The sequence below is a fragment of the Nomascus leucogenys genome, chromosome 18 (assembly GCF_006542625.1).
Source record: "Nomascus leucogenys isolate Asia chromosome 18, Asia_NLE_v1, whole genome shotgun sequence".
Lineage (NCBI taxonomy): Eukaryota > Metazoa > Chordata > Mammalia > Primates > Hylobatidae > Nomascus > Nomascus leucogenys.
Window position 1 is genome coordinate 2,405,747 of NC_044398.1, and position 144,179 is coordinate 2,549,925.

At 38.3% G+C, this 144,179-nt stretch overlaps 2 protein-coding genes across 4 annotated transcripts; both read right to left on the minus strand.

Annotated features, from left to right (window-relative positions):
• Positions 1-7,076: 7,076 nt before the first annotated feature.
• Positions 7,077-118,525, minus strand: LOC100603380 (cytochrome b5 reductase 4). 3 transcript variants are annotated; one of them, XM_030798239.1, is made up of 16 exons: positions 118,248-118,525; positions 108,002-108,155; positions 79,266-79,366; positions 61,116-61,197; positions 55,793-55,825; positions 52,187-52,247; positions 50,791-50,848; positions 49,057-49,150; positions 47,762-47,794; positions 45,630-45,752; positions 35,293-35,433; positions 33,619-33,771; positions 29,793-29,943; positions 29,396-29,482; positions 12,026-12,190; positions 7,077-7,680 (listed from the first exon to the last, which is right to left on the minus strand). In XM_030798239.1, the coding sequence occupies exons 2-16, from the start codon at positions 108,126-108,128 to the stop codon at positions 7,626-7,628; spliced, it is 1,464 nt and encodes a 487-aa protein (XP_030654099.1). In that variant the 5' UTR covers positions 108,129-108,155; positions 118,248-118,525; the 3' UTR covers positions 7,077-7,625. The 3 variants fall into 3 exon arrangements, with proteins under 3 accessions (XP_030654099.1, XP_003258336.2, XP_030654100.1); XM_003258288.2 differs by lacking the exon at positions 118,248-118,525 and adding an exon at positions 112,468-112,673; XM_030798240.1 differs by lacking the exons at positions 33,619-33,771; positions 35,293-35,433; positions 118,248-118,525 and adding an exon at positions 112,468-112,673.
• Positions 114,788-120,138, minus strand: RIPPLY2 (ripply transcriptional repressor 2). Its single transcript, XM_003258289.4, has 4 exons — positions 118,794-120,138; positions 118,533-118,611; positions 118,146-118,210; positions 114,788-115,061 (listed from the first exon to the last, which is right to left on the minus strand). Exons 1-4 carry the CDS (start codon positions 119,156-119,158, stop codon positions 114,914-114,916), a joined length of 657 nt encoding a protein of 218 aa, XP_003258337.3. The 5' UTR covers positions 119,159-120,138; the 3' UTR covers positions 114,788-114,913.
• Positions 120,139-144,179: the final 24,041 nt, after the last annotated feature.

The following is a 144,179-nucleotide window of genomic DNA, read 5'->3' on the forward strand; positions in this document are numbered from 1 at the left end:
AAACCATGAGGCAGGTAGTATTGTGAACCTTTGATTCCATCTCACAGCCCAGTTCTCTAGGAGTTTAACTTAGTAAAAATTCTTCTCAAAGTTTAATAATAGTTTTATCAGCAGAGCTATTTTAATCCACTTCACCCCAGAAATATTTAAATGGAAAATACAGAGAGACTGGAGACCAGATGACATTTTTCATTATGCATTTGCATTATTTCACATCTTCAGAATAACAATACTAATACAACCACTGCCAAAACTACTGAAATAGTTTAGCATATATCTATACTCTTTTTTAACCCTCATTTTGTTTTAGTTTTACAAGTTTAATGTTCTCCAATCCTTTTATTGATGACTCTCTAGTCTTTCTGGTTGTTTAAAGCTTGTTCTTTTGTAGATTACTTAGGAAAGGCTTTGGAAAACAATAGTTACCAAGTTTTTGCATTCTATACTGGTTTATGCCTTTATACTCACAATTAAGTTTTGTTGGGTGTAAAATCCTTGGCTCACATTTTTTTTCCATCAGGATATCAAATGTGGTACAACACTTTGTTAAGGCATAAGGCAATGCTGTTGAAAAGTCTGGTGATGATCTAATTTTCTTTCCCTTTTAAGTAATTAGTTTTTGTTTAGATAACTAAAGGCATTTACTTTTTATGGTTCAGTAATTTTACTAAAATTTATATTAATGTTGGTCTTTTTGGATGTATACTCTCTGGTGCTCTTTCAACATTAATTTCAATTTTTTTTGTTAATTTCATGATGATTTTTCATTAAGTAGAGTTTTTAGTATTCTTTTCCTTTGATTTTTGTCTTCAAGGACTACTGTTATTCATATGTTGGATATTCTTTGCCTATCTTCACTATTTACCACTTCCTCTAGAATCCTTTTTGTTTTATTTTTTGAGATGGAGTTTCACTCTTGTTGCCCAGGCTGGAGTGCAAAGGTGCAATCCCGGCTCACTGCAACCTCCGCCTCCTGGGTTCAGGCAATTATCCTGCCTCAGCCTCCCAAGTAGCAGGGATTACAGGCATATGCCACCACACCTGGCTAATTTTGTATTTTTAGTAGAGACAGGGTTTCTCCATGTTGGTCAGGCTGGTCTCGATCTCAGGTGATCCACCTGCCTCGGCCTCCCAAAGTGCTGGGATTACAGGCATGAGCCACCACACACGGGCCTCCTTTTTATTTTTATTTTTTTAAAGATTTACATTCTTTTTACTCTTTTCTTCTTATATAATATGTATTTCCTCTCGTGTTCTTTCTAGTTTAGTCTTAGTATCCAAAAACATTTTTATATCTTTACTGAGATATGGTTCAAATTAGATACAATTCATCTACTTAAAATGTACAATTCAACATTTTTAGGTATATTCATAAGTATGTGCAACCATAACCACACTCAACTTTAGAATATTTTAGCATTTCAAAAACACCCTCCCAACCCTTTAGTTATTATCCCCTATTCCTGTATCCCCTGAGCAGCCACTTAATTACTTTATGTCTCATAGATTTGCCTGTTCTAAACATTTCACAGGAACAGAATCACTGCTGATAAAGACATACCCAAGAAATTAAACCAAGAAAAAGAGGTTTAATTGGACTTACTGTTCCACATGGCTGGGGAGGCCTCAGAATCATGTCGGTAGGTTAAAGATACCTCTTACGGAGTGGCAGCAAGAGAAATGAGTAAGATGCAAAAGCGGAACCCCCGATAAAATCATCAGATCTCATGAGGCTTATTCTCTACCATGATAACAGTATGGGGGAAACCACCCCCATGATTCAAATTATCTCCCACCAGGTCCCACGTATAACACATGGGAATTATGGGGGTACAATTCAAGATGAAATTTGGGAGGGGACACGGAGCCAAACCATATCATCCCACCCCTGGCCCCTCCAAATCTTATGTCCTCACATTTCAAAACCAATCATGCATTCCCAACAGTACTCCAAAGTCTTATTTCAGCATTAACCCAAAAGTCCACAGTTCGAAAGTCTCACCTGAGACAAGGCAAGTCCCTTCCACTTATGAGCCTGTAAAATCAAAAGCAAGCTAGTTACTTCCTAGATACAATGAGGGTATAGGTATTGGGTAAATACAGCCATTCCACATGGGAGAAATTGGCCAAAACAAAGGGGTTACAGGGCCCACGCAAGTCCAAAATCCAGCGGGGCAGTCAAATTTTAAAGCTCCAAAATGATCTCCTTTGACTCCAGGTCTCACATCCAGGTCACACTGATGCAAGAGGTGGGTTCCCATGGTCTTGGGCAGCTCTGGCCCTGTGGCTTTCAGGGTACAGCCTCCATCCTGGCTGCTTTCATGGGCTGGTGTTGAGTGTCTGCATCTTTTCCAGGCACCTGGTACAAGCTGTAAGTCGATCTACCATTCTGGTGTCTGGAGGACAGTGGTCCTCTTCTCACAGCTCCACTAAGCAGTGTCCCAGTAGCGACTCTGTGTGGGGGCTCCAACCGCACATTTCCCTTCTGCACTGCCCTAGCAGAGGTTCTCCATGAGAGCCCCACCCCTGCAGCAAACTTCTGCCTGGGCATCCAGGCATTTCCATACCTCTTCTGAAATCTAGGCAGAGGTTCCCAAACCCCATTTCTTGACTTCTGTGCATGACCCACATGCTCAACATCACGTGGAAGTTGCCAAGGCTTGAGGCTTTCACCCTCTGAAGCCATGGCCTGAGTTTTATGTTGGACCCTTTCAGCCATGGCCAGAATGGCTAGGAAACAGGGCACCAAGTCCTTAGACTGCACACAGCACAAGGACCCTAGGCCCTGCCCACAAAACCATTTTTACCATTTTTTCCTCCTAGACCTCCAGGTCTGTGATAGAAGAGGCTGCCACAAACATCTCTGACATGCCCTGGAGACATTTTCCCCATTGTCTTGGAAATTAACATTCAGCTCCTTGTTACTTATGCAAATATCTACAGCCAGCTTGAATTTCTCCTCAAAAAACAGGATTTTCTTTTCTATCGCATTGTCAAGCTGCTAATTTTCTGAATTTTAATGCTGTGCTTCCCTTTTAAAACTGAATGCCTTTAACAACACCTGAGTCACCTCTTGAATGCTTTGCTGCTTAGAAATTTCTTCCATCAGATACCCTTAATCATCTCTCTCAAGTTCAGAGTTCCACAAATCTCTAGGGCAGGGGCAAAATGCCACCAGTCTCTTTGCTAAATCATAACAAGAGTCACCTTTGCTCCAGTTCTCAACAGGTTCCTCATCTCCACCTGAGACCACCTCAGCCTAGATTTCATTGTCCATGTCATTATCAGTATTTTTGTCAAAGCCATTCAACAAGTCTCAAGGAAGTTCCAAACTTTCCCATTTTCCTGTCTTCTTCTGAGCCCTCTAAACTGTTCCAATCTCTGCCTGTTACCAAGTTCCAAAGCTGCTTCCACATTTCCGGGTATCTTTGCAGCAACACCCTACTCTACTGGTACCAATTTACTGTATTAGTCCATTTTCATGCTGCTGATAAAAGATTTACCTGAGACTGGGGAAAAAAAAGAGGTTTAATTGGACTTACTGTTCCACATGGCTGGGGAGGCCTCGGAATGATGGCAGGAGGTGAAAGGCACTTCTTACATGGTGGCCGCAAGAGAAAATGAGTAAGATGCAAAAGCGGAAACCCCTGATAAAACCACCAGGCCTTGTGAGAGTTATTCACTACCACGAGAACAGTATGAGGGAAACTGCCCCCATGATTCAAATTATCTCGCACTGGGTCCCTCCCACAACACGTGGGAATTATAAGGGCACAATTCAAGATGAGATTTGGGTGGTGACACCCAGCCAAACCATATCAGGATGTTTGGGTTTTCACATTTTAACTCTATGTATAAGGCTGCACCCAAGATAACGCTTCCATTCCATGAATGGGGGCTATGCATCAAAAGAGAACTTTAACAAAGAAAGTAAACTCATTTTTGAATTTTAAGATCACTCTGGCATCCTGTTTTGAGGTCTGCTAAACTTGCAATGCTGGGTGAAGATGACTTCACAAAAAAAACAATGTTGAAAGACACCAAGAGACTGTAACTAGTTGAGATTCCATTTTTCCTTTATAATTTATTTGCCACAATTTTAAATACTGTAGATCATACAGAATCTGTTTTTTCTGCCCAAAAATGGGGGTCCGTTATCAACAGACTCAGCCCCAGCCTGGTTCAGGACAAGCTCGTGTGGTTCAGAAGGTAGATCACAGAGCAGGTTGTACCCATGCCTTTGCCAGCATAATGAAGTTGACTCTTTTGGGGTGTCAAAGCTCCTCTCATATTCTGTTACATTAAGGTAAAAACTGAGAGCCCATAGCAAGGGCCCCTATCTAGACAAAGCCTAATCATCTTATCTTGGACTAATTTCTCTGTTCTTTCTATAGCCTGTGGTAGACAAAATGTGCCCATCAAAGATGTCAACACCCAAATGCCTGCAACCTTTGAATATATTATATAGGAAAAGGGACTTTACAACTATAATTAAAATTACAGATTTTTAAAATAGGAAGATTACCCTGGATATCTGGGTGGGTCCAATCTAACCACATGAGATCTTAAAAGCAGTGAACTCTTGCTAGGGCAAGAAAGATATGGCAGAAGGGGAATTCAGAGAGATTGAAAGCATAAGATTCATCTACTAATGCTGAAGAGGCCCACAAGGGAATTCAGAGACTGAAAGCATGAGATTCATCTACTAATGCTGAAGAGGGTCACACAGAAAGTATGAGAAGGAATGTGGGCAGATTCTAGAAACAAAGACTAGCCCACAGCTAACAGCTAGCAAGGAAATGGGGAACTCGGTCCTACAACTGCAAGGAACTGAAATCTACCTAATGAGGCTGAAAGAACTCTTATCTAGGGACTTCCCCTTACAGCCTCTAGCTAAGAGCCCAGCTCAGCTGACAATCTGATTTCAGCCTTCTGAGGCTTTAAGCAGAGGACCCACTTGAGCCATATTGTGCCTAGATTTCTGTGCCATGGAACTGTGAGATAATAAGTGGGTGTTGTTTTAAGCTACTAAGTTTGTAGTAATTTGATCTAGCAGCAATAGAAAATTAATACATAATTTTTTTTTAAAAAGCAGAATTCGCAAGCAAATGTGACTTTGAGCATGATTCTTTTTTTTCATTGCAAATATGTGATGTAGGAGTCTTTGAGTTATTTGCTTGAGAATAACAGTGATAAACTATACTCCTATCTGTGCTCCTCAGTATTTGGTTGCATTCATTGGAAGACTGAGGCTCTACTTAGGGGATTTTTTTCCTCCAAGTCCTTCTAGAATACCCTGGAATGGAGAATGAATTTTAGGAGATCAGGACTGCAGCATGAAGATGAATTATCAAGCTACTGTACTAATCCAGCTGAGGGATGATAGGACAGGGTTAGCTGGTATGGAAGAGTCAGACTGGAGAAGGGGACATTGATGTTGATTCCTAATAGTTCTAGAATGGCTTACTAGGTGGATGGTGGGGTGGTATGCAGGAAGTAAATGGATATTGAAAACTGAAGCTCAGCTGATTCTCAAATTAGTCACTCCCATTTGGGAATTAACATGTTAAGTTGATAAAATCATGTCAGTGGAGATTACCCAGGAGATATTTATGGATGTTTTAAAATATAAAACATAAAAGGAGGAATGAGGAAGCATTACATATAGCGACTAATAGAGAGGAGAATCTGTTGTTTGGGACTGGAGAGAGAAAAAAGAAGAGGCTTAGAAAAGATGAGAAAGATGTTGGCTAAGTTAGATTTGATACATCGCAAATGAACTAAAAAAAAGTGGTACATGGTCTCTTTTTGTGTTAGTCCATTTTCACACTGCTATAAAGAACTACCTGAGACTGGGTAATTTATGAAGAAAAGAGGTTTAATTGACTCACTGTTCTGCATGGCCGGGGAGGCCTCAGGAAACGTACAATTACGGTAGAAAGCAAAGAAGAAGCAAGGACCTTCTTCATAAGACAGCAGGAGGTGGGGAGGAAATGCCACACTTTTAAACCATCAGATCTCATGAGAACTCACTTACCATCACGTGAACAGCATGGGGGCAATCACTCCCATGATCCAATCACTTCCCACCAGGACCCTCCCTCGACATGTGGGAATTACAATTTGAGATGAGATTTGGGTGAGGACACAGAGCCAAATCATCTCACTCTTAGATGGAAAAAAATAAGTAGGGGGAAGGCATGAAGCTAGAAAAAGTTCTTGTTAGCTACCAGGGAAGACTACCAGTCCAGGACAGCTAGATTCCTGTCTTTGTGAATAATGATGATGGTGGAATTGGCTACAGAAGACAGAGGCACAGGAAAAAGTGATAGTGTTCAACCAGCCATTTGCACATAGGAAGCTTCACAAGCTGGGTGTCTGTAACTTGGGGAATATTAATATTGTGTTCCTCTCGAGTATATTATTCATTCAGCAAAGATTTAGCTGTTTACAAAATCATTTACAGAGAAATTGGAGACTCTTTCATCCCCTATTTCTGTGAAAATATTGCAGCTGTACTAAGACTGAAAAATCCTAGTTAGCTTATATAGTAGCTACCTATGCATTCAACAGTTTCCTCATGAAAAGCTCACAATGACTATTCTTGGTACCCTTTGTTGATCTGAATCTGTGAAAGTATTTGACAGTTGCACAAAGCAGCAGGGAGAGAAAATAAGTTGCCCACATGCAAGAACCTAAGAGGGCTTCCTGCTGAACCACCAGTTGTGGAGAAAGCAGCCAACCAGGGGAAGAACCATTCAAGGCAGAATGTTCCTCATTTTTCCAGCTGATTTAGGTGGACTAAAGAATTAAAATTCAACCCATTCCAAAGCACCAAATAATAACTTTATGCTGTGGAACTAGACACTACACTTTCATTCTCTTTCCTAATGTCTTTGTTTTTGGCTAAGAATAAAAATAGCTGTCAAAGTTCCCTCTCTCAAGCTCTGTTAACACACCTAGTCCAAAGGCGCATGTGGGTCATGTCTCTAATGTATTTTATTGCTGCCTTTTAAAATTCCCCTTGAGATGCTGGCCCAATATTGTTGCATTCAACCACATTTCTACCACAAGGATTAAAAAGAACTTACGTATAATTTTATTCTATTCTGCATCAATGCCATACACACACAAAAAAATGTTTGGATCACTTAATAAGTTATAACATTCTATGTTTTAACATTAATAACAAGGACATAAACGATCATTTCCTGAGTTAACAGTGCAATGTAAAATTTCATCTGTATTGCTAATAAGACATTTTACAGCATAGAAACATGATCGAAGTGATCATTTACTTTATCATGTCATAAAACACAAGTGCTTACTGCAGAACAGTGATATAATTTAAATGGCAAGGAAATTTGTGATTCATAACAAAGAATCCTGTATGTATTTGTTGCCATGATTAACTTTCCAGGTCAAATATCAATAGTAAAATAAGTTATGGTACAAAAGAAAGCCAAGAAGTTATCTATACTGAAGGAACATTTGATTTCATTTAAGAAACTGAAGGCTGGATTCTAGTTAACCTTTTATTATGTACAAAAATGTTCTCTTAAAAAACCCTAAGCAATCACAAATTTAGATAAACTAGTTGAATAAAGGACAATGACAGCTCTTCATTATGCTGTAAAACTATGGATCTCATTTTTGGAAAAGTTGAGATCATGCAGCAACCTGAAAAACAAATAAAAAGCACATGTTTCTTAGGGAAAATGCTTTAAAATGAAGAAATAAGAGCAGTTTACCACCATAATCATGATACTTTTTCATTTTTCCCATTCACTATTAAAAAAAACTGTCAGTTCTTAAAAAATTAGTGATTAGTAGTAACTCCTAAATATCATGAAATATCTAAGCAGTGCTCAAATTTTCAACTAGCTCATAAATGTCATAATTTAAAAAAATAGTTTCAATCAATATCCAATTAAAATTTACTCATTATGATTGGCTGATAAGTCTTTTAGGCATCCTTCGATCTATAAGATCCCCCCAGATCCCCACTCCATCCTGCAATCTATTTGTTGACAAAAATCAGATTTTTATTTGTCGAGTTTCCTAAAACCTTCATTTTTCTACATCCCCGTGGTATTCCTTAATAATATGTCTCTACGTCCTCATATTTTCCATAACTTAATAAATGGATCTAGAGGCTTGATTAGACACAGGTTCAAATCTTTTTGACAAGACTATTTCATAGGTAATGCTCCTCTATCTGGAGGCATGTAATAAATGGTTGCCTCTCTTTTTGGATGCCAGCTACCATTATGATCTATGTATAGATCCATTAGTTCATTAAGCACTGCAATTGGTGATATTCTACTTCTATCATTCTTTATTCATTAATCAGCTGAGGAATCCTATAAAGAAAAATGTCTGCTCATTTATTATGTGATTATTCAGTAGTATGGCTCATATAACAAAGGGAGAATAAACGTTTGATTTTTTCCCCTTTATTCACCAGTTTTCAAAGAAACGAGTTGATTCCCCTACTATTCTATCTTCATTCTCCCCCTACTGAACAGGAAAAGCAGAAATACTGCGTATTATTCAACTAGGAAAATAGTATAATAACTACTTTTTTACCACTTACTCTATTATAAATGTAGTCACTTGGCTACGCACTTCACATGCTTAGGTATTATTACTTATTCATTTTTATAGATAAGTGCACTAAAGCTTAGAAAGGTTAAGAACTGCTCTAGGACACCCAGCAAATGATTGTAAGATGCTTGTAAGTGGTAGACCTGGGATTTAAACCCCAGCAGGCAGCTCCCAGAGGGCATACATATACTCACACAAAGGGCCAGTAGGGCACAGGAGTTGAAGCCAACGCAGTGCAGCAGTAAAGCCTCTCAGTATCTGGGCCCACGCTACCATTCCATCCTGTTCTCCCAGGAAGCAGCTTCACTCTAGCCAAACCAGTCTAGTCTTCTGTATAAATCTGCACCCCTAACGCATCTGCCAGTTCTCTCTGCCTGTACTATCCCCTTCTCCATCTCTCTTGACTGGTAGGTTTTAGTCCACATGCAGTGCACATGATTTTTTTGACCATGCAGCTCCTGTCTCTCCAACACACACATCACTAGGTGAAAGTAACCCATCTCTCCCGGAATTCCTGTAACACCTTGATTTTATCTCTAGTAAGATATTTATGGTGTTCTGAGTCATACTTTAGTTATCAGCATGCGCATTTGTTTCTACCACTAGATAGTGTGGTCCTTGAAAGCAGAGACTGTTTTACTAATCTCTGTAATAAAGTGCATATTTAATGGATAAAGAACCATTACTGGCCAAGTAATGATAAGCTGCTTATCTATATTTAAAAAAAAATAGGTTTGAGTCTTTCTCTGTTATCATACCATAGAAATTGACAAATGTTCACCAAATATGGAGAAGATGTCTGGGATGGCTCTATTTATAATATAATCTATGTAGCAGACATGAGATTAACTTTGGAGCACTCTAGGAGTGGACATCATAAGAAAGACTCATTTTTCAGAACAGCAAAAACTATAATAAGAAACCCATATAATTGCCAATCAAGAAAAATACACCACATCCATTAAGATGATGAGGATAAGGAAACCAAAGAAATGAGTCCTAACTGGAAGTCCCAAGGGCAGCTACTATGAATTTTAAGTACTGATTTGAATCAAGTTACATCTCAAAATGCAACTCTATGCAGTATGTTCAGGAGTGAGTAATAGCAGGAATCCATATGTAATGATTAATAAATACTCCTGAGCAACTCTGGGTAAGCCAGTTAGTACAGCATTGAAAGACTGGCTCTGAGGTAAAACTGAGAAAAGAAAGCCATATAGGTTCTGGTCAATTTTTTTTTTTTTTTTTTTTTTTTGAGACGGAGTTCCGCTCTCGTTGCCCAGGCTGGAGTGCAAAGGCACGATCTTGGCTCACTGCAACCTCTGCCTCCTAGGTTCAAGCGATCCTCCTGCCTCAGCCTCCCAAGTAGCTGGAATTACAGGCGCCCACCACCGTGCCCGGCTAATTTTGTATTTTTCGTAGAGACAGGGTTTCACTATGTTGGCCAGGCTGGTCTCGAACTCCTGACCTCAGGTGATCCACCTGCCTTGGCCTCCCCAAGTTTATGGTCAATTTTAAAAAATGCAAACATGATTCTAATTATTTAAAAGTATTATTATACTGCAATCTATAAAGTACTCATTGAGATAGTTCTAAAATAGCAGAAGCAATACAGCAGAAGACAGTACAGCTCTTTGCCTTTTTTCCTAAAAAAAAAATTTTATATTCAAACTATGTTAGTCTTCATTGTAATTTTAATAGTTTTGCTTGAGCTTTAAAAGAGCAAAAGTTTATACAGAAACTTGAAAAATCTTTTTAAATTGAAAGAGTTTAACTAAAAGAACATTTTTCTTAAAGCATTAAAATACAGAAATATATTTAATTAAAAATAAAATACATTTTAAATACAACATGGAAGAAAGAAGTTTTTAATGCCTTTATTGATTTGGGGGGGTCAATCTTTTCTATAATTAAAATCTTAAATAAAAAAGTAAGATAAAAGATTATCTATGAGGACTAAACTCTGATTTTTTTTTTTTTAATCTTGCCCAAATTCCTATCTAAGGGGTCTGGGAAGTCATGCCCTACAAACCCTAAATTCTCATCAGATGGGTTTTATTTAACCCTATATATCGTGACTTACTTTCCAACCTGACTCTGGCGTAACATTATGAGACAAGGAAGAAAATAAATATATTTTACCCCAAAACATGTTTCTTTGCCATATCTTGAAATGGCCCTGCAAATCTATCCTTTGTGGGGGAAAATTTGCATCTGTAAAGAATCCTATTAACATAGCTAGCTCTTTTTCTTCCGGGCCGGCCCAATCTGAAGAGGTTAACTAAGAATCTAATACCTTTTAAAGGTCTGAAATAGGAAACACTGTCATCTATCATCTCTAAGGGCAGCCACTGTAAGACTTCAAAAGAACCTTGGTCTCCACAATCTTTTATCTTAACCTGAACATTCCCTTTCTATGGATCTCAGGTCTTTAGACAAACTCAACCAATTGTCAACCAGAAAATATTTAAATGTTTAAACTTACCTAGAGCCTGGAAACCCGTGCTCCGCCCCCAACCCAGCTTTGAGTTGTCCTGCCTTTCTGGACCAAACCAATGTATTTCTTAAATGTATTTGATTGATGTCTCATGCCTCCCTAAAATGTATCAAACCAAGCTATGCCCCGACCACCTCGGGCACATGTTCTCAGGACCTCCTGAGGGCTGTGTCACAGGCCATGGTCACTCATATTTGGCTCAGAATAAATCTCTTCAAAGATCTTACAGAGTTTGACTCTTTTTATCAACATCTAGAAATGTTAGGCTTAGTCACCTACTAAATAAGAATAGGGCACTTAAAAGAGCCATATTTTAAAATTATCTAGAAATCCAATAGGGGCTATATTTAACCAAATATTTTAAAGTGCCACTTTAAAGCTAAATCACATTAAGATGAATTTCAAACAGGATTGCCACCACCACTGATTTTTCATGATCCATGCTTCAACTATTAGTCTTGCCTTATTTGTGTTCTAGTCTTCCCTTTTTGTCTTGCTGCTTGGCTTTTGATCACATATATTATTTACTAACTTTCACTCAGTTACAGAGAATGAAGATGAAAAGCTACAATGAGATGAACATTCCTCATTAATTACTATATATTATAAAGCTTTGATGGAAGAAGAGGTTGGGCCTAATGTCCCAAATAAGATAGTGGCACCAATCTTGTGAGTGTAACCATAATGGCACCCATCACGAGCAGAGAACACTGACTGCTAGCTGTAACTTACTTTTGTGTTTTATCTAACAATATGCATAATCCTGACCTCCAACTCAAACTATAGGAAGATTTAAAGACTTTGTTATTTTCTAAAACCGTAAGATTATTAAAGTGCAGTTTCATATAAATAGGAAGGACTGAGAGATGCTTGTTATGAAAGATCTTCAGTTCAGTGCTGGGCAGTCTGTTTCCTACTCACCTTACTCCTTGTTCTGTAAATGGCACTGGTCCACAAATGCAGATGAGAACTTTGGATTTCTCCAAATTTCCTTCCAAAAATTCAGAAAGAAGAGCTGGTGAAATATGTCCCTGTTTGCCATTCCATTCAGAAGTAGGTGCTGAGAGAACAAATTCAACATCCAGTCTAGGGAAAAGAAAAACAGTTTTTTAAAGTTTAACATATTATTAACATGTTTCAAGTTCAAGAATATATTTCTCCCCTAAAAGAACAATTTAATATATAAAGACACACTTGCTAGAAAAACACTGAAAAAAATTATAAGATTTAACAAAAACATATAGGTAAATCTATATTTACTAAGGATTAGCTTTTCCTATAGATAAGGAATGTAATTTGGCATTTTTTTTTTAAATTGAACTAATTATCCAAGCATGGTAGCTCACACCTGTAATCCTAGCATCTTGGGAGGCCAAGGTGAGAGGATTGTTTGAGAACAGGAATTTGAGACCAGCCTGGGCAACCCAGTGAGACCTAGTTTCTACAAAAAAAAAAAAAAACCAAAAAAACAAAAAAAAACTGCTTAAACTTAGCCAGGTGTGGTGGCATGTGCCTGTGGTCCTAGCTATTTGGGAAGCTGAGGCAGGAGGATCGTTTGATCCAGTGAGCTATGATTGCACCAGCCTAGGCGACAGAGCGAGAACCTGTCTCTTAAAAAAGAAATTAATTAAAAATAAATATATAAATGAAATAGAGATCCCAAGGGATCTCAGAGAACGCCACATTTCTATTAATAATCTACTAGTATTGAAAAAAAAAGAACAAATACTGCACGTTCTCACTTATGAGTGGAGCTAAACCCTGTGTACATAAGAACATAAAGATGAGAACAATAGACACTGGGGGCTCCAAAAGGAGGGAAGTGCAGGGAAAGGGGCAAGGGCTGAAAACCCTCCTAGTGTGAACTATGTTCACTGTCTAGGTGACAAGATCAATAGAAATCCAAATTTCAGCATCACGCAAGATACCCTTGAAACAAATCTGCACCTGTACCCCCTGAACCCAAAATAAATAATAATATGCTGGTATAAATCACAGCAAATAGCAATTACCAGTGACACACGCATTTTAATCTCTGGCTCACACCTCTCCAGTGATTTCCAGATCCTTACAACCAGTTTGATTAAGAAGCCTATTTGACTTCTTACTGTCGCTGTCTCAAAGGCCCTCAACCTCAACCTCACAATCTCTGTAACTGGCACCACAGTCTGCTTGGTTATACAAGCCAGAAACCTCCCGTTTATCCTGGGAACCTCTCTCTCTCTCACCCTCCATATCTAATTCATCACCAAGTCCTGGCTCTAACTCTGTTTACCTTTCAGCCTTCACTGCCATAACACTGCCTGTTCTCTTTCTTCTTTCTGTAATGGCTTTACCACCCCCATTCGTCAGTTTTCAGCTCAAGCATCATTTCCACAGGGAAGTATTGTGCCTCCACAAGATTGAGGTCCTTTGTTTCATGTGTTGTAGCAATGTTTTCTTTTTCCTTTTCTTCATAGCCATTTACTTCAGGTTTTAAATATGTGGTCACTAAGCTGATTACCTATTGTCTACCTTCTCCACTAGACCCTAAACTCCAAGAGAACAGGGGCTATGTCTGCTTTGGCTATCTCTGTATCCCTACAGGCCAGCACACAGGAGGCACCCACATAGTATGGCATGAAACAGATGAAAGCAAAAGGGTACAGGATTAAAACAAAGTCTCACAATGTAACAACAGACTATTTCTTCCCATGGGCTTAGTAATCTATTATACAAATTGCTGGTGAAAAGCCACGGTAAATTCAAAATTCTGTGTTGTACCTGCTCTGTCTGCTCTGTTGCAGCAAACACAATTAATTCTTAACCATTTCAATAGCATCAAATCGAAAGCAGTTCTAGATGTTCCAGTGAGTAACTGAGTAGCAGGAATTCATGACACATTAATTTAAACCGCATGAAAAAGCTGAAGTGAACAGCTTCTCTTGTGAGGGGACAAAGGAACTAAATATGAAAACAGAAACAAGGTAAGGCTGGTACAGCTGCCCTCACATCGCTGTGCCTCAGCTGGATTAAGTTTCCCAAGAACTGAGGAGCCTGGCACAAGCAGCACAGACCAAAGAGACCAAAGAAGAGCACCAGCAGGGGCTGGAGAACCCGCCTCAGCTCTCCACAGACTCCAGCAGGGGCTGGAGAACCAGCCTCAGCTCTCCACAGACTCCAGCAGGGCTGGAGAACCCGCCTCAGCTCTCCACAGACTCCAGCAGGGGCTGGAGAACCAGCCTCAGCTCTCCACAGACTCCAGCAGGGGCTGGAGAACCCGCCTCAGCTCTCCACAGACTCCAGCAGGGGCTGGAGAACCTGCCTCAGCTCTCCACAGACTCCAGCCTCTAGGTCTTTCCATTTGTGGAATGAGGTTAAGAAACGAGTAATCTCTTACATCTCTAATATTCTTTGATTTTATATTAAAAACCCCTACAGAATTATGTTTTATTTCTTAACTTCAAGCTTCCCATTTAGGATTAGCAGCAATGCTAATCCACTCTATAGCCTCCCCAAAGGCTAATCCACAAAATAGCCTCCCCAAAGATATTCGCTAACTTATTTTTACCTTCTGAGCACTTAAAACTAAGATAGTTTTAAATAACTTCAGGATGTGGTATTTGCTTACTGCTTCATGAGGGCAGGGTCCTTGTCTGTCTTGTTCAGTACTGTATCCAGGCCTCGCTCAATTAAGCACACAAAAAAATGCCTTTTGAATAAAGAAATGTATTTACAAAGAGGCCATGTTGGCTAAAAATAAAAATTGTACTTAAAAGAACAAAGCCATGTGCTTTGTTCTGGGATCCACAAAATTACCTATAAAAATGTATATGAATTCATCAATGCATTTTTCTGGAAAAAAGATCCATAATCTTTCTTTCATCAGATCAAAGGGTCAAAAGCAGCCATAAAACCACTGTCTTAAATTTCCAATTATACATAGATATTTGAATAAAACGTGGAAATTGTCCTGTTAAATTAAAAGATAAAAGATGGTCTCCTGTGGCTCTATTTCAAATGAGCCTATCACTGCAATAAAATTGCTAAACTAATACTGAAGTTTCTGTAGTCTGCTGTAAGTACCTAGACATAATTCTTCTTTACTGGGATGCTTTATAAAAAAGACTAATCAGTGATATATTTTCTGCAGGTATCCACTAAATGGTGATAAGTAACAGATCCTTACATAAATGGTATAAACTTCTCATACATTTTGTATTTATTCACATAATGGTCCCTTGACTACAATTTTACACACTCAATGGAAAAGGTGAACAGAAAGCACGGTTGCAATCTAAGGTATTGTAAAGAGGCTGTTATCCTGCTTATCTCCTTTTCACAGGCTGAGAAAAGAACTTAAACTGCAACAGGAGCATTCCCAAGTTAAGACTCAATAATTCTTTAATGAAAGATTTTTTATATCAAAATATAGATAATTCCTGTGGAATACTCTCTCCTGGGTTTTCTGAATGAAGGCTAACTTACTGTCTAAAAAATTACAGCTTTGAGATGCTGGAGACATGTGGGGGCACACAGTAAACATCTTGAAATTCCTTTATAATTTCGAAAGTGCCAGAAGGGGTTGGGACCCTTGAAAAGGTTACCTGAAAATAAATTCAGATAACCCATAAAATACAAAGTAATATGAAAGAGGGAGAGAACAGACCTGCTTCTGATGAGTGATCTCAAACGTCAATCTAAGTAAGCTTGTCAAAAATTTTATTTTAAAGTAGGCTGACAGTGATCTGAAATGACAAGTCTTGCAACACAAATGTATTCATTTAGTCTAAATCATTAGCAGTCATCCAATGACTTATTCCCTCCTCCTCTAGCCAATCAGCTTCAGCAACTTGCCTCCTTCATTTTCTCACACAAAGTCCCTTACCTTCCCATTTTTACTGTCACAACTCCAGATCAGGTTCTTATATCTCATCTAAAATACTACATTAACAGCCTTAGCCCTTAATCTATTTGATAAACCATTGCCACATTAGTTCCCCTAAAAACTGATACAACTTTGCAACTTTTTTGCTTAAAAGCTTCAGTGATTCCTCACTGACCTCAGATTGGTATTTCAGAGTACTTGGGGCCCCAGCTTTTCCTGTTTTTCTTTTTTCTAGCTAAAGAAAATGCCTGCAACTGTAGTAAAAATTGCTATGTGCTCACAGGAAAAAAATCTCACAAAACTAGGAATCAAAATTAGATAAAACATATACAATTATATATGTTTCCATAATTACATGGAAACATTTCTTAAAATGAATCTAATGAAACACTAGTATGCCTCCAGATGTTAGTAGTTATCCCATGAAAGCAGGCTAACTATCAAGTAAGTCTGTGACATACTGGGTTCAAAAAAGTTAAATATATTTCTTTAGAATTTCAGAAAGCCTTAAATATGCTAAGTTCAGAGTAAATCTTCAAGAAGGCATATACTGTTTCCCAAATTTATTCAATCACAGAGTCCATTCTGGGGAACACATTAACATTTCAAAGAACACATTCCAAGCAACACAACATCTGAGGACCATCTCCTGGAAGAAACCAAAAGTGCTATAAGGCTCCAGATTGGTGGGCTGCATATCTGTGTGCATAAGAGGCTGGGGAAAAAGAAACGGTTTCAGGTATACTGTTCAATTTACTTCTTCTTCGGGCATCATCAGCTTTTGCTATCTTAAATGGAACTGCCACATTGCTAGTCCCAATACTGACATCAGAAGACAAAAACATATAGTCCACAGAGCCTGTTGGCACTACAGGGAGATGAGCCGCAGAGTGTCACTGTGCCTTCTTCCTATGTCTATCTGATATATAATATTTACTTCACATATTAATTACATTCAAGGTCTTTCAGCACCTGATTTTAGCCTATCTTGTTTCCTCAATTGTAAACAAAAAGGATCAGAAATGATAACTGTTAAGATTCCTTCTAAAACTGATGTAAGGTTTAATGGGTTTATTTTTAGTTATTCTGCATCATTCTCCTTCATGCACAACATTTATTTCAACAAAACAACTCTACTCTGTCATTAAAACACTAGAATATCCTGGTCCTCATGTCTTATGCAATCCCACTACCCAAAATTATTTTCCCGCTCCAAGAAATGCTAATCATTTCCCAAAGCCCAGCTCAAAAGCCCCTTCTTCCATGAAGCTCTGATATTCGCACCCTCACAAAAATGGAATAAAATTCTTTTCACTAGATATCTATGGTATGTTTTTTGTTCCTCTCAAGGCACAGACTTTACAGTCACTTACGTACTTTAGAACTTCACCACCACTAGGGTAGTCTTACTGATTTCTTACCTTTTTGTAATGTCAAGCACATTTTGCAGGGAGTGAGCACACAAATGTTTACTGATGTAAATGGTCTTCTATCTTCTGTTGGTGCGTATAAGTGGGTAAATAGTCCCCTTTCCTTTGTGACCCATTTCCATGCTGCTTAGAATCCCTTTATTTCTCCTCTTTCTTTTGCCCCAACTAACCTCCCAATACACTCTAATGTAAAAATAATGACACTAACAACATCACTGCTAAGGACACTGTCAGTGTTAATGTCATCATCAATGACAGTGTAGGCTGGGTATAGTATTCTCTGCTAAGTGCTTTCATTTTCAGAGGCTATTTGTCAAAATGTAACAGATGCTGGAGAGGACGTGGAGAAATTTTACACTGTTAGTAGGAGTGCAAATTAGTTCAACCATCTTAGAAAACAGTGTGGCGATTCCTCAAGGATCTAGAACCAGAAATACCATTTGACCCAGCAATCCCATTACTGGGTATATACCCAAAGGATTATAAGTCATTCTACTATAAAGACACATGCACATGTATGTTTATTGCAGCACTATTCACGATAGCAGAGACTTGGAACCAACCCAAATGCCCATAAATGTTAGACTGGATAAAGAAAATGTGGCACATATACACCATAGAATACTATGCAGCCATAAAAAAAGGATGAGTTCATGTCCTTTGCAGCGACATGGATGAAGCTGGAAACCATCATTCTCAGCAAACTAACACAGAAACAGAAAACCAAACACCGTATGTTCTCACTCATAAGTGGGAGTTGAACAATAAGAACACATGGACACAGGGAGGGGAACATTCCACACTGGGGCCTGTTGGGGGGTTGAGGGGCAGGGGAGGGATGAATTAGGAGAAATACCTAATGTAGATGATGGTTGATGGGCGCAGCAAACCACCATGGTACATGTATACCTATGTAACAAACCTGCATGTTCTGCACATGTACCCCAGAACTTAAAGTATAATAGGTATCAAGAGCCTTAAAACACTTTGACCTAATGATTCTTCTTTATCCTGAATAGTTAGAGAGGTATTGAACAATTTCTAGTCACTATGTCAAATAATAGAGAATTAGTTAACTAAATTATGGTATGCCCACATGACTGAACACAATGCAGTTATTAAAAATCATGGTATACTGCAGGATTTACTAACTGGCACAATGGGCACTTTGGGCTGGATAATTCTTTGTTGTAGGAGGGCTGTCCTGTGAATCGTAAGACATGTTGCAGCAATCCTGGCCTCTACTGACTAGGGGTAACACCTCTTCCCTCAGTTGTGACAATAAACGTTTCTGGGGTGGCAGAGTTGCTTAAGGTTGAAAACCACCTGTTGAAAATATTCTTTATGTAAAAAACACACAATATAATAAGCAGAAATGTAGTTATAAAAATTATAGTTAGTATGACTACATTATTTTAAATATACAAAACAAAAAGGTAGGTATGCATACGAATAGAAAGATACAGACCATAAGGTTAATAATTGTTCTTTGGGTGGTAGGATTATGGGTGATTTTTTTCTTACACCTTTTCTATATAAACATGTATTAATTTTATAAAGAGAAGGGAAAATCAACAAATGCTGTTTATAAAAAAATGTACCACTACCTTTACTAAAATAAGATTAATGGTCTCCAAGAACGACCCATTTGAAACAAAAGGAAAATATTTGTTATATTTATATACCACAAAATGTTTTCTAGAAGTCAACCTCATTGTCAAACTGTATCACCTGTCCCACCCCTCAAAACTCATTCTACAAAAGCAGAGACATCACAGAGCTAGGGCATTCTGCTGATGGGAGCAGGTGGGCCAGCGTGTACTGAATGAACTGAGCCTCATACACTGATCACGTATTTGGGGGAAGGATAAGTGGAATTTAGTTTGGATTTCAGTTTACATAATTAGTTAAATCCACTACTGCACATATTTGCCTTATGTTTTGTCTCATTTTTCATAAGAAAAAAAGGATAAGATTTTGCTAGACTTGGAACGTGGTGAATTGAATCCAAATTGCTAGAACAATCAAGTTTAATAACACATTTGGATAAAATTTGGGTACACATTTTTTTTTTCTGTTCAGATTTCATACTTAATGACATGAAAATCAGATTGAAATAGAAAGAGTAGTATTCTAAAAATTATTTATGAAGTATCTATATTTTTGCAATTCTACTGAGGGAAGTAATTAGGGAAAACGAAGAGAATCATTCCCCGGGCTGCATGAGAAAATAAGCAAACACAGTATCGTATCACTGTTGGATCCATGTGTACAGGTACATAATAGATGTTACACATATTTCACGAATGAATGAATGAATGTCTGCTACAAACATACTAATTCTGGGCTAGGCACCTATATATGCTAACTCATTGATTCCCATGTCCAAATGATTCTGTGGTGTAGGTATTAATGTTTGTTTTATAGATGGAAAAACTGAAGCTCAGCCAGATAGAGTAATTTGCCCAAGGCCAAGAGATTAATAACTTTCCATTATACAATTTTATTTTGAAGAATTCCATTTGCTAGTGATATTATCTAGATAAACTCTGAGGACAAGCATAGCACGCTTGCTGAAAATATCCGGTCATATGTCAGCCTCAGAATCCACAATTCCTATCCCTCTCCTTGTTCCACAAAGGATGGAGTAGAAGACTGGGACCTAATTATATAGACAGTAGGGTATTTCTCTTAACTACAAAATTTTTTTTAATATTTACAATTCGATAATAATTTAACAACAGAAGTGTGTTCCAGTAACATATTTTGGCATCAGGAACTTTATTACTAAAACTATAAATGATATAGAGAGGGTCAAGATGTGGGAAAGAGTGATGATTTACTATATTAGAAAATGAAGATCCTTAAATGCTAACTAAAATACAACTGTGACTAATTAAAATCATCTCAACTTAAATCTTAACTTTTACTTTCTTTTTTTGCATGGGACACAATAATTATGTTTTGGCTGAATAGTACTAGCAAACCCAACTGATAAGCCTTTAAGGCCAGGGTTCTCCTATTTTTACATCAAGCCTCAGAATATGGTAAAATTCCTGCTAAATCTTCCAAAGCCATATACACAGGCATGGTCATTTTGTTTTCTAGCTAGGGCTTGACCTGACCTCACTAAAACAAAACAAAACAAAACAAAACAAAATAAAAAAACCCAAAACGCCGGGAGTCTATGGGGATCATAAATTACACAATACTAGGAGTCAGTGCCTCAAGCAAGGACAGCAAAGTCTCCAGAAAGACGTTAGGGAGGAGAGAGAAAGAGCACACCCAAGCCAGCAGGGGAGAGCAAGAAGAGAAAGAGAAGGAACAGTAGAGGGAGGATAAAGGCAGGCCAGAAGTTGGAACACTATCACCTCTGTCAGCAAGCTGGGGAGTACCACTCACCTGGTGAGTGCTGTTAGAGCCAGACACCCAGACATGAAAAAAGGAGGCCTTTCCTCATCCTCAAAACTCCAGCCTATGTAATCTCACCAACCCAAATTACGTAGATCAAAACGAAAGAAAAAACACAGTTGACTCTGTTAAAAGATACTTTATGTTCAGAGACTGTCAACACATTAACAATTAATTTATAAATCAAGTAGAAGTCAAAAGTACAATGTCTATTCTTCAAAAAATAAAATTTTACGAAATTTCTTTTATAAGGTAACTATCTAAAAGAATACCTTAGCCAAAAAAATCATCAGAAATACTTTTCTAAAAAACCGTCTTAAGCCTACCTATCTCTGTTTACTTTTTAAAAAATTATTATACTTTAAGTTCTGGGATACATGTGTAGAATGTGCAGGTTTGTTACATAGGTATACATGTGCATGGTGGTTTGCTGCACCCATCAACCTGTCATCTACATTAGGTATTTCTCCTAATTCTATCCCTCCCTTTGGCCCCCACCCTGTGACAGGCCCTGGTGTGTGATGTTCCCCTTCCTGTGCCCATATGTTCTCATTGTTCAACTCCCACTTACGAGTAAGAACATGCGGTGTTTGGTTTTCTGTTTCTGTGTTAGTTTGCTGAGAATGATGGTTTCCAGCTTCATCCATGTGCCTGCAACGGACACGAACTCATCCTTTTTTATGGCTGCATAGTATTCCATGGTGTAATGTGCCACATTTTCTTTATCCAGTCTATCATTGATGGACATTTAGGTTGGTTCCAAGTCTTTGATATTGTGAATAGTGCAGCAATAAATATACATGTGCATGTACCTTTACAGTAGAATGATTTATCATGCTTTGGGTATATACCCAGTAATGGGATTGCTGGGTCAAATGGTATTTCTGGTTCTAAATCCTTAAGAAATCACCATACTGTCTTCCACCATAGTTGAACTAATTTACACTCCCACCAACAGTGTAAAAGTGTTCCTATTTCTCCACACCCTCTCCAGCAGGTTGTTTCCTGACTTTTTAAATGATTGCCATTCTAATGATGTGAGATGGTATCTCATTGTGGTTTTGATTTGCATTTCTCTAATGACCAGTATGTTTGTTGGCTGCATAAATGTCTTCTATTGAAAAGTGTCTGTTCATATCCTTAGCCCACACTTTCTCATGGGATTGTTTTTTTTCTTCTAAATTTGTTTAAGCTCCTTGTAGATTCTGGATATTAGCCCTTTGTCAGATGGACAGATTGCAAACATTTTCTCCCATTCTGTAGGTTGCCTGTTCACTCTGATGATAATTTATTTTGCTGTGCAGAAGCTCTTAATTAAATCCCATTTGTCAATTTTGGCTTTTGTTGCCATTGCTTTTGGAGTTTTAGTCATGAAGTCTTTGCCCATGCCTGTGTCCTGAATGGTATTGCCTAAGTTTTCTTCTAGGGTTTTTATGGTTTTAGATTTCACATTTAAATCTTTAATCCATCTTAATTTTTATTTATTTATTTTTTTTTTGAGACGGAGTCTCGCTCTGTCGCCCAGGCTGGAGTGCAGTGGCTCCATCTCTGCTCACTGCAAGCTCCGCCTCCCGGGTTCACGCCATTCTCCTGCCTCAGCCTCTCTGAGTAGCTGGGACTACAGGCGCCCGCCACCACGCCCGGCTAATTTTTTGTATTTTTAGTAGAGACAGGGTTTCACCATGGTCTCGATCTCCTGACCTCGTGATCCGCCCGCCTCGGCCTCCCAAAGTGCTGGGATTACAAGCATGAGCCACCGCGCCCGGCCAATCCATCTTAATTTTTGTATAAGGTGTAAGGAAGTGTCCAGTTTCAGTTTTGTGCATATGGCTAGTCACTTTTCCCAACACCACTTATTAAACAGGGAATCCTTTCCCGATTGCTTGTTTTTGTCAGGTTTGTGGAAGATCAGACGGTTGTAAATGTGCGGCATTATTTCTGAGACCTCTATTCTGTTCCACTAGTCTATATATCTGTTTTGGTACCAGTACCATGCCGTTTTGGTTACTGTGGGCTTGCAGTATAGTTTGAAGTCAGGTAACATGATGCCTCCGGCTTTGTTCTTTTTGCTTAGGATTGTCTTAGCTATACGAGCTCTTTTTTGTTCCATATGAAATTTAAAATAGTTTTTTTCTAATTCTATGAAGAAAGTCCATGGTAGCTTGATGGGGATGGCATTAAATCTATAAATTACTTTGGGCAGTATGGCCATTTTCATACTGATTCTTCCTATCCATCAGCATGGAATGTTGTTCCATTTGTTTGTGTCCTCTCTTATTTCCTTGAGTAGTGGTTTGTAGTTCTCCTTGAAGAGGTCCTTCACATCTCTTGTAAGTTGGATTCCTAGGTATTTTATTCTCTTTGTAGCATTTGTGAATGGGAGTTCACTCATGATTTGGCTCCCTGTCTATTATTGGTGTATAGGAATGCTTGTGACTTTTGCACATTGATTTTGTATCCTGAGACTTTGCTGAAGTTGCTTATCAGCTTAAAGAGTTTTGGGGCTGAGATGATGGGGTTTTCTAAATATACAATCATGTCATCTGGAAACAGAGATAATTTGACTTCCTCTTTTCCTATTTGAATACCCTTTCTTTCTTTCTCTTGCCTGACTGCCCTGGCCAGAACTTGCAATATTCTATGTTGAACAGGAGTGGTGAGAGGGGATATCCTTGTCTTGTGCCGGCTTTCAAAGGGAATGCTTCCAGCTTTTGCCCATTCAGCATGATATCAGATGTGGGTTTGCTCTTATTATTTTGAGATATGTTCCATCATACCTAGTTTGAGTGTTTTTAGCATGAAGGGGTGTTGAATTTTATTGAAGGCCTTTTCTGCATCTGAGATCATCATGTGTTTTTTGTCATTGGTTCTGTTTCTGTGATGCATTATGTTTATTGATTTGTGTATGTTGAATTAGCCTTAAAGCCAACTTGATTGTGGTGGAAAAGCTTTTTAACGTGCTGCTGGATTCAGTTTGCAAGTATTTTATTGAGGATTTTTGCATCAATGTTCATCAGGGATATTGGCCTGAAATTTTCTTTTTTTGTTGTGTCTCTGCCAGGTTTTGGTATCAGGATGACGCTGGCCTCATAAAATGAGTTAGGGAGGATTCCCTCTTCTTCTATTGTTTGGAATAGTTTCAGAAGGAATGGTGCCAGCTCCTCTTTGTACCTTTGGTAGAATTCAGCTGTAAATCCATCTGGTCCTGAGCTTTTTTTGTTTGGTAGGCTATTAATTACTACCTCAATTTCAGAACTTGTTACTGGTCTATTCAAGGATTCAGCTTCTTCCTGGTTTAGTCTTGGGAGGGTGTATGTGTCCAGGAATTTATCCATTTCTTCTAGATCTTCTACTTTCTTTGTGTAGAGTTGTTTATAGTATTCTCTGATGGTAGTCTGTGTTTCTGTGGGATCAGTGGTGATCTCCCCTTTATCATTTTTATTGTATCTATTTGATTCTTCTCTCTTTTCTTCTTTTTTAGTCTGGCTAGCAGTCTATCCATTCTGTTATTCTTTTCAAAATACCAGCTCCTGGATTCATTGATTTTTTTGAAGGGTTTTTCATGTCTCTATCTCCTTACATTTTTCTCTGATCTTAGTTATTTCTTGTCTTCTGCTAGCTTTTGAATTTGTTTGCTGTTGCTTCTCTAGTTCTTCTCATTGTGATGTTAGGGTGTCAATTTTAGATCTTTCCCACTTTCTCCTGTAGGCATTTTGTGATATAAATTTCCCTCTATACACTGCTTTAGCTGTGTCCCAGAGATTCTGGTAAATTGTGTCTTTGTTCTCATTGGTTTCAAAGAACTTATTTATTTCTGCCTTAATTTCGTTATTTACGCAGTAGTCATTCCGGAGCAGGTTGTTCAGTTTCTATGTAGTTGTGCGGTTTTGAGTGAGTTTCTTAATCCTGAGTTCTACTTTGATTGCACTGTGGTCTGGGAGACTGTTATGATTCCTGTTCCTTTGCATTTGCTGAGGAGTGTTTTACTTCCAATTATGTGGTCAATTTTAGAATAAGTGCTATGTGGTGCTGTGAAGAATGTATATTCTGTTGATTTGGGGTGAAGAATTCCATAGATGTCTATTAGGTCTGCTTGGTCAAGAGCTGAGTTCAAGTCCTGAATATCTTTATTAATTTTCTGTCTCGTTGACCTGTCTAATATTGACAGTAGGGTGTTAAAGTCTCCCACTATTATTGTGTGAAAGTGTCTCTTTGTAGGTCTCTAAGAACTTGCTTTATGAATCTGGGTGCTCCTGTATTGGGTGCATATATATTTAGGACAGTTAGCTCTTCTTGTTAATCCCTTTAGCATTATGTAATGCCCTTGTCTTTTTTTATCTTTGTTGGTTTAAAGTCTGTTTTATCAGAGACTAGGATTGCAACCCTTGCTTTTTTTTTGCTTTCCATTGGCTTGGTAAATCTTCCTCTATCCCTTTATTTTGAGCCTATGTGTGTCTTTGCACATGAGATGGGTCTCCTGAACACAGCACACTGATGGGTCTTGACTCTTTATCCAATTTGCTAGACTGTGCCTTTTAATTGGGGCAGTTAGCCCATTTACATTTAAAGTTAATATAGTTATGTGTAAATTTGATCCTGTCATTATGATGCTAGCTGGTTATTTTGCCCATTAGTTGATGCATTTTCTTCATAGTTTCAATGGTCTTTACATTCTGCTGTATTTCTGCAGTGGCTGGTACCAGTTTTTCTTTTTCATATTTAGCGCTTCCTTCAGGAACTCTTGTAAGGCAGGCCTGGTGGTAACAAAATCCCTCGGCATTTGCTTGTCTTTAAAGGATTTTATTTCTCCTTTCCTTATGAAGCTAAATTTGGCTGGATATGAAATTCTGGGTTAAAAACTCTTTTCTTTAAGAATGTAGAATATTGGCCCCCAATCTCTTCTGGTTTGTAGGGTTTCTGCAGAGAGATCCCCTGTTAGTCTGATAGGCTTCCCTTTGTGGGTAACCCGACCTTCCTCTCTGGCTGCCCTTAACATTTTTTTCCTTCATTTCAACCTTGGTGAATCTGACGATTATGTCTTGGGGTTGCTCTTCTCAAGAAGTATCTTTGTGGTGTTCTCTGTATTTTCTGAAGTTGAATGTTGGTCTGTGTTGCTAGGTTGGGGAAGTTCTCTTGGATGGTATCCAGAAGTGTATTTTCCAACTTGGTTCCATTCTCCCCGTCACTTTCAGGTACACCAAATGTAGTCCCATATTTCTTGGAGGCTTTGTTTATTCCTTTTCATGCTTTTTTCTCTAATCTTGTCTTCTCGCTTTATTTCATTGAGTTTGTCTTCAATCTCTGATATCCTTTCTTCCGCTTGATCAATTTGGCTATGGATACTTGTGTAGGCTTCACGATGTTCTCGTGCTGTGTTTTTCAGTTCCATCAGGTCATTTATGTTCTTCTCTAAACTGGTTAGTCTAGTTAGATACCCCTCTAACCTTTTGTCAAGGTTCTTAGCTTCCTTGCATTGGGTTAGAACACGCTCCTTCAGGAGTTTGTTATTACCCACCTTCTGAAGCCTACTTCTGTCAATTTGTCAAACTCATTATCCGTCCAGTTTTGTTCCCTTGCTAGTGAGGAGTTGTGATCCTTTGGAGGAGAAGAGACATTCTGGTTTTTGGCATTTTCAGCCTTTTTGCATAGGTTTTTCCTCAACTTCATGGATTTATCTACCTTTCGTCTTTGCTGTTGGTGACCTTTGGATGGAGTGTTTGCTTGGTCATCCTTTTTTTTTTTTGATGTTGATGCTATTGCTTTCTGTTTGTTAGTTTATCTTATAACAGTCAGGCCCCTCTGCTGCAGGTATGCTGGAGTTTGTCGGGGGTCCACTCTAGACCCTGTTTTCCTGGGTATCACCAGCAGAGGCTGCAGAACAGCAAAGACTGCTGCCTGTTCCTTCCTCTGGAAGCTTCATCCCAGAGGGCACCCACCAAATGCCAGCCAGAGCTCTCCTGTATGAGGTGTCTGCTGACCCCTGCTGGGGGGTGTCTCCCCGTCAGGAGGCTTGGGGGTCAGGGACCCACTTGAGGAGGCAGTCTGTCACTTAGCAGAGCTCGAGCACTGTGCTGGGAGATCCACTGCTCTCTTCAGAGTCAGCAGGCAGGAATATTTAAGTCTGCTGAAGCTGTGCCCACAGCTGCCCCTTCCCCCAGGCGCTCTGTCCCAGGGAGATGGGAATTTTATCTATAAGCCTCTGATTGGGGCTGCTGCCTTTCTTTCAGAGATGCCCTGCAGAGAGAAGGAATCTAGAGAGGCAGTCTGGCTATCATGGCTTTTCGGTGCTGTTGTGGGCTCTGCCTAGTCCGAACTTCCCAATTGCTTTTTTTTACACTGTGAGTGGAAAACCACCTACTCAAGCCTCAGTAATGGTGGACGCCCCTCCCCCCACCAGGCTCGAGTGTCCCCCATCAACTTCAAACTGCTGTGCTTGCGGCGAGAATTTCCAGCCAGTGGATCTTAGCTTGTTGGGCTCCGTTGAGGTGGGATCCGCTGAGCAAGACCACTTGGCTCCCTGGCTTCAGCCCCCTTTCCAGTGGAGTGAATGGTTCTGTCTCTCTGGTGTTCCAGGTGCCACTGGGGTACAAAAAAAAAACTCCTGCAGCTAGCTTGGTGTCTGCCCAAATGGCCGCCCAAGTTTGTGCTTGAAACCCAGGGCCCTGGTGGTGTAGGCACCCAAGGGAATCTCCTGGTCTGCAGGTTGCGAAGACTGTGGAAAAAGCGTAGTATCTGGGCTGGATAGCACAGTCACTCATGGCACAGTCCCTCATGGCTTCCCTTGACTAGTGCCAACCACTTGAGCTTCCCGGGCGAGACAACACCCCACCATGCTTCTGCTCGCCCTCCACGGGCTGCACCCACTGTATAACCAGTCCCAATGAGATGAACCAGGTATCTCAGTTGGAAATGCAGAAATCACCCACCTTCTGTATTGGTCTCGCTGGGAGCTGCAGACCGGAGCTGTTCCTATTTGGCCATCTTTCCCGGGAATCAACCAGTTTAAATTCTTTTAAACATTTACTTCCAAAAACAGAAGCTCTAACAGTGAAGACAGAAAATAAACACGTATATAGGGGTCCTCTATAACCACAATTCAAATGTCTGAGGGAGGGCTTCACAGGTTCCAAAGCATTTACATTATCTTCTCCAAAGCTCACAATACTTTATGAAGTAGAAAAGACAGCATTATTTTCTTTTGAAGATAAAGAGGCCCCTAGAGGTAAATAATTTGTGAATAAAGTTTCATGCTGGTGAGGAGTAGAATGGCAACTGGAATTTAGGTCTTTAGGCTTCTTGATAAATGCTTCCAATTTTCCACTTTGAAAATGTGTTAAAAAATACTTGAAAAACTACGAACTTGAACTTCTTTAAATAATTCTCTAAAATGCCACACAACTACTTATAATAAATATTCTTAGGTTTACGTTTTTAGTACATAAAGAATAGTAAATACTTCAAGGATAAATAAGTTCAGGTGTCATCCTTAATTTTGAAAGTCATTTATTAAAAGACGAAGTGGAGGATGATGGGAGATAGCAGGGAGGGAAAAATGGGAAAAGATCACAGCATTTTCTTATTATGGATATTCAGAAAATATTCAGAAGAACCTCAAGCCCCTGGACAGCTAACAAAGTTCCAAGGGCTTTACTCTTTTAAAAGGCCTAGAATTTTATGTATACCATCCTATCATATACATACATATTTACTTCAGATCTTTTGTGTAATTTATAAAGCCCTAAAATTCTTAGAAATAGCTTTTAATGATTATAGAAATGCTTCATAAAGTACGATAGCTTATTCAATTCACTTTTTGTGAAAAGATTGTTCTGAACTTCCTACTGTTTTCAAATCTTTTTAGGGGAAATGGAGCATATATTCATTTAAATTACCTTCTTATTTTAGTTTACTGGGCTGAGCTCTTTAATCAATAAAATAAGTTTTTACTTTTGTTATCCTTTCTGTCCCATTCCACTACTGAGTTCAGCTTGACTAGAACATTTTTCTGTTGTCTGTACCAGCACTTCCCAAAGTGTGTACCAAGGATCACTAGTGATAGAGCGAAGAAGTGTTAATGCAAACAAACAAAAATAAAGGGAATGTTGCTAAGCAATGCATAAAAAATTCCTCTCTTGGAAAGTCACAAAGGATACTAACATATAAAAGGCTTTAGAAATCCCATATCATGTTTAATTTTGCTTAATCCACTCTCACCAAATTCTTATTTTATAGGCCCCAGTATAATAAGAAAAATCTTGCATTACCAAACTGGCTACATTGGAACATTTTCAGTGAAACCCAACTCAGTATAAATCACATAACATGATCATAAAGCCCAATATGCATCTTAGTGACACATATACTTATATATGTGTCACTTATATATTGCCTAGATCTTGCCAGACAGTGTTTCTCTGAGGGAAGGGGAACATTTAACATGATTTCTAGTTAGAGAATTATTGGTTTATTTTTTTTCTTTGAAGGAGCTTCCTGGCCAATCAAAGCTTTAACTAGAGAAGATAAGGCCTAGACTTACTACACAGGTATAAATAACTAAATGCAGAGCTAGTATCAGTTTAATACCTTTTATCTTTAAGTGCTAATTTCTCCAGTTGACTTCTCCAAATTATATCATCCTCTGTTTTATTGAAGAACATCAGCTTCACTTTCCTTAAAAGAAAAAAAAAAAAACTCAGAAATAACTAATTAATAACATTTAAAATACGCACAAATGGAAAGTCTAAAGTGAACCAGTGTGAATGTTTTAGTGCCCAGTAGGTAACTAAAAATCATCAAAAACTGAAATGAGATAAAAGAACCTAGTTAATAAAATAGCTAGGATTAGAGGAGGCAGAGTAAGAAATGATGAATGAGGAAATGGTAACATGTCCATTAAGGTCCAGTGAGTAATCAATTTAAAATACCTTATACTAATATAACAGCCTCAAAAAGGATAGTAATTAGAGACCAAATTACATACCTGAGACTGGGTATATCAGTCAAAGCATAATTCAGTATTTTAACCATTGGTGTGAAGCCTGTTCCAGCTGCCAACAAAAAGAGATCTTCTAATTCTTGGAACTTGGATATTTTAAAATTGCCCTCAGGACTGCTTACAGAAACCAAATCTCCTAAACAATGAAATATAAGCTAAATCAGAAAAAACAAAAAACAAAAACAAAACAAAAAACCCAGCAGGGAAACTAAGAAGCCAAAAGTAGCTGAATTTAAAACACTGAGGAGTAACAGTATAAATACTTAACTTGCAGACTATGCATCAGTCTTTAAGATATGTAAGTAGTCTTAAGGATACTCATTAGGCCCCTAAGTATGTCTGAATTATATCATTACAGTCAAATTAATAATGAGGTTTTATGATATAATTTCCCACCACTATTTTGCCAAACCATCTGAAGTCTGAAATTTACAAACTACTGCAAAGTATTTATCCACAAATTATCAATAAAGGATCGATTGCTAAACTAAATTCTAAGTACTTCAAAAGCAGAGTCCATATATATCTGTCTTACATGGTACAGGGTAAAGAACAGATATTCACTATTTACATATTGATTATTAGCCACAGTAACAGGATTAGTAGGAGAGAAAACTGAAATAGAGACGCATTCTAAAATCTTATGTTGATAAACACACCAACTTCTCTTCTACCAAATTTTTGAAAAGACCTATTAAGAAGGGCTGTTCTGAGTTTAATTCCCATAAAAACAAAGCAAGATCAGAAATGCAGTCAACTATACTTAGAGCATGCCACTTACCAATCTAGAATCAACATGGTTGAGAAATCAGTGCCCATTTTCTACAGCCCCGTTGATATAATCATATGAGAAAATTACCTTTAGGACTAGATTCAGAAACTTGAAATGTAATCTTAAAAAGGAAAAATAAAGCTGCCATAATTTTTAAATGATTTAAAATACTCTTTTAAAATGCTTGGATGCTCGCAATTTTTCCTTTGTTTTCCATTGCAGGATAGTAAGAATCTTGCAGTAGTTGATGAAATAAGTATTTGAAAATAGGGCTGCGCATGGTGGCTCACGCCTGTAATCCCAGGACTTGGGGAGGCCAAGGCAGGTGGATCACCTGAGGTCGGGATTTCAAGACCAGCCTGACCAACATGGAGAAACCCCATCTCTACTAAAAATACAAAAAATTAGCCAGGCATGGTGGCACATGCCTGTAATCCCATCTACTTGGGAGGCTGAGGCAGGAGAATCGCTTGAACCCAGGAGGCAGAGGTTGAGGTGAGCTGAGATTGTGATGCCACTGCACTCCAGCCTGGGCAACAAGAGCAAAACTCCGTCTCAAAAAAAAAAAAAATAATAATAATAGAAGCTCCCCACTATAGTTTGAAAAAGACCGTAAAATTAGAGTGTCTTTAGGAAAGCCAGATAGTTGTTTACTAAAGAAGGCTCAGAGGATAGTATTAACTTGGTAACTTTTATCCACAGCCCAGTCTTTCCAATGTTAACAAAACTGATTAGACTCACACAGGATAACTGATGCTAATCAAATTCAGAAGAGATTAAAGCACACATGCCAGAATGGCAATTGATTTACAGCTGGGGTTACATGTATCTAGTGACCTGAACATTACAGGTCCCATTGGGGATATCTTGTTTCCAGTATCAGCACACATAGAAAGCCAAATTAATCATGTAAAATCATGTTGCTTAGTGAACATGGGATTGAAACAAAGAGATGGATAATTGTATGGGTTCATTCATTTAGTGTACAACTCTCTAAGTGACACAAATATTTGTGCCGTGTCGAGCCTCCCTAAATGAAGTTGAAATAATACTTCTTCTTGTTCTTTGAGCTTTCCCTTTCCACGCTCTAGGACGACTCTCCACCCTGCTATGTTCGCAAAAATCTCCGTAAATAGGCTATAATACCATTCCTTAAGTTTCCACTTACTGTATTACAATCATGTGTCAGTCCTTCTTTCACAAGGTGATAGTCACCTTCACTAGATTTGTACGTACTCCAAAATACTTCAGGTTCAAATTCATATACAATATTTTGGTTTATGTAACCAAGGATGACTAATTATATCTATTATGTGAAGTAGATATAATTAGCAGAATCATACCTACTACATTTCAGAAAGTAATATAATCTTGTTTATTTCCAAATTTTAGTAATCCACTTCACTGGTATCCCAATGTATTGCTAATGCTGCCTTGGAAAGAGGAACACTTTTGCCATTAGGTAAAAAGCAGTGAAAAGAAAATACAGACAAAGGAAGAGACACCAAAAAGGAGCAGAAGCAAGAAGAGAAGTTTTTAAATCTTAATAGATCTCATTATAGTTCTTTATTCATTCTTTCAAAGTACCTTTACTGGCTGGGCACAGTGGCTCACACCTGTGATCCCAGCACTCTGGGAGGCCGAGGTGGGCCAAGCACCTAAGGTTAGGAGTTCGAGACCAGCCTGGCCAACACAGTGAAACCTCATCTCTACTAAAAATACAAATATTAGCCCGCATGGTGGTGTGTGCCTGTAATCCCAGCTACTTGGGAGGCTGAGGCAGAAGAATCACTTGAACCCAGGAGGCAGAGGTTGCAGTGAGCTGAGATCGAGCCACTGCACTCCAGCCTGGGCAGCAGACCATCTCAAAAATAAAACAAACAAACAAAAAAACAAAGCACATTTACTGACAGCCTATTATGTACCAACTGCCATGCCAGGTAGTGGAAATACAAAGATAAGTAAGACAATTTCTGCTCTTAAACTCAAAGTCTTATAATGAAGATATATATTTATTCTTATAATAGAGCTATGAACAAACCGTTAGTTATTAAGGGTTTCAGGGGAAGAGGAGGGCTCCATAAAGTGATATTCTGTTTGGGTCTTTTTATTTACTTTTATTTTTTACTATTATTTTTTTGAGACAGAATCTTGCTCTGTTGCCCAGGCTGGAATACAGTGGCATGATCTCAGCTCGCTGCAACCTCTGCCTCCCAGGTTTAAGCGATTCTCCTGCCTCAGCCTCCCAAGTAGCTGGGATTACAGGCGCCTGCCATCGTATCCGGCTAATTTTTGTATTTTTAGTAGAAACGGAGTTTCCCCATGTTGGCCAGGCTGGTCTCGAACTCCTGACCTCAAGTGATCTGCCCACCTCAGCCTCCCAAAGTGCTGGGATTACAGGCGTGAGCCACCGCACCCAGCCCATGTTTGGGTCTTTTTAAAAAAGCACTTGACAGGTAAAGAAAAGGTTGATGGGCATCCTGGGTGTGGCAACTGCATGTACCTGTGAATGAGGATGACAAATCTGTGGAACTCTGAGTAGCACAAGTATTTTTGTATAGCAAGAGATGAAGCTGGAGAGATTACCAAAGTCTTTGTAGGTCATGTAGTACAGATAATGGGGACCCATCAGAGGTTTCAATGCTGCAAAGCAGCTAGGGTCAGTTGTGAGAAAACAGAAGCCAACGAAGATATGATGAAGGCTTACTATAAGACAGTGGCAGAAGAGGTAGCTGAAAAAGTCACTGAGATGTAGACTCAGCAGAACTTAGTGGCTGACTGGACTGGCAGAGAGAAAGTGGGAAGAATCAAGGCCAACTCGAGTTTCCAGACTGGATCAAGGATGAACAGAGATGCTGCAAATAATAAAAATAAGGAATATGGAGTATGGCCACGCTGGGTAGGACAAGGAGAAGATAGCTTTGGTTGCAGACATGTTGAGTTAAAGATATCTGATAGACGCCTGCACGGAGATAACTAGAGGGCAATTTGATCCAATCTAGAGCACAAATGAGGTTAAAAAAATGTAAAAATACTAACCAATCTGCAGACGATCAAGCTCTGGTGTGAAGAGTCCAGTGGGATAGATTTTTACCAAAAAGTAGATGTATTTATTGTTGGGAAGAACTGGTTCCTTGAACTCTGAGAGTAAGCAACCAGATACAGGTGTATATGGCTTTACTATTTCTGTACCTAGAAAAAAAAAATCACAGCAAAATAATTAAATTCTAAAAATCCAAAAATCTCAATGAAGATGAAACATCCAAATTTTGACACTATCAGTATATATTTAAAATTATATACCTAATGGGTATATAATTCTAATGATTTTTCTATATGTATATAGTATATATACCCCAAGCCTATATGTGCCGAAACAATTTTCACAAACCAATACTGTACCCATAATATAAACAATCTGTTTTTACGATGCATAGTCTAATTTAATAGAAATGTATGGTAATAATTTTAGACAACCATCTATTCCACCAGCAAATAAACTTTGTAATGGGCCACAACAAAAATGGCATCAAAAGTTTACCATAGAGATGTAAAAAAAAAAGTATCTACCTAATAATTTTAATTATACGCCAAATTTTAAAAAATGGTTACTGATGACCAATGGGATCACTTGGGGGAGAAAAAGGAAGACATTTCACTTTTTACTTTATGTACTTTAAATTGTTTTAATATTTTAACATATTACATACTACTTTGGAAACTGAATAAAAAGAATGTTAATCCAGCTACTTCTAAGAATATATTATTTTCTTAAAGAGTTAAATAAGTAAGAACTCATTTTATTTTAGGTAGCCAAATTCCAAAGAGAAGAATCATTGCATGTTTGAAAGACCAAAAATTTTATGCATGGCTTCTTAATGTATACAAAATACATATATAAATTAAAATGCATTGGCAATAACTGGAGAAGATACCAGCTCTTGAATCAGGTAACCAGGCATTAGTGATGAAAAAGAGAAAACCAGCCATTAGTGATGAAAAACAGAAAACCAGCCATTAGTGATGAAAAACAGAAAACCTTAACAGTGCCTCATCATAATATATCATATCTTCTGAGACCTAGCTGGTAACATTTTAGATGATTGCCGGAAACACTACAGCTGACAGGAGAATTTTACTATTTGCAGCTTCAAATGGCCAAGAAAATGTTGGACGTCAATAAGAAGGGTATTCAAAACAAGTGAGGTAAATTTAGGATGAAAATGAAAGAAAAAAAGAATTCATATTTATACATTTATAGAGCTTCTTATACTGGTAGCACATATAATAAAATCATTTTCAATCATTCACTCATTTTAAATTTTATAGATTGAACTTCATAAATGATACAACCCTAAGTAGCTACTAAGAGACACCAGTATGAGCTTCTAGCAGTTGTCTTCATGGAGGACTATTTGTGCAGTCTCTCATCTCTTTCCTTTAGGGTTTTGTTAGTCATAAATTACAATGCTGGTGGAATCATCTGTCTAAACTACTGGCAATATCTTTGTTCCATATGATAATGTGGTACAGCTATAGTTCCAACATGTAGGACACGTTGCAGTCACAAACCTAGATTCTGACCATCACTAAATCTAGCTGCCTGAAAACATTTATTAATAACTTAAATGGTTGTTTTCTAGAGAGAATAGTACTGATTTTGAACTGCTTATAAAAGAAGAAAGTGTGTCCCAAAGCCTCTATTCACCTTACCTGTAATAGGTAGCTTGAGGTAAACATGTTGCCCAATGGGCACCTGAAGATGAGTGCTTGGTGGCAGCATCAAACAGAAAAGCCTCATATCATGAGTAACATCTTCCTTGGAAATTAACTGGCACTTTCTGTAGTACAAACCTAAAAAGTGATTCATTTTCTCTTATTGACACATAAATAAATAAGAAGTAATACTAAACCACTAAGAGAAAGCACATACTCAGCTTCTGTTTTCTAGAAAGCTTCAATTTCACTAAAATGCCTATACATTTAAAAAATTAATCAATATTTTAAGGTTAACTTTTCCATTTTATTTTCTGAGATATGTGTTGACCAAGACCTGCAAATACTTCTATAACTTGAAAAATGAACTTAGTGTTATTTCCTCATATCTGTTATTATAGCATGTTAAACCATTATGTTCTAAAAAATAACCTAATTTTATTTGATAATGAATAAATTTACATTCTAAAGTCTTTTTTTTTTTTTTTTTTTTTTTTTTTTAAGAGATGGGGTTTCACTATGTTGCCCAGGCTGGTGTCGAACTCCTGGACTCAAGCAATCCATCCACCTTGGCTTCCCAAAGTGTTGAGATTACAGGCATGAGCCACCGTACATTCTAAAATCTTTGCTTACAAAATGGAAAAGTCCTGAAACTCAAGCCTTTAAGGCTTAACAACAGTAGCACTATTAAGCAATTTTAGAATATCTCTTTGACAAAGGCAAGAAAGATATACATTCTTGTGTCTCTATGTTTATGTGTATGTATTTTATATACATGATTAGAGAACATTTTAACTATCAAAAATGATTAAAACAAAAACTTTTATGCTTAAAGGTGTAGGTTTTGGTATCTGGAAAATTAATTCAAGTGAAAAGCTGAAGATGTTAGGAATAGGATTATGGTACTAATATATAAATAGATAAAAGGAATCAAATATTTTTATAAATACTAGAGAAATTTGAAATATTCCAAGCTCAGAAAATATTGTTTGTATACAGAGGAAATAATACCATTTGGATTAGAAGAATTTATTATAGAAGTTCTGAAAGAATTAAGATTTTCACTTGTAAATTATTTTTGAACATAAATAGCATATCAGAACAACGTGAAGATATTAACTTTTTATTTCCTCTCTCATAAAATAGTATTTACAGAGATGTAAATGAATAAACCCTGATAATATATTTCTTACTCTAGTTATTCTCTTTTTTTAACCTAAAAATATTCAAGTAGGTGCAGAAATATTTTCTCCAGATCTTAGAAAGTGAAGGGCCAACAGCTAATAATCAATGCTTAGTAGAAAACTAAAATTCACCTATAATCCTAAGAAATCATTTTAGTCACAAGTGAATCCAACTTCCCTTCTCCCTTTTGCTCCCGACCGATCAGTCACTCAATTTTCCACCTGCTATCATGGTAGCAGTAAGTATATAAGCTTAGACTACATCGCTTTATGCAAAGACCTTGGAGTATCACTAGAGGTCACCTCACTCTAGTGCCAGGGCACAGGCTTGGACCAGATTACGGCTAAGAGCCCACCCTAAAGTTATCCCAGGAGGCCTAACAAACACTGGACTAACCAAAGGGTCAAAGGACACAGGCCCATGCACAAGGAGAAATGAAGGTGCAAATGATCTCTTTATTTCTTTCTCCAGACCCTTTCTGGAACCCACAGTAAGAATACAACTAGAGACCCACATACTATATATGTATAAATATTTAACAGTTATAAATCAGACAAATAACTGTCAAAGTATGTTCTATGCTATATCTTGAAATATATACCTTCACAAGGTCCTAGAAGGCTAGGTTCAAATTCGGGATTCTTAAAGTCCTCAAAGTATCAGTGAGATGGCAGAGGAATGAGACCTGCACTCCCACTGCCTGTCCCCCTTGTCTTCTCATCCTTGGCTCTGTCTGACAATGAGTAGGGGCTTAAATGGGTGTGGATACATTAACACACAGGCTCAAGCTCATGCACTAGCTTTTCACATAAACAGCCCTGGCCACTCCCTGGATAGAAGTAGATTTGGGGTCATTTGGGCAGGGAATTCCATGGTTCTAGATACATACAGGGTGAAGTTGAAAGAAAGAGGATGAGCTCCAGGTGGATACTTCGTGGCCTTGCAATACTTCTCACCTTGTGGGAGGGGTGTGGCTGGAGACAGTCACGTGGGGCTCTCCAAGTGTGGAACCCAGGGCAGGTGCCCCTCTTACGCAGGTCTAAGGACCACAGTGTGGTTTTCTTCTAATAAAATCTAGTGCATATCATCTTGAACTTTACAGCTGTATGAGAATGCTCACCTTCTGGATTGACAATTTCTACTCTAGCATTTGCTAGAAAAGTTTGCTATAGTAACCGTGCAACTCTCCAGTGATATTTAAAACACAATGAAATCCTGGGCTACAGTGATTTACTGACTTTCCTTGCTAGGGAGTTGACACAGCATTCTTGTTATTTAACACTACTAAGATAATTTCAATGTTCTACCCATAGAAGCCTGACTATAATTTCAAAAGAACATCCTAACTACAGGTTGCAAGGATTTTAAGAAAGATTTAAGAAAGTTTTCATTTTTCAATTGCATCAAGGAGAAAGATAGCACAGGCAGATGGGAACTGCAGTATATAAGATAAGAAAAAAGAAGTATACCATCATTCTCAGCAAACTATCTCAAGGACAAAAAACCAAACACCACATGTTCTCACTCATAGGTGGGAACTGAACAATGAGAACACTTGGACACAAGAAGGGGAACATCACACACCGGGGCCTGTTGTGGGGTGAGGGGAGGGGGGAGGGATAGCATTAGGAGATACACCTAATGTAAATGACGAGTTAATGGGTGCAGCACACCAACATGGCACATGTCTACACATGTAACAAACCTGCACGTTGTGCACATGTACCCTAAACCTTAAATAATAATATATATATATATAAACAAAAAAGAAGTATAAAGCAGATGTCACTGACTACTTCAGTCTACACAATGCCATTATTTAACTGTCTGCTTTTTGGCTTTCTAAGTACACGTAATTATACTAAAAAATGAGAAACTGAAAATAAAGACAGCAAAACAAAAACAAAAGACAGAAATATTACTGCCCCAAATACCTAACTTATTTGAATTAAATACATACAATTAATATTCAGATACTCAGGGTACGGCTGAAATACTGAGGATAATAAGACTATTTGGGCATACTATTTTCTTAATGTTAAAAAGAAATTGTATTTTCCCATTTAAAAAATAGAATTTCACAAGGCCAAAATAGAAAACGCAGGTAGTCTTCAATGGGAGATGGAAGAGAAAGAGAAGACCGCACTAGGAGTCCACACTGCCTTCAACTGGCTTCTCCTTCTTGCACTTTTGAAGCACTTAGTTACTCTTATTTTCCCTGCTGGAAACAGAAGCTTATAGAAGTTAAAAAGCCTGTCCGACATCTCAGGGCAGCTAGAAAAGATGTGGGATGGAGTAAGAAGCTATTAGGGTTTCTTGTCCCAACTCAGTAGGCCTTGTTTAAAAAGTTTGAGAACATGACTAGTAATTATTAGTAGCCAATCACTATAGCCAAGTTGTGGATGCAGTGGAAAAGCTCTCGAAGGAAATTAAAAGTCCCACTTTAGTGAGCACATGAATGATCTGATAAGAAAGCGAAATAGCCTTATTGCTGATATGTAGAAAGTCTGAGTGGTCTGGACAGATGAAACCAGCCAGAATACTCCCTTAAGCCAAAAACCTGGTCCAGAGCAAGGACCTACCTCTTTTCAATTCTAGGAGGGCTGAGAGAGGTGAGGAAGCTACAGAAGAAAAGTTAGAAGCTAGAAGTTGGTTTAAGAGGTTTAAGGAAAGAAGCCATCTTCATGACAGATATCTCCACCAGAGTTCTTGGGTGACTAGGTGCACTGTCAATGAATGATAACAATTTGAAAGGAATCTTTTTTTTTTTTTCCCACATAGTAGATCTCAACAGTGCGCTTCAAATATAGAAGTTTCACCATTCTAGATGCCATTAAGAACATCTGAGATTTATGGGAGGCAGTCAAAATAGCAACATTAATAGGAATTTGGAAGGTGATTCCAGTTCTCACGGATGGCTTTGAAGGGTTCAAGACTTAAGTGGAGGAAGTAACTGCTGATGTGGTGGAAATACAGCAAGAGAACTAGAATTAGAAGTGGAGCCTGAAGATGTGACTGAATTGCTGCAATCTCATGATAAAACTTGGAACAGATGAGCAGTTGCTTCTTAGGGATGAGCAAAAAATGTGGGTTCTTGAGATGGAATCTACTCCTGGCAAAGATGCTGTGAAATGCTGTTGAAATGACAACAGAGAATTCAGAATGATACATAAACTTAATTGATAAAACAGCAACAGCGTTTGAGAGGACTGACTCCAATTTCGAAAGCAGTTCTACTGTGAATAAAATGCTATCAGAGAAATCTTCTATGAAAGAAAGGGTCAATCGATGTGGGCAAACTTCATTTTTTCTTAAGAAGTTGCCACAGCTACCCCAACCTTTAGCAACCACCACCCTAACCAGTCACCAATCATCAGCATCGACGCAAGACTCTCCACCAGCAAAAAGATGAGGATTCACTGAAGACTCAGATAACTGTTAGCATTTTTTAGTAATATATTGTTTTTTTAATTAAAATGTATAAGTCGTTTTTTAGACATAATGCTATTGTATACTTAACAGACTAAAGTATAATGTAAATATAACTTTAACACGCACTGGGAAACCAAAAAAATTGTGTGACTTGCTTTATTGTGATACTCTATTGCGACGGTCTGGAACCCAACCCACAACATCTCCAACACATGCCTGTAAGTGGCTGTTCACATATCAAAATTGTGAGACAATTTTTTTTTTTAAATCTTGTTTCCTAAAACCAATTGACTGGGTTATTTGTTGGCATATCTTTAAAATTACCTTTGTTTGGTGATCCAAGACTCCATAGTAAAGACAATATCAATCAAGATAAATGCTAATGTTACCTTGGGTATAGAAATAGTAATTCAATTATCTATTGATTTCTGACCCCTAATAGAGAAGTTCCTCAGCCATCTCTTTCTCTATAGCTTTCTCTCCCCCTGCCTCTTTCTCCCACACACCCCCCAGAGCTACTCACTCATAATCTTCATTTCCGGGAAGAAAAAAATTAATTGGAAGCATCACACTTATAAATTATATTGGTTCAATTCATACAATTTAAAATATTGACCTATTATATTTGGATGGAAGGTAAAAAATGAAAGTTTCTCTTCTCTGATGTTCTCTGATTGATGCTCTGATATATGAATCCTTCATGTAAGTATATTCTAGATTTGACATGACAAAACATTATATTAAAAGTTTTTCAACTTATACGGTTGTTTTCAAACAAATTCTTTCAGCTAAGAAACTAGTAAGATGGAGCCAGCATACTATTATCATAAAGTCAATAATTACCGCAATACATATTGAAAATCTAGGAACCACACAATTGGCTGTAAATCTTTAAGGCTACTCACAGCAAGTTAATTATAATACTTTGCTGATGTAAGCATTCGGCTTTGCTAGTGAATAAAATAACCTACAGTTTTTGTCATGATTTAAGGAGGAGAAAAGAGAAAGATGAAATTATCTTTGCTAATGCAGTGAAATAAACAAAAATATCTCCTAAACTCCAAGTCATTTTCCAAAGTGGAAAACCTTCACTGAAAAACACACTATAGCTCCCACTTCAACCAAGAAAGCTAAACCTTTCTTTTTTTATGGTGTTTCAGGATTCAAGGAAAAATTTACAGCAGAAATAAAAGAATTCATGGAAAGCCTCAAGAAATTACAGAGACTATCTGAATGATGGTCGTTCTAACTAGTATTTCCAAATGGAGGTCAGCCCAGGTTCTCAGTAGCACTTATTTCTTGGACTTGGCTTTTACCTGGTTTGCTATGGTTTTCCAATCACTAGATAAGTCAGATAACTTCAGGGAAAGAGACTTCACTCTAAAAATACCTTTTCATTTCCATTGTCCCTTTTCTATTCTTTTCTGATCTGCTATATCACACTATCATTTCCCTATGTCCTTTCTCCTTACCTAATACCAAAAAATTCAGACTTCTTGCTCTGGTAAAATTAACCCATTTGAACTTTCCTATATATGCCACTTACATTTTTCCTTCTCTACACGCAGCAAAATGCCTGGCGCAATACGCAAGCACTAATGATCTGTGGCTCTACCTGGAAAGTCCCATATAGTTTTTGTTTTGTTTTTTTTCTGAAAGCCATGGACTTCACTTTGAAAATACTGCTTCAAATGCACTTCCTTGAGGCAGTCATTCAAGACCAAATTCATCTACGTCTATTCACTTGGGGCTACCACAAAACATGTTTAGTTTGTACTGTATAACTTGTCCTTGTCGGCCTGTTTCCTTATAAAAGTATTCTTCAATTTCATGTTTCCTTATTTTCTATCTTCCACCTGGGAAACTAAATTTCCCATACTCTGTTTCATTCCAGTGCCTAAAACAGTCTCCTACACACAAGGTGTACTCAAAATAAGGCTGCCTCCATTAGGAGATATACCTAATGCTAAATGACGAGTTAATGGGTGCAGGAAATCAACGTGGCACATGGATACATATGTAACAAACCTGCACATTGTGCACATGTACCCTAAAACCTAAAGTATAACAATAAAAAAAAAATAAGGCTGCCTCATACTTTTCTGAAAATTATCTACAAATATATTTTCATAGTTGTGAATTAAAAAGAAATACTTACTGGTCTGTGTCCCTGGTTCCTGGCACAGAACTCCTAAAATCCTTGTAAACAGAGACATTAAAAGAATCTTCTATTCTAATATTTGGTCTTTAACCCGGTTCCTGACATTGAGCTCCTAAAACTTTTTGTAATTTCCTAAGTACTATAAGTGTCTTAAACAGAATTCCTAAATCCCTGAGATTTCCTGGTGATAGGAGCATCTTTTTTTCTAATGGGGAGACTCCTGGTGGGCTCCTGGATAGCCTCAAGATGGGACCTGTCTGCCTGGGAAACCAACCATGTGATTAAAGGATTGGAACCAGCAGCCTCCTTCCTAGATCTCTGAAGACAGGACAGGCTGAAAGTTGAGCTGCTCACCAATGGTCAATAAGGTAATCAATCACACCTATGTAATAAAGCCCCCATAAAAACCCAAAACAACATGGTTTGAAGAGCTTGTGGAAAGCTGAACACATGAAAATATTTGGAGGGTGATGCAATCACTGAGGTCATGGAAGCTCTGTGCCCCTTTTCACATATTTTCCCTATGCATTTCTTCCATCCAGCTATTTATCTGTATCCTTTGTAATATCCTTTATAGTAAAATGATAAACTTAAATGTTTCCCTGAGTTCTGTGAGCCATCCTAGCAAATTTTTGAACCCAAAAAGGAGGCTGTGATAACACTCATTTATAGGTGGCTGGTCAGAAGCATAGATCACAACCTGGAATTTGCAACTGGCATGTGAAGGAGGGGGCAGTCTTGTGGGACTAAGCCCTTAACCTGTGGGGTCTGCCCTAAACTCCAGGATGTATCAGACTTGAGTTAAATTGTAGGACAGACAGTTTGCTGTAGAATTGGTTGTTGGTGAGAAGAAATCTCACACTTTAGTGTTCTGAGTGGAGCGGTAAGACTAGGAAAAAGTTTGTATTTTCCTATCTCATGCAATAAATTATATATGATAATTTTATATATTTAAAGAAGATAAACTGAATACATGCAGTTAGTTCCTTCTGAATCCCCTAAAATAACAACAAAGAGGGTTTTTGTATGTGTGTTTGATTTTTAAGGCATAAGCCCACACAGACAGAAAGAATGGAAATCAGAGACAAAAGCAACAAACTTTAGGAGCTGACAAGGCAGAGAGAAGACTGGTACATGACTCAACAGACCCAAGACAGATGAATGCTAAGCCAGAAGTGGAGAAAGCCAAGAACCAACACGCTTATAATACAAAATTCCTTTAAGGCTCAGAAACTGGCAGGACCAAGTACCTCTGGCATCAGAATCAAGGTAGAATTAAAATTACTTTCTCAATACAAGTTCATTTAAGAAGCTTGGATGGGTCTTCCCATCCCTTTGAAGTCCTCCCCTACTTAGCACAGCCACATGACTGACACTTCCCCACATGAGCAAAATACAAGAAGTTTGCACTCTAGAGGGTAAACAAGGGGTCTTTGGATTGGGTCTATGCTATAGACTGAATTGTGTTTCCTCACCAAATACATATGTTGAAGTCATAACCCCCAACACCTCAGAATGTGATGATATTTGGAAATGGGGTCTTCATTTAAAAGGTAATTAAGTTGGCTCTAATTCATTGTGACTGGTATTTTTATAAAGAGGACATTAGGACACAGACATACAGAAGGAAGACCATCTAAAGAAACAGGAAAAAAAGAGGCCATCTACAAGCTAAGGGAAGAAGTCTCAGAAGAGACCAGCTCTCCCAAAGACACTCAGTCTGTAGTAGTTTGTTACTGCAGTCCCAGCAAACTAATATAACGTTCTAAGGAAAAAAAAAAAAAAAGAAAGAAAGAAAGAAAAAATTAAGTGACGCTTACAGATATACCAGAAGCTAGGCCCAGCCTTCTTCCCCACATGGCTTCTGAAATGCTGGGTACAAGGTAGGAGATTGTTCACTCTAGGGACTCTTGGCATTGGACTTTTCCCAAAGAAATGTTCCAGCCATATAGTGAATATAACCGTTGACAAGCCACACCCACATGCACAGTTTCCAATTAGTTTTACAGTCCCACCCTGAAATATGAGCAGATAGTAAAAGATTAGGAAACATTCAAAGAAAGCATTTAATATTAAAGACACCATAACAAACAAACAACAACAAACCTGAGGGACACACAAGTTATACAGTGAGAAGAAAACATTACCATTCTTTAAAAGATAAGCTAATAAGAATAGGATGCTAAAACAAAGGAAAATAAATCAAAGGAGTTATAGAAGTTAAAAATATGAGTAGAAATGAGTAACTCAATAGAAGAGCTAGAAGACACATCTGAAGACATCTTGCAGAAGGTAGAACAAAAGGACAAAACTGAAAATAAGAGAGAAAAGATAAGACAATTAGAAGAATAGTTAAGGAAGTTCAATATGTACAAAGTAAAACAGACCATGGGGAGAAGAAAAACCAATAATAGTTTCCAAGAACTGAAGATCATAAGTTTCCATATTGAAAAGATTAGCACAAAAAATGTATACCCAGTATGAAGGATGAAAAATCATCCATGTTCTGGCACATCATTGTGAAATTCCAAAACACTTAGAACAAGGAGCAAATACTACCAATTTCCAAAAAGAAAATATAGGATATGTTCATTTTGCAAAATATCATCAAGTAGAGCACTTCTAATATGCACCCTTTTCTATATATATGTTAAGCTTAGATAAGAAGCTTTTTAAAAATGAAAAGAAATGGATGGTATCATCTTTTAGAAAAGATATGGTTTGGATCTGTGTCCCCATCCAAATCTTAGGTTGAATTGTAATCCCCAGTGTTGGAGGTAGGGCCTAGTTGGAGGTGACTGGAGCATGGGGGCGGATCCTTCATGAATGGTTTAGGACCACCCTCTTGGTGGTGTTCTCATGACAGAGTTTACACAAGATCTGGTTGTTTAAAAGTGTGTAGCACCTCCCCCATCTCTCTCCTCCTCCTTCTCCAGCCATGTAAGATGTGCTTGTTTTCCATTCACTTTCTGCTATGATTGTAAGTTTCCTGGGTCCTCCCCAGAAATGAAGCAAATGCCAGGACCATGCTTCCTATACAGCCTGTGGAACTGTGAGCCAATTAACCTCTTTTCTTTATAAATTATCCAGTCTCAGGTATTTCTTTATAGCAATGTGAGAAGAGACTAACACAAGAAGTAAACTGAGAAACTAGTTTAATTAAGAAGAAAAATAGTAAACATGTCTTCCTCAATAGGAAAAATATCAAGCAGACATACAAAGCATAAACTTAAACTTGTTTTTGCATCTTTCACAAAAGGGGACCTGAAAGAGTAAATGGTTGATCAACAGTCTAAGCACAAGTAGGCTTCTTCACTCAGGTATCATTACGTAATGACTTTGCTATGCCTAAACATTAGACAGTAGAGTCTGAAATTTAACTTCTATGGGAAAAAAAAGCAGGACAACAGACACATTGTCCCTTTCAAACTTCCTAGCGGTAGATACAAGGACCCTTCAGCTCATTTCAAAGCAGCCTTCCAAACTCTGTTACAACTGTACAACTAACAACAATTTCATGAATGTGAAATTAACATAACAAAAGAACACAGCATACCTGTATCTTTCCTTGGAATAAGTGAATTATGATTCTTCAGGGGATGGCCAAGAAAGTCCCAAGAAGTATTCTCTTTTTTTTTTAGAACAATCTCTATTTTTCCCACACTCTCAACAACCCGCACTGAAAAGAAGATAAATTCCATTTGTGTTCACCGATACTAAATACAAGATTTTATTTTAAAACCAGTATTTCTCAAATAGTACAAGTGCCCTGATCTAATATGAATGGTACTGATTATTAGTGGGATAAATAAGATTTGGTTTACATATTCAATCACAATCATAATTGTTTATCCTTATATGTTTTATTTTATTAATAGATTCAGATTAATTTCTTTCAAGCTAATTTATTAAGGGCCAAACTACTATGTGTTGTTGGTTTTCATACAAGCTCAAATATAGCCATGGCAACTAATTGACATAAAGCTTAAAAAAAAAATAGGTTGAGATGTACACATTAGTATTGAATGCCCCCACAAAAGCAAATTTAATTCTTTTTTTTCTTTTTTTTTTTTTTTTTTGAGACGGAGTCTTGCTCTGTCGCCCAGGCTGGAGTGCAGTGGCGTGATCTGGGCTCACTGCAAGCTCCAGCTTCCAGGTTCATGCCATTCTCCAGCCTCAGCCTCCCGAGTAGCTGGAACTACAGGCACCCGCCACCACGCCCGGCTAATTTTTTTTTTTTTATTTTTAGTAGAGACGGGGTTTCACTGTGTTAGCCAGGATGGTCTCGATCTCCTGACTTCGTGATCGGCCCACCTCAGCCTCTAATTTGTTTCGTTAACATTCGTTAGTCAGAATCTGAAGGATTCTGATGAGTAAATTCAGTAGACTAATACTGAGCCTATTAAACACAAGAAGAGCCTCATGAGAATGAGCTCCTAGCCAATAGAGTAAATTGATAAAGTGCATGTGAATCTTTGATAAAAATATTTTAGATTACCTTTCTATTTATTGAATAATTAAAATGTTTGCGATATGTGGGTATAATAAAAGATATGCTTTCATATGCTGATTTAAATTTTATGAATTGAACATGCTTTTCAAGATTTAAAGCATATTTAATTTTTCTTCAGAAACAATGTTCTGCTCTCCCCCACAGTGAACACAAAACCCAGTAACAATTTAACTTTTAAAGATAGATGAGTCAAATGAATTCAATTCAATGAGCACTGATTCGAAGCTTAACCAAAATAAAACCATGGTCTTTGTCTTTAAAGAGCCTGATTTATACAATTTACAGAGCCTATAATGATATATGGAAAAGAGGAAACACTAGACCAGTGTAAGGTACCATGACAGTACTTGAAAACAAGAAAATATCATTCTATCATGAGTCTTCTATTATTAAATAGCTGTGTAAAACCTACACTGCGTGTTTACATGCAGCAATATTCATAATTTAGTAAGCTCTCTCAACATTAAACATTTAAATATATAGACGAAAGAAAAATTTGTCTAATATAGTATATTTCTACATGCTGCATGTCAGGAGTAGGGCAGACATGAGGAATGAAGAATAAAAAGGAGACAGGATTTTTCTTTTTTTTAAGGAGAAAAAAAATAAAGGTTAAAGAGAGAAAAAACAAATAAGGGGGGGCCAGTCGGGGCGACATGGTGAAACCCCGTCTCTACAAAAAAAAAATTAGCCAGGTGTGGTGGTGTGTGTACTGTGATCTCAACTACTCAGGAGGCTGAGGTGGGAGGATCACTTCAGCCTGGGAGGCAGAGGTTGCAGTGAGCCAAGATCACACCGCTGCAGTCCAACCTGGGTGATAGAGTGAGACCCCGTCTCACACACAAAAGAGGAATAATGGGGAAGAAAAAATAGGAAAAAAACCTGAAACTAGAGGGAGGGGTATATTTAAAAATTAATGTATTTGTTTGTATCTGTACAACAAACCCCCATGACACACATTTACCTATGTAACAAACTTGCACATCCTGCACATGAATCCCAAAACTTAAAAGTTTAAAAAAAAAAGAGAAAACATCACATCTTTGTTTTGCAACATGAAAATATAGACATGAAAAATAAAACAAATGCTAATTTTTCAATTTTTTTGTATCTCTCTCTCTGTAGGTATGTGTATATGTGCATACATATATAATTTTTGGTTTTTGGTAGCTTACCAGAAAAATCTTCCTGAACCTCATGGCTTAGCCCTAAGACAGACAAATTTATTTAGTTAAACTTCAATTCATACAGTTTTTGAACACCATATGTCATTTAAATGGCTCTTTTATGTACTATTTCAAATCCCTCAGGACAAATAAAACATGTTCTGAGAGACCAAAACAAAGAAATTTTACACAATCAAAATAAAGAATCAAATTATTTAAATATATATATTTTCAATTGTTTCATTTTTCTCCCTTTTAACTAAAGAGCAAATACTCAATTGCCCACAAGTGGGTAACCCACACTAGTCCAAGCATGGATGGTTCCAGACTTGGAATCCTACAAACCGAGAGAGGAGCAGGCTACGGAGAGGCAGCAGCTGAAGCACGCAAGCCCCAGTGTGTGAGTGTGCGTGTATGTATGTGAATAGAGGCCAGGTCTGGGTGTAGCTTACCTTTTCTTATTGTTCTCCAAAGTTGACTATCCATTCAGTTATTGAAAAAAAATTTTATTGAGCATCTACATGTGACAGGTATTTTCTAGGTATTATGGACACAACAGTTAATAAGACAGAAAAATTTCTGCCCCTATGGAGCTTATATTCCAGAAGGGGGAGATGCAAGAAATATGCTTACAAATGTCTGCTGTAAATTTCACTGTGTTCATATGGTTATCTGGAATTTACAATTTTGCATTATTTCAGTCATTCCAATGCAATATTGGCAACCAAGAGTTTCATATTTTTAACTGTGGGATTTTTAGTTTTTTAAAATATGTATGCTAGTGTAGGGTTCCCTGGTTTCTACTTTTTTCTCTGTCCTGATAAAAAAATACAAAGTTGGTCTTTAGCCACAAAGGGACTGACAGCTGGAGGGTACAATACAAATGTGTAGTCCAGGCTGCTTTGCTGCAGCCACTGACTTCCTATGGCAGAGCTGGCAAGGAACAGACCAGTGGAATGGGCCACCTAGCGAAGGACAGTCAGTAGGACATGTGACCAATGGGCCTTGGAAGACTTCTGGTAGGTGTCAAGCATGAGAGATTTTACAAAGCTGGGCCAACAAATATTTTATATTATTGATTTTGATTGCATCTAATTGCTTAAACTTGGAAAGGTGGGGTCACACCGCCACTTGCTAGTACTTTTATTAGTGTAAAGAAATTACAGGAAAAAAACTGATCAAAAATGACAAACCAAAATGGTAACAGCAGATACAATATTACAGTTACCTAGACTGTAGACCAAGTTATTGCCATATTTAAAGAAAACCAGAGCTCTTTCCATTAATAATAATAAAGTACTCACCAATATGTATAAGATATAAATAATCCTTAATAATTGTTTCTGCTCTAAAGGAATCATTCTGATGATCAACTATTATTGAGTCTAAATTGATATCCTTAAAGAGAAAGCAAAAATAGAAAGATTAGAAAGTAAAATTGTCCCCCAAACTTCTACAACTATAATTTTAATGTGATCTGTGGTAGTTCATATGGTGCTTCTTTATTGAACCTCCAAGCTAAACAAATGTGACTTCTGTTTTTCTCTTACAACCCAGTTCTTCTCCTTCAATGGACATATCAAAATTTTAATTACTACATATTTATCTCTGTTTAATATCTACCTTATCCACTAATCTCTAAGCTCTAAGGTTAAGGGACTATCTTTAGAACATCGTTTGGCACCTAGTAGGTGCTCAATAAATATTTTTTGAATAAGCAATATGGAACCTCCCCACCCCCCAGAAAATTACAATCAGAGCAGAAACCAAGATATTTGTTGTTCATCTTTATCTTTCCTGTAATGTATGATCCTGGGCAAATTACAAAACCTCTTGACCTTAGCTTATAAAAAAAATCAATTCACTAACATATTTTTAGATGTCTCTAACTTCTACATAGCCTTGGTGTAAGATATATATTATTTATATTATTCAATGAATACATTATTCCACATGGAAACCTTTCCTTTTCCCTTAGCCATCCATCCTCTGTGTCCCATTGATATTACCAGTACAAGTGGACCTCCCTAGAGCCTGTGCTCTGGGTTTTGAACTGTGTGATGAAGAGACAATATCAAGAGGGAGTGGAAGACAGGATAAGTAGTGCCTCTGGCCGTCTTGGCTCTTTCCAAGCAGAGGCTGGTCACTCCTGCAGAATGACCAAATCATGCTGCAAGAGTCAGAGGAACCCACTGGTTCAGACATGGTTCTGTTACTATAGAAGTAGCATGAATTCTCAAAAATTCCTAGCTGCCAGAGCTTGTCTTTAAATCTACATATCCCTCGAAGTGTGGGAACCTCAACAGTTGCTGGAGGATGTGCTTGGAGATATTTTAAATTGTCTGCATATTTACCTGATTTTCCAGCTGGACTGTAAGCCTTTTGAAAGTCAGGTCTCTACATATCTGGCCTATCATTAGATCCCTGATAGCTAAGGCTGTGTTCTACATGAAGCAGGTTATAAATACTTAGTGAATGAACTATCTCCCTAACTTTAGTTTTGATGGTTAATGAATTACCTCCCTAACTTCAGTTTCAAATGGGCATCTGAACACCATTAGGGGTTTAAACATACTAAGCCACGGCCACAGCGAAATACCTTCTCCAATCCCAGTTTATGTCTAGGAAATTTGTTCTTATGGTGAAGTTAACTGAGATTCATTTTTTGTTATCCATGCTTTACACACACACACACACACACACACACACACACACACAAACACGCACACACAGAAAAACACATAAAATACTTCCTACTCTGATTTTTAAGAGGCTATGGTAATGGCTGTTAAGAGCAGATGTTCTGGAACCAGACTGCCTGAATTCCAAATGCCAGATCTGCCACTCAGTTTGTAACTTTGGGTGAATTACTTAATCTTTTCTTTGTTTCCTCTTCTGTACAAAAGAGATAACAATACTATCTACCTCAAAGAATTGTAGTGAGAAGTAAATAATATAAAAAAGTGTTTAGAAAAAGACCTGGTACATAAATTAACATTTATTATTTACTTCTTTTCTGATTTTAAAGACATATTTACCTTCTGTTTAGTATATATGGCAATGGTGACTAAAGAGTCTGTTTGGAACCAATCATAGCTGTAAAATATAAACAAAAGGATGAATAATTATATTGACAATCATGTGCATTAACACATATTAATCATTAAATGTTTAAAATTTATAGTGAGACATATCTGTATTTCTCTAGGTTAAGCTTTTTTTCTAAATAAACAGTGGTCTTACCATGTTACATTCTTCATTATACAGCTGACAACTATTTCTAAATTTAAAATATCTATACTTCCATGTATTCCCACTTGAATAAAAACAAAATATCCTCCACAAGACCCTTTTTATAGAGCCTACACATCTCTTTACTAAAATCTTCTTTTATCAGAGCAAAACCAAAACAACATATTTTGTTAAAGAGCATGAAAAAATGTACATGTTTATTATCTTCACTCCTCCCTGTCACAAATATATTAGTAGTGAAGAAATGAACTCATCAAGGTTGTTTAATGGGTCCCTAGTGAAACTTAAAGTGAAACTAAGTCTTCTGTTTTGTTATAGCTATTGATCAGATTGATACTCTTTTTGCACTTATCACCTATATAGGCTAATCTACAGAGGGCATCCTTAGTCCCTAACTTAAAATTGTATATGAAATAATTTAACAAATATAGCAGGATGCTGATGTTAGAATAATATAGACTGGTGGTAGAGAGAAAAGGGGTAAGAGAAAGAACTACAAAGAACACACCTGAAGGCACTTTAAGTGTCACTAACAAAATATATATGTATTGCTTAAGTTACTGTTAACTGTTCAAGACAACTATTGGGCAATACACTTTGAAAAATTCCCATTAAAAATTGATAAAAATGAACTAGATATAAAAAATAGAATATTTAAATACGTTATGGCATGGTCATATGATGGAATGCAGAGGAAAAATGCTTTCACAAAATATTTAACGGCATAGAAAAATGCTTATATGCTGTCATACCCAATGTTATAAAAATAGAATAATATGGAAGTAGGTATTATATTAATCTAACTGGAAAATATAAATAATAGTATATATCTAAGGATGCTGAGATTACAACTGATTTTATCACTTTCTTTTGTATTTCTCTATATTTTCTAAGTTTTCTACCATTAATGTATTTTTTTATAATCAGAAAAATATTTCAAAATAGTTTTTTAAAGTATTGGTGTTTAAAATGGATCAAACTTCAGTTATATTTAAAATTCACATTTATGGAACAGCTCATTCTCCAACAACATCTAATAAATGAGGCACTACGGTTCTTGTGTCAAAGATGCATGACTAATAGTAAGCAATAAATCAAACCCAGAGCTACTTTATTTTTTAAATGTATACATTTTTGTATATAATTGATTTAAGTTTAAAAATTTTAAATAAGAATGCATACCTTGGATAACTAGGACCTTCTTTGGCAAGTGTATCTGTTACTTGGCTCTTGGGAAGCATGCCTTTACAAAGAAAGATAGCTATAGTTCATCTACAAAGTATTTTTAATTTTTTGTCTTTTAACTTCTTAGTGAAATATCACATATATTTATAGAAAGATACAAATCACAAATGTACTACTCAATATATTTTCACTTGATCTTAGCCAAAAGGCCGTGATAAAGTGAAACATACCCTTGCAGTCAGCACTCTCTTCATGCCCCCTTTTCAATCACCATCCCTGCCTCAAGAGTAACATGTATTCTGACTACTAACACCATGGTTAGTATTTGCCTGTGTTTGATTTTTATGTAAGTAGAATAAAACATGTTCTCTTTTAGTCTGGCTTTTTGTCCAATATTCTAGACATTACAGTTCTTATGTGAAATAAGCATGATAAATAATAAGCAACAAATCAAATCTAGGCTTTCTGAAATTTTATTCATGCTGTTGAATTCATCAGCTTGGTCCTTTTTGTAACTGAGTAGTATTACATTATATGAATAGTTCACAATTTATTCATTCTCCTGTTGATGAACATTCAGGTTGTTTCCAGTTTGGAGCTATTATACACAGTGTTGATATAAATATTCTTTTACAGGTACGTGCATATTCTTAAAGAACACATATCTACATGTTTGGCTAGTATGAAGGGTGTTTGTATGTTTAGCTTTAGAAGATACTACTCAACGGCTTTTCAAAGTGGTTGTACCAATTTAAACTTTTTACCACAGTAAAAAGTTTGAAAGTTCCAGCTGCTCCACAACCTCACCAACATGTGGTCTTCTGTCTTTTCCCATTTTACTCACTGTTGTGGGTATGCATTCTTGTGGGTATGCACACCCACAAAATGCATCTTGGGTGTATGATGCATTTTAAAAGCCCACTAATGCTACGGTTTTTAAATGACCTCAGAAAACTCTGAGGCATGGAAGAACTCAAGATATTGCAAACATTAAGTATTTCCCCCCTACAATAGAAGTGCATTGTTTGTGTATGGTAAGATTTAGTCTGGAAAAAAGAAGTACTGCTGCTACATGACTTTTGAAAATCATTGCATCAATTATATTATTATTTTTCAAACTATACAGGAACAAAAATTAATGGTTAGTATCTGCTGAGTCTTGGGTGCCCAAATTAGAAATCACAGTATTTGACATAAATTTAAGAGTTGCAAGACGCCTTTGGGACAAGACAGTTTAGAGGTTTTCAAGATTCTTTTTAGACACAAACCTTTTGTTTCAAGACAAGCTCAAGTGCAAGTAAGATGTAAAACAGTCATATTTTTCTGAATGGGCTGATGGTGAGCCCTGAGTCCAGGCCTTACTCATTCAGCTTCCATTTCTTCCCACATAACTCTGCAGAACACTATTTTCAGATAAACAAAGGAAGCCTCAGAGATGTGACAACAAGGTCACAGTTGTGAACTAATAATTAGCAGTGGGCACTAAAAGAAGAGTGCTCTACTACAAAACTACATGTAAAACAAGAGAGGACTACAAGAATTGAATGTATTTTTTCTAATATGGTAAAAGCAAGACAAAATAATCTTATTAAATTAAGAAGCACTGAAAGATTTAAGAGATTAATGTTGTTTCTCTTTCAGAAGTCTCTTAGGTATATAAATAAAAATCAAATGCATCAAAATCTAAGAATTTCTGTAAGAAAACGCTATAAACAGAATTCATAAATTGTAAGTCACCACTGATCTTGTATGACCTAATTAGGACCAGAAAACCTATACTTAAGCTCAGCGCCAGTGCTGTGATTTTATGCAAAAGCCACTGTTTCCTCTTCCTCAGACTGGAACTATTAATAGCAATGAAATGCTCCCTGCAATCTCATGGGTGAGCAAATGAGACAATAATCAAACATTCTAAAAAACTACTTAGTATACTTAAGATATATCTTATTAAAACAGAATAATAAGCCGTGGAATGTATCTTAATTAAAAACTAACTAAAAACAAAAAAAAACCCTCAAACTTTACATAATATTATTTTGAGTAAGTTGAAAGAATAGGGGGTGAGTGTGTAGCGAAAAAAAGTAAGTAATGCAAGGTGGACTGAATGCATGTTCTCCCTTCCATAAGTATTGGTTGATTGAATGCTGTCAATTTGAAGGGATCGGGTCTCTAGTGGAATAGGAAAGTAGTCCAACCCATTCAGTATTTTGAGCAGCTATTGGAATAGTAACATAGAATGCAGGCAGATCACATTTGCAAATACAGAGACATACCACATAGACTTAAATGAGCCAAAAGGGAAAAGCAGCTAATAAATATATAGATAGACAGATATGTTCCAATCTTATAGGGTCCAGGTCACAAGAGGTAACAGTGCTAACCAAATCACTCGTGGAGTGCTATATTCCATACTTAACGCCACCTTTTACTGAGAAATTAGTCAAATGCAGTGCATCCAAAGAAGGCAACAGAAAAGTATAGGTTCTGGAAGCCATATGTGGTGGAAAGGAAATGCCTAGTCTATCAGTAATCAATCATTAAGCAATGGTTGCTTTTGTAGTGCCACAGAAGAGTCAATCGTCAGACGAAACCAAAGATCAGTCCCTCATTTAATGGAGTGTTATATTATCCAATGAACAACTTCAGGTACTATAAATTGCATAAATTAGTCCACAATATAGACTATTTCCTCCAGTTAACAAAGAAAAAGGTAACTCATCTGGCAATCTAGCTTGTTAGTTGCATTTCTATAACTGTCTTTTGCAAATGAAAGAAAAAAATGTTTCTAAATGTACATCAATATAGTTCAGTCAGAGTTAGCACCATGCATTTTATGTCAGGAGTGACCATCATGCCAAACTTTTTTGTGGGGGAGAGGAAGTGTCAGTCATTATTTGCAAGTCATCCAGAATGGCTGGATGCACCACTCAGCTTAGAAAACTGTAGATTAATAAACTATTTGGCATGTGTATGCAAACACTGGAGGTGAGCTCACATCTAAGAAAACTGACTTGTTTTGTCTTGTTTCTGAGGAAGAAACTCCTAATTGCTACAAGTATTCAAGCTGAGGGAAGATAACATGTCTTCAGGGATGTCATAGAAGGCACGACTATAAGAGTAATGGCTGGAATAAGGAGCCTATAAAACCCTACAAAAGACTTTTGAGTTTGGGCCAGTAAAGCTATCTTTCATATTTAAAAAAAAAAAAAAATCTAGGCCGGGCACAGTGGCTCACGCCCATAATCCCAGCACTCTGGGAGGCCCAGGTGGGTGGATCACGAGGTCAGGAGTTCGAGACCAGCCTGACCAACATGGTGAAACCCCTTCTCTACTAAAAATACAAAAATTAGCCAGGTGTGTGGTGTGCACCTGTAATCCCAGCTACTCAGGACACTGAGGCAGGAGAATTGCTTGAACCCGGGAGGCGGAGGTTACAGTGAGCCGAGATGGTGCCACTGCACTCCAGCCTGGGTGACAAAGCAAGACTCCATCTCAAAAAAAAAATATATATATATATATCTAAATGCCCCAGACAATTGTGTGAACCAATACTATTCATAAGCATGTGAATATGATTCATTTAATATAAATTTATAGACTTACCATTTAAGACTTTCTTTTCCTCCTCACGATAGTCTGTAGTGATTTAGAAAAAAAAGTCAAATAAGAATGCTTTAATGTCAGTGAGAATGTCAGTCCACATTACTGATTTCAAGACAACATCCCTTCTTTTTTGAAGGGCTTTCTTCCAAGGCCTGAGGAGAGAAACAGGTCAATCTAGAAATGGCCTTTGTTTTAAACAAGTAAGTTTCATCTCTGAAGACTGCCAGACCATATTTCTCCAGATGTTTGTCTCTCATTTCATTTGGATTTTTTCTAATTCTTTGGTCACTTTTTTCTAATATCTTGGTTAATTTCTATATGAGCATATGTAAATGTCAAGTTTCATCCAGGTTATCATATTTTAAATTAGTCCAAGTTAACCAGAATTTATTAGATTATACTTCATAAATGAAACACACACATTAACAACTCAAAGAAAGATGCCTTCTTATCTTTCCCTTTTACTGAGTTCAATGCATAAAATGATCGTTATTACAAGTTTAAAATATGTTCAGATTTTTGCATGTATACCCAATGCAATTATTAGTGTTACAAACCAAGAAAAAAAACTAACAGGTATTTTCTTTCAGGATGCAGCCAACTCACAAAGCTATATTATATTCTAATAACTACAAGTGTTATACCATTATGGTCAAAATAAATACCTCAGCAAGTTGTCAAAATTTTTTTAAAAAATGGGATAAGCTAACAAAAATATTCAAGTAGTCAAATGGAAAGACATCATTTCTTAAGCTGACATCACCTTGTTTTATACAAAAAGAAACTAACGTATTTAAAATCAAAGCTTTCAAATTTTTTGTGTTCCAATATTTAATCACCAGAAATTCCATAATTAACTCCACTTCACTCATCCATCCCAAAATAATAATAATTAAGGAAGCCAAATGACCATCCTTTTCCTTTCCTTCATTTTACCAAAATAATTTTACAGCTGAAAGGAATTTTACAACATACAGCAAATTATCACCTGATCTCCTAAAAAAGGCTGAAAATCAGAAGTCAAAGGACTTGAATGAAATCTACCACTCCAGTAAAAAAGCCAAAATTAGATTTGTCTCTCCTGAAACACAGTCCTGTTTTTCTTGGCAATCCAGGAGTTAATATTTCCTAAAAGGTTAGTAGGCCTAAAGACCATTTAAACTATACTTCAAAATGAGCTTTGTTTATCAACTGCCAGATACAAATCCGGCCATTACAGTTTGCGAAGGATCACTGATGTCCCTGTTTGGCCATGTACTTCCATCCAGTCAGTTTCATCTGTCTTTGCTGTTGCAGTTGTGGTTATTTGTTTTATCTTAGAAATTCACAGAACATGTATCTATTTTCAGTGTACAATAAGGTCACCAGTTTAATAAATCTCATTTATCATGTAAAACAATCAGTTTTTACCTAAGAGGTTCACAGATTTTGAAAAACTGTCCCAGGTAATTTATTTCTAAGAAGAAAATATTATCTCTTATGATTACTTCTTGCCTGATATGATTTGAATCTGTCAGAACTTTCTGGATTCTGCGAAATTAGTTTTTTTTTTCCCCCGACTCTTTTTTAAATACAAGAAGTACTAGTAGAAAGAGAACTTCCACTTAAAGAGTCTGGGTTACCTTCAAAAATTCTCCTAGTCTGTTTTTACAACTCTTTTCAAAACCTGAGTTATGGAAATGGAGGAGACTGTTTTTCACTTTTAAGCATATTTACATCTGAATCATTTTAGTCACAGGAGATACTTTCTTCTCTGAAAAGAAATCTGATGTTTTCTCTTGGTAACTAATTCCATCATTTAGTTGGCTCCATGGCCAATCAAATTTGTATCTTCTCATAATGCTGGTTAAACTGCTTTACTCTGATGAGAATCTTTATTTCCAGAGAGGTCAGAGTCATTTAGAAGGCTGGTGCTGTGATCTAATAGCACGCAGCTCTTCCTTGGTAAGGATATTTAATTATCACCCAAATCTAGTTTACCTCTGCTGAGCAGAGGCACAGAGGATACCCTGGAATAAAGACAGATCCAGTAGGAAGTTCTTTTACCAATATGCTCATTCTTTAATAAACATCTATTGATCATCTTAACAGGGATATTGACATAATACGGACATTGACATACCATTTGGATAAAAAGTTAGAAAAATAAGAAAATATATTCAGTCTGCTTATCATACATAAAGATAATTTGGAAAGAGTCACAACAACAACAACAACATCAACAGAAACATGTCCTTGGCGTGTGCATGGGAGAGGAAAACAGTAGATGGGAGGCAGAACTATGATAAGGGTGCTTCTTCCTGAATCACATGAGTGCAATACTTATTCAAAAAATACCACAAACGGAATTAAAAATAAAGTCAACAGGCTTTTTTTTTTGAGACAGGGCCTCTCTCAGGCTGGAATGCAGTGGTGATATCTCGGCTCACTGCAACCTCTGCCTTGTGGGCTCAAGCAATCCTCTTGCCTCAGCCTTCCGAGTAGCTGGGACCACAGGCATGCACCACTAGGCCTGGTTAATTTTTCTGTATTTTTTCTTTTTTTTTTTTTTTGTAGAGACAGAGTTTCGCTATGTAGCCCAGGCTGGTCTTGAACTCCTGAACTCAAGTGATCCACCTGCCTTGGAGTCCCAAAGTGCTGGGATTACAGGTGTTAGTCACTGTACCCAGATGATATGCTCTTTTTAAGATTGTGTGTGGCTGTAAAAGAGGTATACAGGAGGTGTTATTGAAGCACAGAAGAAGAACGTTTCTACTAGAAGAAATTTGAAAGGACTCTACAGAAGAAGTAGTATTTTAGCTAAGTTTTGAAAATGTGTAGGCATTTGTCAGAAGTCCCTGAAGAAAAGCATTCTAGGAAAAAAAAAAATGCTGAGCATTAATTGAATTGTTTTACAATGATCTTGTAGCTACATTCCTCATCTCTCTTTCTTATTCCAAAAGGTTGGTATTATGTCACCATCAGATACGAGCTCAGTCTTGTTGCCAGGGATCTTACTCACAAAGTTCTAAATTTACCATTCTGTATTCCTGTAGCTGCTTAGCCTTGCCAGAAGACTTCTTGGTTCGTATAATGTGTTTAATAACCATTTTTCCTCTAGAAATTCCTCCATATCTCTAAACAGAACTCTTCATAACACAACTTAGACCTCATTCTTTTTTTAATTAAATTTTTTTTTTTTTAATTTTTGTAGAGACAGAGTTTCACTATATTGCTCAAGCTAGTCTCAAAATCCTGGGCTCAAGCAATCCTCCTGCCTTGGCTTCCCAAAGTGCTGAGATTACAGGCATGAGCCACCACACCTAGCCAGGCCTAATTCTTGTTTTTGATTTAAAAGTCATACTTATTTCTCAAATCTTATAAAACTTCATAATTTTTGCAGTTTTAAACTATCTTTACCTTACGTTCTTCTATTCATCTTTGTAATCATCTTCTGAATCATCTTTCGATTTTATACATCTCTCAAACTTCTAGTTCACTAGCAGAATTAAAATGCAGATTTAATAGTTCAAATCCACATATTCTGAAAACTCCGAGGATTAAAAAGCTTTACAAATACAAGAGTATTAATTTATTCTAGGATCAGTTTTTCCTCCATTATTCATTTAATCACGGCATATGCTGTATTTTTAGAAGTTCGTATTTTCTCCCCAAGTTGGCTTCACTTGTCATTTTTTTAATCAATTCTGCAATTTGTCAGTTATTTTCCATTCCTGTCCTATCAGCAGAGGGGTTACGATTCCTTTCTTATTTGGAATCACCTGTACATGAATATACACATGTTCAAAATTCCTCTTTCTATGAAAACAAAACAAATGCTAACACAAACAAAACATCAGTCAGTCACACCACTACAGCAAGACACACTTCCTGTTTAGGTCTGCATCTGCCCCCTAACCAGGGACTTCTTACTTCTACCTCCCATTTTTAATTACCTTTCCCTTAAATCTTTCTGGCAAGAATTACCCAGACAACCAGCCCTATAGCAGAAGGAGCAAATTAAGGCAGCCAGGCTGAGATAGCAAACTTGTCTGTCCAGTAAAGCCCACTTTAGAATGACTCCCAGCCTCCCTCTCTCCACCAGTAACTGTCTTACTTCTCCCCTATCAGTTAGTCTCTGAGCTTGTGCTTTGTCTACCTAAATTGTCTCCATTTTACCAATGAGGAAACTGAGGCTTCTAGAAGAAAGAACTTTGACTGACTTTACAAAAGTTGAACTTCCAACTGGCAGGCAGCCCATTCAATAGATGTCTTGTCCATGCTCACAGTGCTGTGACAGTAAAAGAAATCTTTGAAAGTAATGTCTCAGGCCACTATAGGTCCTGGTGTCTATCTCCACCCCCAGGTGCCAGAGTTTGCCTAGGATGAACCAAAGAGCTGTCCAACGCGTGCATACCATCTTAACATGTATGTGCCATTAATACCATCATTTTTAATAATAAAAAACTAATGCACATAAGATGGTTTCTCTACTTCAACACTATTAACATTTTACGCCAGAAAATCCTTTGTTGCGGGGGTCTGTCCTGTGCAACACAGGATATTTAGCAGCATCTCTGACCACTATCAGTTAGAATGCCAGTAGCATTTACTTTTGTTCTAACAACGAAAATGTCTCCAGACATTGCCAAATGTCCCCCCGAAGAGCAAAATCAACCCCAGTGAAAAACAACTGGCATATACTAAAAGAAAATACATTACAAAAAAGCAGGTAACATTTAATGAGGCAACTCTCTGCCTTACAAAAGGTTTGTTTACCCATGGTTTCTTCAAGTGGGCTTTTTCAATTAAATAACTCTGTAGTTTTTAGTAAGATACAATACCTACAAGCCTCAGTATCTTCACTTTTAAACTGCTCTAAATCCCTCTTCCATTTCAGAGCTAGGGGGAAGAGACTGGTTATACTTTAGAAGTTTAAAGTAAGAATAGGGGTTATCTATAGTGAGGGGGCAGAGTCGGAAGGTTCATGGCAAATGGGAGAAAAAGCTGCGAGGGAAAATTTCACTGTATAACTTTTTATATTTTTAAATTTTTGAATCATGTGACTATATTATTCAAAAAATTAAATTCTAAAAAGCGAATCTAAAAATCAACCCCAAGTGTTGTACTCCTCACACTGAACTTTTTCTAAAAAACAGTCAAACTTTTAAGGGAAAGTCACAATATGATTCTAGAGAAGAAATGAAGGAAAACCTTTGGAGTGGCTAGACCAGGAGGCCAATGAAAATGACAAAACCATAGTGATTTGTATAGACCTAGTTGTTTAAATCCAAGCTAAAAAAAAATACATGATCTATGCCGGGTTAGCACCAGCACCGCTTACCTTTCAGAACAGCAGGTTTAATGGCCATTCTGCCAACCAGGCATTCTTTCAGCATGGATTCATAATTGACCCAACGATGAATCTGGTATGTAAAACAAATGATGGAAAAGCAACATGACTAACTCCACAGGATGCTCTCATTTTAGTATGAACAAAACTAAACTTTCTGAAACCACTCTCAACACACACCTAAAAACTAAGAAGCATATTCAATTAGTCTACCAGGGTGTGACAGAAAGGCTGCACAGATAGGGAGTGTTTAGAATAGTATTCTCAAAGTGTTGACACCTTTGGAAGTTCCTGACACCCTTTCAGGTCTCCATGAGGTCTCAATCTGTTTCATGATAATACTAATAAAAAGTTACTCGCTTTTTTTTCAGTTTTGACATTTGCTCTGATGCTATAAAAACAATGGTGGGTAAAACTGCTAGTATCTCGCATTAATCAAGGCAGTGGGTCCAAACAGTACTAGTAATTATTATCTTCTTCACCACCATGGACAGGGGAGGGAGCATGAGGAAGATTATTTAAGAATACTTAAGAATATCCTTCATGAAGTAGAAAAATTATTAATTAAATTTTGACCCTTGGGTACATGTTTTTATTATATTTTGTGTGACAAAGTGGGAAATTCTCAAAAAGATTAGTGCTACAAAGTATGATAGTTTCCCTGTGAAGAGACACTTAGACGATTGTTTGATTTGCAAATGGAACTGGGCTTTTTTCATGAAAGGCCATTTGACACATGTTTACCTACATAACAAACCTGCACATCCTGCACATATACCTCAGAACTTAAAATAAATTAAGAAAAGAAGAAGACATACATGCAGTCAACCAGCAGTGAAAAAAGCTCAATATTACCGATCATTCGAGAAATGCAAATCAAAACCACAATGAGATACCACCTCATGGCAGTTAGAATGGCTATTAATAAAAAGTCAAAAAATAACAGATGTTGGCGAGGTTGCAGAGAAAAGGGGACGTTTATACACTGTTGGTGAGACCGTAAATTAGTTCAACCACTGTGGAAAGTGATATGGTGATTCCTCAAAGAGCTAAAAACAGAACTACCATTTGACCCAGCAATCCCATTTCTGAGTATGTATCCAGAGGAATATAAATCATTCTACCATAAAGACACATGTACACGACTGTTCACTACAACACTATTCACAATAGCAAAGACATGGAATCAACCTAAATGCCCATAAATGACAGACTGAATAAAGAAAATGTGGTAGATATACACCATGGAATACTAGGCAGCCATAAAAAAGAACAAGATTATCTCTTTTGCAGGAACATGGATGGAGCTGGAGGCCATTATCCTTAGTAAACTAACGCAGAAACAGAAAACCAAATACTACATTTTCTCACTTATAATTGGGCGCTAAATGATGAGAACTCCTGAAAACAAAGAAATGAACAACAGACACTACTTGAGGGTGGAGGTTGGGAGGAGGGAGAGGAGCAGAAAAAATAACTATTGGGTACCAGGCTTAGTACCTGGATGATGAAATAATCTGTACAACAAATCCTCATGACATGAGTTTACCTATAAAACAAACCTGCACACGTACCCCTGAACCTAAAATAAAAGTTAAAAAAAAAAAAACAACAAAAAATGAAGGGCCATTTATAAGTACTAGTAAACAAACTGATTATTCAGACTCATTTAACAAGTATTTTCTTGAAAATAAACAAAGTGATTCTACTGCTTCAAGGAAAACAACTGATAGTATTCGTTGTCAGATGCCACTGGTGGAAATTATATTTAAACAACCTTTCTGCAAGGCACCTTCTCAATATGCCTTAAAAGTCTTAAAATAGGCCAGGAATAATTTTAAGGTGGGGTGGCTCATGCCTGTAATCCCAGCACTTTGGGAGGCTGAGGTGAGGGGATCGCTTGAGCCCAGGAGTTCGAGGTTGCAGTAAGCTGATCATGCCACTATATTCCAGCCTGGGCAAAAGAGTAAGACCCTGTTTGAAAAAAAAGGACTTAAAAATCTGCAGCTCTTTCACTCACATATTTAGAATTTACCTGAGAAAATATTTGCATGTATATAAAGATGTAGGTACCAGGATACTCATCACAGCACTACTTAAATTAGCAAAATATTGGAAACAATCTAAATGCCCAATTATAAAAGACCAGCAAAGGAAAATCAATATATAATGCCATTCAATACAATACTATATAATCATTAAAATAATCAGCCAAAAAAATATTGATACTGGAATCTTTACGGTATATTCCAGAGTAAATAAATATACACTAAAATAGTAAGTATGTAAAGTATAGAAAGAAGATAGCTGACTAGAGGTATTTCATACTTACCTCCTCCACTAAGAACCAAGACAGTGAATAGATAATTACATTCTGAATAGATCATCCAGAGAGAACACTGAAATTCAATAGTAAAGTGACAGGAGATACCTAAAGCAAGAAATGAAAAGGAAGTGAGGCAGCCTACAGGGCTGGCATCAGCTGGGAGCTGAGAAAGACTCAGGTTGGAGAACTTTAGCAGTCCACATTCCCACCATGGACTCCTGCAATCCTAGCCACAGAAGAACCCTTTGACCCTTGCAGGCCCTAACACTAAAATAGAGAGCTGCTGAGAGATTGTGTGATGGCACTGCTCCAGGGAGGGTGTTTGCACTGGGTCTCACAAGCCCCCTGAGATCTAAGCAGCTACAGTAAACGGTCATTTCAGAGCCCTAGCCCCAACAAACTGCACACTGTACTAGAACTCAGCAGAACCCAGACTGAAGTGCAAGAGAAGCATGGCTGCTGCCCCAGGAGTTTAGGTTCAAGGAACTGCCAGCTACCACATGATGGGCTGAGGCAAGAGCAAGTCACCAGGGCTGAAGAACAGCTGGTACGTTCATTCCCCATCCACTGGCCTAGGCTGCCTACCACTGAAGGCAGCACCACTCTGCCCAGTAGCAGGGTATCACCACAACTGCTGTCTCCCTCCACCTCAGCATTCCACTGATAGCCTGGGGATTGCCCCTGCCTACCATGCCTACCATGGCTGGCCTCACCCCCCTCTGCCTATTCCATAGCAGAGTTTGAGGGCCAGGAGATTGCCCAGCCCACTCCAACACACTGGCACCTGAACACTCCTCCCAGGGGCCTGAGGTTGGACATACCAACCTGGCTGCTATCACCACAGCTAGCACCTCCTTGCACATGCCATCTGCAGGGTTACAGACTGGCCTGCACAGCCCATAACACCCTCCACCAATATAAGTGTGTACCACCTGGGACCCAGAGGTCATCCTGCCACTGCCACTGTCACCCCCCATGCCACACCACCTGCCCAAGAACTCACCCACTGTTGCCACTATTGGGATCCAACTAGGCCACCAAGAGGCCCAAGAATCAGCTTGCCTTGATGAACTAACCCTGGTGCCAGCATATGCCATCCTGGGGCCCAAGGACAGACATGCTTAGCCCATTGCTCCCATCACTGGGGCCCAAAGACTAACCTACCTGGGGTCCTAGTAACCAGCAAAACTTCATCGCAGCCTCCACCAATAATTGTACCCTAAGACACTGAGGAAGTCACAGTCATCATTGATCCTGTTTACACCTGAAGAAATCATATGGAGACTACACTACTGCACACACCCAGGATCAAAGCCAAAGTGTCCTACCCCACCAACATCACAGATACATCTACAGGAAAAATTTCTCCCATATGAAAACAAATTAAAAAAACTGAAAAAGGGCCAGGTGCGGTGGCTCAGCACTTCGGGAGGCCGAGGCGGGAGGATGACCTGAGGTCAAGAGTTCGAGACCAGTCTGGCCAACATGGTGAAACCCCATCTCTATTAAAAATACAAAAAAATTAGCCAGGCATGGAGGCGCGTGCCTGTAGTCCCAGCTACTTGGGCGGCCGAGGCAGCAGAATCTCTTGAACCTGGGAGGCAGAGGTTGCAGTGAGCTGAGACTGCACCTCTGCACTCCAGCCTGGGCAACAGGGTGAGATTCTGTCTCAGAACAAAACAACAAACAAACAAACAAAAACAGAAAGAAGTGACTGTTACACCAGATGTGCAGTATCAACATAAGGACACAGGAAACATGAAAAAGCAAGGAAATATGACACTTCCAAAGGAACACAATAATTCTCTGGCAACAGATCCCAATCAAAAAGAAACTTATGAAATCCTAGAAAAAGAATTCAAAGTATTGATTCTAAAGAAGTTCAGTGAGGTACAACAGAATTATAAAAAATAATATAAAAAACAATTCAGAATATGAATGAGAAATTTACAAAAGTGATAGACATCATGAACAAGAACCAAACAGAAATTCTGGAACTGAAGAACTCATTGAATAATATAGAAAACACATCCAAAGCAAACTATTATTTGATCTAAAGAGAGAGAGAAACTCCAATACAATAATAGTGGGGGAGCTCAAAATCCCATTCTCAGCATTGGACAGATCATCTAGGGAGAAAAATCAACAAACATTGGATTTAAACTGGACTTCAGACCAATGGACCTAGCAGACATTTATAAAACATTTATCCAACAATTGCAGAATACACATTTTCTTTCATCAGCACATGTAACATTGTCCATGACAGACATATGTTAGGCTACAAAACAAGTCTCGGCATATTTTTAAGCACTGAAATCCTCTTGAGTACATTTTCAGACCCCAGTAAAATAAATCAATACTAACAGGAACTTTCAAAACCATACAAATACAAGGAAATTAAACAACGTGCTCCTGAATCACCATTCCGTCAAAGAAGAAATTAAAATGGAAATAAAAAAATTTCTTGAAACAAGTGAAAATGGAAATGCAGCATACCAAAACCTGTGGAATAGCAAAAGCAGTATCTAAGGGGGAAGTTTATAGCAATAAATGCCTACTCCAAAAAAGTTGACAGATTTCAAATAAACAGTCTAACAGTGTACCTCAAGGAACCAGAAAAGCAAGAACAAACCAAAGGCAAAATTAGAGAAGAAAAGAAATAATAACTGTCAGAGCAGAACTATATGAAATAGACTTTTTAAAAAGATACAAAGGACCAAAAAAACGAAAAGTTGATTTTTGAAAAGATAAAACAAAATTGATAAGCCACTAGCTAGAATAACCAAAAAAAGAAAAGCCCTAAGTAAACAAAATCAGAAATGAAAAGGAGACAACACAACTGATACCGAAGAAACACAAAGGATCATCAGAGACTACTATGAGCAACTATACATTAACAAACTGGAAAACCTAGAGAAAATGGATAAATTCCTGGAAACATACAACCTATCAAGACTGAATCAGGAAGAAATAGAAAACATGAACAGACCAATAACCAGTAGCAAGACTGAATCAGTAATAAAAGAAATCTCCCAAGAACAACAACAACAACAAAGGACTAGATGGATTCACTATAAAATTTTACCAAATGTAGAAAGAAGAGCAAATCAAAATCATCCTCAAATCATTCCAAAAAATTGAAGAGAAGGGAATTCACCCTAATTTATTCTACAAGGCCAGCATTACCCCGATACCAAAACCAAGTAAGTGTACAAAAACAACAACCAAAAAACCCCCACAAAACTACAATATCACTGATAAACATAAATGGAAAAATGTCAAGAAAACACTAGCCAAATGAATCTGACAGCACATCAGAAATATAATACAACATGATGGAAGTGGAATTTATCCCAAGGAGTCAGGGATGGTTTAACATACACACAAATTAGTAAATGTGATACATCACATCAACAGAATGAAAAACAAAAACTGTATGATCATCTCAGTAACACAAAAAAGTATTTCATAAAGTTCAACATTCCTACATAATAAAAACTCTCAACGAACTAGACATAGAAGGAATATACCTCAAAATAATAAAAGGCCATATATGACAAACAAACCCACAGCTAACAACATATTGCACTGGGAAAAGTTAAAAGCCTTTTCACTAAGAACTGGAACAAGACAGGATGCCCACTTTCACTACCCCTATTTAATACAGTACTGAAAGTTCTAGCCAGAGCAATGCAAGAGAAAGAAATAAAAAGCATCCAAATTGGAAAAGAGAAAGTCAAACTGTCCCTTTTAACAAATACTATTTTGTATTGAGAAAAACCAAAAGACTCTACCAAATAACTTACAGCTGATAAACAAATTCAGTAAAGTTATAAGACACAAAATCAACATACAAAACTCAGCAGTGTTTCTATACGCCAATAATAAAATAGCTGAAAAAGAAATCAAGACGACAATCCCATTAACCATAGCTACAAAGAAAGAAAGAAAGCTACATAGAAATTTAACCAAAGAGATGAAAGATCTCTACAAGTAAAACTACAGAACACCGATGAAAGAACACAACTGGTGAAAGGACACAGACAAATGGAAAGATATACTATGCTCATGGATCAGAAGAATTAGTAACAATCAGAAGGAACATACAGCACAAAGCAATATGCAGAATCAATGCAATCCTTATCAAAATACCACTATTATTTTTCACAGAAATAAAAAAAAAATCCTAAAATTCATATGCAATCAAAAACCCACTAGAATAGCCAAAGCAATCCTGAGCAAAAAGGAACAAAGAAGGTGACATCATACTACCTGATTTCAAAATATATTCCAAGGCTATAGGAACCAAAACAGCATAGTATTGGTATGAAAGTAGACATATAAACCAACAGAACAGAACAGAGAAACCAGAAATAAATCCACATATTTATGGCCAACTGATTTGCAACAACGATGTCAAGAATATACACTGAGGACAGGACACCTTCTTCAATAAATGGTGCTGAGAAAATTGGATATCCATATGCAGAAGAATGAAAATGAACTCCAATCTTTCACCATATTAAAAAATCAACTCAAAATGGATTAAAGACTTAAAATATAAGACCTGAAACTATAAAATCACTAGAAGAAAACACTGGAAAAACACTTCATGACATTGGTCTAAGCAAAGATTTCATGGTTAAGACCTCAAAAGCACAGACAACTAACACAAAAATAGACAAATGTAACTATATTAAACTTAAAAGTTTCCGTACAGCAAAGGAAACAATCAAGAGAGTAAAGAGAAAACATGTTGAATGGGAGAAAATATCTGCAATTATCTAACAAGGACCAATATCCAGAATATGTAAGGAACTCAACCATAAAAAAAGTAATCCCATTAAGAAGTGGGCAAAGAACATGAATAGACAATCCTCAAAAGATGACAAATAGCTAATGAGTATATGAAAAACTGGTCAATATCACTGATCATTAGGGAAATGCAAATCAAAACCACCATTAGATATCATCCTATCCCAGATAGAATGGCTATTACAAAAAAAAAAAAAAGAAATACTAGACGCTGCTGAGGATGTAAAGAAAAGGGAACTCAGAAATGAACAAAGCCTCCAAGAAATATAGGACTATGTGAAGACCAAATCTACGTCTGATTGGTGTACCTGAAAGTGACGGGGAGAATGGAACCAAGTTGGAAAACACTCTGCAAGATATTATCCAGGAGAACTTCCCCAATCTAGCAAGGCAGGCCAACATTCAGATTCAGGAAATACAGAGAACGCCAAAAAGATACTCCTCGAGAAGAGCAACTCCAAGACACATAATTGTCAGATTCACCAAAGTTGAAATGAAGGAAAAAATGCTAGGGGCAGCCAGAGAGAAAGGTCGGGTTACCCACAAAGGGAAGCCCATCAGACTAACAGCTAATCTCTCAGCAGAAACTCTACAAGCCAGAAGAGAGTGGGGGCCAATATTCAACACCCTTAAAGAAAAGAATTTCCAACCCAGAATTTCATATCCAGCCAAACTAAGCTTCATAAGTGAAGGAGAAATAAAATACTTTACAGACAGGCAAATGCTGAGAGATTTTGTCACCACCAGGCCTGCCCTAAAAGAGCTCCTGAAGGAAGCACTAAACATGGAAAAGAACAACCAGTACCAGCCACTGCAAAAAAATGCCAAATTGTAAAGCCCATCGAGGCTAGGAAGAAACTGCATCAACTAATGAGCAAAATAACCAGCTAACATCATAATGACAGGATCAAATTCACACATTATAATATTAACCTTAAATGTAAATGGGCTAAATGCTCCAATTAAAAGACACAGACTGGCAAATTTGATAAAGAGTTAAGACCCATCAGTGTGCTGTATTCAGGAAACCCATCTCACGTGCAGAGACACAAACAGGCTCAAAATAAAGGGATGGAGGAAGATCTACCAAGCAAATGGAAGACAAAAAAAGGCAGGAGTTGCAATTCTAGTCTCTGATAAAACAGACTTTAAACCAACAAAGATCAAAAGAGACGAAGGCCATAACATAACTGTAAAGGGATCAATTCAACAAGAAGAGATAACTATCCTAAACATATACGCACCCAATACAGGAGCACCCAGATTCATAAAGCAAGTGCTTAGAGACCTACAAAGAGACTTAGATTCCCAAACAATAATAATGGGAGATTTTAACACCCCACTGTCAACATTAGATCAACGAGACAGAAAGTTAACAACGACATCCAGGAATTCAACTCACCTCTGCACCAAGCGGACCTAATAGACATCTACAGAACTCTCCACCCCAAATCAACAGAATATACATTCTTTTCAACACCACACCACACCTATTCCAAAATTGACGACATAGTTGAATGTAAAGGACTCCTCAGCAAATGTAAAAGAACAGAAATTATAACAAACTGTCTCTCAGACCACAGTGCAATCAAACTAGAACTCAGGATTAAGAAACTCACTCAAAACCACTCAACTACATGGAAACTGGACAGCCTGCTCCTGAATGACGACTGGGTACATAATGAAATGAAGGCAGAAATAAAGATGTTCTTTGAAAGCAACGAGAACAAAGACACAACGTACCAGAATCTCTGGGACACATTCGAAGCAGGTGTGTAGAGGGAAATTTATAGCACTAAATGCCCACAAGAGAACCAGGAAAGATCTAAAATTGACACCCTAACATCACAATTAAAAGAACTAGAGAAGCAAGAGCAAACACATTCAAAAGCTAGCAGAAGGCAAGAATAACTAAGATCAGAGCAGAACTGAAGGAAATAGAGACACAAAAAACCCTTCAAAAAATCAATGAATCCAAGAGCGGGTTTTTTGAAAAGATCAACAAAATTGACTAGCAAGACTAATAAAGAAGAAAAGAGAGAAGAATCAAATAGATGCAATAAAAAATGATAAAGCGGATATCATCACCGATCCCACAGAAATACAAACTACCATCAGAGAATATTATAAACACCTCTATGCAAATAAACTATAAAATCTAGAAGAAATGGATAAATTCCTGGACACAAACACCCTCCCAAGACTAAACCAGGAAGAAGTTGAATCCCTGAATAGACCAATAACAGGCTCTGAAATTGAGGCAATAGTTAATAGCCTACCAACCAAAAAAGGTCCAGGACCAGATGGATTCACAACCGAATTCTACCAGAGGTACAAGGAGGAGGTGGTACCATTCCTTCTGAAACTATTCCAATCAATAGAAAAAGAGGGAATCCTCCCTAACTCATTTTATGAGGCCAGCATCATCCTAATAGCAAAGCCTGGCAGAGACAGAACAAAAAAAGAGAATTTTAGACCAATATCCCTGAAGAACATCAATGAAAAAATCCTCAATAAAATGCTGGCAAACCAAATCCAGAAGCACATCAAAAACCTTATCCACCATGATCAAGTGGGCTTCATCCCTGGGATGCAAGGCTGGTTCAACATACACAAATCAATAAACGGAATCCAGCATATAAACAGAACCAAAGAAAAAAATCCCACGATTATCTCAACAAATGCAGAAAAGGCCTTTGACAAAATTCAACAACCCTTCATGCTAAAAACTCTCAATAAATTAGGTATTGATGTGACGTATCTCAAAATAATAAGAGCTATCTATGACAGACCCACAGCCAATATCATACTGAATGGGCAAAAACGGGAAGCATTCCCTTTGAAAATTGGCACAAGACAGGGATGCCCTCTCTCACCACTCCTATTCAACATAGTGTTGGAAATTCTGGCCAGGGCAATCAGGTAGAAGGAAATAAAGGGTATTCAATTAGGAAAAGAGGAAGTCCGACAAATACACTCTCCCAAGACTAAACCAGGAAGAAGTTGAATCTCTGAATAGACCAATAACAGGCTCCGAAATTGTGGCAATAATCAATAGCTTACCAACCAAAAAGAGTCCAGGACCTGATGGATTCACAGCCAAATTCTACCAAAGGTAGAAGGAGGAACTGGTACCATTCCTTCTGAAACTATTCCAATAGACAGAAAAAGAGGAAATCCTCTCTAACACATTTTATGAGGCCAGCATCGTCCTGATACCAAAGCCTGGCAGAGACATAACCAAAAAAGAGAATTTCAGACCAATATCTTTGATGAACATTGATGCAAAAATCCTCAACAAGATACCGGCAAACCGAATCCAGCAGCACATCAAAAAGCTTATACACCATGATCAAGTGGGCTTCATCCCTGGGATGCAAAGCTGGTTCAACATACACAAATCAATAAATGTAATCCAGCATATAAACAGAACCAAAGACAAAAACCACATGATTATCTCAACAGATGCAGAAAAGGCCTTTGACAAAATTCAACAACGCTTCATGCTAAAAACTCTCAATAAAGTAGGTATTGATGGGATGTATCTCAAAATAATAAGAGCTATCTATGACAAACCCACAGCCAATATCATACTGAATGGGCAAAAACTGGATGCATTCCCTTTGAAAACTGGCACAAGACAGGGATGCCCTCTCTCACTACTCCTATTCAACATAGTGTTGGAAGTTCTGGCCAGGGCAATCAGGCAGGAGAAGGAAATAAAGGGTATTCAATTAGGAAAAGAGGAAGTCAAATTGTCCCTCTTTGCAGATAACATGATTGTATATCTAGAAAACCCCATTGTCTCAGCCCAAAATCTCCTTAAGCTGATAAGCAACTTCAGCAAAGTCTCAGGATACAAAATTAATGTACAAAAATCACAAGCATTCTTGTACACCAATCACAGAAAAACAGAGAGCCAAATCATGAGTGAACTCCCATTCACAATTGCTTCAAAGAGAATAAAATACCTAGGAATCCCACTTACAAGGGATGTGAAAGCCCTCCTCAAAGAGAACTACAAACCACTGCTCAATGAAATAAAAGAGGATACAAACAAATGGAAGAACATTCCACGCTCATGGGTTGGCAGAATCAATATCATGAAAATGGTGATACTGCCCAAGGTAATTTATAGATTCAATGCCATCCCCATCAAGCTACCAATGACTTTCTTAACAGAATTGGAAAAAACTACTTTAAAGTTCATATGGAACCAAAAAAGAGCCCGCATCAGCAAGTCAATCCTAAGCCAAAAGAACAAAGCTGGAGGCATCATGCTACCTGACTTCAAACTATACTACAAGGCTACAGTAACCAAAACAGCATGGTACTGGTACCACAACAGAGACATAGATCAATGGAACAGAACAGAGCCCTCAGAAATAATGCTGCATATCTACAACTATCTGATCTTTGACAAACCTGACAAAAACAAGAAATGGGAAAAGGATTCCCTATTTAATAAATGGTGCTGGGAAAACTGGCTAGCCATATGTAGAAAGCTGAAACTGGATCCCTTCCTTACACCTTATACAAAAATTAATTCAAGATGGATTAAAGACTTAAATGTTAGACCTAAAACCATAAAAACCCTAGAAGAAAACCTAGGCAATACCATTCAGGACATAGGCGTGGGGAAGGACTTCACGTCTAAAACATGAAAAGCAATGGCAACAAAAGCCAAAATTGACAAATAGGATCTAATTAAACTAAAGAGCTCCTGCACAGCAAAAGAAATTACCATCAGAGTGAACAGGCAACCTACAGAATGGGAGAAAAATTTTGTAACCTACTCAGCTGACAAAGGGCTAATATCCAGAATCTACAATGAACTCAAACAAATTTACAAGAAAAAAACAAACAACCCCATCAAAAAGTGGGCGAAGGACATGAACAGACACTTCTCAAAAGAAGACATTTATGCAGCCAAAAAACACGTGAAAAAATGCTCATCATCACTGACCATCAGAGAAATGCAAATCAAAACCACAATGAGATACCATCTCACACCAGTTAGAATGGCCATCATTAAAAAGTCAGGAAACAACAGGTGCTGGAGAGGATGTGGAGAAATAGAACACTTTTACACTGTTGGTGGGACTGTAAACTAGTTCAACCATTCTGGAAGGCAGTGTGGCGATTCCTCAGGGATCTAGAACTAGAAATACCACTTGACCCAGCCATCCCATTACTGGGTATATACCCAAAGGACTATAAATCATGCTGCTATAAAGACACATGCACACATATGTTTATTGCTGCACTATTCACAACAGCAAAGACTTGGAACCAACCCAAATGTCCAACAACGGTAGACTGGATTAAGAACATGTGGCACATATACACCATGGAATACTATGCAGCCATAAAAATGATGAGTTCATGTCCTTTGTAGGGACATGGATGAAACTGGAAAACATCATTCTCAGTAAACTATCGCAAGGACAAAAAACCAAACACCGCATGTTCTCACTCATAGGTGGGAATTGAACAATGAGAACTCATGGACACAGGAAGGGGAACATCATACTCTGGGGACTGTTGTGGGGTGGGTGGAGTGGGGAGGGCAGCATTAGGAGATATACCTAATGCTAAATGACGAGTTAATGGGTGCAGCAAACCAACATGGCACATGGACACATATGTAACAAACCTGCACATTGTGCACATGTACCCTAAAACCTAAAGTATAATAATAAAATTTTAAAAAAAAAGGAAAAGAGGAAGTCAAATTGTCCCTGTTTGCAGATGACATGATTGTATATCTAGAAAACCCCATTGTCTCAGCCCAAAATCTCCTTAAGCTGATAAGCAACTTCAACAAAGTCTCAGGATACAAAATCAATGTGAAAAATCACAAGCATTCCTATACATCAATAACAGATAAACAGAGAGCCAAATCATGAGTGAACTCCCATTCACAATTGCTTCAAAGAGAATAAAATACCTAGGAATGCAACTTACAAGGGATGTGAAGGACCTCTTCAAGGAGAACTACAAACCACTGCTCAACGAAATAAAAGAGGATACAAACAAATGGAAGAACAGTCCATGCTCATGGGTAGGAAGGATCAATATTGTCAAAATGGCCATACTGTGCAAGGTAATTTATAGATTCAATGCCATCCCCATGAAGGTACCAATGACTTTCTTCACAGAATTGGAATAAATGACTTTAAAGTTCATATGGAACCAAAAAGGAGCCCGCATTGCCAAGTGAATCCTAAGCCAAAAGAACAAAGCTGGAGGCATCATGCTACCTGACTTCAAACTATACTACAAGGCTATAGTAACCAAAACAGCATGGTACTGGTACCAAAACAGAGATATAGACCAATGGAACAGAACAGAGCCCTTAGAACTAATGCCACATATCTACAACTATCTGATCTTTGACAAACCTGACAAAAACAAGAAATGGGGAAAGGATTCCCTATTTAATAAATGGTGCTGGGAAAACTGGCTAGCTATATATAGAAAGCTGAAACTGGATCCCTTCCTTACACCTTATACCAATATTAATTCAAGATGGATTAAAGACTTAAATGTTAGACCTAAAACCATAAAAACCCTAGAAGAAAACCTAGGCAATACCATTCAGGACATAGGCATGGGCAAGGACTTCATGTCTAAAACACCAAAAGCAATGGCAACAAAAGCCAAAATTGACAAATGGGATCTAATTAAACTAAAGAGCTTCTGCACAGCAAAAGAAACTACCATTAGAGTGAACAGGCAACCTACAGAATGGGAGAAAATTTTTGCAATCTACTCATATGACAAAGGGCTAATATCCAGAATCTACAATGAACTCAAACAAATTTACAAGAAAAAAACAAACAACCGCATCCAAAAGTGGGCTAAGGATATGAACAGACACTTCTCAAAAGAAGACATTTATGCAGCCAACAGACACATGAAAAAATGCTCATCATCACTGGCCATCAGAGAAATGCAAATCAAAACCACAGTGAGATACCATCTCCCACTACTGAGAATGGTGATCATTAAAAAGTCAGGTAACAACAGGTGCTGGAGAGGATGTGGAGAAATAGGAACACTTTTACACTGTTAGGGGGACTGTAAGGTAGTTCAACCATTGTGGAAGTCAGTGTGGCGATTCCTCAGGGATCTAGAACTAGAAATACCATTTGACCCAGCCATCCCATTACTGGGTATATACCCAAAGGACTATAAATCACGCTGCTATAAAGACACATGCACATGTATGTTTATTGTGGCACTATTCACAATAGCAAAGACTTGGAACGAACTCAAATTTCCAACAATGATAGACTGGATTAAGAAAATGTGGCACATATACACTATGGAATACTATGCAGCCATAAAAAATGATGAGCTCATGTCCTTTGTAGGGATATGGATGAAGCTGGAAACCATCATTGTCAGCGAACTATCCCAAGGACAAAAAACCAAACACCGCATGTTCTCACTCACAGGTGGGAACTGAACAATGAGAACACATGGAGACAGGAAGGGGAACATCACACACCGGGGCCTGTTGTGAGGTGGGGGAAAGTGGGAGGGATAGCATTAGGAGATATACCTAATGCTAAATGAGGAGTTAATGGGTGCAGCACACCAGCATGGCACATGTATACATATGTAACAAACCTGCACGTTGTGCACATGTACCCTAAAACTTAAAGCATAATAAAAACAAAGGAAAGAAAATGGAACTCATACACTATTGCTGGGAATGTAAATTAGTACAACCATTATGGAAAACAGTATGGAGATTTCTCAAAAAACTAAAATATTAATAGCACTACCATAGCAATCCCACTACTGGGTATCTATCGAAAGTAAGATAAATCATTACATCAAAGAGATACCTGTATTTGCATGTTTATTGTAGCACCATTCACAATAGCAAAAATATGGAATCCACCTAAGTGTCCACAAAGAAGGAATGGATAAATAAAATGTGTTATAATATATGCATACAATGGAATACTATTTCGCCATAAAAAAGAATGAAATTATGTCAGTAGCAGCAACATGGAAGGAACTGGAGACCATTACATTAAGTGAAATACACAGACACAGAAAGACAAATACTGCATGTTTTCACTCATAGGAGCTACAAAATTTGATCTCATTGACATAGAGAATAGAATGATAGACATCAGAGGCAGGGAAGGGTGCAAAGCAAGAGGAATGTTGGGAATATTTACCCTGATATACTCTTTTAGGACCTCACATGCCAGGCTAACGAGTGTAAATTTACTTCCCTGTCAGTGGTGAGCCACTGAGAGTTGCAGAGGAAGGTGCTAAGATGATTGTCTTTAAGAAATCTAATCTAGCTGTCATGTTACCTAAATTGGTACTGAAGGTGAAGATATCAAGAGAGTATTAAAATAATATGGCTACAGAGGGTGAACTAAGGTAGTGGGAAGGGAGAAAAAGGCAGATCATAGGATCTGGCCAGTGATTGGATACTGGGGCACAAGGAGAGATGAAAAAGATTACTCAGGGACTTCAAGTCCCTATTACAAGAAACAGGAAACAGAAGGAAAAAGAAGGAAAAAGAGGAAAGAAAATGACTTGATATTATTTGAGGGCATAATGAGTTGAAGTATAGGGCATCAAACTGCCTATCAGGTATTTGGAAATGCAAGGTAAGAGGTCAGCGGTGGGATAAAAACAGAAATAGGACAATAAGGAAATTATTATTTGTGCAGCTAAAATACTGGGCACAAGTAAATTCTCATATTGAAAAAAGCAAGCATCACTGTAGTTTCTAGTTTACTTCTGTGGTGAGCAAGTCATAAATAATTAAACATCACTGGTCTTATTAAAGCCAAGAAGAATGCAATCTAATTGTTCTGAATCTAGCAATCTGCTAAATATTGTTTTAAATACTAGAAAACTTAACAATATAGCACTTCTTGTGAATTCTCCAAAACAAGCTTTCCTTAAATAAGGTCTATATAACCTCATAACACTCAAGAACAGAAATAAGACTAGACTTTATTGGAAATTCTTCTTGTGGCACAGTACATTCAACATTAGGAGGTTACAAGGCAGATTCAAGAGAAAAGTATAGCAGGTAAGTTTTTAGGCAAATGTTCCTAAACCTTTCTATTTGGCTTGCATTGCTAGATAACAAATACCAGGCCGGGCGCAGTGGCTCACACCTATAATCCCAGCACTTTGGGCGGCTGAGGCGGCAGAGTACTTGAGGCCAAGAGTTCAAGACCAGCCTGGTCAACATGGCGAAACCCCATCTCTACTAAAAATACAAAAATTAGCCAGGTGAGATGGCACACTCCTGTAATCTCAGCTACTCGGGAGGCTAAGGCACGAGAACTGCTTGAACCTGGGAGGCGCAGGCTGCAGAGATCCAAGATCACACCACCGCACTCCAGCCTGGAGGACAGAGCAAGACTCTGTCTCATAGATACACAGATAGGCAGCAGGCAGGCAGACAGACAGAAAGCAAATACCAAATGACAATGGCAACTTGCCTTAAAACAGCAATAAAAACCTTCCAAAGAGAATGCTGTTGAGACCAAGACTAAACATGACTCTTCTCCAACCCAGGAAGAACATTAACAGCAAATGAGATCCTGCCATTTAAGCAAATGCACCTAAGTGCTCTCAAACACAATGGGCCCTTGAACAACACAGGTTTGAACTGCAACCGAGTCCATTTATATATGGGTTTTCTTCTACCTTTGACACTTCAAGACAGAAAGACCAACCCTCCCTATTTCTCCTCCTCCTCCTCAGCCTACTCAAGATGAAGATGGGGATGAGGACCTTCATGATGATCCACTTCCACTTAAGGAACAGTAAATGTATTTTCTCTTCCTTATGATTTTCTTAATAGCATTTTCTTTTCTTTAGCTTACTTTATTGTAATAATACAGTATATAATGCATATAACATACATATATATGTTAATTGACTGTTTATGTTATAAGTAAGGCTTCTGGTCAACAGTAGGCTGTTAGTAGTTAAGTTTTTGGGAAGTCAAAAGTTATACATGAATTTTCTACTGCGTGGGAGAGTGAGGGTGTTGGCACCCCTAATCCCTGTATTGTTCAAAGGTCAACTATATAAAACAAATTCTATTTCTGGCAACATGGTCAAAAAACAAATCCTAAAATGGATGAGAAAATAGGAAGAACAGAAATCAAATTATATTTGATCAAAAAAACAGCTATAATATAACCCAACCTGATTCAGGTATCTCGAATGATAAAAATCCAATATTACAACATGGTTAATCATCATTAAAATATAAAATAAAGCATATATGAGACAAAGGCAAATTTCTATCTTTCTAAAGACTGTTGTCTCAGAATAACAGTTCAGCAAACTGATAGTAATCAACATTCTGTATAACTTTAAAACAGTTTAAGAGCTAATGCTAGTTTTTAGTAAATATAAGGGGAAAAGTGACTAATTTAAATATCTTTTGAGATAACCTATACAGAATCTCTGCCATCATGCTAGGAAAAATAAGTTTCTATTCATTAATCACTGTCGGCTAACTTTCTACATGACATGCAAATTCAGTACATAGCAGTAGGCTGAATATATAGCAATCCCTAGGTGACAAAGGACTAAGAGAAAAGAAGCTAAGTTACTTGTTTAAAGTGATTCAGCAAGTTAGCAGTGGATCCCAATGTTCCTTCTTCCAATTGTCACTACTCCCTTAAGCCAATCATTACCAAAACTAATCAAGACTGAATAAACACTTACCAACAACAACAACAAAGGAGGCAGCAAACACTTAAGAGAAGACCCCTAGACACAGATTTGAAACATCTCTAAAATTTTAATAACTCAAAGGGCAAATTAAATGAACAGTTGCTACTTGTGAGCATCTTCCCACACTTCAAAATTCAAGCCAATGCATCTGGAATTTATGCAACTGTTTTCTTTCTTTCTACAAATGTCACACTGATAAATCTAAGAGTACTCTTCACTGGAATAATTTGGTTACTTTCAGCACATCTTACCTGATCAAAAAGTTCAGTACCATCTGATCCTGCTGCTCTCATTAGTTCATCTTCTCCACCAGGATGATACTCCATATAAGGGCTGACATTATAAACGAAACCTGTATCAAGGCAAGCAGAAATAATATCCTAAATGAACTTCTCAAAAATTGTAAAACTTATAAATATAAGTTTCAATAAATCTTTCCAAATACGTTCCATTTAATTAATCACTGCTATTTCAAAGCATCAAGAACTAACTGTAAAGGATCTGAGATTTCATCATACTTGCAAGCAAACAACTTAACCTGCCACTTTCATGGATCCTGGCAGATAACAAGAGACTCCTAGGTCAGAGACAAAGAAGAGTTTAGCACTCACATCAATAGCAGTAGTCAGAATATAAACATTTGTGTCAGTTCACTGAACCCTAATTCACAAGAGTGCTATGTGAAGAGGGCCAGGTAATGCCTGCACACTTAATGTGCTGCATTACAGAAGAGGAACTCTGAGCTCAAGAAACTTGAATCTTTCATAAGCATGCCTGCCCTTGTTCCTGAGGGAGATATTTATTATACAGAAGAGTAAGCAAAGCTGTCCTTTGTTCTAGAGGGAGACACTAACATTCAAGGTTGTTCACAACGCAAATATCCTTTAAAAGACTGTACACAAAGACAGTGCCTCTGCTCACAAGACATGCAGAAATGCAAAAGAAAATTGCCTCCCAACACAAAGAAATGAAATACTGTGTATATAATTTTTGAAAGTACACACACGCACACAGAGAGAGAGGGAGGAAGAGAGAGAGAGAAAGTGACTACTACACAGTCATAACATTTCCATATTGCCCTGGTAGAAGAATCTGATGAGAAAAGAATCAAGCTCTAATCCATGTCTGATCATCTCAGCAAAGGTTAAGCAATGGTGACCACTGAGGCACGCTCTGTGAAAAGGAAGCCCAACTCTTCTCAAAGATTACTATTCAAAATTTAATCATTTTGTCTTCTCCAAATATTTCTTTCATCTATTCAACTGTTATTTATTTTTATCTTTTAAGAAAGGGGAATAGGGAACAACAAAGACAAAATATCTCAATGCATAGGTCTCCCAAGGAAGTAAGCTGCTTTTTCATTCTTGAAAACTAGATAGATACCAGACAAATCTAGCCCTAAAGACATCACGAAAGTGCAATAACAACGACTGTTGTTTTTTTTAAATATCCAGGACTATTTCCTCTTTATATGATGACTTCCATGAATTTAAATCACCTCAGATAACTTAAAATGTTCATCCTGTATAATAATCTTGGAAGGAAAGAAGAGGTTAGATTTCAGACCCAAGAAAAGCACTGCAGTTTTTTGACCAGCTATATTTTAGAAAATAACCAACCAGCCCAGATTTCTTTATAAAGTCTCTTAAAGGTAAGCACAAAAGAAAGTAAATTCACAGAATTTCTTTCAGCAGCATTCCAAATAAGTCTGAACAAAACTAATTAAGTTCCCTCTTTTTTCCTTCCCCATATGCCTAGAGTCCCACAAGATTTAGAAGAATTTTTTCCCATTGTTTAATGCTCCAAAATCCAGAGACCAAAAACGTGAGTGGTAACGATTAGGCTCAGAATTATTCCCAATAGGCTTTTTAAGACAGAGGATGCCAGAGGATGCCTCCCAAACAAGAGTTCCAAACTTTCTCTACAATCAAGTCCTGACTGGAGTTCTACAGTTTCTCAAGAACAAGAAATCTACAACCCATGACCATTTGTGATGGAATTCCATGAGTTTCAGCAACCAGCTTTTCTGGTAGCTTAAACAGCTATCCATGATGAGCACATAAAGCCTAAAACATTCCATGCATGTTCTCTGCTAACCTGCTAGCCCTTTACATTGACCCTTATACTGTCACAATCTTATCTTTCTTTCTGATAGGGGCTAGGATCACTCCGTGGACGTGAGGAGTATCCCATGCTTTCCAGATGAAAAAAACTAGGAATGTCTAACCCTTACTACAAGGAATTAACAATGTGAAATAGTGTCTCAGTCCAAGATGCATTAGATCAAAAAGCACTAGGCTGTGTTAGTAATTTGCTAATTATGAAACTTAAACCTAGCATCAAAACAGAACAGGTGCATTTCTTCTGATTCAGAGGCTCTTCTTTGCTCTTTCTTCCTTTTTTTTCTAGTAATAAATTTAAGCTTTTATTGTGTATGTCTACATTTTTAAATGGTTTTTTAATGAATTCATTTTTTTTCTTTTTTTTATTATTATACTTTAGGTTTTAGGGTACATGTGCACAATGTGCAGGTTTGTTACATATGTATCCATGTGCCATGTTGTTTTGCTGCACCCATTAACTCGTCATTTAGCATTAGGTATATCTCCTAATGCCGTCCCTCCCCCCTCCGCCCACCCCACAACAGTCCCTGGAGTGTGATATTCCCCTTCCTGTGTCCATGAGTTCTCATTGTTCAATTCCCACCTATGAGTGAGAACATGCGGTGTTTGGTTTTTTGTCCTTGAGATAGTTTACTGAGAATGATGTTTTCCAGTTTCATCCATGTCCCTACAAAGGACATGAACTCATCATTTTTTATGGCTGCATAGTATTCCATGGTGCATATGTGCCACATTTTCTTAATCCAGTCTATCGTTGTTGGACATTTGGGTTGGTTCCAACTCTTTGCTGTTGTGAATAGTGCCGCAATAAACATACATGTGCATGTGTCTTTATAGCAGCATGATTTATAGTCCTTTGGGTATATACCCAGTAATGGGATGGCTGGGTCAAATGGTATTTCTAGTTCTAGATCCCTGAGGAATCACCACACTGACTTCCACAATGGTTGAACTACTTTACAGTCCCACCAACAGTGTAAAAGTTGTTCCTATTTCTCCACATCCTCTCCAGCACCTGTTGTTTCCTGACTTTTTATGATGGCCATTCTAACTGGTGTGAGATGGTATCTCACTGTGGTTTTGATTTGCATTTCTCTGATGGCCAGTGATGATGAGCATCTTTTCATGTGTTTTTTGGCTGCATAAATGTCTTCTTTTGAGAAGTGTCTGTAATTTATAGATTCAATGCCATCCCCATCAAGCTACCAATGACTTTATTCACAGAATTGGAAAAAACTACTTTAAAGTTCATATGGAACCAAAAATGAGCCTGTATCGCCAAGTCAATCCTAAGCCAAAAGAACAAAGCTGGAGGCATCACGCTACCTGACTTCAAACTATACTACAAGGCTACAGTAACCAAAACAGCATGATACTGGTACCACAACAGAGACATAGATCAATGGAACAGAACAGAGCCCTCAGAAATAATGCCGCATATCTACAACTATCTGATCTTTGACAAACCTGACAAAAACAAGAAATGGGGAAACGATTCCCTATTTAATAAATGGTGCTGGGAAAACTGGCTAGCCATATGTAGAAAGCTGAAACTGGATCCCTTCCTTACACCTTATACAAAAATTAATTCAAGATGGATTAAAGACTTAAATGTTAGACCTAAAACCATTAAAATCCTACAAGAAAACCTAGGCAATACCATTCAGGACATAGGCGTGGGCAAGGACTTCATGTCTAAAACACCAAAAGCAATGGCAACAAAAGCCAAAATTGACAAATGGGATCTAATTAAACTAAAGAGCTTCTGCACAGCAAAAGAAACTACCATCAGAGTGAACAGGCAACCTACAGAATGGGAGAAAATTTTTGCAACCTACTCATCTGACAAAGGGCTAATATCCAGAATCTACAATGAACTCAAACAAATTTACAAGAAAAAAACAAACAACCCCATCAAAAAGTGGGCGAAGGACATGAACAGACACTTCCTTCCTTCTTATCTCCCTTTTTTCCTTTTCAAAAGTATTTCTGAACAACTAAAAACTTGGACCCCAGGATGTGGCAGAGAAATACAAACACAAAAAAACAAACTTTATGCTTTTTCTTCATGCTTTATTATACAGGTGAACCTCAGATATATTGCAGGTTTGGTTCCAGACCACTGCAGTAAAGTAAATAAAGCAAGTCACACTAACGTTTTGGTTTCCCAGTGCATATGAAAGTTATGTTTAGGTCAGGCTTGGTGGCTTATGCCTGTAATCCCAGTAGTTTGGGAGGCCCAGGCAGGAGGATTGCTTGATGCTAGGAGTTCAAGACCAGTCTGGGCAACATAGTGAGATCCTGTCTCTACAAAAAAAAAAACTAAAAATTAGCTAGGCATGGTGGAGTATGCCTGTAGTCCCCCTGCTACTCGGGAGGCTGAGGTGGGTGGATCGCTTGAACACAGAAGTTTGAGGCTGCAGTGAGCCATGATCATGCCACTGCACTCCAGCCAGAAAAAACAGTGAGGCCCTGTCTCTAAAACAAGTAACAGTTATATTTACGGTATATTGTTGTCTATTCCAAGTGAAGGAAGTGTTCCTAGTTTTTTATTTGAAGTGAGAGATATACAACATTTCCTTCACTTGGAACACTCAGAGGCCAATGTAGGGATATTAATGGTCCTAATTTCAATATTGTTGGGTCTCAGGGAATGGAGTGGCCCAAGAAGAAGGTAAGACAGGAATTGTCAGTCAGGGGAGCAGTGAGAACACATACATTTGTCCATTCAGTTTACCATCTCATATGGGCTCGGTTTGTGGCGCTCCAAAACTATTACAATAGTAATATCAAGATCACTGATCACAGATCATCATAAGAGATACAACAATAATGAAAAAGTTTGCAAGAGCTATCAAAGTGTGACACAGAGACATGAAGTCAGCACATGCCCTTGGGAAAATGGTGCCAAGAAGTTGTTAGACACAGAGTTGCCACAAATCTTCAATTTGTAAAAAATCCATTACCTGCAAGGTACAATAAAGTGAAGCACAATAAAACAAGGTATGCCTGTACTCTATTTGTACTATATATGGCTTTTAGAAATAAAATTTCTCATGTGTAAGGTTCTAGCCTTCTATGAGTTCCACCTGGTTTTTAGAAACTAATTTTGAAACCATCTAAATTTTCCAATGACGCAATTTTATTAACTTACTCCCACATCTCTAATTGCTCTGGTCTGGCAGATCTGAGCATTCAATTACTCACTAAATATAAATAAATAATAATTATGGGCCAGCAGACATAATCTCAAATTGATACTAGGCTACTAGTGAGTTCTGCAAAACCTAAATCCTAATAATAACATTAAGAGCAAAAATCGGCTTAAACAGATTCATGAAACACCAATCCTCCATGGTGCAAAACTAGACTGTAAATAAGGATTCCTGGTCACAATCCAACTGGTATTTTTAGATCATTGACATGGGTGATCTTCAGTGGCAAAGGGAGGATTTAGGGAGAATACCTATCTATCCATCCATCTACCCATCCATCCATCCATCTATCCATTCCCCCACCCACCCATCCCCTCCTTTATGCTGATACTTTATTTTTGTGTGTGTTTTGTTTTTTAAACTCTAACCAGGAACAGACCCAAAAAAGGACTGACTGAGAACTGTTCAGAAGAGCCACTTATTAAAACTAAAATACAATGGTTGTATTAGGAAGGTATACTCCAGTGTTTAAATAAATCACTTTTACATGCCCTAGCAATATTAGGGGTACACTGTATAGCTAACTCATCATAGCAGAGAGGCAGCACAATTTAAAACACTTATTCAGAACAATAACTACACTGAGTTTCTCTAGGCAATGTACCGGTAGTATCTGTTCTTAATATCTTTTCATACTAAATTACCTCTTTTGTGTTATATCTGGAATTCTGAGCTCTCAAACAAGTTCTTTGAATAAAAATTACCCATTTTAAAATTACCATTTAGTACTTTGTATTGTCAGAAATGTAAACTTCAAAATCACAGGATGATAGTCTTAAAGACTAGGAGAACTTTAAGGCAATTTTCAGCCTCATCCAGCACAGGCTTTATCTCTATAATATCTTACAGACAGAGCATCATCCAGCATCTGCTTGAACAGATCCAGTGCCTAGTAGCTCACCACTTTTTTAAAAAGCTCAGTTCAAGGATATTATTTTTATACTTAAAAACGAATATTGCCTTTTTATACAGAAAGAATTCTTTCTCTCTTTAAAGACACTGCCTATAGTTTTTCATTTGTGCATTTTATATTTATTTGTTTTCAATTTAACCCCAATTGCCTCTGATAAAGACTGTGGGCATCCTACAATAAAATATTTAAATTTAAGTTTGTGAAAGTCTGTGTGTAAAAACTTTAAAAACCCACAACAAAATGTGTATTAGAAAAGAAAGTATACCAATTGTCTAACCTCACTAACAGCATTACTGTGAGCATTTAATATAATCCTGAACTTCCTAGCAGCCAAGGCCAACAGACACTAGTAACAGTGGTCTCATTATCTAATTTTAAAAATTATTAAAAATAAAACAAAGAAGACTTGTTAGCTCATTAGTTCTTTAAAAGGGAGTAACTCTTGACATTGTGAAGAATTATGAGTCCTCATAAAGGGAACACAAACCACATAACAGATATTACAATTTAACAGTACACAGAAACATCCTCACATGGCATTACTCTCATCCACCCTACCCCTAGGTAACCATTAGTCTACCTTCTGTCTCTATAGATTTGTATATTCTGGACATTTCATACAAATGAGATCATACAATATGTGGTCTTTGTGACTAACTTCTTTCAGGTAGCATAGTGCCTTCAAGATTCATCCACAATATTGCATGTATCAGCATTTTTTCTTTTTATGGATGGATAATATTTCTTCTATGGATATACCACATTTTATTTATTTATCAGTGGATGAGCATTTGAGCTGGTTCCACTTTGCTATTGTTTAAATATTTGTCCCCTCTAAAGTTCATGTGGAAATTTAATCCCCAATGTAGCGGTACTGAATGGTAGGGGCTTTAAGTGACTGGGTCATGAGGGCAGATTCATGAATTAATGGATTAGTGGGTTCATGGGGGTAGGGCTGGTGGCTTTATGGAAAGAGGAAGAGAGACCTGAGCTTGCACGCTCAGCCCCCTTACCATGGGATGCCCTATACTGCATCGGGACTCTGCAAGGAGTCCCCACCAGCAAGAAGGCTCTCACAAGCTGTGGCCTGTTGACCTTGGACTTCTCAGCCTCTATAACTGTAAGAAATAAATTCCTTGTCTTTATGAATTTCCAGTTTCAGGTATTCCGTTATAAGCAGCAGAAAATGAACTAAGGCACAGTTTTTGGCTATCATGAAGAAAGTTGCCATTAACATTCATGTACAAATTTTTGTGTGGACTTATATTTTCGTTTCTCTTGAGTATATACAACTAAAAGTAAATTTGGTGGGTCACAGAGTATTCTATATTTAACCTTTTGAGGCACTGCCAGACTGTTTTCCATTCTTACCAGCAATAGTTAGAAGTTCCAATTTCAGAGAGCTCTTTTCTAGTCACTATTCCAACTCTCCACAGAGAAGAAAAGCCATCTATAAAATCTGAATCACATCACAAACAGCTCAGAAGACCGAATTCAGAACTGGATTACAGCATGCTCCAACTGAATCTCACACCCAGCTCTATATGATAGGGTTTGGTTAAAGGCAGCACAATGTAAGACTAAAGCGACATTTTACATCTACTAATCTATCTTCCAGATGAAGTTCCCACAGATTTTCAGGTTAGGTAACCATACATGTGAACCATAACGGCTCACCAATAAGGAGTGAACTGTATCACCATGGTTCAGGCCACACATCCACTAATTAATAATTTTTCATTTCTTCTTTGTTTACTTCTGTAAGTCAGAGAGTCTCAAAATATGGTCTAGGGACTCCTGAGGAAGCTTAAGACCTTTTTGGTGGCTCAAGGTCAAAAATTCTTCATAGTAATACCAAGATGTTATCTGTCTTTTTCTGTTCTCATTCTTTCACAAGTGTAACATTTTCAAGATACTACATGACAAATAAGATAGAATATCGAAGATGCCATGAGAATACAGTCGTCATCTATTAAGCCACACATTAAAGATATTTGCCAAAATGTAAAACAATGCTACTTTTCTATTTTTCATAAACATAGGTACTATTTATAACATATAGTGGGCTCATTATTTGTAAAACTATCTTAAAAATATTCTTTACATTTCTTAATTTTTGAAAGACAAATATCAATAGATATGTCCTAAACAACAGTCCTTTGGAGTCTTCAACAATTTTTAAACGAGTAAAGATATTTTAAGACCAAAAAGTTTGAGAACCACTGCTTTAAGTAAAAGTGGTATTTCTGTAATAAGATTAAAAAATAATTTGGGGTTTTGAAATTCAAACAAATATTTAATTCCAAAAGAACCACATTATATTCATTCAACAAAAATTCATTTAATGCCTATCACGTATATACCAAATATTATGCCAGTACACTGTAGCATTCTTGCAATTATTCACCACTGTTCATTTCCTGTCTATAAAATAAACGAGGAGAAAAGATGTGTTCACACGATAAAATTACGGCATATTTCACTGTATTCAAATGCACAGGTCGATTGTTACAACTACTGTGACTACTTTGCCATCTTGTGTTCAGTAACAAAATTGCACATTATTGTAATTACTTCCTGTCGACTGCTGAGGAAAGGTGTTAAAATATGCAACTGTGGTTGAGGATTTTAATTCTACCCCTCAATTCTATCAATGTTAGCTTCATGCCTTTTGAATCTTTTCTGTCACAGGCATAAACAGTTTTCCTACTGAAATGACCCTTTTTATCATTATAAAATGTCCATACCTCTGGTAAGATTCTTTGCCTCAGAATCCTTTTTATCAGATACTAATATAGTCCAACCAATAATAAAACTTACTAGCTGGATAGCATACTTTTTCCCAAACATTTATTTTTAGCCTATTTGTGTTTTTAAAGTATATCTCTTATAGACATCATGTAGTCAGGTCTTGATAATACATACATCTGCACATGGGTGTACATAAAGAGATAATCTCTATCTTGTCTATAATTAAGATAATTATCAATAGATAATGATTATAAACTATCATTTATAATAGTTTTAATTAGAGCGCTTGATTCATTTACACTTAATTATTAGTATGGGAGATTTTACTAATCTCCTTCCCAGCCCCAAGTTTTCTGTTATATATCTCTGTTTCTCTTTCCCTGCCTTCTTTTGGGTTAACCAAACTTTTTTTAGAATTTCATTTAATCAATTGGCTTTTTGGCCTTCCTCTTTAAATTATTTTTTAAGTGATTGTTCCAGGAACTGTAGTATATATCCTCAACTTTTACCTGCTTACTTAAGAGTTAATATTGTATGCCTTCCCATGTAATATAAGAACCATTTACTGCTCTCTAATTCCTATCCTTTAACTCCACAATACAATGTTATAACTTTTAGACTCATGTATTTTTTACATGTATTTTTATAAAATGAAGAGGACAAAAAGTAGTATTTTCTCTTACTCACATATTTACCACCTCCTAAATATCTGAACTTCTATCTGGTATCACTACCTTTCAACCTGATGAATGTCTTTTAGCATCTATCTTATATTGCAGATCTACAGGTAATAAATTTCCAGTTTTGGTTTATCTGAAAAAGTCTTTATTTCATCTTTATCTTTAAAGAATTCTGTCTCCCTACGGGTATAGAATTCAGGGTTGATAGTGTTACTTTTTCTTCAGCAGTCGTTTTTATTATTTCCTAGTGTGTCTTCTCTGGAAGCGTTCAAGATTCTCTCCTTGTTTGTTAGCTTTTAGCAGTTTCGGATGTGCCTAGATGTTATTTTCTTTGTACTGATTATGTTTAGATCTGCTAAGCCTCTGAATTTACAATTTATGTCTCTCACTCAATTTGTAAAATATATGTCCACTATTTCTTCAAATATTTTTCTGCCCCATTCTTTCATTCCTTCTAGAATTCCAATGACACATTTATTAAACATTTTTATTTTGTCTGATAGGCCCCTGAGTCCCTGTTCATTTTATTTCTGATAATGTTCCTCTCTGTTCTTCAGATGACATTTCTATTCATCTATCTGCAAGTTCATTAAGTCTTGTCTATGTTACCACCAATCTGCTATTAAGCTCATTCAACAAATTTGTTATTTCATATATTTTTCAATTCTAAATTTCTATTTTTTAGTTTCTATTCTTCTGAGAGTTTCTATTTTTTATTCATTATATCCATACATTCCTTTGTTTGTTTGTTTTTTTGAGACGCAGTCTCACTCTGTCACCCAGGCTGAAGTGTAGTGGCACAATCTTGGCTCACTGCAACCTCTGCCTCCCGGGCTCAAGTGATTCTCCTGCCTCAGCCTCCCGAGTAGCTGGGACTACAGGCATGGGCTAATTTTTTCTATTTTTAGTACAGACGGGGTTTCATCATGTTAGCCAGGATGGTCTCGATCTCCTGACCTCGTGATCCGCCCACCTCGGGCTCCCAAAGTGCTGGGATTATAGGTGTGAGCCACCGCGCCCGGCCTATATCATATATTCTTTTACTTACTTACTTAGCACAGTTGTAAACAGTGCTTTAAAATACCTGTGAACTAACTTCAACATCTGGATCATCTCAGGGTCAGACACCAATAACTGTCTTTTCTCTTGAGTACATCTAGTAACTTTGGATTATATTCTGACCTTATAAATATGTTGTAGAAACTTTGGATTCTGTAATATTCCTGCAAAGATTATTGACTGTTTTAGTAGGCAATTAACTCAAGTGGACACAACTCCAAACTGTTTCCCCTTTGCTGGGGTGAAAAATGAAGCCTCTGTTCAATGTTTTTAGCCTTCAGGTAGCATAGGGTCTGTCCCGTATACAAGATTTAGACAGTTTATACCCTTCTCTGAATCTTTTTCTGGATTTTCTCCTTCACTTTCCAGTTACTGCAGATGCCCCAACTTCTGACATCTAGTTATTCAGGACAGTAAGACTTTGAGTCTCCACCTGAGTTTTCACCTTAACAGCACCAACACACACATAACCTCAAGTTCAACGCCGTAAGAAATGGGAAACTCACACAGTGACATCCCTTCTTCTAAATATAGATGACTGTTACCCTCTAGTTTCTGTCTGCTTTTGATTGTTCACCAGTATCTTTAGATAGTATTTTAAAATATTTTGTCTGAGTTTATAGTTGGCATTTGCTGGAGTCTTGGTCTAATAGGAGATAATCAGCTATAATCACTGAAACTCTGCATATTATTTTAGAGCACTCGGCAATAAAACTTGCCAACTTCAATGAAGACAAATGGAAAATAATGAAAGACAAACAGATTTTATAATAATTTAAAGTAATTTTTTAAATTAAAATTATAAACATAAATTTTATATTTCTCGGTATATTCAAGAATGGTAACTAAAAAGGCTTAAAAGCTGTTAGGACAACAGAGATCTTAAGACTTCTGAATTAAAAGCATTCATTTGTCTCCCACATGCTGAAAACTTTCTAAAATGACTGTAAAGGATAAATAAGACATCAAATCACAGAGCTACAGAAATCAGAAGAGATGACAGCAACTAAGTTCTGGAAGCCTGAAAACCAAACGGATGAGTAATAACATATTTAGAAGAATGAAGAAAGGTGAAACTAAAGCTTATGTATAAGGTGGAGAGGAACTTCTATAAAAAACAATTTGTTCAACAGAACCCCCAAAAGGTACAGGAATGAGATTCCAGGCAGTTCTGAAAGTCATAGAGTAGGAAGTTATCGAATTCAATACAAGAAGCAGTATGACGCTGGGTGTTGTGGCTCACGCCTGGTAATCCCAGCACTCTGGGAGACCAAGGAGTGGCGGGCTGCTTGGGGACAGAAGTTCGAGACCAGCCTGGGCAACAAAGCAAGATGCTATCTCTATAAAAAATTTAAAAATTAGCCAGGCATGGTGGCATGCACCTGTAGTCCCAGCTACTCAGGAGGCTGAGGCAGGGAGATCACTTGAGCTCAGGAGTCTGAGGCTGCAGTGAGCTAGTATTGCGCCACTGCACTCCAGCCTGGGTAACAGAGCAAGACCCTGTCTCTAAAGAAAAAAAAAAAAAAAAAAGGCAGTATAATCCCCAAATCCTCTGTGGCATATCTCACATAACCAAGGAACAACCTTCCTACCCAACCCTGTGAGAAGTGTAGGTGTGCTCTCTGGAGAAGATAAACCAGAGAGACATTATACTCAGGGAAACAGACATACTTGAAGTGAGGAAAGGGAATGAACTAAAAACAAGAAGCAAAAAGTCTGCATGTCAAAACATTATAATCCACCTCCTATCAAAACCACCCATTCCTAAACAGCTCCCAGGACACTTAGATGACTGTAGAATTCTCCTCAGTGAGAGCAGACCAGCCCAATATTGATGCCAATGAAGGAGGAAAAATATTTTTAAATAGCTATCTCCTTAATAAACAGAATGTGATAAAGGTCTCTAAGCACTTCAGAAGATTAACTAGGCATAATTATCAAAGATCATCTTATGTGACGTTATTACTACTAGGAAAAACAGCCCCTGACATTTAACTAAACGGAAATTGACCAGTAAAAGCATAAAAAATTAATCAGCAACCTAAGCAATCAGTTACATTCTAAATGTTTTGAAAAAAAATATAAACTTCTCCTAGGGAGACTAGAAGTCATTAGCAATAGCCACATTTACAATAATTAAATCAGATTTACAACTTACATCAATATTACAGAAGTATTCTCTTTAAAAAAAAATCAGTTTCCTTGCCTTCCTCCATGTCTTTTCAACTTCATGGGTTCATTTTCCTGTCTATGCCTTAGGTTTAACAGTGACAGTTAGCAGCACTTAACTACCTTTGCTGTTAGTCACCTGGATGGAAAAAAAAAAATTAAAGCCAATGAGTCCTTCCACTCTTGGCTATTTCCTATTTTCCAAAACAAGTCAGCTGCAAAGATTCATTAAGATAAAATAAACTTAAGAAGTAGATTGTACGTTCTCATCACAAAGAAATGATAAATATTTGAGGTGATCAATAGCTAATTACCCTGATTTGATCATTACAGAATGTATACATGTACTACAATGACACATGGTAGCCCATAAATATGTACAATTACGTGACAATAAAAAACAAAAATTTAAAAAGTGGGAAAAAAGGAGAAGGCCACAAGAAAACACTGCTCTGACCCTTAACAACAAGGCAGATAATCCATTAAAAAGTCATAAAATTTCGAGCCCATCAGAGAGGTGAGGTCATAAGGCAACCAGATGATCTAAATTCCAAAGGGTGACACGCCCCTCTGAGGAGATGAACCACATGAAGGCTTTCAGCTTCGGCAGAGCACAGAAAAATGAGACGTCACCATAAAACAACTGAAATTGTAACAAACTTTAAGGGCCAAGTGCGCACTAGGGCCAATTTAGAATCCCTGAGAACCTCAGACACAAGGGGATTCTGTCCCCACTTGCCAACTCTTTTTTCATAATCTTTCACCTCTTGAGATGCTCATGAGAAATACTATAGGCAAAGCAGACATGAGAAAGGCCCACTGGTAGCACAGCTGTGTAATACCTGCAGCATGATCGGAGGGTAGTGCAAGGGTACAAAGAAAAGTCCATCCATACTTTAAGGCCTACAGAAGTATACGGTGTTAATGAGCTAGGGTAAAGGGAAAATTTCACCCATACCACAGATCCTATCTGGAGGCAAAAGCCATCTATTGATGGAAAGGGGCAGAAAAGCCTCCCACCACCAGTCCCTGTACTGACAGGAGGCAAATACTAACTGCTGCTGGAGAGAGTATAGAACACACACTCTCCCTTATCCTGCACTAACACTAGGCAAATGCTAGCTAAATACTGGGAAAGAACAGAAAATGTACTCAGACCCAGATTCGGTGTGAATACAAAACACTGATACTCTCACACTGGAAAAGAGACAGGGAAACTGCTCACATCCTAGACCCTTTGCCCTGCCCTCCCCACCTGATACAAGGCAAAGTCCAGCTGCCACAAAGGGAAGAGGCTCATGAAACCTGCCTGCATTCTAGATGCTGCATTGAGTAGGATGCAGGGGTTATCTGCCCTTGGGGAAGTACAAAAGCAAGGAGAAAGCTCAGCCCCTGGGGCTCAGGTGCATAAAACCTGTCTAAGACTGAGGCTGAAACAGGAAAACTGCAAACCCCTTCTGCCCCCACTACAAGTCTTACACCAAGTAATAAGTAACAGCATCTGCCTTTTGGAGAGGGGGAAGAGCAATGGAGAAAGATCCTACAAAGATATATAGGGTAAGGTGTCAGCTAAGAGTAGAACAAGAACAATGGAAAAAAAAAAACAAAAAACCTCTAGCATTGCAGGCCCTGAATTAAAACCAAGGTAGCAGTGGCCCCCCACTGGAGGAATTTGAAGTCTGTGGTACACTGGTGGTAAGAATAGCAAAGTACACTCCAAATCTAGCTCAACTACTTACTAGATTGATTCAACCTAACTACCTGACAGAAAAAAAAAAAAATGTACTACATGTCTGAGTGTAAATACCACAGTTTCTATTATTCCTCCATATGTAATCTGTGACATTCAATCAAAAATTACAAAACACGGCTGGGCGCATTGGCTCACACCTGTAATCCTAGCACTTTGGGAGGCCGAGGCGGGCGGATCACAAGGTCAGGAGATTGAGACCATCCTGGCTAACACTGTGAAACCCCGTCTCTACTAAAAATACAAAAATTGGCCGGGCGTGGTGGCGGGCGCCTGTAGTCCCAGCTGCTGGGGAGGCTGAGGCAGGAAAATGGCGTGAACCCGGGAGGTGGGGCTTGCAGTGAGCCGAGATTGCACCACTGCACTCCAGCCTGGGTGACAGAGTGGGATTTACAAAACACATCTTTTTTAAAAGATACAACAATTCATTGTCAAAAGAGAAAAGAGCAACACAACCAGAATGTATTGGAACTATCAGACATGTCAAAATACCTATGATTGATTTTTTTTTAATCTAGTGGAAAATGTGGATGACATCTAACAGATGAGAAATTTCCAGCAGACAGATGGGAACCATAAAACAAAGTCTAAAGGAAATAGCAAATTGAAAGACAGATTAGAATGAAGAATTTCTTTAATGGGCTTATTGGCAGACTGGAAATAGAGGAAAGACTCTGCAAACTTAAAGAAAGATCAATAAAAATTATTCAAACATAAAAGAGGAAAGAGTGAGATAATATAATGGTGCATTTAAGAGCCCTGGGACAATATAGGCTAACATGTTTGTAATTGGAATCCCAGAGGAAGATGCAAAAGAAATATTTGAAGAGATAATGGCTGAAAATTTCCCAAAATTAATTTGGAGAACCCCAAGCAGGAAAAATACAGGGAAAACCATATCATAGTCAAACTGCTAAAAACCTAAAAGAAAGTCTTAAAGGCAGTCAGAGAAAAAAGAAATCTTACTCGCTGCTATGATTTAGACATTTGTCCCCTCCAAACTTCACGTTGAAATTTGATCTCCAGTGTTGGAGGTGAGGCCTAAAGGGAGGTGTCTGGTTCATCTTGAACACATTAATGCCCTCTTTGGTGGGTGAGTTCTTACTCTATTAGTTCCTGTGAAAGCCGATTGTTAAAAGGAGCCTGGCACATCCTCCCCCACCCACTCACTCCTGCCCTTCCCCCTCTCTCGCCATGTAATCTTTGTACACGCTAGCTCCCTTTCATCTTCCTCCTTGAGACCCTCACCAGATGCAGATGCCCAATTTTAAACTTTCAAGCCATCAAGCATCACGAGTCAAATAAACCTTGTGTCTTTATAAATTACCCAGCCTCAGACATTCCTTTATAGCAACATAAAATGAACTAAGACACATACTATGGGAAAAAAAGAATGATGGTAGATCATACCAATGATGGTATTCTAGTTTGCTACGCAAACTAGACGATAGGGTGACATATTTAAACTGATGGAAAAAAGAACACTGTCAATCTAGAAATGTATGCCTAATGACAATATATCTTTAAAATGAGGCAAAATAAAGACATTTCAGAAACAAAAGTGAGGGAATTCATAGCCAACAGATCTGCACTATAAAAAAATGTTAAAAAGGCCAGGTGTGGTGGCTCATGCCTGTAATCCCAGCACTTTGGGAGGCCGAGGCAGGCAAATCACGAGGTCCGGAGATCGAAACCATCCTAACATAGTGAAACCCGTCTCTACTAAAAATACAAAAAATTAACCAGGCGTGGTGGCACACGCCTGTACTCCCAGACTGGGGAGGGTGAGGCAGGAAAATCCCTTGAGCCTGGGAGGCGAAGGTTGTAGTGAGCCAAGATCATGCCACCGCACTCCAGCCTGGTGACAGAGCAAGACTCCATCTGAAAAAAAAACTTACAGGAAGTTCTTCAGCAGAAATCTGGATCAACAAAAAGGAATAACAATCACAGAAAATGGTAAAATGTGGGTAAACATAAAATATAATTTTTTAATTGTCTTTATCTCTTTGAAAGATAAGTAACTGTATAAAGCTAAAATAGTAACATATTGTGGGGGTTACAGCTTATATAGAAGTAAAATGAATAACAACAACAGCATAAGGCACAGAAAAGGAAAACGGAAGAATATTATTAAAAGGTTATTATACTATATGTGAAACAGTATATTATTTGAAAGTAGACTGATAAATTAGAAATGCATATCATAAACCCTTAGAGCAACTGCTAAAAAAAAAAGCAAAGAAGTATAAAAAATAATAGTGGAGAAAAAATGGTTTCATTAAAATATAATGATAACTATGTCAACAATGGATGAGTCCAGGCAGTTGAAGAATTTATGGAATTCACTGCATCACACTTGCAACTTTTTTGTAAGTCTGACACTTTTTTCAAAATAAAATGCTTCATTAAAAAGTATTCAATGACAAAAATGACCCGTAAGAAATCTTCAATATTTACCCAATCCCCACAGTGTGCAAAGTCTACAAAAGAAAATACAAAACTACACAAAGGAGAGAAACCATAAGAAATCTATCAGGCTGTTGCTCACATTTGAATTAATAGACCATGAATCTATATCAGAGAACTGTCCAGAAATAACAAAGTTTCTTATTAAGGGACTAGTATATTCCCCAACTCCAGGAGCTAATAATATGGAAACACGAAAAATGGAAGTCCCCCAGCTGGGTTCTATCTTGTGATATCATTAGAATATCCCTACTGTCAGAGGCGTTCGAACCACAGCAACTCCATTTTGAGAGAGGGCTAGGAAAAAGAGGCTGGGACCCGCTGGGCTAAATTCCGAGAAAGTCAGGCATTCCTAGCCTCTACATGTTTGTGGTTAAGGGAACAAATTAATAGTATCCACTAAACAGACCCAGACTTGGGAGTATCCAGATATCCTGATATCTGGAGAACAAAGGCATTCCTAATTTTTCTTCAAAGATGATAATATTGATTCTTGCAAAGTGTAGTAATAAAGAAAATTAATCCTTTATCACAAACCTTTGTAGCAGAGCACATCTCCACATGTATACAAGCACTGTACCTAGGATGGATGCATTCCTCCTCTTACTCTGAGGAACACCCTACTCTGTCCTACGGAGTAGCTGTGCTTTCACTACTTTACTTTCTTAATAAACTTGCTTTTACTTTGCACTATGGACTTGTCCTGAATTCTTTCTTGCACAAGATCCAAGGACCCTCTCTTGGGGTCTGGATCAGGAACGCCTTCCTGTAACCACAGAAGGGACTGTAGTGCAGAAACCCTGACCCAGTGGCTACCTTTGGGTACGTGGTGGTGGTCCTGTAACACTACCACAACGTGGTTTAAAAGTCCTGCACTTCCTGTAGTCCCAGCTACTCAGGAGGCTGATAGAGGAGGACTGCTTAAGCCCAGGAGTTTGGGTCCAGCCTAGGCAGCATAGTGAGACTCAGTATCTAAAAAAACATTAAAATTTTCTTTTAATTAAAAAATAAAAAGTCTTGCACATATCAAAATCTACACATGCCTCAAAGAACATTTACTGAATACTAACCATGAGCTATGCCCTCTGCCAGATGCAAGGGATATAGGGAGAAAAGTGGTACATTAATATCCTGAAACCTAAGAATAAAGACGGCCGGGCATGGTGGCTCACGCCTGTAATCCCAGCACTTTGGGAGGCCGAGGCAGGCAGATCATGAGATCAGGAGTTTGAGACCAGCCTGGCCAACATGGTGAAACCCCATCTCTACTAAAAATACAAAAATTAGCTGGGCATGGTGGTGCACGCCTGTTATCCCAGCTAGTCAGGAGGCTGAGGCAGGAGAATTGCTTGAACCTGGGAGGCGGAGGTTGCAGTGAGCCGAGATCGCGCCACTGCACTCTAGCCTGGCAACAGAGTGAGACTCTATCTAAAAAAAAAATAAAAATTTAAAAAAAAAGAATAAAGACAAAAATATAAAAAGTGGCCCAGAAAATGAATAGATGTTCTAACAAAAGTCCTACATACCAGGTACAGAGGAAGAGAGCCTCAGGGAAGAAGCGGTCAGGGAGGCTCAGAGTCAGGTTTTCAAAGATGAAGAAACTGAAGGAAAGAAGCTGCTGGAAGAATGAAAGGCAAGAATTGAAGATGGCAGACAATAAAGGATGAGCAATGGCCCAACATCATAAAAAAGGCTGGAAGGGACTGACAAGAACACATAAAGGGATTAGCCTTAGGGGGAAAAAAAAAAAAGGTCTGAGAAAGAATGAGGTCTTTGAGGCCTGGCACAGTGGCTCATTCCCAGCACTTTGGGAGGCCAAGGCAGGAGGATTGCTTGAGGCCAGGAGTTCAAGACCAGTCTGGGCCACACAGTGAGGCCCCACTCTACAGAAAAATATTTTTTTTTTTTTAAAGTAGCCAGGCATGTTGGTGCGCACCTGTAGTTCCAGCTACTTTGGAAGCTGAGGTGGGAGGATTACTTGAGCCCAGGAGGTTGAGGCTACAGTGAGCTATGATCATGCCACTGCACTTCAGTCTGGGTGACAGAATGAGACACTGTTTCAAAAAAAATAAGAGGGAGGGGAGGGGAGGGGAGGGGAGGGGAGGGGAGGGGAGGGGAGGCGAGGCGAGGCGAGGCAGGCAAGCAGGCAGGAAGGAAGTCTTTGAAAGAAGTGTCTTTCTGATAAAAAAGAGAAGACAGAATATGGCTACCACTTCAAGTTCCTTATATTCACTGTAAACACCTGCCCGTGTACATAATTTCTTTTATCACAAAGAAATCACACACAAACACACGACCCATCCTTCGCATGCCTTTCTCCTGAAGCCTGGAATAATGTTCCCATTCCTCTCCTCGCCTAGTTAACTCCCACGTGTCCTTCAGATCTCAGCTCAGTCTTCTGCGATCTTCACTCAGCACAGCACACCCTTCCTTAACAACACCTAACAGACCGGATTAACACTTTCCCTTCCCCGAACAGACTGTAAATTCTATGAGAGCACAACCCGTCTCTATTTTAAATTTGTATTACCCTCCAGAACCTGGTGTAATGCACACACATAGCAGACCCTTGAGAAATAGTCATTAAATGAATGAACCAACAAAGGAAACTTAAAACCTGTCTTCTCTATTTTTTATGAGCAACAACTACACACAGTCATACAAAAAAGCAAAAACTATGTTTCATCAAATTACTAAAGATAAAAACTGTCTCAGAAGGTGGCTCACGCCTGTAATCCCAGCACTTTGGGAGGCTGAGGCAGGTGGATCACTTGAGGTCAAGAGTTCAAGACCAGCCTGGCCAAGATGGTGAAACCCCATCTCTACCAAAAATACAAAAAATTAGCCGAGTGTGGTGATGGGTGCCTGTAATCCCAGCTACTTGGGAGGCTGAGGCAGGAGAATCACTTGAACCCAGGAGGTGGAGATTGCAGTGAGCCGAGATCGTGCTACTGCACTCCAGCCTGGGTGACAAAGTCAGACCCTGTCCAAAAAAAAAAAAAAAAAAAGAAGAAGAAGGATACCCTATATGATTCTTAACTAGCAATGTTAATTAACACGAGAAGAGTTATAAGTAACAGACACCCCATGATAATTTCTTAATTAATTTATGTTATGTCTCTCAAAGTGAGAAATACACACAAATGCTAAATCACGATTAACTTTAGAGCTGAATATAGTAAAATGGGAGGCAGCACAGTCTATAGTTTAAGTGTAAAGGCTTAGAATCAGGCTGCCTAGGTTGAAACAGTGGCTCCGTTCTCATCAGCTATGCCTTTGGCAAGTTACCAGACTCTCTGTGGTAGACATTAATGTTTTCCCCTAGCATCCAATCCCTTCTAGCAACAGTATCACTTTTTGTTCAAGAAACTACTCCCTGTCATATATGCTTCAGTTTGGTCCCACGCTAGGCTACAGGATGCAGTTTGTGACCTAGGTTTAAGTGAGTGAGTATACCATTTTCCCTTAAATAGAATTACTGTACCAGCAACGGGAACTTGATCAAAACTGTGACAATCAAAGTCAAATCTAAGACCTTTATCTCAGCTATTAGAGAAACAGAACAGAACTAGAAAATAACTAGGGTTGGAGTTTCTGTGGTCACCTTCAGGCTATGAAGTTAGAGTTAATCCTAAAACAGAGTGATCTCAGAAAGGAAACCAAAAGATAATGTGAAAGCAGGTCCCGGGGACTTGGTCTGAGCCCCTGCATCGATCCTCACCTCTAACTTTTCAGTAAATTTTTGCTTCTGCTTAAGCCAAAACAGTTTTCTATCACTTACATCTAGGACTCCCCACTAATAGATTTTATCAGCTTCAGTTTTCTTATTTGGAAAATGCGGATTCTCTAAGCTTCAGTACCCTCAATCTGTGAAATGGAGGACCCACCTCATTGGTCTGTGGTGAAAATTAACACTTAGCACATAGCATATAACTGACACATCAATAACCCTGCTAGGGTACTTAAAAAAAGAAAGCACTTTCTAAAAAGAATATTTAACTGTATATGAGGTTTTAATTTAAACCTGAGAATTATGTGACTGGGTAATACATCTGAATGTGCAAAAAGAGAATGGCAACAGCCAAAACATAAATAGGAGTAAAAATTGCCACTATCAAGTAATTCAGGCAATAACCAGGAATATAATGAGAGTTACTGCAAACTGTCTCTAGAAATATAATGATGCAAATGCTGAAGAAAAAAAATCTTAAACTAACTACATCACTAATAAAAGTAACAAAAAACAACAAGTAATGAAATAATAAACAATGATACAGAAAAGAAGCAACAGAGAAAATGCAAACCAAAATTAGTTTATTCAAAATATTACTAAAATTGATAAACTTCTAGTAAGACTGATCAAGAAAAAAAAGAGGGAAAAAATTAGCAATGCCAGAAATGAACAAGGATATATAGGGTATATCATAGAACTTAAAGACATTAAAGAAATAAAAAGGGAGTATTACAAATAACTATATGCCAATATATTAAATGAGACAAAATTAACAACTTCATTGAAAAACACAACTAAAACAGACACAAAAGTAAAGAGAAAATTTAAATAGCCCTATATCCTTTTTTAAAATTAAATTTGTAATAAAAAAGAAAAACTTTCCCACAAAGAAAATTTCAGAATGTTGGCTGCAGTTTTTAAAGCACTGTGTCAACCAAACAGAATACCTGAGGGTTAGATGAGGCCCTCAGATCAGCAGTTTTTCCTCTCCACTAGATTTTTAATGAATGGGAGAGAAGTACAGAGAGAGAAATAGTGAAAAAAAGGAGGAGAAGGAAAAGAGTGAATGACAATTTAGGAGATAAAGACAGGGTAAAAGTAAGAGAAAGCAAATAATCTTCGATGTCAGTAAGACAGAGGAATTAATACAATCAACAAAGACTAGATTATTTGCATAATGTTGTGAAATAAGGCAACTTGAAAAATCTATGGGTTAGGTTAGAAATCAATGAACGGGCCGGGTGTGGTGGCTCACACCTGTAATCCCAGCAGTCTGGGAGGCCAAGGCTGTGGATCACCTGAGGTCAGGAGTTCCAGACCAGCCTGGCCAACATGGTGAAACCCCCGTCTCTTACTAAAAATACAAAAAAATTAGCCAGGCATGGTGGCAGGCGCCTATAATCCCAGCTACTCAAGAGGCTGAGGCAGGAGAATCGCTTGAACCCGGGAGACGGAGGTTGCAGTGAGCCGAGATCGTGCCATTGCACTCCAGCCTGGGTGACAAGAGTGAAACTCCATCTCAAAAAAAAAAAAAAAAAAAGCAAACAATGAATGAACGGAAATGTACCACTAAAATAATGTTGATTTTCTTTAAGGCAGAACATTGTTGATTGGTATTCAAGGCAGAACACTGCCTTCTTTGACCTCAGCTAGGAACCTGCATGTTGGGCAACAAAGATTTTTTCACTGCTCTGTGCGTGTCTTTGAATGTCTAAAAGCACTGTGAGTACTGAGTTTGAGGTTACAAATACAGTGGGTTTTAATCTAACCTAAACAAGAAAATGGCAGAAGAGAGTTGTTCAAAAATCTGCCAAGAAAGTAATGATGATAGTACACAAAGTAAACTACAGAATGGTTGAACTAACTGTAATAATAATACATTATTATTTAGATAGTATATTACTGGGTTAATATGTTCTATTACAAATTAAAACATTAGTTCCAAATTTGAAAAACTGCTCCTAAAAGAGCAGGTAGAAAAATTTCCCTGCTATGGACAAATAATACTGCAGTTTCTGAAAACAGAATTGAACCAGGGAGCCAAGGAAACCTAGGGAAAAAAACAAAACAAAACAAAAAAAAAAACAGATAAATCAGCTCTATTTTTGGTGGGTCTGAATTTAACCTACAAAGCTTTCGTTATCATTACTGAAGTATAAATAAAAGATAATCTAAAGAAATATAATTGGTTATCCTTATTCATGGCAGTCATTTCCATAAAATTGCTGCAAACACTGAATTAGTAAATACTGACCCATTGCTCCTTGGAAAAAATACAAAGTTGGGTTCCTGTATGCTGCAAACACTGAATTAGCGAATACTGACCCATTGCTACTAGTAAAAAATACAAAGTTGGGTTCCCATGAGCCCATATATATTGTTGATTCATGAACATTGAACTCACAACCAACAGCTGTAACTCACTATAACTCATGTCTGAATGAAGCCTACCTGACATATATTTTCTCCATAAGGCATATTACAGCTTTCTTGCCACAGCACTTCAGCACTATTCTTGGGGGCCATTTTAAACAGTAAAATAACCAACCAAAAACACAAAAATGTAAAAATTATGGCACTAAACAGACCTCAAAAAAGATACTTTTTTTTTTTTTTGAGATGGAGTTATGCCCTTGTCACCCAGGCTGGAGTGCAGTGGTGTGATCTCGGCTGACTGGAACCTCTGCCTCCCGGGTTCAAGCAATTCTCCTGCTTCAGCCTCCTGAGTAGCTGGGATATGTGCCACCTTGCCCAGCTCATTTTTTGTATTTTCAGTAGAGCTGGAGTGTTGCCATGTTGGGCAGGTTGTTCTCGAACTCGTGACCTCAAGTGATCTGCCTGCCTTGGCCTCCCAAAGTAATGGGATTACAGGCGTGAGCCACCGCGCCTGGTCAAAAAGACACTTTTTTACAGTATAAGAACGAAAACAAGAAGTCAGAACATAGCCTTGTCTAACCTCAGCTAGGAATGTGCACGTTGGGCAACAAAGATATTTTTCACTGCTCTGTGTGTGTCTTTGAATGACTAACAGGCACTGTGAGTACTGAGTTTGAGGTTATGAATACAGTTTAGCAAGTAAGTAAACTTGCAAATATAAAGTCCATGAATAAGGAGGATCAACTATAGTCACAAAAATTTACACTACCATCCTATGAGTAAATTTTAAAAGGTTTGTTGTAAATGAACCTAGAAATCTAAATAAATGTAATGAAATATAACAGGACTAAATACTACTTCTTAGGATCCACTTCACAAGTTTTAAAAAATAGTTATGAAATAAAAAATACAGACCAATTATAAGCCACTTTTGCAGTGGCATCAAGCAGGCCTCTTCAATTTACTAGTATATGACAATCAGCATAAGGAGAAATCAAAATGTGTTCATTTTTAAATAAGTGAAATCCATTAAAATACCATTTGGAGAACCTAAGGTGCTAAATTTTTAGCAACAGAGACACTAGTCCTTTGGCTGTAGTCAACTTTTTTTGAGATACCATTTATTCAAATGGACTGTTACTGAGTATCAAGCCACACTTCCCTCACACTCACTAAGATAAAAGGCTGAACCTTGCTGCCCAAACAATGATTTCACTACTTAATGCATCATTGCTAACACTGATTATACTACAATAAAACATATCATATTACAGTAAAAACAGTCTGATCTAGGCTTGACAGAACTCTCAGATGAGTGATTTAGCTACTTGCTCAACACTTTACATGTTTGTAAATCTTTAGTTCTTGAGAAAGAGAGGGAGAAACAACAATAAGAGAGAAAAATATAAAAGCATGAATTAATGGTAAATTCAAGTTTTTTAAAAAAAGCAGTAATCCCCCTACAAACCCATTTCTTTGGCATTCCAATTAACTACTACTGCATTACAATAATTACATACTTTACAGAAAATGGTGAAAATTGAATGAAAAAATTAGTAACTTGATACACATCTTAGAGATCATTCCAAACTGATGCTCATTTTTTACATCCCACTGTCGGCCAAGTGCTGTTTTTATACCATTATTTTAAGGTATGTGACTAGGCTCAGCACACCTGAACATGAAGCAGAAATGCTGCTACTTATTCAAAAAAAGAAAATAGTCCCCAAAATATTAGCCATAAAAACCCACACCAAATTGTATATTTTCTAAGATTTCCTGAAGAAACTGATTGTGTCTCCCACATCGTGATCAGTTCAATTCAGACCTAATCTAAAAATGGGGCAATTGTCACAAAATGAAGGAATTAGTACTTTAAAAAAGGAAAAAAAAAACATGGCACTATGATACCATGCTTCCCTGTGGCACAGTTTTGATGAAAACTTGGGTCCAAACACTATCTCTAACCTTCAAGACTAAAGTTGGCACACACATTCCCCCTTTAAGAAGCTATCAGTAATATTTTAAATTAGAACAGCTGTGAAGAAAAAGATAATTTTGTTTAGTCATGTTGTCAGGTTCTAACTGAGGTCTGAGGGGAGTGGATGAGCAAGTGGAGGGCAGCTGGAAAAACACTCCAGGAATTGTTGATAGTTTCAACATGGCTTTTCTCTCTCACTGGGTGTGAGCAAGCTGTATGTACAGCGTATGTACGGCAATTATACTTTTTACAGACAATAGTGACTCAGAGCCAAGCACAAACTCACGACATGGTTACATAATGTGCGAGGTTATGTGCCTGCGCTCCAAACCCGCTGAGTCATGCTGCGCAGAAAGGCCACCTCGGCCTACTCCTGACTAAAGCACAGCCATTTCCCTTACACATGTATTTTTAGTTTCATTGGGATCACGCTAGAAGTTACCAGTAATCTGTTTGTCTCACATTCCTCCTATTATTCCAAGACCTTTGTCAACATCCTGGTTCACCTCTTGTTATCATCTGAACTTCTGTAAGAAGATAAATGCTTTCCTTATCCCATTTCAATTCACCACACCTACCACCAGATTAATCTTTCCAAGGCATACTCTTATAACACTGTCCCCACATTCAAATCCCTTCAAGAGTACACACTACCATCTATATGAGGAACACATTTCCCAGTCTGGCTTTCAAGGTTGTCCACCATCTGACCTAACATACCTTTCCAGCCTTCCTTCTTATAATTCTCCAACAATTAACCTAAGCTCCAGAACACCTCAAACTTTCCTGTGTTTGTACCTTTGTTCAGGCCTTTCCTTCCACCTGAGTGCACTTTCTCATTTCCTGTTGAAATCCTGTCTACTGCTTCAAGGCTTATCTCTACCACAAAAGCATCCCTGATTTTCCTAACTCATGTGTCTCCCTTCCAACAGTCTGATATCACTTATACTTTGTAGCCCTCTTAAGGTGCTTCACTCTGCCTGCTAACAGTCATTTATCCTTCCTCCATCAGCAGAGTCTAAACTGAGTGTTTCTTGATAAAATAAAAGACCAAACTCTGTCAAAAAGATTTAAAAAAAGACACACCTTATTTCTACAAAGAGGGGAAAACATCTTACTACTGATAGAGTAGAACATGTTCCCCAGCAGAAACCTCTAAAAAACTCATGGCCAGTTATGGTAGTTCATGCCTGTAATCCCAGCACTTTGGGGGGCTGAGGCAGGAGGACTGCTTGAGACCTGGAATTCAAGACCAGCCTGGGCAACAGGGCAAGACCCTATCTCTAGAAAAATATAAAAAATAAATAGCTGGGCATGGTGGTGCACACTTGTCATCCTAGCTACTTAGGTGGGTGAGGCAGGAGGATTACTTGAGCCCAGGAGGTCAAGGATGCAGTGAGCCAAGATTGAGCCACTGCACTCCAGCCTAGGGCACAAAGCGAGATCCTGTCTCCTTTAAAAAAAAAAAAAAAAAAAAATCATGATTAAATCAACAACCTTACCAGACGAGGTGCTATACATTCAAATCATTACAAGGGATATGGAACCGGGAGAAGTGTAGAGGTTAAGTATCCCAAATTCATAAATCTGAAATGCTCCAAAATCTGAAACTTTTTGAGCTTCAATATATTTAACAGAAACACTCAATGGAGCATTTTAAATTTCCGGTCTTTGGATTTGGGATGCTCAACCAGTAAGTATATAACGCAAATATTCCAAAATTTGAAAAAATCCCAAATTCAAAATACTTCTGATCCCAAGCATTTTGGATAAGGGATACTCAACCTGTATTACTTTTCAAACACAGCAATCCAGTCCCTTGTCCCCATCAACACATCATATGAATAATAAAGTCTAACTATTCTAATAATGCCTCTATTATCTAATATCACTAGGATATGAAGGGTTCACATAATCGAGTTTTCTGAAGAAGTGGTTTCCTAGTGCAGAAACAGAACTCAGGCATGCCTGCAGCCTGGGCCAGCTGAAAGGTGTTCTTGGAAAACTAATCTTGACTTCACCCTATCTAGCAGAAAACACTCAGGCACAATGGGGAAGTCATTTTGTACCAGTTATTTGCAGCTGGTAAACAGGTAGGGCGCATGAAGGAAGGATAAAGAGGGTGGCAAAAACCCTATAAAATGTCAAAAGGATCTTTTTGCACCTGCCAGAATCCTCATTCCAGATTGCTGGTACCATTCACTTTTGTATGTCTCTGAAGAACTTTGGGGAGCTGAACACCTGTTACGTCTCAATACAAACTATGTCATCACCTGCTGGGAGTTTCCATACCCTTTGCCACTGAAAATTTCACACTCTAATTGTGTCTGTTATGGGTTGAACTGTGTCCACTCCCAGATTCATAGGTTGAAGTCCTAACCATCAGTAGCTCAGAATATGACCTTATTTGGACATAGGGTTGTTACAGATGCAAAATTAGATGAGGTCATACTGAAGTAGGGGAGGTCCCTAATTGAGTACGACTAGTGTCCACATAAAAACAGAAAATCTGACCACAGACAAGCACATAGGGAATATGCCATGTGAAGATGAAGTCAGATATTAGGGTAATGTTCTATAAGCCAAGGAACTCCAAAGATTGCCAGCAAACCACCAGAAGCTAGGCGAGAGGCATGGAACACATTGTCACTCAGTCCTCAGAAGGAACCAACCCTGCTGACACCCTAATCACAGACTTCTAGCCATCAAAACTAGGAGACAAATTTCTGTTGTTTCAGCCATCTAGTTTGTGGTCCTTTGTTATGGCATCCATAGGAAATTAATACAGCATTTATTGGTGTTGATATCTGTTGATATCACCAATCCACTGTGAAAACCACCAGACACCTCTTTAAGTGACCGTATTTCTTAAAAGTAAGTGTTACACTCACTGAACAAATACAAGTCAATGGCCTCTATGTGCCAGCCACTAAGGACAGAGCAGTAAGACCGACAATGTCCCTGCCCTCATATAGGTTATAGTGTAGTCAGGATAACTGACAACAAACCAAAATTACACAATGATAAAATTACAATTGCATTAAGAACAAAAATGATATATTTCCCTTCCTCTCTACACAGATGGTAAACACAGTTAACCATGTATGGAGCCTCATGGTATAGTTGGATGCCTTTCGTTTTTATTTTTGTTCCCCTACTAGATGTCAGGTTGTTGGCTACCACAAAGTCAGCTTTTACCAGCTACCTTCTTGTCTGTCTGCTCACCTCCTCCAATACATTTATATCTAATTTGGAGTTTCTAATGCACTCTGAGCTAAACAAAATCAAGTAACTAATATCGCTAAGAAACATATACCATGTAATGAAAATGGCTGCAAGTGAAAACTGAAGATTTGGCTTTAATGCAGGACTTTCAGGTTTACTTTAGATTCTCAGAGATTTTTTTTCCAACAGAATTCTGTTATAAGGCTCTGAGACAGAAAGTTATTGCTATATAAACCGGATTTTACCAAATAATTTTGTACTATATCGTCTGGCAAATGCTTGTTTCCTTTCAAAAGAAATGCAGTAAAAGGAAGCAAGAAAAACTTTTTCATCAGAAGTTCACTGTTTTCTGCATCAGAATATAATGGTTACTTAAGGAAGAAATACTATCCAAAGTCAGAATTATATAAGTTATTGTCAAGCACAAGGCAGATTTTTGTTAAATAATTGTCAATTGTTTAAAATAACATGACTATGAGGTTATATAACATCATAATTGGAAAGTTCAGGCAACATTTTTTGAAGGACTTAATAAATACCACCTACCTCTTATGCATATCCAACAATCATCTTTTTTGTTGTGTTTCTTAAGTTCTTCTTCAGTTACTTCAATTAACCTGCCTTTTAATCCCGTTAGATCCTTTCCACTTTTGGTCAGTCGAATCCAATCCATAAGGCTTCTGCCCTGTTTTAAAGGTACCTAAAAATGGAAAAAGGAAGAATTCAATCTAGCTTCTTCATTACTTTTAATTCCATTTTAAAAGATAATAAAACTCAAATCTAACAATTCTATAAATCCTTTTACAGCTTTAAGAGGCTGTCAACATCGTTTGTGCTATATTTGAATTATAAAAGGCAGGGCTTAGAAATCCTACCACACAAATTTTCACCATATTGATGTCACAGTACAGTAGTCCATCGGTATTCGTGGGCGACTGGTCCCAGGACTTCCCCCTACCCTATACCAAAATCCAGGATGCTCAAGTGTCTCATATAAAATAGCAAAGTACTGACATACAACCTATGAACATCCTCCCATATACTTTAAATAATCTCTAGATTACTAATAATACCTAAAGCAATGTAAATGCCATGTATATGGTTGTTGTATTGTATTGTTTTATAATTCTTATTTTTTTACTGTTGTATTGTTATTTTTAATTTTTTTCCCCAAATATTTTTGATCCAAAGTTGGTTGAGTCCTTGGACGCGGAACCCAGGGCAACACAGGGCTGACCATATAACAGGAATGGTATTGAACCAGAAACTAGAAAAGAGGTTCTGGTCCCAGCTCTGACATTAATATGTTACAGTCACCAGTTTGGACCAAAATTTCTTCACCTTAAAAATCAAAAGAAATTTGACAGAAGAAAAGGTAAAGAGACAATTAACTATAGTTGATTTTCTGGACAAGATAAACAGACTATTAGAAATCATTAGATAGCAATCTTATCTAAGAATCCATTGAGTAACAAAGTTTATCAAATAATGGAAAATAAAACTTGTAACACTGTAGGGAAGGGGTGGCAAACTATGGCCTGCACCTGTTTCTATACAGCCCTTGAGCAAAGAATCATCTTCACATGTGGTGGTGAAGAGCCTGAAACCTTATGAGGCTCTCAAAGCCAAAAATACCACCTGGCCCTTTGCAGAAAAAAAATTGCCAACCCTTGCCTAGGGAACTTGGTAACAGGATGGTTTGGGTTTTTATTTTGTTTTGTTTTATAAAACACATTTTCAAAGTTTTCAGATGAGAAGTATTTTTAGTACTTTGACCAGAACATTTTCAAGATATCTCTATGGAACTAAGCTTGCCTGACTAATTTGTAACGTAGTAACAGAAGAATGTTTAATGTAAAAGCAGACACATTCAAGGATGTTTACATATCTCACTTTCCTGAATCATACCTATTTTAGACATCCTTTTACTCCCAAAGTAACAAGTTAATAGGTCTGTGGTGCCTTTCACATTCCATCCTGTCAATCTACATCATTCCATTCTGGCTATCACTGAAACTCTAGGTCTCTTGATCCCAATAAATGAAGTGTGAGAAAATGACCTTTCCCATCCCAAACTAAAATCACTCACCTCTCTCCATTCCATAATCCACAGGAGAGTTAAAGCAATCTTTCGGAAATGCAAATCTAATCACAGGCTCTCCCTCCTTCAGTGGCTCCTCAGGTCACCTTATAACAACGTCTCTAAATTCCCTAGGGATTTACCAGGTCTTCACAATCAGGTCTCAGTTGACCGTACTAGCTCCATGTTCTAACTTTTGCTCCTTTCGATTATATACTTTGGCCAAATGGGAACTGATTATTTGATTCCTTTATTGCTGTCAAGTCCTTGCTTATGGTAGTGTTGCTTTCCCTGCATGGATCAACCTCACTTTAACTCCCATTAATTCCTCTGGAAGGCTTCTCTGATCCTCAACTCCTTAGTGGTCATAACACCCTGTTGTACTACTTATGACGTTATAACTGAATGTTCACTACTTCATGCAACCTATGAGACTAAACACCTTGAAATCAGAGAGCACAAACTCCAGCATACGGTAGGTTCTCAGTATTTGTTTACTAGTATTAATAGAAACAATAAGTATCACATGTTGAGTGCATATTCTGTGTCACACTCAAATCTGTGAGATCTGAATCAAAGCCTCAGGACAAGTAGCATTTACTGGGTGCTTACCAAGGCTGTGCTAAGAGAAACATTATCTCATGGAATCCTATGAACAATCCTATAAAATGGGTACTGTTATTCTCATTTACATCTGAGGAAACAGACTCAAAGAGATTAACTGGCAGATATGGTAAAAGAATCTAGGTCTTTCTCACTTCAAAATCTGTGCCTTTAAAAAATTACAATAAGTCTTCACTTAAGCTGGTCACTAGGTGCTTGGAAACTAAACTATGTACAACGAAACTAATTTACCGTGGGTTAATTGACATAAACAAAAGTTCCTGCAGCATATTTCTGGTCACAAAAACATCATCAGACTTCTAAATAAAGACCAAAATACTTCTAATATTAAACACTGAAAGAAATGTTAGCTATATATACATTTAAGAAAGATTAATTAAAAAACAAGTAAGATAATTATTTACCCAATTATTCCAGTTCAATGTCACTGGTAGTCAGAGCCTATCCCAGTAGCTGAGGGCACAAGGCAGGAACCGACCCCGGACAGGATGCCACCCTATGGCAAGGCACACTCATACACACCCAATATTCACGCAGACTGGGACCATTTAGACACACCAATTAACCTAACTTGCATGTCTTTGGGCTGTAGCAGGAAACCAGAGTACCCAGAGAAAACCCACGCAGACACAGAGCGTGCAAACTCCAAAGACAGTGGCCCCGGCCGAAACGAATTTTTTTTTTCTCATCAATATTATAACTAAATGCTGTTGAATGAAACAACACTATTTGAGAACCTTTTGTATAATATACAACCTTCCCAACTAGGTTCTATTTTCTCAACCTCTACCCATTTCATCCAAACCTGACTCAGTTTTTACATTCTCAGCATCATCTTGTTTCACAAAGAAAAGAGGAAAAAGAGTGGAGTCTGAGTTTTCCTTAGAATTGCACAATAATCTTATTTTGTTCTCTTTTTGGACCAAAGACCCACCTTTGCCATCGCCCCCTGTGTGACTTTTTGTCTTTGCTTCTAAGTTTTCTCCTTTAAATGGATGCTAAGAACACAGCTGGTATTTTTCACGAAGAAGGGCAGCAACTCATATTCTAATTCAGAGATTCTCTCTGGAAAGACTATGTTATTCAGTCAAGTATTTAGCTTCAAGAAATAGGTCAAAAAGCAGTGAGAAAAATATACATGATTGGATGGCTAGATGATTGATATATCAATCAGTAAATGAAATTTCACAACAGAACCACAACACAAGCCTACACAATTTAGGGCAACATTTCTTAGCCAGTTTCCTTTTCTGTGAAAGAGACAATAAAAGCTTTCACTTCACAGGATAATTGTGAAGATCAAAGTTAATACATGTAAAGCACTGAGAATATACACGGCCACCCGTAAGTACTTAAGAAATCTCTGGAAAGCTAATGAAAACTACAGATCCCTGAACCTATATTCATTCTGAACTAGAATCAGAACGCCAGGTCGAAGTGGAGAAAAATAAGAAAATCGATTAAGGGTTCCACATGATGCTAAGACTCAAGAGTTAACCGAGTGGCCCAAGTAAGTGGAAGTGTCACAAACGAAAGATAAAGATATGGTTACAGAATGAGGAACTAACAAATAGGAACAAACAACATTCGCAAAAGAACAAAGAACACAATTTTTATTGAATTTTGCAAATATGAAATATATCCGTACAGTATTCCACCTGTTGCTAACAGCAACTGTGCTCAACAAAAACTCCAGAGTATTATATTTGCTTCGAAGTTAGCAAGTGATACTAGTAGAAAAGGCAATAACAGAACAATCAGGTACCAGGGGAAGAAAGAAAGGCAGTGTGACTTGGATAGTGTCTGTAAACGTGACCCAGCTCCCCAGCGCCAGAAGTCCCCATCCTTGCACCGACGGTCACTGTCGCCACCGCCAAGCCTTTCCCTCCTGCGAGGGAACCCACATTGAGTGATGTGGTACAACTCCTTCAGGAAGTGAAGAACAAAAGACCAGGGAGGAGATGAGGTTGAGGGAAGGAGGCTGATACCGAGCGCCTACAATCCCGCAAGCACAGTGCCTGGCTCTGTCATATAAATTTAAATCGCGGGAAAGGACTTGGAGGAAGGGAACGGATAGAGCGGGATGAAGGACCACAAAGAAGAGGGGCTACTAGGGGAAAGGGAGGGAGGTAAGGAGAGTTTAGGGACTGTAGACAGAGTGGAATCAGAAAGAGGTTTCCGGCAAGGACAGCAGGGAACGACAGCTCAGAGAGGGGAGCAGGAGCTGGGAGTTGGGGCGGAAGAAGAGAACACACTGCCAAAGCTCGAAACGCAGCGACGGGAGAGACTCACGGAGCCACCCGCTTACCTTGCTACGCCCCCCGGAGGCGACACGCTGCTGCGACCTGGGGGCCGGGAAAGACTGGGAAGGGACGTTCAGCATCTTCAAACCCCGGCCCCGGGCCCTGCCCGGGGATGGCCGCCGGACGGGATAGCACCTCCAGCTCCGGCTCTGTGGCCGGGCAGAGGCCAAGCCCCCGACCCACTTCCGGGGTCGCCAGGGGTGAGACGCGTTCTGACGCAACACGTCCGCGGTGGGCGGAGCCAACGGGACGGAGGGAGGGCCGGCAGGAAGGAAGTACGCATGCTCAGCTAGTTCCGCGTCCCGAACTTCAGCACCGGAGCATGGTGACAGCTATTCCGTGGAAAGATGAGAGAGTGAAGCTGTTCCTTGGCCTTGGTGCTGACCGAATCTGGGAACAAATTCTTAGTCTTGTTAACCCGGAACAGCAATGTCTGTTCATTGTGAAGCAGTACCATCACACTACTGGAAATATGGACTAAAACACACTACTGGAAATATGGACTAAAACGAATTTTAGTTTCTCTGATTCTTTCCTGTAAGGCACTAGGCTGTACTGGAAAGAGCATCTCACACCTTCAAGAGCAAAAATATCAAATGTCAACAGCCACTACTGCGGGGTAAGAAGAAAACCTCAGCTTTAAGCATCCTTAAACCTCAACTTTAAGCATGCTGAGGGCTAATGAATGCGCGAAAGACGTTAGTAAAGTCTCCTTCTGCTCTATTCACCCACTCACAAATTCTCCCTCCTTATGTAACTTCCTGTCTTCCCTGGGAATTGTGTACTGATGCAGCTCACCTCCAGCCGTGGTGATGAAGCAACGTTTAAAAGTCAGATTTGGTTTGCATGCCATCCCTGCACTTAATGACTAAGCCGTCTTATGCAAGTTACTTTAGTATCTCAAAGTCTCATTTTCTCCATCTGCATAATGGGTTTATTAAAGATTAAAGGATCGTATGTAAACTACATACTGCAGTGCCTGGTTAATATTAGGTACTGAATAAGTGGCAGTGGCTGTTTGTGCTATTCCAACATATTAATGGGAAAATGACAAACACTGTGCAGGTAAACACCAGGCTCTAATGCTCAAAATCTGATGTTTTTTGTTTGTTTGGTTGTTTTGTGTCCCTTGGGGAACACATAGATCTTGAGAGTAGAATCCAATAAGGGAGAAAGTTTTCAGGAGAAGAAACAGTTCTAAATAATCCTCCCCATCCTCCTTCAATTACCAACTTTTCCTAACTCTGAACATATTGTCATGCTTTAAACTTTCTCTGTTTAACTACTTAGTTCTTAAAGTGCCTAAAAAATCAAGGCTATGTTTGCAGAATCAGAAGAAAAAGTGTGTGACTATATGTGGCCATTCAAAAAAGGTAGCCACCTATGACATTCACCTCTATCATTTTTATTTGCAATTGAAATGCTTATTATGAGAAGACTGAATTTGAGCTAAAAGAACATCATGACTATAATTAACTGTATTACTTTGACCTTGCAAATTGCTTCTGTGTTCTCGCTCATTAAATGATGACATATTCTTCTAGAGTCTACATAAGAAAAAGTAATCACTGAGACTTATTTCACTTCTCATGAGAAAACATTTAGATAAGAAGATCAAAAGCAGAGAACCAGAGCGAGGAAAAGTTAATATTGTTGAAGAATGTTCCATACCTTCCAAATTTCTTAGCTCCCCTTTGTACAGAAATGGAAGATACTATCAACTTCTGGCCTTTAGACCCCACTTTTTTAGACTCCATATCAATCACTCAAATTTAAACGTTTTGTTTTAATTCTAGGGATCCCTCAATGTAGTACATTAAGTATTAAACATCCATACTATTTTACTACTGGATTTAAGGACTGAAGAGGAGTATTAAAATAAGAGTTACTTTGCTCATCATTTATTTAAAATATCTATAACTTAAAAGCCCTAAGATTGATTCCCTTTTTCAATTAGAGGAAATGATTTAATGTGTTTTTCTCCATCTGCTAAGAAACCTTTACTAATAAATGAGTGATTTCTAACATAAGGCTATTTTCTTCATTATCTAATAAGATAATATTAATCTGTAACTACAACATCCAACTGGCATCAGTAGGAAATAGCAGATGTTAAAATAGCAGATTCAGTCTTGAGAATTAAATACTGTCATTCTTTGCAAAATTATAACTAAATATAAATTTGCAATTTAACAGAGAAAAATTTATTCTTTGTAAGCCCCAAATATTTATAATACAATCAAGACATTTGTAGATGGCACCTGTTTTAGATTCCAACATTCAATTCTAGTGTAGAGATAAAGAAAAGGCCAAATACCAGAATAATTACAAAATATTTCATTTTATTAATAATTTATATACAAATAAATTAGTTTAAAATAATTATGATACATTTGTACACTAAATTTAAACCCTACGAGCTTTGGATATAATCAAAAGTAGCTAATCACATTAATTTTCACAGGTCAGCTCCTCAATTTCATCTTCGCTATCAGAATCTTCATAAAATGAAATTGTGGCTTGAATTGGAAAATTTTTCAGAAGAGCTTCTGCTTCTTGATATAAGTAATCATAACATTTTGATTTTGGCCAAAATAGTCTGAAAGAAGCAGACAACATGTTTTATTTTTTCACATTCAGAATCTTTAAACTCATGAAATGGTCAAATTTCAAGAGCTCCATATATTTAACAATTGACTTATACATTTGGATATAGCCTTAAGATATAGAGTTAAAATATGCTACTATCGCAGCTTTCATGGAATCTACTTGCCCAAGTATCAATAACTGTTTGATTATTTTAAATCTTTATTGAAGCTGTAAATTGGATCAAACAAATTCACACTAAACCCTGGATAAGCACAAGATCAATGTTTACCTTACTTTGTACATTATGGATATATTTATTCTTATAATACATAGAAGATTTGTCTCCCAGTTTCTAAATTCCTTTGGAAAAAATGAATTGAGTTCTACCACTACATTAAAAACTTTAATGATAGCCAGCTTTATAAAGATGACAAAATATGCACCTTACAGAAAGGTGGAAATCACCTATTATCTTACTTAAAACTCACAGATTTAACTCTTATAGAAGTAGACAATGTAAGTTTAAAAATGTATAAAAACCAGTATTTTAAAATTTTTGTCTATGGACTCACAACTTGAGGCATAGAAAGACTACTTCTGACCTCAACTTTGATTCTATCTGCCTGTCTTCTCCCCATTCAACTAAATTTGTGAATATCATATGAAATATTGAGAAATTATATATGTTTTATATAAATAACTGGCATGTAAGTATGATTACCTCAGAATTTCAAAAATCTGACAAATACTAATCTTGCCTTCTGGTCTTCATCAAGGAAAAGAAAGAGGAGAGATAAGGCTGAATCACCAAGTACAGTGCAGTCATTTTAGTGTAGGGTAAACAGCCCATGTATCCATACAATGGAGTCATTCCAACAAATGGAAGATTACATTATGTTCAGTATGCTTCACTTTAAAAGGCAGAAAAACAAACAATGCAGTTTATAAATGTTTCCAGCAAACTCATTAAAAAGTTTCTATTTTTGATGCTTAAACAAGTAACTATCAATTATTCAGTCATTCAATAAATATTTTAGTGATCCCTTGTTTCAACATAATTCACAATTTAAAGACGAATAAATCATGGTCCCTACCCTCAAAAAGTTGACAGCTGAATAAAAAGAATAAAACACACTATATTAGTCAAGATATAAATGAATAAAAATAAAATATAAGAGAAGCACAATTAAATTGTAACCGTACTACAGAAAAGAAAGGAATTTCTTATATAAGAAACAATTTATTTCCTAATGGATAACTGGAACTGGCAAACCCAAAGAATGCTGTTTAGTCCTTATGATACTCTGTCCAGAATTTCTCACTGTGGTCCATTTTTCTCCCAGGGCCCACATACTTTTCTGAGTTTCTTCCTGTTCTGATTCTTCTCAGTCTCCTATGTGGACCTGTCTTTCTCTGTGTACTGGTGAGATGCTGGCCTTCCCTCAGGTTTTCATTGAGAACATCAGCCCTCCCTCTAAACAAACTAGGATGACCTGGCCCACTGTCATGATTTCCCCACCCTACATTTACCATGGACTCCCAAGTCTGTATTTCCACTTAAGATCTTGACTCTGGGCCCCTAACTTACGTATGCAGCTCTCTACAGGATATCACTCTTTGGATGCCCCATAGGCACATTAAATATGATAAGTGGAAAACTTGACTCATGGTCTCACCTCCCAAATCTGTTTTTGGCCCTAATTTACATTCTTTTAGTACAGCATTCACCTGCTGACCAGCCACAAACTTAGGAACCATTCTGGCCTTTTACCTCTTCTTCATCTACCATATCCAATACATTATAAAGCCTAATCTACTTTGTCATCCAAGTATTTCCTAGATTCACCCAGTCTCACCCTCACTTCCACTGTCTTACAATGGCTCATCATTATTTCTTGCCTGAAAAATTGCAGAACTTCCAGTTTTACTTTTGATGTCCTGACTAAGCCTATTTAACATATAACCCCCAGGACTACCTTCGGAATAAAGCCCATGGGTTCCCAACACTACATACAGTATCAGGACAAAACTGTACACGAGTGTGCAAGATTTGGCCTCTGATTACCCTAAAATGACCACAACTTCACACACCTAAACTCCTTGGAGTTCCCACAAGGAGCCACACCGTTTCATGACCCTGCTTCTCTTTTCCAGTGCTATTTATTTTGCTCCCACTTCCCATTCATCTGACTAACTTTTCCAAGACTCAACCAGGTAATCACAACTTATACACTTCTCTGACCCTTTCCCCTACCACTGACAGATTTAGGCACTTCGTGCCCTGCCCATACTTATAAAACTAACCAAACTAAACTGCATTACAACACTTGCCATGTGCTGTGACTGCTTTCTCCTGTGTCCTTCACCAGTGCTAGTACATGGTAGGAAATTAGATGTAATGACTTCTGTGTGCTATTTATGACCACGGGCACTTTACAAACATCATTCAGCTCTGCATTTAACAGCTCTCGGAGGCAGGAAAACTGCAGAATTATTAACATTTCACCTGAATAAAAGTGACACAGCATCTTAGATAAAGGCTGACTTCCTGTGGCTAGGAACAGTAAACTAGCTCTGCATGTTAAATAACTTTTGACCCTTTCTATAACCATCCTCAGTAATCTTTAGGATTTTCATTACATTTCTATTTTTTCCTACTCGGCAAACTTGATTTGCTGTAAGACTGTAACTGTTAATCCCATTCTTCCTTCCAGATTGTAAGACAAAAGCAGCATACACACTCTGCCTGATGTGAAGTCCATTTCATTCGAACCCTTTAGGATTTAAAAACAAAAACTGTTTTGCCAGCACAAGATGTCACCGCTCTTTTACCGTATCATCCCCTTTCCCTCTTCATAATATATTCCTCAAGTTCACTGAATATATATTGATCAATAGTCCCTTTACATGAGACCGTGAACCCCTACCTTTTTCAATTTGATGAGTGAGAAGATAAGTAACCTTGAAGCCAGATTTTCAGAGAGAGAGAGAGAGAGAGACTGCAGGACCAGCTGCGGAGCTGGGCTGCGCGATGCCCCTGGCTCCTCCCTGGGGCTGGAGGAGCGGGAGACCTTCGGCGAGGCCTGTCACTCACCTGACTGGGTGCCTGAATTGGGAAAGCTTTCCTGAGGCTGCGGTCATTCCAGGGCCATCGGGCATCTGGAGAGGAAAGGAAGTGAATCCAGTTATCACCCACCTCCTTCTAGAAAGTGGAAACGTGCACGACCCAGTGCTCCTCGTGCCCGCTGGGAATGGAACCCCAGGGCTCTCAGCAGCCTCGCTCCCGGCCGGGTGCCTGTGGCCCATTGCTCCAGAGGACACATCCGCCGCGTCGGCACCTCTATGGCCACCGGCAGGCGGGATGTAAAGCGAGAGGCAGGACCGGTGTCTCGCATGTCTCTCTCAGGCCCTGCGTCCCGAGAGCCCTGGTCGATCTTCTGCACCCTTGGGAGGCGCGGCCTGAGACGCGTGGCTCACTCACCGCCTCCGCGGCGTGGTTCGGCGTGTCCTCTTCTTTCTCGCCGCCGCCGTCCACCCAGGGTCTCCAGAAGCCTGCGTGTCTGCGGGATGGGGAGCGCAAGGCGCGCAGAGGAGACGTGAGCCCAGACCCGGGAGAATCCGCCGAAGCCGAGCGCTGGCACCGGGGAGTGGGGGATGGAGAGGTGGAGGGGAGGAGCTGGGGAGGCGCAGGCGGGAGAGACGGGGGAAGCTGGGAGGCGCAGAGCAGCGCCGAGAAGCCTACCCGGAGTCCGCGCCCGCGCGCCGCGTGGGGCCGTCGGTGGCCGTGCCCTCCGCGCCTCCTGCTGTCTCCATGACGCCGCAGAGCTGGGCGGAAGGCCGCTGCCAGCTCGCGGGCAACCTTGGCCAGTTCCAGTAGGTCCGAGACCCGAGCTTTATATAGTCCTGGAGGCCTGCTGCACATTGAGAGGTTCGCTGCCTCTCCGCCCCTCTCCCCTGCCAGCCGCATAAACAAAAAGGCTGCGCGTGAAGGCGCACCGGGCTGAGCCCCGGGTGTGAACGCGTGCAACCCCCAAATGGCCCGGGACAGGGTTTTGTCCAGCGAATGTTAATCGCCCTTCGACACATGGCTGCGGTGAAAAACAACATTCGCCTGAGCAGCCAATTTCCATGTGAAGAGGCCAGGAGGAGATGGAATTAAGCGAGTCTACACGTTTTGTGTATTTCTGCAAAAAGGCCAAGTGACTGGTTAATTGCTTGAATCGCTGGAGACTCAGGACTTGGCCTGGGGCAAATCAACTGGTTCTGCATCCCCTGTTCTAAAAGCTGGGGTGCAGACTAGAATTCAAAGGAATAAACTTCATTCCTCTTCCTGGAACAATTTTTTTAAAAATGGGTGAATGGATGGACTCCTTAAGAAACGAATGTCGGTTTTTAAAAAATGTATTGATAAACTAGGTTCATACTCCAGCCTGTTGTTATTTGAAGATAATAGAAAATTATTGGCAACAAGAGGTAATTGTAAAAGATTCGCTGTTCTGGCTAAGAGAGCCAGAGACTGGAGTCATGTGATTTGGGCATATCACTCTAAATTATCTTCTCGTGTCTTTTGTGATTTTCCCCAATATTTTATCAGTATCCTCCTACAATAACTTTTGAGTTCGTCTATACACCTCTGTCACTACTTGGTATTTTGTCCTTCAATGGTAATTAGAAAACTCTTTTTTGAGGGCAGTGTTGTGGCATGATAATGAAATCTTGAAAAGTTATGATATGAGACAAGTTAATCAAATGTCTGCACCCCTGTTTCTCTGATTTGAGTTACCCCTCAGTTATCTACCACTAAACTGTAAAAAGTGTTATGCATCGAGGGAAAGATGATATATAAATGTTATTAATTTTTTTCAAAATGTTTTAAATAATAAAACTGGACTTTCTCTTAAAATTTTAGACAAAAATCTTGATTGTAAATTATAGTTGTCTCTGCTAGTCATTCAGCTACTGCATAGGAAAATAATTTAATTATTAATAGTAGCTAAGAGCCTATAATGATCTACCTGCCAGGAAGGTGAGATTTGGGTTGCTTCTGATAAGAAAATCAGTAAGGATAGATACCTAATGCATGTCTGCATCCCCTACAGTTATTGCTAGGCTAAATAAAATAAAGCTTATAGAATGCGTTTTGCAGTGCCTGACATATAGTAAGCCTTCAACAGATTTTAAGCTACGTAAAAAAATATAAGGCCTTAACAGATGTTATCCTTTCTGATAAAAGGGCTTATTATTTCCGTTCCATAATGTAAACTAGTTAAATCATTGTGGAAGATGGTGTGGTGATTCCTCAAAGACCTAGAACCAGAAATACCATTTGACCTAGCAATCCCATTACTAGGTATATAAGCAAAGGAATATCAATCATTATTTTACAAAGATGCATGCATAATGTTTGTATGCATATGTTCATTGCAGCACTATTTGCAATAGCAAAGATGGAATCAACTCAAATGCCCATCAGTAATAGACTGGATAAAGAAAACGTGGTACATACACAACATGAACTACTATGCAGCCATAAAAAGGAACAAGATCATGGCCTTTTCAAAGACATGGATGGAGCCGGAAGCCTTATCCTCAGCAAACTAACGCAGGAACATAAAACCAAACACTGCATGTTCTCACTTATAAGTGGGAGCTGAATAATGAGAACACCTGGACACAGGGAGGGGAAAAACACACTGGGCCTGTCAGTGGGTAGGGTGGTGTGTCTGGAATTGGTGGGTTCTTGGTCTCACTGACTTCAAGAATGAAGCCACGGACCCTCGCGGTGAGTGCTACAGCTCTTAAGGTGGCGCGTCTGGAGTTTGTTCCTTCCGATGTTCGGATGTGTTCGGAGTTTCTTCCTTCTGGGGGGTTCGTGGTCTCGCTGGCTCAGGAGTGAAGCTGCAGACCTTCGCGGTGAGTGTTACAGCTCATAAAAGCAGTGTGGACCCAAAGAGTGAGCAGTAGCAAGATTTATTGCAAAGAGCGAAAGAACAAAGCTTCCACAGTGTGGAAGGGGACCCCAGCGGGTTGCCACTGCTGGCTCAGGCAGCCTGCTTTTATTCTCTTATCTGGCCCCACCCACATCCTGCTGATTGGTAGAGCCGAGTGGTCTGTTTTGACAGGGCGCTGATTGGTGCATTTACAATTCCTGAGCTAGATATAAAGGTTCTCCACATCCCCATCAGATCAGTTACATACGGAGTATCCACACAAAGGTTCTCCAAGGCCCCACCAGAGCAGCTAGATATAGTGTGTCTATTGGTGCATTCACAAACCCTGAGCTGGACACAGGGTGCTGATTGGTGTGTTTACGAACCTTGAGCTAGATACAGAGTGCCGATTGGTGTATTTCCAATCCCTGAGCTAGACATAAAGGTTCTTAAAGGCCCCACCAGAGCAGCTAGATACAGAGTGTCCACTGGTGCATTCACAGAGCCTGAGCTAGACACAGGGTGCTGACTGGTGTATTTACAATCCCTGAGCTAGACATAAAGGTTCTCCACATCTCCACCAGACTCAGGAGCCCAGCTGGCTTCACCCAGTGGATCCCACACTGGGGCTGCTGGTGGAGCTGCCTGCCAGTCCCTCGCCCTGCACTCGCACTCCTCAGCCCTTGGGTGGTCGATGGGACTGGATGCTGTGGAGCAGGGGGTGGTGCTCGTCGGGGAGGCTCGGGCGGCACAGGAGCCCATGGAGGGGGTGGGAGGCTCAGGCATGGCGGGCTGCAGGTCCCAAGCCCTGCCCCGCCAGAAGGCAGCTAAGGCCTGGTGAGAAATTGAGTGCAGCGCCGGTGGGCTGGCACTGCTGGGGGACCCAGTACACCCTCCGCAGCTGCTGGCCAGGGCGCTAAGCCCCTCATTGCCTGGGGCCAGCAGGGCCAGCCAGCTGCTCCGAGAGCGGGTCCCGCCAAGCCCACGCCCACACGGAACTCCAGCTGGCCCGCAAGTGCCACGCTCAGCCCCGGTTCCTGCTCGCGCCTCTCCCTCCACACCTCCCTGCAAGCCGAGGGAGCTGGCTCTGGCCTTGGCCAGCCCAGAAAGGGGCTCCCACAGTGCAGCGGTGGGCTAAAGGGCTCCTCAAGTGCCGCCAAAGTGGGAGCCCAGGCAGAGGAAGCACCGAGAGCGCGCGAGGGCTGTGAGGACTGCCAGCACGCTGTCACCTCTCAGTGGGAGGAGAGAGAAGATTAGGAAAAATAGCTAATGTATGCTGGGCTTAATACCTAGGTGATGGGTTGATGGGTGCAGCAAACCACCATGGCACATGTTTACCTATGTAACAAACCTGCACATCCTGCACATGTACCACAGAACTTAAAATGAGAATAAAAAATAAAAAATAAATCTTTTTGAGGTGGTTGTAATGTGCTAACTACTGTGCTTTCCAGGTAAGGACAGTAAGGTATTCCTCCTATCCTTGACAAGATTACAATTATTACAAACTCTGGCCACTACAAAAAACACATAAGCCAAAAAAAAAAAAAAATAAAGTGACACATTCAATAGTAAAAGAGCATTTTAGGCAGATAGGTGGGAGGAACTTAAGATGTCTGTTTGTGATAACCAGGAAAGTCTTCTTAGAGAGTAAATCAAATCTAAGTTGATATTTTTCAAGGATTAATCAAAGAATGGTATTGTCTGGGTTGTTCAGGAGTGGGAGGAAAAGGGACTGGATATCTCTGGAGCAGAGATGCTGAAGAGATAGAAGGGGTTTGGACTATCAAGAGCCTAAAATGCTATGCTAAGTCATTTTCACTTTGTTCTGTAAGCACCGATGAAAGATTTTAAGCAGGAAAGTGGAATGGCATTTTATAAAAATCACACAGGCAGCCATATGGAAAATGGATTTAGGAAAGGCTGGAGACAGGGAGTCCATTTAAAAGGCCACAGTAATAGTCTAGGCAAGAGATAGTAAGATGTGCACTAAGAATGGAGATGAAGGGATAGATTTGAAGGATACTTAGGAAATAGAACCTGAAGAACTACTTGAGTCATAAAATGTAGGAGGACTTGAAAGTGGAGTGTCTGGATATATTCCCAGGTTTCTAGCCCGGGTAAGTGAGTAAATGGTGATGGCTCAAACACAGACATAGAAAACAGGGAGCATAGGATAAAGAGCAGGTGAGATCCTCTTATGTTGTTTTATTCTGTTAATGACGTGCAGGAAAAAATAATGAGTTTGGTTTTGGATCTTAAATCAGTCAGGATGGGCTGGGCTGGGCTATTTGGTGGTAACAAATAACTCAAAAATCTCACAGGCTTGAAATAGCAAGGGCTTATTCTTCACTCCTGCCCTATATCCATTTTTGGTTGGTGTGAGGTCGGCTCTACATCATCTTCACTTAAGGATGTAAGCTGATGGAGCCTCTTCCCTCTGGGATGTACAAGGAGAAAAGAATAAAATTATCTGCATACCAGGTTTCAGAGGCTTCTGCCTAGAAGGGACATACATTTCACTGGCTAAAACAGGTCACATGACACACCAATTTCAAAAAGCAAGGAAGTGCAATTCTACCGTGTGTTCAGAAAGAGGAGAAGCAGAAATCAACAACATACAAGGGTGCCATCGTCTGCCCTTCTGGCTACTAAATATTCAGTTCGTCTTCCTTCCTACATGTAAAATACAGCCACCCCAAGGAAAAGAACTCAGAATAGATCTAAGACTTTGGAAGGCTCAGTAACATGTAGGTGGAGAAGATATTCAGGGGACAACCAGAGACATGAGGTCTGGAGTTTAGTAGATAATTTAAGGCTAAAGATTTAAATGTGAGAGTCATCAGCAAAAAAAATGGCGATTAAAACAATAGGAATTGATTCGTTTTCCCAGGGAAATTTTGTAGCTTGAGTCCAGGACCAAGGACAGTAGCCTAGAGATCAACATTTGATTGTAAGGTGAGAGGATATGCAAAATAAAATAAACAAACAAACAAACAAAAAACCTATCTCACTGAAAAGGAGTGGTGAAGCTGGTAGAAAGTGCATCAGTAGGCCAGGCACAGTGCCTCACTCTTGTAATCCTTGCACTTTAGGACACCAAGGTGGGAGGATCGCTTGAGCTCAGGAGTTCAAGACCAGCCTGGGCAACATAATGAGAGCTCATCTCTACAAAACAAGATTAAAAAAATTAGCCAGGCGTGGTGGTTCATACCCATAGTCCAAGCTACTCAGGGAGCTGAGGCCAGAGGATCACTTGAGCCAAGGAAGTTGGGGCTGCAGTGGGGTGACAAAGCAAGACTGGAAGGAAAGAAAGAGAGAGAGAGAGAGAAGGAAGGAAGGAAGGAGGAGAGAAAGGAGAAAGAGGAAAAAGAGAGAAAAGAAGAAAGAAGAAGGAGGAGGAGAAAGAGGAGGAGGAGGAGGAGAAGAAGAAGAGGAAGAGGAAGAAAAGAAGAAGAAGAAGAAGAAGAAGAAGAGAAGAAGAAGAAGAAGAAGAAGAAGAAGGAGAAGAAGAAGAAGAAGAAGAAGAGAAAGTTTCAGTAAAGCAAGGTGTGAAAGTGCTTCAGTAAAGCAGGTGTGGTGGAAACATGGGATGAAAGAACTCCAGTAAGGCAGGAGAGGTCCAACACAGTCAGGGCTACCAAGAGGTCACATAAGATAAGGACAAGTGTTAATTGGATTTGGCAATATAACCCCTTATAAGGGGTTATAAGTGGCTTTAGAACAATATCGTTTGACTGTATAGGGACGGAACTTTTTTTTTTTTTTTTTTTTACAGCAAGTTGAGTTGTAGATTAGTGGTGAAGAAGAAATCAAAACAGTGAGTTGACCTACTCTTTTGAGAAGAAAAATAGAGGGAGAATGCTGGGTCCATAAAGGGATCCTGGTTTTAGGGTGCAAAGACAAAAGTATGTTTATAAAATGAGGAGAGGAGGCAGGAGAGGAGATGCTTCTGGAGAGACAGGGGCTGGGTGATGGTTCATGGTCCCCAAAGAGGAAGGAAAAAATGAGATCAATAGCCCTGAAGAGAATCCTCATAAGAATGGAGTGTGTGAATCAGTGATGACAATAATCCAGGTCTGGGAACTCCCAGGAAACAAGTTTAATTAAGGTGACTAGTTCTGGCATGGAGAAGGAGGGATCTACTGTAGTGACAAGACTTGAATCTGAGAGAATATCAGTTGTCTTAAAATTGTGAAAAAAATGCATTACTAGAAAAAAAGGAGAACCAATTAATAAAAATATGGCAAGATTTTTACTTGACCAAATTTAAGTAAACTGAGAAACAGAAATATGAATTATTAGAAAGATCCTAAACCTACCATTTATACATTAATTTAATGTATGTTACCTATTTATACAGATCTTGAAGCTGATTTTCATGAGGCCAAGATCAATAGGCTATTTTTCTTTTAGTTTTTTTTTTTTTGCACGTTTATCATTTCCATCAAAGATGGGATTTCTTAGCTAAATCATTAAGGAGGATATTAACTATAAGCTGTGCCTAAAAAAGAGAAAACCAGTACAATTTTCAGGGACATTATATTTATTTTAGAACATAGATATGTATTTCTTATCCAAGCTGTGTGCAATATGAGGATGTAAAGCTCTATAAAATAAATATAAAGAGATACAGAATCATAAAATAACATAATCTGAGGTACAACTTAACTCATTTTACAGTTTAAATTTACTTTAGAATTGTATACCGAGTTCCACTAGTACATTTTTAAAATGTATTTTATGTTAACATATCAACACACTTTTCATAACACACCAATGAGGTGGATCCAACTTGATAGTCCATTAGGACAAGCATTTTTTAAAACTTCATTTATTTCACAAGTATTATTGAACACTTACTATGTGCCAGGCACGATTTTAGGATCTTGGGATATGTTAAATGCACAAAACTGACAAAATTCTTATATTTTTATGGAGCTGCCTTCTAACAGACATCTGTGACACCAAACTTTGTATTTTACTAGGAGAAAATATTATAAATTCACCTTATACATGGTGCTTATTGGCCTAACACACTTTTTTATTTTTATTTTTTAATTTATTATTTATTTATTTATTTATTTTTTAATCTTTGGCTCTTTGCATGACTGTAAGATGTGAGAAAGGAAGTATACTCTGGCGAAAGGGTACTAAATGATGGTCCCTGAGGAGGAAAAAGAGAAGTCAAGACCACATTTAAAGCATTCATATGAGCTTCTGTATAATCCAGAGAACGGTAACCAATTAAAAGAAAAATTGGAGCTTGAACTAGGCTCCCACTTTGAATGTAACCTGGTGTTGCCCCACCCTTTTTGATGACCTCAGCCCAAATATGACTGATTCTCCACTTAGAAAGTAAGGTGAAAAGCAGAAGTGTGAAGGAATGAGAGGAATATAATGACTCACAGCTGCTGTTGCCACCATGTGCCTCCTAAGTAATGTTAGATTTGCTTATAACGAGAGCAGAGCTAGTCTCAGTTCATACACATCTCCCCTTATTCATGATCTTATGAATATTATTTAAGGAAAACTAGTATCTGCTTAATTAGCTGGACTCCTTTTTAAAAAGCTGTACATACAAAATTTGCTATTTTCCAGGCAAATTATTCAGTTGTGTCTGAATGCCAGCTGTCAAATTTATTAACATTTTTGGCTTTCTATTTCAATTATGGCATTATGTCTTCACACAGAAAAGCTGTGGAAAAATTAAATAGAAAACCCTAAACATAATGCGTATGGAGGATCTTTTTGGGGTGATGGAAATCTTCTAAAATTGGATTGTGTTGATGGATGCACAATTCTGTAAATTTACTAAATGTCACTCACTTGTACAGTTAAAATGGGTGATCTTTATCATATGCAAAGTGCAGTTCAATATAAAAACCTTAGATATGACAATGAAGGATTGAGTCTTAACTGCACTCAGTCTGGGCTTGTAGAACTAAACGCCACAGTCAAAATCAAGCCTACTCTAAATTTTCCTGATTTGCAGGTTTTTAAAACACATATTTTTGGTAGAGAAAGTGATTGTCATAATATCTCTTATAACTTTAGAATTTGTTCTAAAACTTATATTGTGTTTACAGTTCTCTGGGCAGTTCTAGGTAGTTTTGCTACAGTACAGTATTCTGGAAATTCCTCTTGAATGCTCTGATTCGTGGTGATCAGAACAAGTTCTTCAGAAAAAATTGCACCAGGTCTGCGGTAAGGACCTAGGCTGTCAAGCTATGGAGTGGGTTATTTACTGCCAAGTCTTTTCCAGAAAAGTCTCCACTATTGCTGATTCATCAAAACCCAGGACCTCACACTGGGGCCATTGTAAAAAGAGGTTTGCATCACTCTAACTTGAAGTTGGGCTAAAGAGAAGCAAGTGAGCTCAAGTGACTAGGAATTTCATTTAGGATTGTTAGAACAATAAACACATGAATATGTCCTAAACTAACTAGTAAGCTGAATATTCTCTATTTTTTTCCTTACAAATGGATTAGAACTTTTTTGGTCAACCCTTTGTGCCAACAAAATCTCATTTGAGATAGTTGATTTAATATAATTCTTTTTTCAGTTTAAGTAAGGTGCAGATCCTTAGTGAAAGGTGACATTTCCAAGCTTCAGGCATTTGAGAATCTTCCCAGGTTTAAGATAAAGATAACAGTTGTGGTAAAAACTGACTTAGAACTGAGCAGAGCTAGCGTGTGTTGTTTTAAACCAAGAAGGTGCTCACAGATGGCTCAGAGAGAGATTTAGCAAGTCTGTGCTAATCACACTCATACATGGGAATATCTCCACTGAAAACAGCCAGATTTCACTGTGCTTCTCCTGTAACTTTCCTATGTAGTTAATAACAGGAATAAAGTAGTTAATGTATTTACTTAGTAAAATACTTAATGCCTTAAAATAGTTCATGGTTCTCATTGTTAGTTACAACTGAATATTTAATAAAACCACAATGAGAGTTCATGAGAGGTGGTTTCAATTCAAAGTATATTGAAGACACAAAATATTTGCAAAGTTCAGCTTTGGCCAAATAAACTATTGTGGGTTCTTGATGGCTTCACTTCTAGACATTTTAAAATTTCTGTGTTAACCCCAAATAGATTAATTTATCATACCTAATAAATTATGTAAAATAAAAATACAGTGTATAAAAAGGTACCATCAGACATAAAAAGAGATTCATCTGTTCCATTATGAACTATTTTTTACAATGTTTTACCACATCTGACACTTTATCTTAATGTTCATTAACTACAAAAATTTAGTATCTTGTATTATTAAATATCATTGGCCAAAATATGACAAACATCAAGATTTATTTTAAAATTTCTTTCAGAATAGAACATAAAATGTTTCAATGAGAGGTGATGCAGGAAAGAAAACTAAATTCAATTAACAAATATTTATTGATCAGTCATTATGAGCCAGGCACAAGATTAAGCTTTGAGCATACAGTATAGAATAAGACTAGCATGTTTCCCAGCTCTCACAGTGTTTACATTCTAGTTGGGAAATAGAAAACAAACAAATACGTTAAGGAGGTAAGTGCAGATTTGCAAGACTTCTATAGACAGAATTAGAAGAGTGATTTAATAGAAAATAATTGGAGGAGGCATCTTTTAAACAAGGTGGTCAGAGAAGGCCTCAGAAGATATGACATTTAAACTGAGACCTGAAGGAAAAATGACAGAGGATCATTTTCTAAATTAGCTGTAAATTAACAAAATCATAGCAGAAAATATCTCCCAGCCCTAGTCGGCTCATACTATTAGTAGCAGAGCAGACAGCTGGTATGTGGGTTGTTCCAGAGAAAGAAGGCCATATTGGATAATATATTTCTGTATTTGTTTCTAACTTTTATTAATTACTTAAATTAGATAATTACTTGGCTTATAGAATGAAATTTTTATTTTTAAAATCTATAAATGACCCCAGTTTAACGAGAGAGACAAATTTTAACTGAAAGTATTAAGTTTAAATGGTAGGATACTATAATGTCAGCAATGACAAGCGTATGATAATTTAAGTAAGGAAACAAAAATGGAGTAGTATGAGATTGAATAGAATTGACTTTTTGTTATTACTGAATGAAATATGTATGATAACTTACAGACAACTACAAACTAAAATGAGCTACCAACAAAGATTTTTAAAAATGAAGCTACAAATTTTTAATGCTGTTAGACATTTATTATATTAATTGACCGAAGGAAAACAGGCAAATGTGATCTTCATAAAACTTCTCTGAATTTTTATTATCCCATGATAGTCTTAGTTATTGCAATGAGACATTCCAGTTTTTGTAATTGTCAAAGACCTTACTGATTACTCATCCCATAGCTACTCCCCACCCCACCCTTATTCTTACTAAAAGAACAGCAATTTTGTGCAGATATCAAGAAGTGGAGTGCTTTTGGAAAAGCTGGGTCCTTCCTCAGCCACAAAGAGAGAATCATGATTTGTCTAAGCCAGTCATGATAACCTCGTTTCCCTTACCAGTGATTAATTTGAGCAGTCATATGATACAATACTGACCAAGGATACTTGAAAAGGAGCCAGTGTTAAGGTGCACCATGCTTCTGGGAAAAGTCTTTCTTACAGCCTAAGAGAAAGACTCCACTCGAGAAATACAACTACCCCATGTTGCATTTACTTTTGATGTCAGGATTTGGAGCTCATGGAAGGAGCCAGTTTACATGAGCCAAGACGCTGAAACTAGCAGATTGGAAGGATGTAAAGATCCTGGGAGTATTTTGATGCTGTCACACCTATGGAATAGCCATCTGTGGAAATATCCAACATCTGGACTTCTTGTTATATGAGAATATAAATTTGCTTATTTTAATTTTAGCCTCTTTTAGGTAAGTTTTAGTCATGCGCAGGTGCATGGATCCTTATTCAGTGACTAGCTCCTGGTCTCAGATATTATTCAATGGATTAACTGAACATACTCTCTTGCAATCCAAATATGTAGTAGACTTGGTGTTTCAGCATAGATAGGCCAAGCTACCTTTCCCAGCAATTAGATGGGTTTTCACAATGCCATGTTCTTTGTGTACATAGCTACAAGTTATTATATCACTGGTCCTTAAAATCTTCCAGAGAAAATGTTATTTAGTAGTTATCTCCTTTGAAAGACTAAGTTGAAATTTACCAAGCAAGGTGTTATCTAAGATAGTGGTCCTCAAACTTTTGGTCTTGGGAACCATTTAAATTCTTACAAGTTACTGAAGATAATTAGTTCAAAACAAAAAGCTAAAACAAAAATTATGAAGGACCCCGCAAACCTCAGGTTTATGTGGATTATATCTATCAATATTTACTGTATTAAAATTAAAACAAAAATTTGTATATATATATTCCTTTAAAATAGCAACCCTCTCTTGCATATTAACATGAAATATGTATTTTTTAAATTCCTGTATTTTCCCACAACTAATTTCTTTGAAAATCTCTATAAATGTTTGCCTAATACGAGGTGAGTGGATTCTCATGTCTACTCTACATTGTTTGTTACAGTATGTTGTCTTGGTTGAAGTACATGGAGAAAATACGTGTCAAACAGATGAGTTTGGAAAAGGAAGGATTTTGTGGGCCTCTTAACTGCATTTTCTGGAGATTCCCCTAGAATTCTGCACACTTCTTAAATCACTGATCTAAGGTAACATAGTCAGACTACAATGATAAGACTTTGAAAAGTCATGTTGATTTGTTTTTTATCATCAGCTAGTTACCAGATAATACTGACAGATTACGAGAGTTAGATCTAATTCTCCAGCTTCTCAGGAAAATTTCACTTTCCATAATCAAAGTGAATATAGCTGGCTCATCCTATTAGCCAACCAAATCTTTCTTACCTCTAAAACTTTATTAAAGCAAATTTAAAAGACTGAAGTGAGACGATATGAGCTCAGAATTACTTGTGGGGTGCTATATCTGGTAGGTAGTACTATCCAGTAATTCTGGGGTATTCATGCTGAGTACATGGTAGGATTTCACTGTCTGCCCTTGAAGTTAGATATGACCATGTGACTTTAGTCAATGAAATATGAGTGGAAGTGATGTGTCTCATTTCTGAATGGAGACCTTAAGAACCAGTGGGAAAGTTGTCATGTTCTCTTCCTTCTTGATGGAAAAAATTCCATTGGCCTGAACATGGAAGATATGGAACAGAGGTTCCTGCTCACATGAAGTAAACCTTTGTTGTTTTAAACAGGCCATGTGACTTCAATCAATGAAATATGAGTGGAAGTGATGTGTCTCATTTCTGAATGGAAATCTTAAGATCCAATGGGCAATATGTCATGTTCTCTTCTTCCTTGAGGGAAGAGATTCCATTGGCCTGAAAATGGAAGATAGGGAACAGAGTTTCCTGCTCACTTGAAGTAAACCTTTGTTGTTTTAAACAGTGAGATTTTGGAGTTGTTATTGTGGTATAACTCAGCCTGTACTTTATGATTCACCTTACTTTATGGTCTATTAATGAAGAGTTCTATGGAAGCAATGCTATAATAAAAAATTGTCTTTATAATTTCAACCAGTTAGAAGACCAGACAGTGATTATATTGTTTTTGACCAAAGATTTATAGGGAAAGAAATGTATTGAATTTGCTCTTTGTAGCAATTTATAATTCTCAAAACAGTACCAAACAGAGATGAATTTCTAATATTGTTGCAGGTAACATTTTGAAGTTGTTTTTCTAAAAAGAAACTTTGTTCATTGTAAAAATGTTCATCAACTGAAACTATATGAAGATTGCTAGGTTCTAGGAAGATACATTGATGGCCTCAACCCTCATGGAGTGAACCAACTCCCAAAAATGTCATTGGGGTTAGGAGTCTAAGTGAGACCTTAGTCCCCCACTTTTTTTCTTGAAAAACCATCTGTTTTGTTATATATAATAGAAACTCAAATTCACAGCGACTTACACAAAATAAAAGTTAATTTTCTCTCATATAAAATAGTCTACCAGGTAGACATTCCAGGGTTGGTATAATAGTTCTTTTCTAATCAAGTTCTTCTGTCTCTCTGCTTCACCATCCCTAGGGTATGGACCTTGCCTGTGTTGCCCAAGATAACTGCTAGAGATCCAGGCATTACATTTATACTCCGTGTGATAATATAGTAGCAGAAAAAAGAAAGGTAAAAGGACCTGTGCCTGATGTCTTTTAAGGAAGTGTCTTGGAAGTTGCCATGTTACTTTTCTATTTGGTCTCCTTTGTCAGAATTTAGCAATTTAGCCACACCTAACTGCAAGGGAAGCTGTCAAATATAGCCTTTACTGTGAGCAAACTTATCTCTACCTAAAAATCAGGGCGGTCATTACCAAGGAAGAGTTAAAGAATGAATATTGGAGTGGCAAATAGCAGATTCTGCCACACTGTTGTATAGAAGATATTACTTAAAACTACTTGCGGCTGGGCGCGGTGGCTCACGCTTGTAATCCCAGCACTTTGGGAGGCCGAGGCAGGCGGATCACGAGGTCAGGAGATCGAGACCACGGTGAAACCCCGTCTCTACTAAAAATACAAAAAATTAGCCGGGCGTGGTGGCGGGCGCCTGTAGTCCCAGCTACTCGGAGAGGCTGAGGCAGGAGAATGGCGTGAACCCGGGAGGCGGAGCTTGCAGTGAGCCGAGATTGCGCCACTGCACTCCAGCCTGGGCGACAGAGCAAGACTCCGTCTCAAAAAAAAAAAAAAAAAAAAAAAAAAAAAAAAAACTACTTGCAAGAAGTTTTACTGGAAGAATAATTTTAAAAAAAATTGGTTCCCTACCTTCATACTTACAGACTTAGTGGAATCTGGGAGTCTAGAGCTATTTGCCTTTGTTCATAGCACTGAGCATAGTTTGAGCAAGTTTTCTCAAGCACTGAGCATAGTTTCTTTAAGTTTGGAAATATGAGATAACAGGATAAATTGATCTACTGCGGTCACCTGAATCATCTAGTGCCACCTAGAGAAGATTATATTTGAGAGGCAATCTTTTGGTCATGGCATTTTTTTAACTTTTAATATTGTATAATTTCAAACTTATGAAAAGATTACAAAGACTCCTATATGTCATTTGCCCAGGTTCACCAATTATTAAACATTTTGCCCTGCTTGATTTCTTGTCCTATCTCTATATATACACATACATATTTTTCTCAACTACTTGAGAGTAAGTTGCAGACATCATGCCCCTTTATCCCTAAATATTTCAGTATGTTTATGGCAAAATCAACAACAATCTCTCATAACCACAACACAATTGATAAAATCAGGAAATTCTACATTGATACTATAGATATTATCTAATCCCCCTAGTCAGTATTCAAATATCATCAATTGCTCCAATAATGTCTTTTATACCTCTTTTCTTTTCCTAGCGCAGGATTCAATCCAGGATCACGCATTGAATTTAGTTTGCATGTTTCTTTAGTTTCCCTTTGTCTGTGACAGCTTCTCAGCCTTTCTTTGTCTTACATAACCTCAGCATTTTAAAGAGTACTGCCCAATTATTTTGTAGAATATTTCACAATTTGAGTAAATATGATGTTTTTTTCATGATTAATTCAAGTTATGCAAATTTAGGAGGAATAAGTCAGCCGTGACATTGTATCTTTTTCAATGCATCCCAACAGGTGGCACATACTGTGGCTTTGTCCTACTATTGTGATATGAACTTTCTTCACTTGCTTAAGTTAGTGTCTGTCAAGTTTCTCCGTTGTGAAGTTATTTTCCCTTTTTAATTAATAAGTAGTTATAGGAAGATACTTTGAGACTTTATAGCTACCTTATTTCTCATTAAACTTGTACCACTAGTTTTAACATCCATTGATGATTCTTGCCTAAATTTATTACTATGATGATTGTTTCAAAATTATGACTTTCTAGCTCCATCATTCCTCCAGAATGCATTAGTTGGCATTCTAGGCCTTAGAATTTTGATTTGTAAAAATACAGCAATCCTATCATTCAGAATTCTGTTTGATATTTAAATCTATGGGTGTGGAAAAGAATAAAGCAATCTGTAGTATTTGTAAATGAAGCTCTTGAAATTCTGTCTTTGACAGCAATATAATTTCGAGTGGTTTCCTTTTTTATATAGAAAACTGAGGTATGTCCTAGGAATATTACAATAAGGATTTGGAAGAGGCCAGGCACCGTGGCTCATGCCTGTAATCCCAGTACTTTGGAAGGCTGAGGTGGGTGAATCAACCGAGGTCAGCAGTTTGAGACCAGTCTGGCTAACATGGCAAAACCCCGTCTCTACTAAAAATATAAAAATTAGCCGGATGTGGTGGCACACACCTGTAGTCCCAGCTTCTCAGAAGGCTGAGGCAGAAGAATTCCTTGAACCTGGGAGGCGGAAGTTGCAGTGAGCCAAGATCGCGCCACTGCACTGCACTGCAGCCTGGGCGACAGAGCAAGACGCCATCTCAAAAAAAAAAATTATTTTAGATAAAAAATCTGAGGCACTGAGGGAAGTTAAATAACTTATCCAAGATCCCTTATGGGATAGGTAAACACAGAGCTTAAGTTTGGACTCAAGCCATTCAATTCCAGGGACTGTGCTCTATAACTACTGTGTTATAAATAATCAGTGGCTAGAGTGGAGCTCTGGAAGTACACACTAGACCACACAGCATCTAGGTGGCTGGTCTATGAAAAACAGGGCTCTTTTTCTGGGCTTATGAATTTACGGTCATGTTTTCATCCAGTTCCCAGAGCAGACTATCAGGAGCAAGGGTATTCTCACTTCTGTGAGACCCTGAAGTTGTATTTGTAAGTGATAGCTAAGAAAAGTTGTATTAAAACAGATACCTAGATATTAACAATTCTGGAATTTATATACCCATTGATTATTTGCAGTCTATCTAAAATTTTTGGAGTATAAGATACTTCCTTGTAATATATATTTAACACTCCCTTCATTTCAATACAGTGCCTGACCCACACCTCGGCTGTGCCTATTCTTCTCAAATCCGGAATTTGTCAGGGTTGACCTTTCCAATCTTCAGCTGTGATTGGGAAAGGGCATTTACCTGGCATATGTGCTGGGGAGGAAGAGTCTAACTGCTGCTAATACAGATTTTCAGCTAATTCTGTTTTCAGCATCTCCACACTTTCTCATCTTCAACAGTACTGGGTGCCTCCAATCCCTAAGCCTTCCCAGAGCTCTGCAGCATGAATCAGCTTGTTTCTGGCTGTTTCCTTCTCCCACTGCTGGTTGAGGTATCGGCTTTCTTCAGACTGATGAGTCAGTAGCTAGCTGGTCCTCCATCCACTCCTCTTCTCTTTGCCCTTGAACATGTATGCCTTTTGGCAGTTGCTGTTTCTTTACCATCATCTGAGCAGGATTCGTGAGGGCCCTGAGACAAATGCATGGGTTCAATCCACATTTCCATAATATCTCTTTAATCATATGACTGAAGTTAAGTTGGACTGAAGCAAAACCAAAAAATCTCTAGGTCAGTATAAAATCAGAAATGCGTACTCTTATTCTGATAGACTATTACTGATAAACTGCTGAGGCAGAAGCTAGAGGGATTTTTTTTTCTTAATCAATGTTAATTCTAGCAAGATGGTGTCAGAGCTGGTTTCTATTGACAATTCTACTGACAAATGTGCCATAATAAACATAATGCATATATGTACACATAATACCCACTGGTTTGTTGACACAAATTAGTAGTGAATCACATGATGAGTTCAAACCTGATTGTTTTGGGAAGGTGATGAAATTACTTCTCAACCTTTGCCCTGCTAGTAGCCCTGTCTTCTCTTATTTAATAATTGTTCTATCAGAGTCTGGCTTAAGGAAAAGAGAATTTATTGGGATAATATCAGGGGCTCATAGACTCAATGCGAGACTAGAATTCAAGCTATGGAATGACAAGAACACAGAAACTCAAAACGGCTGGTGCTGGAAACAGGAAACAATGACTGTCACCCAAAAGGGACAGCCTGGTCAGAATGCTGCTGCCGCGGCCACCACTGTATAAGATTGACCACCAAATTGCTCCCGTCCTTTGCTGCATACTCTTGAGGGACACTCAAGGTCAAGGGGATGTCCTCTCCCTGTCCTAAGCTACTATAAGGGGATGTTATTAAGTTGTGCACTACTGTGGGAAACTGGACTTGATCCTGCCAGGACCTTCTGATGCATGTGTAGCCTGCCTCTCAGGTTTATTCACTCACCAATAAGGTGAGCTTAGGTCAGGCGGAGGACGGATCTCTACCCTTGGGTTTCAGCTTCTGAGCAATGAGACATCAGAGCCAGGAATTCCTAGCCCCCTAAAAATCCCCATAAAGAGATCAGGGTGCTTTTGGGAAGGGGGATGTGCATCAGACACCTGCTTCACATCCTGCCAGCCTCAGCACTGTTTGCAGCCTTGGCTTTGGCAAATAGTACTGTGTAAGATTCAGATGGTTTCACACTGACAGCACCTTGCCTCCAGCATGCTCTGAGCATCTTTTGCTCTCCACCTGAGGGAAGCTGTTTTAACACCATGGAAGACAGCTCAGCATGCTCCAAGCACAGCCCTGCAGTCAGGGGAGTCAGTGCCTTCTGGGGCCACCTCAACCAATGGGTTATGGATAAATATTTCTCCCTGTTGAATTGTCTATCCTTCAGTAGACAATTTTAAAACAGCCTCTGCATGCTTCAGCAGATCCTGTGGCATCAAGCCCCAGTGCCCACTGTGGAGAATAACTTGGTATAAGACCCTTGTGGTAGTTCTTCTCCTTCCTTCTTTTATAATTTTTTTAATTATAATTTTTTAATTTATAATTTTTATAATTCTGTTCCCTTCCTCTTGCTTCCTATGATCACATGCTAGATAAGCCTCCTGTACACAAGTCCTTGTTTTAGGCTCTGTTTCGGAGAAAACCCAGGCTAAGACAGACTAAATGTTTAGGAGACCAAACAAAGTCTGATCAGGGATCGTGTCCATGAAATCAATGAGCAACATTTATGTGGGTCCTGTTTATTCTAATCTAAAATATTACAAACATAACACAAGGTAGCCAAGGTATCGGTAACTGGTGTCCCATCTCAAAGGAGTGAGGGCAGTTCAGCCTTCCCAAGTACAGATGCTGGACCCTTCTACCATCTCACTACCTTACTGGGTGTCCAAGATGTGACTTCTCTTGGACTCAAAGGCATCTTAAGTGCAGCGAGGTATAACCAGTGGATAATCAGAAGTAATCTCATAACAGTATTTCTTACATATATGTCCCTCCTACTGTATACTCACTGGATATGATGCTGGGGCCCCTAGGGTGAAGTTCTCTTGGGAATTAAAAGTAAAATCCACTGGGTTTTAGTCATGACAGGCTAAGCTATGCTGCAGTAACAAATAAGCCCTAACATTCACTGACTTTACACAATAAAAGTTTATTTCTCACTTGGGCAAAATCCAATGCAAATGTTCCTCATCAGGCAGCTTTCCAGGGCAGGTGTCTTCCAAGTGAAGGGGAAAGCAGGATCAAGCATAGATAATTTCTTATGTTCCAGGCCGGGAAGTAGCCTTCTTTATTTCCACTCACATCTAATGAGCCAGAACCAGTCATACTACCCCAACCAGATCCTTGGGACTAGAGACCCTGTGTGAGCCCAGGGGGATATCTCTGGTAGAATGCTTTTGTTCAGTGAGAGCTGCACCATCATAGAAGAGGACTCCTGTCTCTCCTCTGGCCCACTCTCTTAGGACTGAGCATTTTTCCTTATTGGGCCGATTCCCCCAGGTCAATTCCCCAGGCTTTTGGGGTCCCATCTAGTATCACTTCTCTTTTGCTCCTTTGCTCTTCAGTCTTCCCCATCCCCACAATCTCTTTATCCTTCTCCACGCCCTGTGTTCCCTCACAACAGACTTCAATGGCTCATTAAATCTAGAGCCTAGATTAAAAGCTGCAGAAATAGCCAACTCCCTTTCTTCAAGGGCATGAAGAGCTCAGTCTCTGAACTCCCCCAGGGAGTAAAAGGAAATTATTATATTCCATCCTTCTAACTCAGCAAAGAAATGAGAAAGAATAAAACACACTTTCATTCTGAAAAGGACTGAATATTTGTATTCTACTATGATTCTTTAATGTTCCCCTTTTACCATTCCTCACCATCTCTCACTTGGCCTTGTCCTGAGTCTTGTCCTCCACCCTACAGATATTGTTATCTTCTAAAATGAAAATCTGACCAAGGCATTCCACAGTTTAGGAAACTATAGTAGTTCTCAATAATCCTAAAGATATATTATCTTTATTATATCTCAAAACTCTCAACAGGATACCTGTGGTAGACAGAATAATGCCTCCTCACACTCACGCCTTCCACCCAGCCAGAGCAGGATATCTGCATCCTAATCTCCAGAACCTGTAAATATGTTACCAGACATGGTAAAATGCACTTTGCAGATTTGACTAAGAACCCTGAAATGGGAGATGATTCTGGATTGTTTGGATGAACCAATGAAATCACAAGAGTTCTTATAAGAGGGAGCAAGAGGATAAAAGTCAGTAGTAGGAGATGTGATAACAGGAGCAAGAGCTTGGAGTGATGTGAGGAAGGGGCCATGAGCCAAGAAATGCAAGCAGCCCCTAGAACCTGAAGGTGGTAAGGAATAGATTCTCCCCTGCAGCCCCCAAAGGGACCAGCCCTGCTGACACCTTAATGTTACTCCATAAGACTTATTTTAGACTTCTGACTTCTAGAATTGTAAGAGAATAAAGTTGTGTTATTTTGAGCCAGTAAATTTATGGTACTTTGTTACAGCAGCCATAGGAAGCTCCCATAGTACCCAAGCTCTTTCCATACTGGTTTCAGGCTACTTTTCCAACATCGTCTCCAATCTCTCTCCCCTCTATATCTTCCAACCACTGTAGAAGAATCACTGTTTATCAAATACCTTGAAACTCTGCCTTTGTTACTCCCCTACTCCCATTCTTATGCACCTAATTGCCCCGTGGTTAAACCTCTAATCAGGTTCCAAGCCTCAGTTCAAAACTCCCTTTGCTCAGGACAGCCCTGGCCTATTTTTTTCTCTCTTGCTGTTTCCATGCCACTGTGAATATACCTAATCATTTATTTAGGTCGTTCTCCTTGCCAGAGCCTGAACTCCTCTCCAGAAAAGATCATTTAGGTACTTCCAGTTTTGAAATCAGTGCCTAAACTACAAGAGGTATTAATAAATGCTTGTTGGGGGGAATTCAGTTTTACACACTTGTCCATATGAAATGTTTTAGATGAAAAAAAAACCCATTTCAATGTGATAAGGAGAGAATTTTCCAGAGATATGGACTTCAAGTTCTGTCCAATGTTAGACAATCTTCTTACCAATACTACCTTCCCTCATTTTTAAATTATCATAGAATCAATAATAACAATGTGCATTAGTCCATTTTCATGCTACTGATAAAGACATACCCAAGACTGGGCAATTTACAAAAAAAGAGGTTTATTGTACTTATAGTTCCACATGGCTGGGAGGCCTCATAATCATGGCAGAAGGCAAAGAGGAGCAAGTCACATCTTACACGGATGGCAGCAGACAAAAAAAGAGAGCTTGTGCAGAGAAACTCCCATTTTTAAAACCATCATCTCTTGTGAGACCCATTCACTATCACAAGAACAGCATGGGAAAGACCTGACCCCATGATTCAATCATCTTCCACCAGGTTCCTCCCACAACACATAGGAATTATGGGAGCTACGAGATTAGATTTGGGTGGGGACATGGAGCTAAACCTTACCATTCTGCCCCCGGCCCCTCCCAAATCTTATATCTTTGCATTTCAAAACCAATCCTGCCTTCCCAACAGTCCCCCAAAGTCTCATCTCATTTCATCATTAACTCAAAAGTCCACAGTCCAAAGTTTCATGCAAGACAAGGCAAGTCCCTTCTGCCTATGAGCCTATAAAATCAAAAGCAAGTTAGTTACTTCCTACGTACACTGGGAGTACAGGCATTGGGTAAATACGGTCATTCCAAATGAGAGAAATTGGCCAAAACAAAGGGGCTACAGGTCTCATGCAACTCAGAAACCCAGCAGGGCATTAAAATCTTAAAGCTCCAAAATGATCTCCTTTGACTCCAGGTCTCATGTCCAGATCACACTGATGCAAGAGGTAGGTTTCCAGGTTTCCATAGTCTTGGGCAGCACCACCCCTGTGGCTTTGCAGGGTACAATCTCCCTCCTGGGTGCCTTCACAGGCTGGTGTTGAGTGTTGTGGCTTTTCCAGGTGCACAGTGCAAGCTGTCAGTAGATCCACCATTCTGGGGTCTGGAGGACAGTGGCTCTCTTTTCACAGCTCCACTAGGCAGTGACCCAGTAGGGACTCTGCATGGGGGCCCCCACCCCACATTTCCCTTCTGCACTGCCCTAGAAGAGGTTCCCCATGAGGACCCTGCCCTTACAGCAAACTTCTGCCTGGGCATCCAGGCATTTCCATACATCTTCTGAAATCTAGGCAGAGGTTCCCAAACCTCAATTCTTGACTTCTGTGCACTCACAAGCTCAACACCAAGTGGAAACTACCAAGGCTTGAGGCTTGCACCCTCTGAAGCCACAGCCCAAGCTCCATGTTGGCCCCTTTCAGCCACAGCTGGAGTGGTTGGAACGCAGGGCACCAAGTCCCTAGGCTGTACACAGCACAGGTATTCTGGGCCCAACCCAAGAAACCACTTTTTTCTCCTAGGCCTCCAGGCCTGTGATGGGAGGGTCTGCCACAAAGGTCTCTGACATGCCTTGGAGACATTTTCCCCATTGTCTTGGTGATTAACATTCGGCTCCTCATTACTTATGCAAATTTTTGCAACCAGCTTGAATTTCTCCTCTGAAAATGGGATTTTCTTTTCTATTGCATTTTCAGGCTGCAAATTTTCCAAACTTTTATGTCTTGTTTCCCTTTTGAAACTGAGTGCATTTAACAGCACCCAAGTCACCTCTTGAATGCTTTTTCTGCTTGGAAATTTCTTCTGCCAGATGCTCTAAATCATCTCCCTCAAGTTCAAAGTTCTACAGATCTCTAGGGCAGGGGCAAAATGCTGCCAGTCTCTTTGCTAAAACATAACAAGAGTCACGTTTGTTCCAGTTCCCAACAAGTTCCTCATCTCCATCCAAACTGTTCCAGCCTCTGCCTGTTACCCAGTTCCAAAGTCTCTTCCACATTTTTGGGTATCTTTTCAGCGGTGCCCCACTCTACTGGTACCAATTTACTGTATTAGTCCATTTTTATGCTGCTGATAAAGACCTACCTGAGACTGGGCAATTTACAACAACAGAAAGAGGCTTATTGGACTTACAGTTCCACATGGCTGGAGAGGCCCCACAATAATGGCGGAAGGCAAGGAGGAGCAACTCATATCTTACATGGATGCCAGCAGGCAAAAAAAGAGGGCTTGTGCAGAAAAACTCCCATTTTTAAGACTATCATATCTCATGAGACCTGTTCACTATCAACGAGAACAGCACAGGAAAGACCCACACCCATAATTCAATCATTTTCCAACAGCTCCCTCCCACAACACGTGGAAATTATGGGAGCTATGAGATGAGATGTGGGTGGGGACACAGAGCCAAACCATATCATAATGTATTGGATAAAATCATTTAATTAATCTGGATTAAATTTCGACATCTACTTTAAGGTAATAGATAATTTTTACACGCAGTTTTTACGACATCTACAACATCACATTTAAATGTGAAAGTATGCAAAATCTTCAGGGCAATAATCATAACAAAGTTTCATGTAATGAAGTTAACTAATTTCTTTGAGTGAACATTTTAAGCACTTAAAGCCCTTCCAAAATTTAAACACGTCAACTCTAACTGAAAGATAAGTTTTTGTATAGGCATTATGCAAAGATATAGGCTTATAACATCAAACCATGAGGTTATATTTTCTAGACCAGCTGCTAAGGAACTGATCTTGAGCAAAAGTTTCCAAACCTCTAACTTAAAAAAGGAACCCTAAAATGTTATGCAATACAACTCAGAGCTTCCATAGTGTTATCCCTTTCTTTGATTGAACAAGAAAGGCAAATTTGGAAACAAGCTCCTGTAACAATCTGATGCTTTAAAAATTTACAGGAATAGCAAGAAACATTTCACAATCTCAAATTTATCCACAGAGTCTTAGAGGTATATTTTAATGATAATTTTAGTGTCTACTTATTTTGATGAAAAACTCATAGCTCCGTTAATAATGAAGATTGGATAATGTTAGGATTGAGTAGGACATAGAGAAAAATGGAAATGGTTACCTATTTTTAAATAAATACTTGGAAAATGAATTATGAATATTTATCTACTAATTTTTTATTTTTCCCATTCCTACAGAAACATATATGCCTAATATCAGTTTTGGAGAATTTTTAGTCACATGGATGTGGATTCTGGTCAAAGTCTATGACAATTCAATCATAATCCTAGCTTTATGTTACAGGTTACTAAAATTTTCTATGTTTAGTAATATGTTTGTTTAGAGATGGTTCTTTGAAAAGCTTAAAACATTTCTGCATACACTATATGATATAGATGTTTGTTACCTATGGCACAGGTATAAAGAGAATGAATTTTAGTGTTAAATTGACCAATTTCCACTATCACACACAGCTCCTTGGTTACTTGAGAATTTTGACCATTTCCGTATCAAAACCCAGTGGCATGCTGCAGCAGCCTCTCCACTCCCTCCCTCTCTCCTTCCCTTTCTCTCTCTCTCTGTCTGTCTGTCTCTTTCTCTCTTTCTCTCCCTCTCAGTCTCCCACCTCAAGAACTGATTGTTAACATTTGACTAGCCTTCTGTTAAACCACTGGTAGCTTGAAAACCAACATGGCAGGACTATCTACACCATGTAAATTGGCAAATTCTACAAAGTGGGGTCTTTTTTTCTTTCTTTTCTTATTGTTGGAAAGCAGGGTCCAAAGAGCCTGTCCACCAGCACACCAACAAAAATCTCCTAACTCCAGTTTCAGACCTTCACATCTGCAAATCGATAGGAGAAGACCAAGAATCTTGGTATAATAGTTTTTAGGTAACATTTTCCCCTAATGATCTATAAATAATAAAAACTGATACTCCTAATATTTAGATAGAGAAATGCAACAGAGAAAAGATAATGTCGTATCATCATTGCTGAATGCAGTAATGCAGCCTAAATCTTGAGACTCTTGCTCAAGTGATTACTAGATAGAGATCTTAGAATATACTAAATTAATGGGGATTTTATAGAAAGCCTACATGTTTATTCACAGAAATGTATTAATGTCATGCATATGTGTGTTTATTGTCTTGGGATTGAATATACAGTCAATTTAAGTTAAATTTATATTTTAAGTCATGACCCAGAATAAGGATTTTTGTGTCATTTTATAAATCTGTGTCATTTGTATTCAATGTAGTAGAGCACATAGCTCAGAGCAAGAATGCAATAGTTTAGATTTTTTTTAAATTTACTATGAGACCTAGCAATAAAAACATGAAGAGAGAAAAATATCATAATAGAGAAAAATCTAAAAGACAATATGGCAGGCTTATTGCCTGCCTAATAACAATAAAAGCAGGATCCATTGCTGTAGAAAATACAACATATTCCTATGGAAATTTCTTGCAAAGTCTTTTGTTATAAAAAGCACCTTTTAAGTAGTTTCCAAAAATAATGGATTTAGAGTATATTGAATTAGCTGGGATAAATGTTTTGCAACGAATTGAATGTGCTCCTTAGAATGTTTCTTGACAATACTCCACAACCAAAATGGATCTGTCTGCTTTGATTTTAAGCCAAGGTAAATATGATAGTGGAGACAGACTGGGTTGGAGAGGGTTATAACCTGCCTGACAAAAAATATTTCTCCACTTTCATTTATTTCCTTCAGACCTTTTGTGGTAAAATGTATCAATCAATGAAAACCTAAGATATAACCAGTTTGTAACTTGCACTATTCAAATATAATGTGGAAACCAAATATTAATTGGGGATCAAGAATAACCCAAAATATATATTATGTCATGTGTCTGAATTAAGAGAGTCATTCTGGGAAAGGAGGATGAGATCAGTGCACCTGCATTAGAGAACAAACTGTCCTCAGGAGAAACCAGTCTAGCCAAGGGAACAACTGTGCATGCAGTGGGAACGCTGAGGTAAAGATGAAACCAGGACAATGGATAGCAAAGTCCTTGGCCCAGAGAATAGAAGACTAAAGATAAGGGGTTTGGATGA

Coding starts and splice junctions, on each gene's coding strand:
- RIPPLY2 (XM_003258289.4), bottom strand. CDS start 119,158: ATGTTGTTTTTCACCGCAGCCATGTGTCGAAGGGCGATTAACATTCGC. Junction 118,612..118,793: donor CGCGCGGGCGCGGACTCCGG/GTAGGCTTCTCG, acceptor CCCATCCCGCAG/ACACGCAGGCTTCTGGAGAC. Junction 118,211..118,532: donor CGAACCACGCCGCGGAGGCG/GTGAGTGAGCCA, acceptor TTTCCTCTCCAG/ATGCCCGATGGCCCTGGAAT.
- LOC100603380 (XM_003258288.2), bottom strand. CDS start 112,542: ATGCTGAACGTCCCTTCCCAGTCTTTCCCGGCCCCCAGGTCGCAGCAG. Junction 49,151..50,790: donor CCATATATACTAAACAGAAG/GTAAATATGTCT, acceptor TTTCTCTTTAAG/GATATCAATTTAGACTCAAT. Junction 29,944..33,618: donor GCTTGATCGTCTGCAGATTG/GTTAGTATTTTT, acceptor TTCATTGTTTAG/GAGATTTGGTTTCTGTAAGC.